This window comes from Lepidochelys olivacea (genome assembly GCF_965140295.1).
Source record: "Lepidochelys olivacea isolate rLepOli2 genome assembly, chromosome: 1".
Lineage (NCBI taxonomy): Eukaryota > Metazoa > Chordata > Testudines > Cheloniidae > Lepidochelys > Lepidochelys olivacea.
The window spans coordinates 160,778,311-160,922,489 of NC_140411.1; the positions used below are offsets into that span (position 1 = coordinate 160,778,311).

At 44.3% G+C, this 144,179-nt stretch overlaps 3 protein-coding genes and 1 long non-coding RNA gene across 10 annotated transcripts; 2 read left to right on the plus strand and 2 right to left on the minus strand.

Annotated features, from left to right (window-relative positions):
* The first annotated feature begins 11,229 nt into the window (after positions 1–11,229).
* Positions 11,230–73,823, plus strand: TMPRSS2 (transmembrane serine protease 2). Of its 6 annotated transcripts, none has more exons than XM_084621561.1 (15): positions 11,234–11,558; positions 24,568–24,724; positions 26,217–26,287; positions 27,195–27,390; positions 27,995–28,081; positions 35,382–35,501; positions 50,912–51,041; positions 51,929–52,039; positions 53,404–53,447; positions 55,475–55,649; positions 59,120–59,295; positions 61,081–61,176; positions 62,180–62,322; positions 71,678–71,830; positions 72,206–73,823. In XM_084621561.1, the coding sequence occupies exons 2-15, from the start codon at positions 24,667–24,669 to the stop codon at positions 72,215–72,217; spliced, it is 1,572 nt and encodes a 523-aa protein (XP_084477687.1). In that variant the 5' UTR covers positions 11,234–11,558; positions 24,568–24,666; the 3' UTR covers positions 72,218–73,823. The 6 variants fall into 6 exon arrangements, with proteins under 6 accessions (XP_084477692.1, XP_084477687.1, XP_084477688.1 ...); XM_084621562.1 differs by lacking the exon at positions 11,234–11,558 and adding an exon at positions 11,592–11,784; XM_084621563.1 differs by lacking the exon at positions 11,234–11,558 and adding an exon at positions 11,592–11,768.
* A 1,476-nt stretch (positions 73,824–75,299) lies between these two features.
* Positions 75,300–112,987, minus strand: LOC311523193 (interferon-induced GTP-binding protein Mx1-like). 2 transcript variants are annotated; one of them, XM_084632965.1, is made up of 14 exons: positions 112,802–112,987; positions 103,742–103,926; positions 102,174–102,366; positions 95,218–95,355; positions 92,101–92,255; positions 89,328–89,466; positions 88,684–88,882; positions 87,750–87,828; positions 86,664–86,786; positions 84,513–84,654; positions 81,438–81,596; positions 80,928–81,004; positions 79,657–79,914; positions 75,300–76,229 (listed from the first exon to the last, which is right to left on the minus strand). In XM_084632965.1, the coding sequence occupies exons 2-14, from the start codon at positions 103,868–103,870 to the stop codon at positions 75,996–75,998; spliced, it is 2,025 nt and encodes a 674-aa protein (XP_084489091.1). In that variant the 5' UTR covers positions 103,871–103,926; positions 112,802–112,987; the 3' UTR covers positions 75,300–75,995. The 2 variants fall into 2 exon arrangements, with proteins under 2 accessions (XP_084489091.1, XP_084489092.1); XM_084632966.1 differs by lacking the exon at positions 112,802–112,987 and adding an exon at positions 106,806–106,905.
* Positions 107,019–112,880, plus strand: LOC311523207. Its single transcript, XR_014712294.1, has 3 exons — positions 107,019–107,181; positions 112,441–112,601; positions 112,717–112,880. It is a non-coding gene; the product is annotated as an uncharacterized lncRNA (long non-coding RNA).
* An 8,403-nt stretch (positions 112,988–121,390) lies between the features above and the next one.
* Positions 121,391–139,516, minus strand: LOC311518787 (interferon-induced GTP-binding protein Mx1-like; the record flags this gene model as incomplete). The annotated part of the gene is made up of 4 exons (XM_084624851.1): positions 121,391–122,320; positions 126,317–126,568; positions 135,545–135,621; positions 139,432–139,516. 4 exons carry the CDS (start codon positions 139,514–139,516, stop codon positions 122,087–122,089), a joined length of 648 nt encoding a protein of 215 aa, XP_084480977.1. The 3' UTR covers positions 121,391–122,086.
* Between the last annotated feature and the right edge of the window lie 4,663 nt (positions 139,517–144,179).

The following is a 144,179-nucleotide window of genomic DNA, read 5'->3' on the forward strand; positions in this document are numbered from 1 at the left end:
ATATGCTTCTTACTGTGCACAACAGATAAAGACAGCAGCTACCCAGAAGAGCTTACAGTCTAGGCAGATGGGCCTAGAGAAGGCAGGACAAACTAGGAAAACTAGAGGAAGAACTGACAAGTTATTTCCATCCTACATTTCTCTTTAGAGCACTTGTGTGCAGCACACAAGAAGTGAATATTTGGAAGGGATTTGAATGAGGAGATATAGTGGTGACCTAGCAAACCCAAGACTGGGATGATTTTCCATGCATAGAAGCAACATGGGAAAAAGGCATGGAGATAGGAGTGAGGAAAAAAGAACAAACATGTCAGGATCCCAACAAGGGCAGTCAGATCCAAGGGTCAGAGCAAGGGCAAATCTGAGGCTGGGAGTAGGAGAGGAGTTCATAGTCAGGTCCAGGCCAGGGTCAATACCAAGGGTCAGAGTCCAAGTCAAGTTTCAGAGTCTGAGTCAGGAGGCAAAGTCCAAACCAAGCTGATGTCAAGCCAGGAATTCCAGACCAAAGACCATTCATGGTGGCTACAAAAGATCCACACGGTTGCCTGGACACTTCCTGGAATGCCCATTGGGTATATATAGGGCAGGGAGCCAATCAGGAGCCATGAGACTGCTGTCTGTCAAACCCTTAAGGCGGAACTTCCCATGGGCTGTGTCCACAGCCGGTCATGGAAAGTGGAGCACAAATTGGTTACAAGTGCTGCTGTATGGCAGCCTGGAGCTGTCTGCTGCCTGGTTGCTCTATAGGCCTGGGTTCTAGATCTCTAAGGCCTTACAAAACAGGCCATTAAGACCGCCAGAGCAGAATGGTTGTGGGGAATAGGGCATGGGTGGCGCGTGAACCATCTGTTGTGGGAGACTAGCCCCTGGCTCCACCCCTTTTGCCCAAGGCCCAGCCAATCCCCCAGCCCCAAGCTGCTAGAGCACCCCCAGTGCTGGAGGGCTGGGTGGGTGGCATGGTCCCAGTGCCTCCAGCCCCAGAGCACTGGGCTGGTGGTGCGACCCTGGTGTCCCCAGCCCCAGTGCCAGGCAGGCAGCGTGGCCCCAGTTTCCTCAGCCCTGGAGTGCCAGGTGTCATGAGCACCGGCCGGAGCCACCCCAAGTTCCAGCTGCAAGCCACTCTACTCCCAGGCAGGGGGAAGAGCGGGAAGCCAGAGGGGTCTGGCGGTGGAGCGTGGGTGGGGCCACACCAGGTTGTTTGGAGATTCTTAGCCTCCCCTGGCCTGTGATACCCACCGCCCATGGAATAGGGCTAGCCATAGATACAAGCAAAGCAGATTGTCATTTGGATCTCTGCATACAGTTCAAGTTCAGTCACTGATAGACTGGCATTATCTTACTCTCTGGCAATTGGCCAAAGTCATGACCATATTACTCATTCCAGAAGAAGAAGTCACCAAGGCTGATAACCTTCATCTTTTCTGCCTGCCTGAGCCCTCACAAATTGTTAGGTTGGCCTTGCTTATTGGTATAAAAACATATCCTATATACTATAATACCACAGGATGGGAACAATACAGTTATGGAAGAGTGAACCCAATTTTATTTCAAACTGGGGGATTATCAACAAAATAGCTAAGTATACACCACTCTTTTATACAAGGTACTTTAACATTTTATATTGCACGAGCCACACAGAACCTAATTTAGCTTTCAGATTGCAGACTGAGTTTGCAGTTAGAAATAGAATTTCAAACTTGAAAACAATGTGGATTTCATCTGTAAACCACTGAGATGCAATAAATACCAATTTTAAGAGAACCACAAAATGCCAACTTTAAGAGTAACTCTTTAAAGTAAAACTGCACTCTAAATGTGAGAAAAACTCTTATCTGTTTCAATGGGGTTAGGATTTCATCTTAGGTGTTTTGTAGAGCCAGTCCAAAATGTGGGAAAATCTGGCATGAAAATTTTGTGAAAAATTTGTCCCATTTTTGTTGGAAATTTTTGAAATGTGAAGTTTATTTTATCAGCGTTAGTGTTTTTATTTTAGAGGGACATACACCATTTCTGCAACTTTTTCAACCAAAGGCTCATCTCAATAATAGACTCTTATTCTTACTCAGAGCTAAAACCAGTGCTTTTGCCAATGACAAGCCCAATTATGTGATATGGTGACTGACAGGTTCAAAGTTGGGTGGTGTGCTCTTTTAATGGTGCATGAGTATTTTTCTCTAGACAGCTAAACACAGTGGTTTGAGAGAACTGTTGAACATGTTGCTTGGTTCTGCTAATTGACCCTCCATTGGCCATACCGGATTTAACTGCAGAACATGCCCTGCTCTGACTTGTGTATATAATGGATCAAGCATGGTGAGTGCCAGAAGGAGGAACAGAAGAATGGACTCCTCCCCTCGGCACAGAAACAAGAGTATAGCAACCGTTCTTCCACCAGTCAAATGAGAGAAATGAAGGCAAGTCCCATTCCTCCCCCAGCAGCCAGAGGAAAGCACTAAAGAATATAAGCTGGCCTCTTGATATTTTAATCAGGAGTAAATGATTACAAAATAATACACTGCTGGTATAGTTTTATACTACTTAAACAGCACAATGAGGTGGACATAGTTCCTGGGCAGCTCTGGGGATAAAGATTAATTTGTACTTTTTTTGTGTTTGTACCATTTCCATTGGGATGTGGACAAAGAGAAAATAGTTTGCGCTGGCTAAACACTGGTTTACTTATTGTACAGTGTGTAGTGCACAGTTAAATGTTCTGGTTCCTGCTGATGGCTGTGTGATAAACAGAAGTGTAATTAAAGAGAGAGAATGCTGGCACCAGGAAGTACACATTGTTCCAGTAGCCTGCATCGCAGAGGTTTGGAGAGAACACTAACAGTACATTTGATCAGTATTGGTTCATGTTTGGCAGAATAAAAGAAGTCACATGCAATCCTCTCCACCAGAAAAGAGCATACATTAGCCTGCTACTTACTAGCTCTTGTAACACTGACTATCATGAAATCCTATTTTCCTCCCTATTAAAAGTAGTAAATGCAAGCCCAAAAACATGGGAAACAAACACCAGAGAAGTCCAGGTGCATGCACCACCCAGCAGATAGTGAAAATAAAACAAAGTCTTGAAAGAGACCTAGAAGCAAAATCCACCCTTTCTTTATTCAGTACCCAGGGGCTATAACTCAGTTGAAAATCACAACTATGCCATTACTTGATGTTGGTGCGATTCTATGCTGCTACAATGAGGAACCCATTTTGCATGATCAGGACCAAAATTCTGTTGTTTTAAAGAGACAAGGTGGGTGATGTAATATCTTTCATTGGACCAACTTCTGTTGGTGAGAGAGACAAGCTTTTGATCTTGCACAGAGCTCTTCTTCAGGTCTGGGTAAGGTACTCAGAGTGTCACAGCTAAACACAAGGGAACAAGATGGTTAGAGTATAAGGAGTTAACATGTTGTAAGAGATCATTCAAGGTGAAGTGGGCAATTATCACCTTTCCTGTTATAGGACATAGGAGGGCTAGTTTGTTGATTGTTGTAATTTGCCATAAATCCTATGCCTTTAAGTCCATGATTTTTAGTGTCTAGCAAAGTTATGAATTTAAGCTCTCAAGCTCGGCTTCTGAAAGTGTTCAGGTTTCCTTCAAGGACGAGGACTGATAGGTCAGATATAGAGAGATGGTTTTGTGAAAGGTGTTTGCCCACTGATGGTATGTTGTTTTTGTCTTTTACCATTTTCCTGTGTGAGTTCATTTGAGAGCACAGCAATTGTCTGGTTTCACCCAAATAGTTGTTATTGGGGCATTTATTGCACTGGATGAGGTGCACCACATATTAGGACCCATGGATGTTGAAAGGTGTTTTGTTGGGGGTGTTGATCATTGCAACAGTAGAGATATGGTGCAAGTTTTGCATCTGTTGTTATGGCGGGGTGTGGAAGCGCTTTGAGTTGGTGTGTCCTGGTCTGTGAGGAGCTTGCTTTTGATTATGAGCTTGGTGAAGTTTGTTATCTGAAGGCCAGAAGAGGGGGTTCAGGAAAAATATACTTCAGGATGTGGTCCCCATCAAGTATGGATTATAATTGCTCAATACCTCATATGTGTTCCAGTGTTGAATGATACGTGACAGTCAGAGTGTGCAGTCAGAGGGATTTTTTTCCTGTATTGAAGCATGTTCTCTTCGGGTATTTGGGTGGCCTGTTCTATGATGTGATCTACTTCTCTGTCAGAGTGTCCTTGTTTGGTGAAGGAGGTCTTAAGTGTGTTAAGGTGCATACTCCAGACTTTCACCTCAGTGCATTGTCTGTAGTATCTGAGTGCCTGGCTGTAGATAGATGTCTTAGTGTGTTTGGGGTAGTTACTGGATCTGTGAAGGTAGGTGTGGTGATCCCTTGGTTTCTTGTATACAGTTGTCTGTAGGGTTCCATTGATGAAGCTGATCATGGTGTCCAGGAAACTGATGCTGGTGTGGTGGGAGTGTTCTAGGGGAAGTTTGATGGATGGGCAGTGGTTATTAAGAAGCTATGGTGGAAATCTATGAGGAAGTTTAGGCCATCTGTCTAGAGGATGAAAATGTCATCGATGTATCTCAGGTATATCATTGCATTTAAAGCAGTGTGCAATTTCACTAAAACATGTTAAGGAATTTCAAGAGGCCGCTCTTAAAATATTTTTTTGCAGTACCAGGAACTTGATCTTATGCTTTGAATATGTTAACTCCACTTATCTCAAAATTGAATTTAATTCAATACATTGTTGCTATGTTAACTTTTGGCTTGTTTCATTTTGTGCTCGTTTGTGCAAAGCTGTAACTGTTTGATATTCAGATATGACTTCATTATAATTTGTCTGGATTTACCTAATGGTCTATATCAGTATTTTGGCTGCAACAAGTCATTAATGATTTACAGTTTTCTGACTTAAGCTGTATGGTGTATCATGGAATTAAAACAATGTCTGATTCTTGATAAATGAACTGTTGTAACTGACGTAGACAGGGGACATAAAAGCTTGAATGATAACAGTATATAGTAAAATATTAAACTACTTTGCACTCTATTAGCATATTCCATTTAAGAATCTCTAAGCTCCTTATAAATATTAATATTAATACTTTGTCTCTGAGGGTGGTAATATTGTGGACTAATTTCGGTTGTTGGGTTTAGTGTGTTGGTGACCTGTGATATACACAAGGTCAGAGTATGGGATCTCGTGGTCCCTGCTGGCATTATAATCTATGATTCTATACATTAAGTATCACAACAACACTGTAGGCAGGGATTATTAACCCCCATTTATGGGTGGGAGACTGATGCATAGAGAAGAGTTGCTCCAAATCATGCAGCAAATCTTTAACAGAACTGGGGGGAAAAACACAATTTCTTGTCATGTTTTAGCAGAAGACCATGCTTTCCTGCCACAAATCATCTCTGGTTATCACATGCAGGTGCACAGTAAAATAATACATCAGTTAAAAAGTCCGGCACTAACCATACTTTGTCAACACTTGATGAAAGAGTGATCCAGAAGGACAATTGGTCCATACGTCTTCTTTCTTCAGTAGAGAAATTACCAATGGAATTCCAAGATTTCATTATTTCTGGATTGGCATTTGATCTCTTTACAAGTTCTAAATGTCTCCCTGCACAAGCTTCAAGCATCTAGAATGATATTTTGATTCCATTGAAATCAGTAAGAGTGTTGCCACTGACTATGCTGGGGCCAGAACTTCAATCCTAGTTTCCACTTGTCAGAAGTTATCCTTATTCAGGAGTTGGTAGTTTTTATTTTATTGGGTTTAATTTTATTTAACTTTTCAGAATATTTGTCTGAGTATGTATCACTGATGCCAGTGAATTTGCTCCCACAGTAATTAATTAGAACTGACAAAATTGCTGTTTTGATTTAGAATAATCAATTAAAATTCCAGTTGCTTTCTTTTATTTAAAACACATTTTAAAAATTCACTTTTCAAATAATATTCAAATATGCACTGACTCTGTATCAGAGGTCAGATTTACTGGTGCATTCCAGTTGCATCATGCCACTCTGACACAAAAGTAGCCATAATTGACCAATTATGCTGGATTTATGGCTGCTTTGCCTTACTGAAGTAGCACAGAGCAGCCAGAGCGTATCAGGGAAAATGGCCCCAAGTATTTGTAAATGTATACGATACATACAAGTTGTTCAATGTTTGTTTTCTTTATAATAAACACCAATATTTTGATTAAGCTTGCAGGCTTTGTTCTGTTCTCAGTTACAACAATGAACACTGAATGTACACTGAATTTCAATGGATGTAAACCAAGGACATTGTTTGAATTTTTATTCAGTCTCGTTTTTCTAGTTTTCGATAACAGATAAGCTGCTCACCGAGGCAGCCTTAGTGGTATGCACATAGAGAAAAGGAAAGGTTGCTTATGATGACTCCTGACAGTATTGTTCCTCCAGGGCAGAGTGAAAGAGAGGAGTTTCACCCCCACCACCCTGTGATATTCTTTGCCTTTGACAATTGAAAGCCTCTAAGTTCTCCAGACTAGTCTTTGGTATAGCTGTGGGCTTTACTTTTGAGAATACCCTTTGGTTTACTTCTATTCTAGTTCTTAAGGAAAAGCTATGGCAAAAAAGTGGTTCTTGTTGCATGATCTGAAAATGGCAAGGTTAGATTCTTCCTGATTTTCTTTGAAGCAGTACTTGGGAGCCTGGGACCTGCTTTTGAGAAGGCTTTACCTCAGGCTCTCTTGAGTCTTAACCTAGACTATGTTAAACATGTGTGCAAATTTCAGCAGTGATGTAAACCGTGGAGTAAGTTACAAGTTGGTTGCAGGTTGATTAGCAAATGAAGCGAGTGGATGTAGGTATTTAGATAATGTAACCTGTTTTGCTTTGATGATCAATGGACATGCAAAATGAACATAATGCGCATGCTAAGAGTATGTTACAAAAAAGACATGAAACAGAAGAGTGTAAGACATAGTAGGATGATGACCTATACTAGCATCTCTGAAAAATCAGGCCACTTGTTTATATCCCTAAATATGAATTTAAGTACCTAATATTTAGTATATATATTTGAAAATATTGGCCTGTATATTTGTAAATAATGGAGACTAAATGGGATGCTGATAATTTAGATTTCACCTATATAAATGAGAGGGAGAGTCTTGGATAGTTACTGTTGCTATGGGTCAGGTATGGTCACCACTTTCCACTCAGGATAAATGTAAAGAAACCATTGTAACCAGGTGGTTGAAACAGTAGCATTCCAAAACACAGGCACATGGAAAAGACGAGTAGATGCTCAGTCATGTGTCCCAAGGGGTTTGGTCTGTTTGTAAGGGACAGATACAGCACACAAGGAGAGACAAACAGAGCACAGAGCGAGAGAGAGAGAATGCCAAGTGGACACAGCCTGGAAGCACAGAAATAGAACCGTGAGATAAAGCAAAGAGAAAACGCTTTTTGGGTACATAGTATTGGCTGGAAAGGCTGCCTTGGTCAACAAACAAAGGAACTGACTCCTTTTTGGTTCCTCCTGCATTTGGGAAAACAGGATTTTGAACATTTCTTGTAAATAAACAAGATTTCATCAAAGGTACCAGCCTTCAGCCTTAATTTCTCCTCCCAACTGGAACAGCCCTAAGGGCCCTGAACTGTGACCAGCCGGTTGGGTCAAAAGGGATAGCAACATATTCTTTGATAGGATACATTCCCCCATTCTAGATATCTGACAAATTGACTGTTACTAGGAATGTTACATTTTTCTTGAAAAACTCTGAGAGAATATGTCCACATCTGACATGCACTCATTTGCCCAGATCCTCAAGTGATGTAAATCGATGGAGCGCCACTAATTTCAGTTGAACTGCATTGAGTCCCTCCAGCTGAGGACCCGGTCCATTACTTGTTCATTCACAAAGCAACATGGACACCAGTTAAAATGTTTAAAGCTGTTCGGTCAAAAATATGTCGTTCCTGGACAGGTCAGACAACACACAGCATTCTTGCTTTTATGCTGTCCCTTCACCTGTTTGTTCTGCCCCCTAAGGTGATTGTACAAGTGTTTCCAAAGTAGTACAGACGCACAATACATATTTATACAGATATAAAACAAAGGTATCTTACACCAACAACTACAACAAACGTGTAGTTGTCAAGTAAACTGTCTGGGCAAGCCCAGACTGAGAACTAACTCTTCTTTTTATGTTCAAAAGAAATACTCTTAGGTACAGTTATTAAATACACCTACCCATTTCCAAAATTTTATTTGGGACAATTATTAGAATACACCTGGTGATTTCCAAATTTCTCTTTTTTAAAAATAATGTGATTAAACTTATAACTGGAGACAATGACAAATGTAAGGGCACGTGGCCCCATAAAGTTTTGAAGAAAAGCAGGGTAAACACAAATTACATTTCTAAATGTAGACAAAACAAGATGTTTTGTTTAAATATAAACTATCAGGCCTTCTTTATGCATCATAAAGAACCCAAAAATGACAAAATCCCATTTTACAGGTCACCTTTAACATGCGTCAGTTTGCTTTGCAGTTTCTTTGGGAGAGGAAAAGGAACAAGAAAATATTGGCAATATGCAGAATGCCATCATGAGCAGCCATCCCACTCCAAATCCATAGGCTGCCTGTGCAGGGCCATCTGTAATGTTGGGGAAAGGGAACATGTCACAGAACTAGGATTCTAGAGGAATCAGAAAGGGGGAGGGAAAGACATTTTGGCTGTTGGTATAGACTGATCAAATATATTCTTTAAGGTGAAATTTAAGGCCCAAATCCTCTAACTGGATCCACACTGGCAAACATCTGTGCGGATCCATATGATCTCTATTTGGCATCTATATGGGTGCAAGGATCATTCTGAACCTAAGATTTCAAGACACACCTACACTCTTGTTTATTCCACCCCCCCCCCCCCGACGTTCTTGTCAACTGCTGAAAATGGCCCAACTTGATTATCACTACAAAAGGTCCCTCCGCCCAGCTCACCTGGTGGTAATAGCTCACCTTAAGTAATCACTCTGGTTACAGTGTGTATGGTAACACCCATTGTTTCATGTTCTCTATGTATATAAACCACCCCACTGTATTTTCCACTGAATGCAGCCGATGAAGTGAGCTGTAGCTCACGAAAGCTTATGCTCAAATAAATTGGTTAGTCTCTGAGGTGCCTCAAGTACTCCTTTTCTTTTTGCGAATACAGACTAACACGGCTGCTACTCTGAAACCTACACTCTTGTCACATTCAGACATGTTTTTATACTATTGAGGCAAAATAAATGTGCCCCTTTAAATAAACAGGTGGTACCAATCATAATTTTAGGGTCCATCTTCCATTCTTTATGTACCCAAAACAGCCAGCCATTTCAAGGAAAGTGGGAAATGTACCTTTGTCATTCTTTTGTTTGACAATTAACAGCGTGCTTGCTTCTATATGCTGTAAATAACAGGACAAGAAACCAGGCTTTTCAACTTGGAGGTCTGTAAAATTCTTCTCTCTCACTGGATAAGGGGTTGCTATGGGAGAACTCTTCAATCTTCCTGGACATTCTATAACAGGCTTGAAAGTAGCTATACCTTGAACAAAAAAACCTTCAGAAACAGACTTCAAAGAGAAACAGAACTAAAATTCATTTGCAAAATTAACACCATTAATTTGGGCTTGAATAGGGACTGGGAGTGGCTGGCTCATTAGGGAAGCAGCTTTGCCTCTCTTGGAATTGACACCTCCTCATCTGTTGTTGGGAGTGGATTACATCCACTATGATCAAATTGGCCCTGTCAACACTGGTTCTCCACTTGTGAGGTAAGTCCCTTCTCTTCATGTGTCAGTATATTTATGCCTGTATCTGTAACTTTCACTCCATGCATCTGAAGAAGTGAGGTTTTTTTACCCACAAAAGCTTATGCTCAATTTCAATCCATGCATCTGAAAGAAGTGAGGTTTTTACCCAGGAAAGCTTATGCTCAAATAAATCTGTTAGTCTTTAAGGTGCCACCGGACTCCTTGCTATTTTTAAAAATGACTTAACAGCAAGGAGAGATGTCCAGACTTAAAAAAAAATTATACACTTCAGATAATAAAAAACGAAGCACTTAAGTGTCTTATTAGTAATGTAACTTACTTCTGGAAGGTCATTTAAGGCATAGTTTTCAAGACCGACAGCACCCACATCTAATAGAGGCCATTTTGGACTCTGATTTAAAAGGGTTTAGCACATGATCTCGAAGTCACTCCCAATGATCTATTTGCGAAATTCCTGGGAAGTCAAACTAAGGCCCCGGAGCTGCGGGAGGTGGCAAATAGCATGTTGTAATGCACTTAACATATGCTAATGCAAATGACAGAATAATGTCTAGAGGAACTAGAAACAAATACATTTCCCGGGGCAGGTAAATTACTGAACTTTAGAAGGAAGACAGGTAAAAAAGGAGTGACCTGCCTCCATATCCTCCCTCAGGTGCGAGGCGAGCCCATGAACGATCATTGTCCTTTCCAAATGCAAAGGGCAGCCCATTAAAAGCAAAGGGCGGAGAAGGTGAGGTGTCAGGAAGAGGTCCGTTCTTTCCTGGGATGAGTGCGCTTTGCAAACCGCCCGGGGGAGGAAGAAGTAGCTACACGTGGTTTCTCGCTAGGCGCGGTCCCAGTCACAGGGCCCCCTGCTGCCCCCAGCAGGGTTCCTGGTGAAGAGGACCCCAGCCGCTCCCCCAACTCAGCCCCCTCCTGCCTTCTCGGGGAGGAACCCCTGAGCTCCCACTCGCCTGCAGAGGGCTACACCCTGCACCAGTCCGCAGGGATTTAAATCACCGGTGCAGTGGGGCTGTAACAGGAGCTGGGCTAAGCCGAAACGCAAACACCTGCACAGCCCAGAGAAGGGAGCCACAACGCCAGGTGTGTTTCTGCAATCGCACCAAAGTCCGCATTTCGCTTCCGCCGTCAAGACGCCTCGCCTCGCCTCGCCACCCCCCTTTGAACGATCTCGCCTCAAGACCCTCCCCTTCCACCCCACAGCAAGGGGGGCGCGTTATGAACCACCGGCCTTAACACCCGCCCGCCCCCTCCACGGCAGCAGCCCGGGCCCCCTTGGCGGGAGATCTGGCTGGGCCAGCCCCCAGGGAGCGACTGTCTGGTTTTCACGCCCCGGGGAAGAGCTGACTGGTGCCCGCCGCCTGGCAGGCTACAGCCCCTGGACGCCCTGTCTCCCGCCCCCTCCCCGAGCGCTTTGTGGCAGCCGAGCCTGGAATCCCGCCCGCCCGGGCGGCCCAGCGAGCTCCGGCGGCCACCAGGCTCCCGCCAGCGCCCGGGGAGGGGAGGGGAAAGGTGAAGGGGAGGGCAGTGACTTTGCACCACGCCGCCACCTGCCCCTTTGCCAGCCGCTCCCTCTCCCCCCCGCCAGGCTCCTCCCCGCCCGCGGCCGCCGCCGCTCCGTGACTTTCCCGGCGCGGGGCAGGGGGAGCAGCAGCGGCGTCAGCGGGGCAAACTCCACGGCTCGCCCGGCAGCGGCACCGCTCTGCCGGGACCAGGGGAATCCCGCCCCACCGCGGGTTAGAGCAACGCGGGAGGCTTCCCCGCTGCGGCAGGCGGTGAGGGGGTTGCGGTGGCGCGCGCGTGTGTGGGGGGGGGCTCGTTGACCCCGCCTGCAGCCAGCGGCGACTCGTGTGTGTCCTTGGCAGCTGTCTTTGGAAACTCGCTTTCAACTTCTTGGCTGGGCCGAAGGCAGCGCCTCGGGTGGCCCCGGCGGCTTGTGCCAACGCCGAGATCCCAGCCCTGGAATCGCACGCCGGCTGCGCTCGGTAGGGGCTGGAGCAGGTTCGTCCCTTGGCTGTGATCGTGGGGGCGGGCGATCGGCACGGAGTGTAGTTACTGGGTGGTTAGGTATTGCTGAAAAATAGCCCTTTCCATATGCAGGTAACCATTCAGGAGCCCTGGCTCCCCCTGGGAGTTTGTGGAACAGTAGATGTTGCCTTTCCAAAGGGATCTTTTGATGCCCCCTCTGGTCCCCCTTATATGACAGCTGGTGCTTCATAAATAACCCATCCTTCATGCCAGGCAGGTGTCTCAGAAAGAGGTGTCATTCGACGAGGATGGGATGGCTTTTGTTTCTAGGATCATGTAAGCAAGAAGGAAATGAGATTGTTGTTACCTGCCTTGTCTTAGCTGTTTGAAATTTGGCGGCTTTAGGCTCATCTTGATGTTCTCGGGGAATACAGATCTGATGTGAATGTAGAACTGGGTGCTAGGACCTCTTGAATTTTGCAACAAACTTGCTACCTGCTACTGGGGATTCATGTGTCTGCTCTGTGCCTCGGTTTCCCCATTGGTAAAATGTGGATAATGGACATTTTCCTTACGGGGGTGTTGTGAGCCTTTACTTGGCAAAACACATTGAGGTCCTTGGATGGAAAGCATTATGTAGTGCAAAATATTAAATGTGCATCCTGATTACTGTATATAATGTATACAATAGTAGTGTCATTGGTAGATATGGTGTCTTAAAGGCAAAAAAGACACTTCCTTATATTGTAATCATTTCAGAGGAACATCTAATTTATGAAATTGTGCAAATAGTCTTTATGCATGTGAGTAGCTCATTGGTTTCAGTGGGGCTACTAGCGAGTGTGACTCAAATGAGTAAGGATTGAAGCATTAGGGCCTAAATTGCTTAGACACCCACCACTGTATGCCCTTGCCCACCACACACATCTCTTGGGTACCACAGTGGTTGTTGAGCATAATACACAACCCTGGATAAATACATTTTTCCATCCTCTGCCCCACAGTAGATAAGAGGAATGGGAAAGCCTGAGTGAATACTGTAGATGGAATAATAGAGTACTTTGATATCCCTGGAAAAAAAGGCCACTAGTGCTCTGCAAACAGTAAATTAAACCTCCTAATACCTCCTGAGTAAATATCCACCTTTCACAGTTTGTGGGGGAGGGGAACTAAGGCACTGAGAGATTGAGCAATTTGTCCAAGGTCACACTGAATGGCTGTCAGAGGTGAGACTAGCTCAGAATTCTTTACTAGTCCTGTACTCTTATAATTCAATATCAACATATTTTTATATATTCTTACAAAAGACCCCATTTCTGGGTACATATTTCATGCATTTTCAACTAAATTCATATAAAGTAACTCTTCCCAACCCCAAACTATCTCTTCTTCCCCCCCAGCCCAATTTAAAAAAGGATTCTGGGGGTGAAATTTTTGACCCCTTTGAAGTCAATAGCAAAACTTTCATTGACCTTAATAGGGCCTGGATTCACCCCAGGGTTTTTCAGCAGTAGACCAAAGAGAGACAAGTATAGTCTGACTTAATTCCTTTAAATATCCAGTTTTTAATATCTCTTATTTACTAAGTGCTAACAATGTCACTGGCTCTGTAGAAAGCATTAAATTACAAAAAGAAAAGGAGTACTTGTGGCACCTTAGAGACTAACCAATTTATCTGAGCATGAGCTTTTGTGAGCTACAGCTCACTTCATCGGATGAAGTTCCGATGAAGTGAGCTGTAGCTCACAAAAGCTCATGCTCAGATAAATTGGTTAGTCTCTAAGGTGCCACAAGTACTCCTTTTCTTTTTGCGAATACAGACTAACACAGCTGTTACTCTGAAACCTGTCATTAAATTACAGTCCCTCCTTTGCAAGCTTCTATTCTAAAAGACCCAGAGGAAACACCAGCACAGATTGGGAAACTCAGAGGTGGGAGCAACTTTGAATTTTGATTTCAGTGGTTTGTTACTTCAGATGAGCATCACAAAAGAAATGATGCTGTAGAGGTAGATGGATGAAGACAGGGAATTTGCTATAATCATTGCCGTTATACAAATGTGTGTGGGACACGGAGGAAAAACATAATAAATTCAAATTAGGCTGGGCTAAAACAAATAAAAGCTGAGAAATACAAATTAAGGCTTGACTAAAGTAAACACAGGCTGAGAAATTTAACCTTTAATTTGACACCCAGGAAAGACAAAAGTGTCAGTATAATTTTAAAAACTATTAATATAGTTCAAATATAGTACAGTAGTGCTACCAGGAAATCCCCCACCAACTTTAAATAGCAGGTTGGGTGTTGGCCAAGGTAACTTTTTGGAGAAACCCACTATCTTTAAGGTCCCAATCCTTCAAGCTGATGCTCGTGGATGAGCCCCTACTCCCATGCACTGTTCCAGTAAAGTCAATGGATGACATATAGATGCAGGGGTCTGTACATGCAGTGCAAGTTGCAGGATCAAGGAAATAAATTAGACACTTGTGGCAGCATAACTAATCATAAATAGAGAGGAGCACATTTATTTTGATTTAGTCTATTTTCTGGTCCTATAATATGCACTAGTAAATGAAAATTACTGATCACTTATTTATTGAATGTATTCAAATATTCTTGATTTTTTTTTCCACTTCCCGTTTCTGGATTCCTTGTTTGCACTTGTAGTGGAAGGCCAGTTGAGTCAGGGCTTTGGAGCGGAGCCTGGAGCTGGAGCACGGAGCAGCTCCAGAGCAGCGGAGCTGCAGATTTTTGCCTGGAGCTGGAGCACAGCTCCAAAGCCCTGAATTGAGTTGCATGGTATTGTTTCTGTTCCCTACCAGAATTAGCACACAAGTACTTCTGGCATGAACACTGGCTGATGTGTGTGGTGGGTTGCTTTTTTGCTTAAATTGGATGTTTAACTAGACTTTGCTACTGCCCTATGGCTCTCCAGTTCCTCTCTGTGGCACTTAGTATGAAGGGGGCAGAGTTCTGGTAATGTACATGTGCAATATAAATAGAACCATTTCTGTTTTTCTTTAAACCATATTTTAAGTACCATATGCAGAATAATTCAGCAGTTTAATGCAGTCCCAGAAAATACTCTGGTCTGAAACAATCAAGGAACACAGGAGCATTTACATTTTATCAGTGGTGTGAGTCTTCTGTCCAGATACTAGAGCTGGGTGGGAAATAGTTTTCCTATCCTGAAAAAGTTGTTGAGACTCTGAAATTCTTTGTACTGAATTAGGACAAAGAATTTCAATCTTGAACATTTTTGTGAACAGAAAATCCCCTACCCCTCCCCAAATTTGGTTTGTGTTTATCAACATATTTCATAAGGTACCTGTTCCCTACCAAACACTAGGTGGGTGAGGTAATATCTTTTATCAGACCAACTTCTGATGGTGAGAGAGAAAAGCTTTCCAGCTTACACAGAGCTCTTCTTCAGGGCTGGGAAATGAATTCAGAGGGTCACAGCTAAATACGAGATGGAACAGATTGTTTAGCATAAATAGTTAACACATATTTCAAGGGACCATGTAAGATGAAGTGGCCCATTAACACCCTGCCAGTCACAGGGAGGAAAGGGGAGGGGAAAGCATTTGAGGGGAGGGTTGTTAGTGGGTTTCAAATTGTTGTAATAAGACATAAATCCGGTGTCCAGTCCATGATTTTTAGTGTCTAGCAAAGTTATGAATTTAACCTCCCAGGCTCGTCTTTTGAAAGTGTTGTGCAGATTTCCTTTTCGAATGAGGACTGATAGGTCAGATATAGATAGATCGCTTTGTGAAAAGTGTTCAGTTGCAGATGATGTGGTGATTTTGTCTTATATAGTTTTTATTTTTTCTGAGAGCATAGTGGTGGTTTTGTTTCACCCACATAGTTACTGTTGGGGCATTTAGTGCACTGGATGAGGTACACAACATGTTGAGATAGACAGGTATCTGACCCCTGGATCTTGAAAGGTGTGGTATAGGAGGGGGTATTGACCATTGTAGCAGTGGAGATATGTCTGCAGGTTTTGCATCTCTTTTTCTGGTAGGGTCTGGTACTGCTTTGAGTTGGTGTGCCCTGCTTGTGAAGAGTTTGCTTCTGATTATGAGCCTGGAGAGGTTGAGGGGTTGTTTGAAGGCCTGAAGAGGGGGTTTAGGAAAGATTTATTTCAGAATGCGTTCAGGCACTGTAACAGAAGCATTTCTTAATACTTCCCTGATAAAATGAAAGATGTCAATATTTTGATGAACATATAGTGCAGGAGCTCAAAAGAGCACAGATGATCCAATTAGACCCTTTCTTTTAAAAGTAATCAGAATTGGAATATTTCAACAATTTTATTACACTTGTGTGTAAATCATGACATTATTAATTTGACTAATGCAAAATGCTATTGCTTCTTAAGTAGGGATATTGGCCTTGCTCCATGTATCTTGCCTATGCAATAAGGACTGAAGGATTGGGGGATGTGTGAAAAGATCACACAAAGTGAACCTGTAAAACAATTCCTTTCCCTGTTGTTTTCTCCTTTTCCACTCAGCTAAAATTCTTCAGTAATCTTGTTTACATATACACTGTTGAAAACTTGTTGGGGGTCCCAATTGAATGATGGGTTTCAGAGTAGCAGCCGTGTTAGTCTGTATCCGCAAAAAGAACAGGAGTACTTGTGGGACCTTAGAGACTAACAAATTTATTTGAGCATAAGCTTTCGTGGGCTACAGCCCACTTCACTGGATGCATAGAATGGAACATATAGTAAGAAGTTTTTATATATACAGAGAACATGAAAAGGTGGAGTAAGAGGTTAATTAATTAAGATGAGCTATTATCAGCTGGAGAGAAAAACTTTTGTAGTGATAATCAAAATGGCCCATTTAGACAGTTGACAAGAAGGTGTGAGGATACTTAACATGGGGAAATAGATTCAATATTTGTAATGACCCAGCCACTCCCAGTCTCTATTCACACCCAAGTTAATGGTATCTAATTTGCATATTAATTCAAGCTCAGCAGTTTCTCATTGGAGTCTGTTTTTGAAGCTTTTCTGTTGCAAAATTGCCACCTTTAAATCTGTTACTGAGTGGCCAGAGAGGTTGAAGTGTTTTCCTACTGGTTTTTGAATGTTATGATTCCAGATGTCAGATTTGTGTCCATTTATACTTTTGTGTAGAGACTGTCTGGTTTGGCCAATGTACAATGATGGTAACTGATAAAAGGTGGGGGAGGATTTGCGGTACTCCTAACAAAAGGGCTATAAAGTATAGTGTATCATTTTTAAAGACAAAATTTTGCAATGGAATTGTACTATTGCTTACTGTGTGAATTTGGGCAAGCCTCTTTAATCTTTCTATGCTCCAGTTCTCCATCTGCAAAATGGGAATTATATTCTTTCTCCCATGCTTTGTCTGTCTTGTGTATTTAAATTTTAACTTTTTGGGGCAGGGACTCTCCTATGTATATGTAGTGTCTAGCACAACGGGGTCAGGATCTCACCTGGGTCTATTGGAGTTACTGAATTACAAATAATAGTGTGGAGGTTTTAATATACTGCAAGTGTACCTTTCTAAGGCCATGTCTACACTACCAGTTATGTTGGTAAAACTTATGTTGCCCAAGGGTGTGAATATTCCACCCCCCGGAGCAACATAAATTACACTGGCATAAGTGGCAGTGTGCACAGCAGGAGAGTTTCTCCAGCTGATGTAGCTACTGCCGCTCGCTCGTCAGCAGTCGTTTAATTGTGCTGACAGGAGAACTCTCTTCCATTTGCATAGAGTGGTTACACAAGAGATCTTACAGTGGCACTGCTGCATTGGTACAGCTTTGCCACTGTAAGATCTCTAATGTAGATATAGCCTAAGTAACCATTCTTTGGTAACTTGGGAGTTTTTCTACCTGTAACGTAATGTGTTTTTTATTGTGTATTTTGTTTAGCCATGACTATTGATCAGGACCATGATTTTGCATCATTTACAGTTTAGTGTGTTTGTGTTTTACTTTCTTCCTTGTCTTTTATCCTTCCTCATCAAAGTGTTTGCTCTGACGTAGCTTGACCTATAAATAACTGGTCTGATTTATTTACTGCTGATTCGTATCTCAGAAACTGGGCAAACAGCTAATAAGATTGCTAAAAACGTATAGTGAGTACAAAGGTGGAGGACATATGCTGTCATCATGAAGCTGGAGATGTCTAGACTAAGGTGAGTGAGTTTGCTTAAATTAGGCTTCTGAAAGTACTAGCATAGTACTGGTTTCCATACATGTTGTGTTGCTGTCAAAACTAGTGCTGTCTTTCCTTTTAGGTTATGTCTACACTACCACTTATGTCGGTATAGTTTGTCGCCCAGTGGTGTGAAAAAGCCACCTTCCTGAGCGACATAAGTCACACCGACCTAAGTGCTGGTGTGGACAGCGCTATGTACTGGTGGGAGAGCTTCCCACACCAACATACGCCAGCCTCCACGAGTGGTGATAGCTATGTCAGCTTAGAGCGGCTACATAAAGAGCTTACAGCTGCGCTGCTGTAAACTCTCTAGTCTAGTGTAGCCATAGCTGATTACAGAGTCTGAGGAAACTAATGTAATTAATAATAGGACTTTTTGTTTCCAAAGCTCTGTACAACTATAAAGTAATTCAGAACACTGTGTATGGCTTGTAAGCATTATTGCCGTTTTCCAGATGGGGAACCGGAGACAGAAAGAGATTTCTTACTGTCAAGATTTGAGGAAGTCATTAGCAGAGCTGAGATTAAAAATCAGGATTTCCTGATCCTCAATTCCTTCCTCTAGAAATTGTTTACTTGTTTTAGTAATAGAGTAAAGGCTCCTAACTAGTGGGACTTTTGGAGACATTATGGTGTGAGAGGTCTTTCTTACAGTGTGCAATAAGCTTTCAAATACCACACAGTGATTTCAAATATGAAAAAGCTACTAAATTTAGGAGCAAACTAACAGTGATCAATTACTTTAAATATTTGAACAATGACCTGTCTTTTGTTCTACTTTTAGTTTTAGCTACAGATATATGTTTCAGTCGTGACTGATTAGAACAAACAAACAGGGATTTGATGTCCTCGTTCCTTAAATATTTGTCTCAATTTCAAATGAGGAGACTGGGAGGAAATGGCTGATTTTGTTTACTGTATTTTTTGAGGTGCAAAATTTATTGTAAAACTAAATTAAGATATTGGTAGCTTTGACACTGAGTAGCTTCAGGCTTCCCATAGGGTGAAATCAGATGGCTAGAATCTTTTTGAGGAATTTTCCCCAATTCCTTAAGAACATTATTGAGGCACTGCATTTTATGTGTTAAACATTAGAACCATTAAAAATGCCATATTAGTAACTGTACTGTAAAAATGCAAATGCAACAGGACTTGAGCTTCCCTTTCTCCGGGTCTGTGATTGGTGGATATTGTCAGTGTCTATGCTGGGTGTTCAGGGCTAAAATTCCACCTTTGTTATTGCACAGTGTTTTGCCAGCTACCTAGGGTAGCAAGTTATAGCCGTGACTAAAGGGATGCTGGGAAGGCTAATGGCTCAGATTTAACATATAAGATATAATAGGGATATGTCTAATGCCCAATTAGTTGTGGAAAATTTATCTACTGCTCTAAAATAAGCTTTGCAGCATCCTCTGCCTGGCAATCCTATGATAACAAGCACAATTGCACGTATGTGACATTCTTCTACTCTGGAGGAAGTGCCTGGGGGAGAAACTGTGGGAGAAGGAGGTAAGAGAGGTGCCAGTGAAAATATTTAAAAAAACCCCATGCTTTCAAAATTCTTTCTGGTGACTTCTAGTATGTTGGTTATTCAAACATTTTTATTATTGTGATTCACAGTTTTGTTTCTGACGGTTGTGAGGTCATCTGAGTAAAAAGTTCTGAATTGTGTGTCATGATCAACTCTTTGCATAGGCAAGGAACTACCCAATAACAACCTACACTTTCATAGGTTGTTATTTTAATAGTCTCTATTAAAGGATCTAGCTGTTTCTAATAGCAAGGAACAGTTATGCGGCCTTCCCCCTCCCACCTTTTTAATAAGCTATATCTTGTATATGCACTGAAAATAAACCCTGTACTTTTGCATAAGGCTTTTGGAAAGTTTCTGGTTCAGTCATAGCAATTTTTATTTACACAAACATTTCTGATTCATGCTTTGAAATATTCTCTTACTGGTTTTATTTACACTATGAACTGGCAGGCCTGCAAGCTGACAAAACATCTTCCAAACTGAACAAAAACAGATTTTGGACTGACCATATAGTTACAATATCATAATTAATTTGATCTATCGCTTTAATGGAAATTTTGATAGGCAGAAAACTATAAATGTGCCCAATATGCAGGTAAAACCATCTTTGGACAGCCCAAGCTAAGGAATGTCCAGTATTTTACCTTGGATGGCCGGTCTTGAAGATAAACCTAGAGTGCTTCAGGAAGTGTTGCTGGTGGTCTCCCAAAGGGCTTCATTCTTCCCTGTAAACCAGTTATCAGCTAATGGTGCAGCATTTCGAGGTCATCAGATATTCCAGGGCACTGTTCCTGAGCCTGGGTGTAGGGCAGAGGAAAAGAGTTCTAAGAGGGCACCTGGTAAGGTGACCACTCCAACTTCCATAAAGTCAGTGGGAGTTTTTCTGTTAACTTCAATGATTATTGGAACAGGAGTACTTGTGGCACCTTAGAGACTAACAAATTTATTTGAGCATAAGCTTTCGTGGGCTACAGCCCACATCATTGGATGCATAGAATGGAACATATAATAAAAGATATATAAGATATAGTACATATAGTAAGAAGATATATGTGTGTGTGTGAACACAGAGAACATGAAAAGGTGGAGTAAGAGGGTAATTAATTAAGATGAGCTATCATCAGCAGGGGAAAAAAACTTTTGTAGTGATAATCAAGATGGCCCATTTAGACAGTTGATGAGGGTGTGAGGATACTTAACATTGGGAAATAGATTCAATATTTGTAATGATCCAGTCTCTATTCAAACCCAAGTTAATGGTATCTAATTTGCATATTAATTCAAGCTCAGCAGTTTCTCATTGGAGTCTGTTTTTGAAGCTTTTCTGTTGCAAAATTGCTACCTTTACATCTGGTACTGAGTGGCCAGAGAGGTTGAAGTGTTCTCCTACTGGTTTTTAAATGTTATGATTCCTGATGTCAGATTTGTGTCCATTTACTCTTTTGCGTAGAGATGGTCTAGTTTGGCCAATGTACATGGCAGAGGGGCATTGCTGGCACATGATGGTATATATCACATTGGTAGATGTGCAGGTGAACGAGCCCTTGATGGCACGGCTAATGTGATTAGGTCCTATGAGGGTGTCACTTGAACAGATATGGGGACAGAGTTGGCATCCGGCTTTGTTGCAAGGATAAGCTCCTGGTTTAGTGTTTTTGTTGTGTGGTATGTGGTTGCTGGAGAGTATTTGCTTCAGGTCTGTAAGTGAGGATTGGTCTGTCTCCCAAGATCTGTGAGAATGAGGGATCGTTTTTCAGGATAGGCTGTAGATCTTTGATGATGCACTGGAGAGGTTTTAGTTGGGGGCTGAAGGTGACAGCTAGTGGTGTTCTGTTATTTTCTTTGTTGGGCCTGTCCTATAATAGCTAACACAAACTGGTAATTGGTATTGGTAATTCTGGTGCAAAAGCCAGTGACTGACGAGGCACTATAACTTCATCCCTTTCTGCAAACACAGGAGGAAATAGTTCGTGAAATAACAAAGGATAAAGTGGGTATGAGAAACTTACTTTAAAAATTCCTAGCAGTATCTTACGCTATGGAGAGTGAAAATGCCTGGTGCTTTTTGTAGTGGCAGCATTTGGCCTGGTCAACCTTACAAATTTGGGTTGACATAGTTACAGCACTTGGGGTGTTAAAAATCCACACCCCGAGCACTATGCTGACCTAATTCTTGCTGTAGGGGCAGCTAAGCTGACAGAAGAATGCTTCTGTTGGCCTAGCTACTATTGCTTAGGGAGGTGAAGTTTACTACTGTGTTGGAAAAACATCTTCTATGGCTGGTTTCAGAGTAACAGCCGTGTTAGTCTGTATTCGCAAAAAGAAAAGGAGTACTTGTGGCACCTTAGAGACTAACCAATTTATTTGAGCATGAGCTTTCGTGAGCTACAGCTCACTTCATGTCTGTAATCGCGTGACCAGAGAGATTGAAGTTGTCACGGTTCCTCCCCCACTCTGAACTCTAGGGTACAGATGTGGGGACCTGCATGAAAAACCTCCTAAGCTTATCTTTACCAGCTTAGGTCAAAACTTCCCCAAGGTACAAAATATTACCCCCGTTATCCTTGGACTGGCCGCTACCACCACCAAACTAATACTGGTTACTGGGGAAGAGCTGTTTGGACGCGTCCTTCCCCCCAAAATACTTCCCAAAACCTTGCACCCCACTTCCTGGACAAGGTTTGGTAAAAAGCCTCACCAATTTGCATAGGTGACCACAGACCCAAACCCTTGGATCTGAAAACAATGAAAAAGCATTCAGTGTTTTACAAGAAGACTTTTAATAAAAAATAGAAGTAAATAGAAATAAAGAAATCCCCCCTGTAAAATCAGGATGGTAGATATCTTACAGGGTAATTAGATTCAAAAACATAGAGAACCCCTCTAGGCAAAACCTTAAGTTACAAAAAAGATACACAGACAGAAATAGTTATTCTATTCAGCACAATTCTTTTCTCAGCCATTTAAAGAAATCATAATCTAACACATACCTAGCTAGATTACTTACTAAAAGTTCTAAGACTCCATTCCTGTTCTGTCCCGGGCCAAGACGACTACAGACAGACACAGACCCTTTGTTTCTCTCCCTCCTCCCAGCTTTTGAAAGTATCTTGTCTCCTCATTGGTCATTTTGGTCAGGTGCCAGCGAGGTTACCTTTAGCTTCTTAACCCTTTACAGGTGAGAGGAGCTTTCCCCTGGCCAGGAGGGATTTCAAAGGGGTTTACCCTTCCCTTTATATTTATGACAGAAGTGTTCTCCGACTGGTTTATGAATGTTATAATTCTTGACATCTGATTTGTGTCCATTTATTCTTTTACGTAGAGACTGTCCAGTTTGACCAATGTAAATGGCAGAGGGGCATTGCTGGCACATGATGGCATATATCACATTGGTGGATGTGCAGGTGAATGAGCCTCTGATAGTGTGGCTGATGTTATTAGGCCCTGTGATGGTGTCCCCTGAATAGATATGTGGGCACAGTTGGCAACGGGCTTTGTTGCAAGGATAAGTTCCTGGGTTAGTGGTTCTGTTGTGTGGTATGTGGTTGTTGGTGAGTATTTGCTTCAGGTTGTGGTCGGAGAACACTTCAATCTCTCTGGTCACGCAATCACAGACATGAAGGTTGCTATCTTAAAACAAAAAAACTTCAAATCCAGACTCCAGCGAGAAACTGCTGAATTGGAATTCATTTGCAAATTGGATACTATTAATTTAGGCTTAAATAGAGACTGGGAGTGGCTATTTCCCCTTGTTTTTTCCTCCCCCACCTCCCCCCCGATGTTCTGGTTAAACTTGGATTTAAACTTGGAGAGTGGTCAGTTTGGATGAGCTATTGCCAGCAGGAGAGTGAGTTTGTGTGTGTGTGTGTGTGTGTGTGTGTCCCCGGGGAAAAAAGTGGGGGGGGGGTGAGAGAGCCTGGATTTGTGCTGGAAATGGCCCACCTTGATTATCATGCACATTGTAGGGAGATTTCAGAGTAACAGCCGTGTTAGTCTGTATTCGCAAAAAGAAAAGGAGTACTTGTGGCACCTTAGAGACTAACCAATTTATTAGAGCATAAGCTTTCGTGAGCTACAGCTCACTTCATCAGATGCATATCGTGGAAACTGCAGCAGACTTTATATATACACAGAGAATATGAAACAATACCTCCTCCCACCCCACTGTCCTGCTGGTAATAGCTTATCTAAAGTGATCATCAGGTGGGCCATTTCCAGCACAAATCCAGGTTTTCTCACCCTCCACCCCCCCACACACACAAATTCTCTCTCCTGCTGGTGATAGCCCATTGTAGGGAGAGTGGTCACTTTGGATGAGCTATTACCAGCAGGATAGTGAGTTTGTGTGTGTGGGGGGGTGGAGGGTGAGAAAACCTGGATTTGTGCTGGAAATGGCCCAACTTGATGATCACTTTAGATAAGCTATTACCAGCAGGACAGTGGGGTGGGAGGAGGTATTGTTTCATGATCTCTGTGTGTATATAATGTCTGCTGCAGTTTCCACGGTATGTATCCGATGAAGTGAGCTGTAGCTCACGAAAGCTCATGCTCAAATAAATTGGTTAGTCTCTAAGGTGCCACAAGTACTCCTTTTCTTTTTATCTTCTATTGCTGTAGTCTATGTTTATACTACCAGGTTACAATGGCATAGCTATACTGCTGTAGTGCAAACATGGCCTAAGGCCTGGTCTATACCGAAAACCTAAGTTGACCTCGCTATGTTGCTCAGGGCCGTGAAAAATTCACACCCTCGAGAGATGTAGTTAGGCCAAACTAAGCCCCAGTTTAAACGCCATTGGATTGATGGAAGAATTCTTCTATCGATCCAGCTTAGCTACCACCTCTCGGGGGTGGATTAACTACAGCAATGGAAACCTCCCCCCCCACCCCCCCCTTCTGTTGCTATAGCAATTGTTTACGCTATGGTGCTAGGGCAGCAGACCTGCAGCTTCATAGCTGTGCCGCTGTAGCATCTGTAGTGTAGATGTAGCCTAAGTCTTTTATTTAAGAAGCTGACAAAGCAACGGGTATTTCTGAGGTTGTGTTGATTACCATTCTGTTTTCATATCACCTTTTCCAGAGAATAGAAAAACCCCTTCTGCGAAGTGTTACTCAACCACTGAGGTGGGGCAGAACTGCATGCCACCATTATATGATGTGAACAACTGAGTAAGAATGGATGAGACATAAAACAGAGGTACTGACGACTTGTGTTCACTGGATTCGTTGCCTTTCCTGTAAGTAAGAGTAAACGGTGTTAACCCCAGTGTCCTGCCCAGATAAGACTAATAGCATTCTGCTGACCTAAATTTCTCCTGTAGCTTTGACCGGTTCTGTTCCTGCCCTTGACCCCCACCCCCCGTCTTTCCTATTCTAAATTGCTGTGGAGTGTTGGGATGTTCTAACTGTTTAAGCCACTGGTGCAATCCACCAAAGAGGTAGCAGCAGTTTAGCCCTATTCTCCCCATTACCAATCTTCCTATACCACGGTCCCCTGTGCCAGGGCTCTGTGCAATCCCATCCTTCCTTCTCCTCCCCATTCATGGCTCCAGCCTAAGCCTGAACATCTATATAGGGCAATTTTATAGCCCTGTGAGCCTAGCACAGGCTTGCTGCTGGTGTTTGACTGCAGTGTACACTGAAGCAAAAATTTGCGCCTGTCTAAGGGGGAGACAAAGCCTGAGAGTATCAGTACTCTTGTTCTGAGAGCGAGCATGGCGTTCAGTTAACCTTCTTGGGCTGTGGGGCACTTATGCAGCTGGCTGTCACTTGCTGCTGTACAATAGTAAAGGCTGCATCAGTGTGTTGAGTTTTATAAAAGCATGTTTGTTTGCATGTAGCTTGAATGTAAAGATGAACTTTGTGCTGAAACTTGCACAGGAACATTCCTTTCTGCCTCTCCTTCAGTGCACCCAACAGGAGTTCATGTTTAATGTGTGGCTGCTTAATGTGTGGCTGCTTAATAGAGAGCAAACTTCTTCCCTTTTCTGGGTGTGTGTGGTGGTCTAACTGAACTTGAAATTTTCCATGCCATTTTATTCTTAGTCCATAATGTAGCCTACATCCAGTGTTAATTTTGTAGTGTAGGGGAGGAGGATGGCTTTTTTAGTTTTGTCTCTTGTTAATTAGCCATCACTGCCTACCCTTCTCAACAATATTATTACATATTTGAGAGCTAGAGCCTAACAGGAAAACTCGGGTATTAAATCTGTAATGCTGCTAGGTTTATTTCATGCTGTTATATTTAGTTAATGTTAGAGGGTTGAGAAACTAATTACCTTTAATTTAGGCAATATATTTCTAGTTATAAGTGGATGAGTTAAGAGTGAAATGAAAGTCATAACTAAGAACATCACTGTGCTTGTTGGTTTGCATCTTAACTAGAGATGGTTGAAAAATGGTATTTCTGTCCTGCAGGAGATTGAGACTTTGAAATTCCCGAAGTGGGACAAAAAGTTAATCTCTGATTTCTTCCCCCCACCCCCAACAAATGAAATATTCTGAAAAATTTAGTTTTAACCTTTATTGTTTTGAGAAGACCAAAACATTCTTATAAATTATATACATATTTCAGTAATTTCCAGGTATGAATTTTGAAATCATATGTTCCTGCAGAACATTTTGATTCTGTTTGGAAATGGCATTTTCCAACTGAAAACTGCTGTCACAACTTTTTCAGCCCGCTCTAATTGTAACACTATGAATGCATGTGTTTTTGTATATTTACAGGTTATCCCAAGTTTTTCAAACACTTGAGCTGTCTCAGCACTGTTGACAAAGCTGAGATGGCTGTAAACTCAGTAAGTAGTTAAATATTCAATTTTGTTTTCTGTGGGTAGCAGCCTATTGAGTAATGAATTAATAGTCAGGTCCATTAAAAGTGGACATAGGTATGCATGATTTTATTTTTTTAAGAAGTTTCTTGACTTTAGTTTCCTATTCTATAAAATGGGGAAAATACTTGCCTGTATCACAGGGTATTGTGGGGATGAATGAACTAATTCTTCAAGTCTCTGATATCACAGTGATGGATGTAGTATATGAATCTAGCACTCTGCCATCAACTAATTTGTTCTATAGTGTATTTGGTAAAAGTAATGAAGTCTTATCAGATCTCACTACAGCACTCCGCTAATTAGCATTGAAGCTATGCTGTCAACTGGAAAATCAAATTTATTGCTGAAAAATTTGCACCGAACATAGTAACTACCCCCTAAATTATTACAGCTGAAATAAGTTATCAGAAAAAAATATGCAATTTTTCCAGTTTGTTTGTTTGTTCTTTTTTCTTTTATTTTTCACTGTTTTTTCAATAAAAGAGAAACTAAGTGTGCAGAAGAGATTCTTAAGGAAGCAACATTTTTTTTTCTTTCTAAAGAAATTTAAAATCTAAAACATATTTAGAAGGTGATGTGATCTATTGAAAACTAGTTTTGGTGGGGTTTTTTTTGCTGTTTTTTTTTTTTTTCTTTAAATTAATCCGTCAGTTGAATGTGTCTCTAAGTCTCTCACTCCACTTCTCAGGAGACTTTGTATATCTATTTTTGTGTGTGTGTGAGTGTAATGAATTTCTGAATGAGTGCAATGAGAATTGGTGGGCTTTTACTGTATTTACATAAGTGACGATGTTTTTTAGAAATGATTATATTGTTCTAACTTTGCAATATTAATGTTTTTTCCCACCTTCACCTCAATTTTGCTATTTAGGGGCTACCACCTTACTATGAAAATCATGGTTATCAGCCAGAAAACTTCTATATTTCCAGACAGCCTGTGGATGCTAACGTGTATCCACCATATTATCCTCCATCGGTGCCACATTATGTCCCAAGAGTTCCTGCTCATCAGTCAGCTCCCCCAGTAGTACAGCCAAAGCCGCCATCAGCAAAACTGTGCACGTCAAGTAAGATTTGTCTGGAGTTCTTTTTATGTAGACTGATCAAAACTTGTTTCCTTTCAAGCTCTTATGTTGAGGGACTATCCCAGGAGCACCTCTTTGTCCCTCAGGGTGCTAGGTAGCTGAACAAGTCAATTACTATTATACTTTTTTGTAAAAAAGTGTGAGGAGTTGAGTGGTTCTTTGAAGTGATGATGAGATGGAGAGACTCTAACATCTGAATTGCAGATTCACGCCTGCTTACTAGTGATTGAAAGCTGTCCATCTAAGGGCACGTCTTCACTAGCAACGTTAAAGCGCTGGTCATGGCAGCACTTTAACGTGGCTGTGTAGTCGTGGCATAGCACTGAGAGAGAGCTCTCCCAGCGCTATAAAAAACCCATCTCCACTGGGGAATAGCTCCCAGGGCTGGTGCACTGTCCACAGCGCTGCAACTTGCAGCGCTCAGGGGTGTGTGTTTTCATACCCCTGAGCGAGAAAGTTGCAGCACTGTAAAGTGCTAGTGAAGACAAGCCCTAATTTACTTGCAGGGAGATAGGGATGGAGGCTAGCCTAGTAAAATAATTTGTTTGCAAACCTAACTCTTCTTTTTCTCCCTTTTTAATTGCAGAAGTTAAGAAAACTCTATGCATCGTTTTATCCGTTGCAATAATACTATCGGTTTCCATAATTGCAGCTATGCTTATCTGGTATTTTGGTAAGGATGATAGAAATTTTTTATTCAAAGCTAAAATGTCTTGAGTTTTTCCATTTCCCAACGTAAGTGTGTCATCTTCCAGAGGGTGGTAAATTAGAGCAGTAAACTCTTGTTATCGATCTCTTTTCTGAATGCAACTTATTTTAATATCTAAAAGCTTAATTATTTGCCATAACCAGTATCGCTGTTGTCCTTTCCTTTAACTTCAAATATATTTACATTTGATAAGTGTCCTTGACTCAGCAGCAACCTCTTATTCATCTGAATTCTCTGAGATCCCACAAACTGTTTAGCAACAGTTGGTCTAGGACAAGCTTTTGTACAACTATTTTAGTAATGTGATATCTAGGTATAACTGTGCCTCAGTGGGTCACAACTGAGGATGCCAAATTCAGGACGAACTGCTGAGAAATAGGGCAAATCCTATAGGGGATTAGCCACCAGTCTTGGGGTGTATCAAACCAGCAACAAAAGTAAACTTCTGTTTCACCACACTGGCTAACAAGAAGTCATAAAAATAGTTTCCTTGGGCATTCCAGTTCTTTTGTCACCACCAAAAACACTGGATTCAGAGATGAGTGGTTCTTTACAGCCAGTCTCATCAAAGAAAGGGTTCTTCTGATCTCAAAGGACCAGCCACACACCCAGGTCAATATACAACTTAGATCTTACCCAAAAATCACACTGATGCCAATCCTTTAGTATCTAAAATCTAAAGTTTTATTCATAAAAAAGAAAGAAAGAAAGGTGAGAGTTAAAATTGGTTAGAGGAATCAAATACATACAACAATTGCAAAGTTCTTGGTTCAGGCTTGTAGCAGTGATGGAATAAACTGCTGGCTTGATAAGTCTTTGGTTGCTTCCAAATCATTGGAAGGTCCTCAGTGCCTTGGTTAGAATGCTCCCATTAGTATAAGTTCATAGTCCAGAGGATTGAACAGGATAGAGGCAAAATGGGCTTTTTATAGCTTCTGCCATGTGGAGGGAATTCCAGTGTTCTCACTGTGGAAAATTACAGCAACAAGATGGAGTTTGGAGTCACATGGGCAAGTAACGTGTCCATGCATTTCGACTAGTCACACCAGGAAATTCCATTAAGTGTAGATAAGTGTAAGTCTCCCATGGTCCATTGTCAGTTAAATGTTCTTTTGATTGGCCACTCAATTTTAATAGTCCCTCCAAGATGTGCTGGCTAGCTACCTTGTGGCGTTACCCCAGGAGCAAACATTTGAAATCCAGATATAGAGCCAATACTCAATAGCTTCAAATACAAAAATGATACATGCATACAAATAGCAGAATTATAGTCAGCGAGTCATAACCTTTCCACAAACACCTCACTTGACAACCTTGTACAAAATTTATTGCAAATTTATGACAGTGGTTACAACAATGATCTATATGGTCATATTTTAATCAGATAACGTCACACTAGGATTAAGAGTGCAGTTTACCCCAGAGCAAAGGGCATTTATAAGGTCTAAGTGACATTGGGCTTTGCGTGAGCCCTGTGTAGTGGGATGAATTTAACCTAAGAGACTACTGATATGCACAAGGGCAGCCCATCCATATAGGTGAACTAGGCGGTTGCCTAGGGTGCCAAGTTAAATGGGGCACCAAATTTGAGGGAAAAAATAAAATAACGAAGATGTCATTATTTCAATTCTTGTGTGCATATGGAGGGAATATGAATGATAATTTCTCTACACTTCTGAGAATTTATTAATGTCAAATCTTTTGTTTACTGCAAAAATAATATTTTAGCGAATATATATATATATATATATATATATATATATTTTTTTTTTCAATTTGCAACGTAGGGTCAAGATGACCCACTCCACAATTTTGATAAGCAATAACTCAGCCACAATGAAACGCATCCTCCAGCAGCAAGAGCTGCAATGCTAGTGACACCTAACTCGAATATAGATCAAGGTCACATAGCTGGAGATTCATGTAGAGTGGAGATATCACCAATTGATACGTGTCAAACGGTCATTTTAACACATGTCGCTGGTAGATGGTTAAGAATTGAGTGAATACTGTGGAAAATTGTGTTTCTTGGTGCCAAAGAATAAAGAATAATGTCTTTCAGCATTATAAATCCATTATTAAACCTTAGCGTTATTATCGGGCTCTATAATTATGAACTTTTTCTTTGTTATAACTGGTTCACATGTAATAAATAAGGTCCATAAAAGAAAAGTAACAGCGTTAACGCTTAATAGACTAAGAAAGTGATGACGTCACACTCCAAGTGGGTAACCGTGAGGAAGGGGATTAGTTTCCAAACAATCGATGTTGGGTTATAATGTCAAAAAAGATCATTTTGTTTCCATGTAAATGCTGTAACTAACTGTTTTAATAGGTGAGTGAGTGTATGTTACTAATCATTGGACCTTGCAGCAATCCCAACATGTCTTTTCCCTGCTTAAATGTGGTTTAAATCGCCAACCATGTGGTGGGTCAGCCATCCTTAATGCTATAATACTTGCAGTCAGGAACACAGTTAGTACGTAACATGCCCCATGGCAGAAAGAGGAAAAAGAAAACGCTCAAAAACTGAGTATCGTAAATGAAAGGCTGAGAAGGAAAAGGACCAAGCAAAACAGCAGGGATCCTTCCTGAAATATCTTCTCTTTTAATCCAAATAAAGATGGAAGCAGTTCACAGCATCCAGATGAAGGAATTTTACTTGGAGAGGAGGATAGCATGGAAGCAGTTTGGAAACCCAAGATGATGGAAACTTACTTCTAGATGAAGGCAGCTCACAGCATCAGACTGATATGGAAGTGGAGAAAATGTATTTATCTTCAGAGAGACATGCAGAATTTGAAGTAAATGAAGTAGAAAGAAGAAAGGATGAGGAAGTTACAAACAAGTTACAGTAAGGGGACCCAACTTCATAGCCCAGATGTGATGACAGTATGCGGCAACTTCTCGTGGAACATGGACCCAAAAAAGTTCGCGAATTTTCCTTTCCTAAGGATGGAAATAAAAGAAAATTCTCTGCTTAGCATTACAAGAGGAAACTAATTAATGGGGAAGAAATTCATCGAAACTGGTTACAATATTCAGTGTCGAAGGACTCTGTTTTGCTTTTGCTGCAAGTTGTTTAGAAATCAAGCAATTGGTACATCACTTACTGAAAATGGTTCAAAGGACTGGAAAAACATCTCTTCAATTCTCTCTTCACATGAAAGAAGTACAGAACATTTGGAATGTTTTCAAAATTGGAAAGAATTTGAATTATGATTGAAAAAAGGAAAAACTATCGAAGAAAATTTACGTGTGATCGAGGAAAGAAGAATACTGGCAACAAATATTAGAGCGTCTGTTTGCTTTAGTGAGAGTTCTTGGTGGGCAAAATTTAGCATTCTGCGGCCGCGGTAGAAGTGAAAAATTTATATACTCCAGGTAATGGAAACTTTTTAAAAAATTTGTTGAATACCTCGCTTTGTTTGATTCAGTCATGAAGGACCATCTATGTAAAATAACTGATCATGAAACACAGGTTCATTACTTAGGAAAAAATATGCAGAATGAACTGATTCAAATCCTAGCAAATGCCATTAAAAAGAACATTGTAGAAGCTGCCCATTCTGCAAAATACTTTTCAATAATACTGGACTGTACACCAGATGTGACTCATGTTGAACAAATGACGATCATTCGTTTTGTGGATATGGAAAAGTCTGCAGATGAAGATAATGTCGGCGTGCTCATAAAGGAACATTTTTTGCGTTTCTTACCACTGAAGGAGACGACTGGAGCATTTATGACTGAAACTATTCTACAAGAGCTTGAAACAGTGTAATTATCTGTTGAAAACTTACATGGCCAAGGCTATGATAATGGGAGTAATAGGAAGGGTAAAGACTTGGCGTGCAAAGGAGAATGATGGAAATCAATCCTAGGGCCTTTTTCGTTCCTTGCAATGCACATTCCCTGAATTTGGTTGTCAATGATGCTGTTAGGAGGCAAGCAGTTTCTTTCACCCAGTGCAACATGTTTGTGTTTTTTCTCAGGCTCAACACGCCATTGGGAGATTCTGACTCACCATGTGAATTCTCTAACTGTGAAACCATAGCCTCTTCGCTATGAACTTGGAAACATTTATGAAGCCCGAATTGAAATTTCTGATACTACCTTTACTGGGTCATCTGGCAATAAGGCACGTTCAGATGCAGAAGCTCTTGCAAATGGCCTTTCCAAGTTCAAATTTGTGACTTCACTCATTTTGTGGTATAAATTCCTTTTCAAGATTAACCTCACTAGTAAGCAGCTTCAGGAAAAGAACTTGAACATACGTTCTGCTATTCAAAAACTTCAGCAAACTAAAAATATTCTGGAGGAATTCAGAAGTGATGAAGGGTTCAAAAGAACACTGGTAGAGTCTCTTGAGCTTGGTGAAGAAATAGACTTTCCGACAGAATTTGAACCAGAGCCAGTTCGCATTCGGCAAAAGAAACAGCAGTTTTTGTATGACTGACAAAACACACCCATTCAGAACCCAAAACAAAGGTTCAAAGTGAATTTCTACTTTTCAGTCCTTGATACTGCTATTCACTTGGCTGATGAAAGATTTCAACAGATGCAGCAGCTAGAGTCCATACTTGGCTTTCTATATGATATCCACAGCTTTCAAAAGAAAACAGAAAAACAGATAAGAGAATTTTGTATAAAACTGGAGTCTGCATGGACTCATGAAAATTCAAAAGACATTGATGCTACAGATTTGTGTAGTGAGCTTCAGGCTTTTTCAAGACAACTTAAGAAACGTTCCACTCGTGAAGAAGTACGGAAGTTTGTCAGTAGAGCATGAAATAACTGGAAAACTGGATCTAAAAGAACTCGTGACTGAATTTTCAAAACTTAAAGAAAGGAAAAGTAATGTTTTAAGAGCACAGAGTTTTTTATTTGAAGTGTTTTGTAAATACAGGTTAAAGTTCATTGAAGAGTTTTCTTATTTCTTTCTACATTGGATGTGGTGGTAATGGCAGTTAAAGCAGGATAACGTAATGGACGATTTCAGATTTGTAGTAATAAAAATTATAATTAACATTTTTAATGCATTTTTATTTGAAATTGGACTGAAATATCATCTAACTGTCTTGTACAAATTTATTCTGAAAATTTTGTGTCTTTTTATCAGATCTCAGAAACGTTGGTTGGATGGACGGACAAACCGAATAATTAAGCCTCTGTTTATTAAAAAAAAAAAAAAAAGCTTAAAAATATTAGAAGGAAAAAAGGGGCAAAATGTTTCCCAGTTTACCAAAAACCTCAGCCTAGATCTGCCCTTGGGGCTTGGGGGCTGGGGGCACCGATTGCATGGTTCACCTAGGGCACCAGTTGCTGGCAGCTAGTCTAGGGCCGCTCCTGGATATGCAGCCTCTGGAGTGAGGTTTTAAGTTATACAGCTTCCCCCTAACTGCAACCGTGAAGGGAAGAAAGGAAGGATCAGGTATGGTAGACATATTAGGCCTGACTAATTTTTCACAAGTGCTGCATAGAACTGATTGGAGCACTTTATTTCCATGAAATATGCTGTTTTGTCAAAGCTGAAATGTTTTGTGGAGATGTATTGGTTTTCACTAAACTTTTGAAGAGAAGGATTTCGGGTCTGGGGCAGAGGTAGACAGTTGGAGGTGCAGACACACCGAACACAACTTCCTGTGTCAAATGTGAACGCATTTCCTTAAACTGTCTGCAAATGGAATAGACCTCCTCTGGACCACTCTGGTGCTGAACACCAGCAGCTCCCACTTACTTCAGGTGGAGTCAGGAGAACTCATTAGCTCTTTAAAAAATATAAAATAAAATCAGACCCTCTATTCCATCTCCTAATATTAGGGCTGGTTCAAATAGTTTAATTGAAGCAGTTTTTCAGTGAAGAAACTACTTTTCCACTAAAACACAAATGTTCATTTTAGTAAAAATTTTCTGGTGGGAAGAACTGAAAATCTTGTAGTTTTCTGGGGCTTTTTGCCCTCTCTTCTTTTTCTTCCCCACACCTTTTTCATGAGTGAGTGTGTGTGTGAGATGGTGATAGTGAAAGGAACAGGTGAAGAAGAGTGAGGGGGAGAATTCAAAAAAGAGAATATTTCAACTCTCAAACTGGAAGACCAAGGAATTCTGGGGTTGGGTGTAAGGGAGGGAAAAACACTGACCCCCTCCACCCGAAGTTTGAAGTTTTTCATAGAGGAAAATATAACACTTTTGGACCAGTTTTAATGAACATATACAAAAAATTGCAGAATGACCCATTCAGTACAGAGTGGATTTTGCTTGATATTGAATTCACTTCCTCCTCACAAGAAGAAACTTTTCCTCATTTTTATAGTGATGATTTGAAATGGAATAAGCTACTTAATTGGCATCCTAACAGAAATCTGGCTCCCAAGCAGGCTGTTAAGTATATGTGTATAATTTCCTTAAATTTAGTCAAACACCTGTTGCTGGGCTTAAAACAGGGGCACCTGGGTAAAACTTAATGGCTTGCGTTATTCAGGAGGTCAGTCTAGATGGTCTAATAGTCCCTTCTGGCCTTAAACTCTATGAAAATTTATAATTGAGAACACTTCCAAAATGGGGAATGCCTGCTTAGATATTAATACCTATTTTAATATCCACCGCATGCATTAATCACACCAGTTACAGAATGCTGAATCTCTGAAAAGCAAGTTATTTTAAAAAGAGGTTCATGTATTCCTCTCATCTAATGGTCTGCTGCCCTTATAAAGTGAACAGTGTATCCCGGCAGGTCTGTCTTTGAGGTTTAAATTTATTTTTCAATATATTTTACAACCTTTGATTGTATGGGAAAAAATAGTGTTTTAAAAAAAAAAATCCTGTCCTGTTTAAAAATGGTATATATCTAGTGGTGGCAGTTAGTCTATATTAATTTCTTGCCTTTTTCATTTATAAATTAATCTTCAGTGCCAGCTGTGAGCTTAATGGTGCTAGTTTAGTTCACGGTTATCACCATCAGGTTTAACTAGCTAATAAACAAAAGTTTCCTTGACAGTTACCTCTGGCAACAGGTGCAATAGAATAGAAGAATATACATTCTTCCATTTTACCAGCCCTCTTGTCCATAGTTGTTTTGTATGTGCTTTCCCCAAATTGTACAAACAATCAAAAGCTCTTTCAACATATGCCTTGATTAAATTGATATTCTCCTAGAAAACTCAGCAGAAATCATAACAATTTGTGGCTCACTCTTACGTTAAGGATCCTTTTTAATGACCCCACACCTATCACCTATCTCCTTTCCACTCTGATCCCCTTGCAGAGGCCAATAGCTGTTTTGGCTCATCAATAGTGTGTGGATCTTCAGGAACATGTGTGTCACCATCTCAGTGGTGCGATGGAGTGGTCCACTGTTCCAATGGTGAAGATGAAAACCGATGTGGTAAGTATTTCAAGTATGCAGAGGTAAAATTGTTCTTGGAAACCTCTTGGTGACTTCTCCTTCCTTAGCCCTCATTTACATTAGAAAGTGGCACTAGCTTAGTTTAAGGTGTGACTTTAACTGATTTAGTTAAACCAGTTCAAATCCCTGTATGGACAGTTGTCTTTTGGTTTTAGAGTGGCTTAATATCAGTTAGCTTAAGTCCATTGCTAATGGAGTTGCTGGACTAAAATAACTCATACTTAAACCAAATCAAAATGTCCTCCACAGGATTTTGTGCCAAATCAGTTTAAAATCGCACCTTAAATTAAACTGGTGCAACTTCCTAATATAGGGTATGTCTACACTACGAAATTAGGTCGAATTTATAGAAGTCGGTTTTGTAGAAAGCGTTTTTATACAGTTGATTGTGTGTGTCCCCGCACAAATGCTCTAAATGCATGTAGTCAGCGGAGTGTGTCCACAGTACTGAAGCAACTGTCGACTTCTGGAGCGTTGCACTGTGGGTAGCTATCCCACAGTTCCCGCAGTCTCTGCCGACCATTTGAATTCTGGGTAGAAATCCCAGTGCCTGATGGGGCTAAAACATTGTCGCGGGTGGTTCTGGGTACATATCGTCAGGCCCCCCTTCCCTCCCTCCTTCCGTGAAAGCAAGGGCAGGCAATCGTTTTGTGCCTTTTTTCTTGAGTTACCTGTGCAGACGCCATACCACGGCAAGCATGGAGCCCGCTTGTCTGTATGTCTCCTGGGTGCTGGCAGACGTGGTACTGCATTGCTACACAGCAGCAGTTTATTGCCTTTTGGCAGCAGACAGTGCAGTATGACTGGTAGCCGTCGTCGACGTAGTCCTGGGTCCTCTTTCAACCGACCTCGATGAGGTCAGAGGCGCCTGGGCAAACATGGGAGTGACTCAGCCAGGTAATTTCCCTTTTAAGTTTCGTCTCATGGCGATTCAGTCCTACCAGCAGTGCACTGTCTTTTAATCGGCAGCCAGCAGAAGATGATGGCCAGCAGTCATACTGCACCGTCTTCTGCCAAGCACCCTGGAGGTGACAATGGCTAGCGGTCGTACTGCCCAGTCTGCTGCCAGCAAGATGTATAAAGATAGGTGAAGTGGATCAAAACCAGAAATAGACCAGATTTGTTTTGTATTCATTTTCTCCTCCCTCCCTCCGTGAAATCAACGGCCTGCTAAACCCAGTTTTGAGTTCTATCCTTGAGGGGGCCATTCTGTTTCTCGCAAAGCCACCCCCTTTGTTGATTTTAATTCCCTGGAAGCCAACCCTGGAAGCCATGTCGTCAGTCGCCCCCCCTCCATCAGGGCAACGGCAGACAATCGTTCCGTGCCTTTTTTCTGTGCAGATGCCATACCACAGCAAGCATGGAGCCTGCTCAGATCACTTTGGCAATTAGGAGCACGTTAAACACCACACGCATTATCCAGCAGTATATGCAGCACCAGAACCTGGCAAAGCGAAACCGGGCAAGTAGGCAATGTCAGCGCGGTGACGAGAGTGATGAGGACATGGACACAGACTTCTCTCAAAGCACGGGCCCTGGCAATGTGGGCATCATGGTGCTAATGGATCAGGTTCATCCGGTGGAACGCCGATTCTGGGCTTGGGAAACAAGCACAGACAGGTGGGACCGCATAGTGTTGCAGGTCTGGGATGATTCCCAGCGGCTTCGAAACTTTCGCATGCGTAAGGGCACTTTCATGGAACTTTGTGACTTGCTTTCTCCTGCTCTGAGGCACAAGAATACCAAGATGAAAGCAGCCCTCACAGTTGAGAAGCGAGTGGCGATAGCCCTGTGGAAGCTTGCAATGCCAGACAGCTACTGGTCAGTCGGGAATCAATTTGGAGTGGGCAAATCTACTGTTGGAGCTGCTGTGATGCAAGTAGCTCACGCAATCAAAGATCTGCTGATATCAAGGACAGTGAGTCTGGAAAATGTGCAGGTCATAGTGGATGGCTTTGCTGCAGTGGGATTCTCTAACTGTGGTGGGGCCATACACTAAAGCCATATCCCTATCTCGGCACTGGAGCACCAAGCCAGCGAGTACATAAACCGCAAGGGGTACTTTTCAATAGTGTTGCAAGCACTGGTGGGTCACAAGGGACGTTTCACCAACATCAACGTGGGATGGCTGGGAAAGGTACATGACGCTTGCATCTTCAGGAACTCTGGTCTGTTTCAAAAGCTGCAGGAAGGGACTTTATTCCCAGACCAGAAAATAACCATTGGGGATGTTGAAATGCCTATATGTATCCTTGGGGACCCAGCCTACCCCTTAATGCCATGGCTCATGAAGCCATAGACAGGCAGCCTGGACAGTAGTCAGGAGCTGTTCAACTACAGGCTGAGCAAGGGCAAAATGGTGGTAGAATGTGCATTTGGACGTTTAGAAGTGCACTGGCGCAGTTTACTGACTCGGTTAGACCTCAGTGAAACCAATATTCCCAGTGTTATTACTGCTTGCTGTGCACTCCACAATATCTGTGAGAGTAAGGGGGAGACATTTATGGTGGGGTGGGAGGTTGAGGCAAATCGCCTGGCTGCTGGCTACGTACAGCCAGACACCAGGGCAGTTAGAGCACAGGAGGGCGCGGTGCACATCAGAGAAGCTTGGAAAACCAGTTTCATGACTGGCCAGGCTACGGTGTGAAAGTTCTGTTCGTTTCTCCTTGATATAATCCCCTGCCCCTTGGTTCATTCTACTTCCCTGTAAGCTAACCACCCTCCCCTCCTCCCTTCGATCACCGCTTGCAGAGGCAATAAAGTCATTGTTGCTTCACGTTCATGCATTCTTTATTAATTCATCACACAAATAGGGGGATAACTACCAAGGTAGCTCAGGAGGGGTGGAGGAGGAGAGAAGCACCAGGAGGGGTGGTGGAGGAGGGAAGGACGAGGCCACACAGCACTTTAAAAGTTTAAAACTTTAAAACTTATTGCATGTCAGCCTTCTGTTGCTTGGGCAATCCTCTGGGGTGGGGTGGCTGGAGGCCCCCCCACTGCGTTCTTGGGCGTCTGGATGAGGAGGCTATGGAACTTGGGGAGGAGGGCGGTTGGTTACACAGGGGCTGTAGCGGCGATCTATGCTCCTGCTGCCTTTCCTGCAGCTCAACCATATGCTGGAGCATATTAGTTTGATCCTCCAGCAGCCTCAGCATTAAATCCTGTCTCCTCTCATCACGCTGTCACCACCTTTCAGCTTCAGCCCTCTCTCCAGCCTACCACCTCTCCTCCCGGTCATTTTGTGCTTTCCTGCCTCTGACATTGTCTGCCTCCATGCATTCGTCTGTGCTCTGTCAGTGTGGGAGGACAGCATGAGCTCAGAGAACATTTCATCGTGAGTGTGTTGTTTTCGCCTTCTAATCTTCGCTAGCCTCTGGGAAGGAGAAGATCCTGTGATCCTTGAAACACATGCAGCTGGTGGAGAATAAAAATTAAGGGACAGTGGTATTTAAAGACACATTTTACAGAGCAATGGGTACACTCTTTCACGGTAAACCTTGCTGTTAACATTACATACATAGCACACGTGCTTTCGTTACAAGGTCGCATTTTGCATCCCCCCCAGCACGTGGCTAGCCCCTCTCCCTCCCCGTGACTAACAGGGGGGAACGTTTCTGTTCAGCTACAGGCAAATAGCCCAGCAGGAACGGGCACCTCTGAATGTCCCCTGAAGAAAAGCACCCTATTTCAACCAGGTGACCATGAATGATATCTCACTCTCCTGAGGATAACACAGAGAGATAAAGAATGGATGTTTGAACGCCAGCAAACATACACTGCAATGCTTTGTTCTACAATGATTCCCGAGTATGTGCTACTGGCCTGGAGTGGTAAAGTGTCCTACCATGGCGGATGGAATAAGGCTGCCCTCCCCAGAAACCTTTTGCAAAGGCTTTGGGAGTACATCCAGGAGAACCGCGAATGCCAGGGCAAATTAATCATTAAACATGCTTGCTTTTAAACCGTGTATAGTATTTTAAAAGGTACACTCACCAGAGGTACCTTCTCCACCTGGCGGGTCCGGGAGGTAGCCTGGGTGGGTTTGGGGGGTACTGGCTTCAGGTCTAGGGTGAGAAACAGTTCCTGGCTGTCGGGAAAACCAGTTTCTCCGCTTGCTTGCTGTGAGCTATCTACAACCTCATCATCATCATCTTCCTCATCCCCAAAACCTGCTTCTGTGTTGCCTCCATCTCCATTGAAGGAGTCAAACAGCATGGCTGGGGTAGTGGTGGCTGAACCGTCTAAAATGGCATGCAGCTCATCATAGAAGCAGCATGTTTTGGGCTCTGACCCAGAGCGGCCGTTCGCCTCTCTGGTTTTCTGGTAGGCTTGCCTCAGCTCCTTAAGTTTCATGCGGCACAGCTTTGGGTCCCTGTCATGGCCTCTGTCCTTCATTTCCTGGGAGATTTTGACAAATGTTTTGGCATTTTGAAAACTGGAACGTAGTTCTGATAAGCCCGGATTCCTCTCCCCATTCAGTGATCAGATCCCGTACCTCCCGTTCGGTCCATGCTGGAGCTCTTTTGCCATTCTGGGACTCCATCATGGTCACCTCTGCTGATGAGCTCTGCATGGTCACTTGCGGCTTGCGACGCTGGCCAAAGAGGAAATTGACATTCAAAAGTTCGCGGGCCTTTTCCTGTCTACCTGGCCAGTGCATCTGAGTTGAGAGTTCTGTCCAGAGCCGTCACAATGGAGCAGTCTGGGATAGTTCCCGGAGGCCAATACCGTCTAATTGTGTCCACAGTACCCCAAATTCGACCCAGCAAGGCCGATTTCAGCGCTAATCCCCTTGTCAGGGGTGGAGTAAGGAAATCGATTGTAAGAGCCCTTTAAGTCGAGAAAAAGGGCTTCGTCGTGTGGACGGGTGCAGAGTTAAATCGATTTAACGCTGCTAAATTTGACCTCAACTCCTAGTGTAGACCAAGGCATAGACAAGGCCCTAGAAATGTCTGCATTACCTATTGTGTAGCTGTTTTCTTACAACAATCTCGGGGGTGGTGGTGATACTATCTGCTTGAGTTCAATGACCTGGCTTGGCTCACTTCTTATTAAACTTCCTTTTCCACCAGCTCTGGATAAATTCATGGAGGTTAAGTCCATTAATGGCTATTAGCCAGGATGGGTAAGGAATGGTGTCCCTAGCCTCTGTTTGTCAGAGGGTGGAGATGGATGGCAGGAGAGAGCTCACTTGATCATTACCTGTTAGGTTCACTCTCTCTGGGGCACCTAGCATTGGCCACTGTTGGCAGACAGGATACTGGGCTGGATGGATCTTTGGTCTGACCCAGTATGGCCATTCTTATGTTCTTATGCCTTCCCCTGTTGTACCAATAAAATAAAAACCAGCAGGATCTTATTAAAGGGAAAAAGGCAAAATACCACATTTATTGTGAATACAGAAAGAATCATAGTAAGCAGTTAGTTATAGCTATAACATTCCATTCAATCTCGTATTTATTCTCACATTCATTCATACAAACACACACACACACACACACACACACACAGGTTCTGCAAGGTTGTTATCATAGTTACCAGCCTTAGAGTTGCTCATGCCAAGTCACTGGCCAGGTGGCCTGGACATGAGGAGGGAGCAGGGCCTTGTCAGATGCTCATCTGATGCTCCTGGAAGTTGGTTTGCAGAATCAGACCCCCCAAAGTTCTCACTTTAGAGTCTATTTTTATAGGAATTTCTTCCTATGCCAGTCTATGGGAATTGCTTCATCATGCTGTTGCTGAATCAATCAGCAGATAACACATTCCTGACGGCTCCAAGATGTTATCTTGTTCTTTGGTTCTCCCATCCTTGAGGCTGTTGGGTGGATTCCAGTCTGCCCTCCGGGGGGGGGGGGTCCTCTGGTTATTTCCACTTGACGCCTTCTTCAGCCGATGGACACTGGATTCTTAGGCTGGCACCTCCCTGATCATTCAGTTATTATCCACACCAAGCATCCATCCACGTACATCCTCTATCTCTATTTTAATCACAATTGTTAATACAACAAAAGGGTGGGGAGTCTCTGGGTGCTGTTTCTGTTGTTAGAGTATTGCTTTGAGTCTCTCTCTCTCTCTGTGAATTGCTTTGAGAACAGACTCTGTCTTAGAGTGTACTAACACAATTAGCAGCTTGCAAGTTTCACACATAGAGGGAGAGAAACAGTACCAAAAACCAAGAGAGCTCTTAATTAGTAATACCCTGGAATTGAAACTCTGGGGAATCAAACTCATTTGTGATTTTAATACAGAACTTCTTTAATATGATCCAACATAATCCCCCTTTTGACACTAAGATTTATAATCGTCAGTGTCACTTTCTATGTAGCCTATTCAAGAGAAAGTACTGTGAGGCAATTTGAGTTTGTGATTCCAATTCATGCCACATACATGATCCTAGTGATGTATCTTTACTACAAGGTTCTGGGGCAACAGGCAAGGTGAGGCACGCCCACTTTTGAGGAGTCCATTCGGTACAACCTCTAGTGTCCAATAGCTTCCCTCCCTCCCCAGCCCACTGGCTCAAGGTCCAGGGTAGCCAAAAGGATCCCATGTGTAATATGGGGAGTGGGTTAACCTTCAATACCTTTGCCTCCAGGGACTGTTGGTGTGCAATTTTGACAACAATTTCTTCCATTAACAAGTCTGGTTTACAATACTGGAAACATATTGCATCCATTCATATTGATAAGTGTCAAACAATGATCTCTTTCTTTTTTAACAAATGCATCAAACCCTTAATATTTCCCAGTATGACCCAGAACATTTTGTGTTCCAAAGTAGCTAGTGCAGGTATCTGCATTTCAGTGCATCCCATAGCTATGGCTGTGTAGTTTCCTATTTCTAATATTTTTTTTTTTCTTATGGATAAGCCATGTGCTGGTATTAAGCCATTACTAAAGATTCCATTGGCCTTTTAGGTTACCCAGACCAATTTGGACCAAGTCTACATTGGCATGTACTTGTTTTTGTATCAGGCTGTCCTGTAGCTGGGACAGAAAGCTTAATTTATTTTTAAGTTCCTGCAGGTCTTCAGTATTTTTGTTTTTTAAACACACAACAGTGCTAGAAACAACACAAAACACAAGACAAAACATAGAACACAGAACACAATTTCTATTGTGACAGTAGATTCATGGTATTGGGTTGCTTTTCAGCTGGCAGCTTTTCCTGATTTTCTGAAAGACAAAAAGAACATGTTTCTACCCCTTTTGGGGTGGCAGATTATTGCTTAAAATATTTCTTTTACAAATACCCTTGCTGATTGCAGGCAAAACAGAGAAATTGCCCCCATATTTTCCTGTTTTTGTCCTATAGGCAGGCCAGGTTTCAATGGCTTTTATCTTTTAAGGGTTATGGGGAAATTATCCCACTGTTTAGTCATTAAATCCCTGAGTTTTCCTTCTTATACAGCAGACCAAGTTTATAATGTTTTTCCTGCTGTGTTAAGCTTTAAGTTTTATTTACAGGTAATAACTGAGAAGCATCATTACCATACGACCTTAAAGGATTTTTCCAAAAATCATACACACTATATGTTGTTACAGGGATACTTATTATCATTAAATGTATTAAAATTATCTTGTTATCCCATGCCTTTTATTTAGACAATTTGTTTGCTGACCAGGTATGTCCTTTATCTGCAGCTCCTTTGTGCTGCTAGTTCTTTCCTTCCTTTATCATTTAGGTAATTTGCATTTTCACAGAAACTTCCTGCTTTTGGATTTAAAGCCATCAGCAGCTCAGAGACTCTATCTTAAAAGGGACACAATCAACTTTCACCAGAGTTTTGATTACTTTTAACTTCTGCTTCCAAAACACACAGCAATCTGAAAAAGAAAACCCAACCTATTGTGGCTCCCTTTGGAGCCCTAATAGCATTTTAATTAAGTAGCATGGTATGTTTGCATTTCTTTTGCCCCTTCTACAATATACCCTGCACATGTTCTGGGGCAAATGCACATTTCTTCCATAGTTTAACTTCTATAACATTATCCAGATCCATTTTTACATAAGGTGTCACTATTTCTTTTTTTTGCTTACAGAGTTTTCATGTACCTTTATCAAAGTGACAGTCTGATTACTCAGAGCCATTTTAAGACTCAGTGTTTCTAACATTGCTTCCTTTTGTTTTGTGCACCTCACCCCTGCTGTTGCTTCAGAGAGGCACTGTCTTTTTTTATTTATTTTTTTTTACTACAACTCTCATCTGCTATTTTGTTACAAAAACAAACAAACAAAAAACAAACAAAAAGAATCCAATTTTTTTTTTTTATATATTCTCCTGATTTTGACTGCCCTGCTGCAGCCACAACTTAAAAACATTTTAAATTTTGTAAAGCATTGAGTTACCTTTTAAGGGTTAAATGCCAAATCCCAAAGCCAAACAACACTAATTACCTGTGTCTAGCAAAAAGGTCTGTCAGTTTTGCAACTTTGAATTAAAGAGTCAAATGGATTTTTAGTGGCATTAACAAAAACAAAACTAACTGGTCCTTAGAACTTTACATATTTACACACACACAGACAGATACATACACATTTTCTTTTCCTTCAACATCCCTTCCACACTGCTCTGTTTTTTACATCTTACATTCCCTTTATACATTTGACGCAGTTAAGTTCCAATAGAACCCTCTTATGTTCTTTTAGCAAATTTGACTAAATTGTCCAGTCAAATGATTTTAATCAGATAGCCAGGCAAAAATAAACTAATTTACAGACATTCCTTTGGAAAAGGGCCCATTTTTCTTTCAGAATGGCTGCAAAGAAACCAAGAATGCTCTAACACTTTTCCTTTTTAACATTTTCGGTTAAAAGTTGTTTGGGTGAAATACAAAGTTTAACTGCTTAATTCCCTCCAGCCTCTGCAGAGTTAACTTTTTTTTTTTTTTTTTTTTACTCTCTTTTCTCTTTGTAATTATGCCTGGGGGTGCCGTACATAGGACCTTCTCCCCCTTTACCTGCCTCCCTCCAGCCTCTGCAGAGTTAACTTTTTCACTCTTTTTGTATTCCTGGAGTGCCTCTTTCACTATTTTCAGCTGGCTTTGGATATTTGTAGCCAGCACCTTCCAATTGTCTGCTCCCTTTTCCATTTGTGCCTTTTCCTCTTTACATGAAGACAAGCGGAGAGAAGAATCCTTACATGCCTCCCACAACAACCAGATTGCTGCTGCATCTCTTTTGGCAGCACTAGAAGGTTTGTATATGAGGATATACTGAGCCAATCTATCCTCTAGGTCCGAAATAGTGCAGACATCAGCTAGGGCTTGTTTAGTCCAAGGACTGTGCCCAAATTTTTGAAGGATTTGTTTAAAAGGTGTAATTTCTTTAACAAAAGGTGAGGTTGGAGTTCCTTCTGACTCCATTCCTCCCTCTAGTACTGGCTTACCCTGTTTTCTTTTAAACATCTTAACATGGATATTTCAATCTCTTTGTCACTGCTGGTATTACTTAGCAAGTGACACAGCCTAGATTCTGAAATCATAGCTTAATCTATGCGTTTTTCCCCTGCTACCTTCCCGGAGGCCAGCAGGTCCCCTGCTACCCTCCCAGAGGCCAGCAGGTCCAGTTAACCTATTTCTCCCTGCTACCTTCTCGGAGGCCAGCAGGTCTGGTTAACCTGTTTCTCCCTGCTACCTTCTCGGAGGCCAGCAGGTCCGGTTAACCTGTTCTTCCCTGCTACCTTCTCGGAGGCCAACAGGTCCGGTTAGCCTGTTCTTCCCTGCTACCTTCTCGGAGGCCAACAGGTCCCCTGCTACCTTCTCGGAGGCCAGCAGGTCTGGTTTAATCTGTTTTCCCTACTACCTTCTCGGAGGCCAGCAGGTCCCCTGCTACCTTCTCGGAGGCCAGCAGGTCTGGTTTAATCTGTTTTCCCTACTACCTTCTCGGAGGCCAGCAGGTCTGGTTTAATCTGTTTTTCCTGCTACCTTCTCGGAGGCCAGCAGGTCCCCTGCTACCTTCTCGGAGGCCAGCAGGTCTGGTTTAATCTGTTTTCCCTGCTACCTTCTCGGAGGCCAGCAGGTCCCCTGCTACCTTCTCGGAGGCCAGCAGGTCTGGTTAACCTAATAGAAATGCCTAGCTCACTAGAGCTGGCGGTGTGCACACCAATATTTACAATAACTGAGGTTTTTTACCAATATTCCCCCTTTCGCAATTCTCCACCAAAATGTTGTACCAATAAAATAAAAACCAGCAGGATCTTATTAAAGGGAAAAAGGCAAAATACCACATTTATTGTGAATACAGAAAGAATCATAGTAAGCAGTTAGTTATAGCTATAACATTCCATTCAATCTCGTATTTATTCTCACATTCATTCATACAAACACACACACACACACACACAGGTTCTGCAAGGTTGTTATCATAGTTACCAGCCTTAGAGTTGCTCATGCCAAGTCACTGGCCAGGTGGCCTGGACATGAGGAGGGAGCAGGGCCTTGTCAGATGCTCATCTGATGCTCCTGGAAGTTGGTTTGCAGAATCAGACCCCCCAAAGTTCTCACTTTTTAGAGTCTATTTTTATAGGAATTTCTTCCTATGCCAGTCTATGGGAATTGCTTCATCATGCTGTTGCTGAATCAATCAGCAGATAACACATTCCTGACGGCTCCAAGATGTTATCTTGTTCTTTGGTTCTCCCATCCTTGACGCTGTTGGGTGGATTCCAGTCTGCCCTCCGGGGGGGGGGGGGGTCCTCTGGTTATTTCCACTTGACGCCTTCTTCAGCCGATGGACACTGGATTCTTAGGCTGGCACCTCCCTGATCATTCAGTTATTATCCACACCAAGCATCCATCCACATACATCCTCTATCTCTATTTTAATCACAATGGTTAATACAACAAAAGGGTGGGGAGTCTCTGGGTGCTGTTTCTGTTGTTAGAGTATTGCTTTGAGTCTCTCTCTCTCTCTGTGAATTGCTTTGAGAACAGACTCTGTCTTAGAATGTACTAACGCAATTAGCAGCTTGCAAGTTTCACACAGAGGGAGAGAAACAGTACCAAAAACCAAGAGACCTCTTCATTAGTAATACCCTGGAATTGAAACTCTGGGGAATCAAACTCATTTGTGATTTTAATACAGAACTTCTTTAATATGATCCAACACCCCGTGGAAAAAATCCACCTGTCTCATATTAGTGTGTGCCAATCTAACAAAAGCAAAACAAATCTGGAAGCTTACTACTGCCACCAAAAAGCTTCACCTTCCAAAGAATGCTTTACATAACTTTCAGCGTAGGAGGCTGTTTAACTGATTTGGTGATTTCTGCTGAAGAAATGGAGAGAGGGAGACTTTTGTGATGAGCTGGTTGTAGTCACTAATGTGTACACTCAAAAGCCACATCCATCTTGTTTTTAATATCTGTTTTCTGCAATACATGACTTCCAGAAAATGGTCTTGAAGAGGACACACTGCTCCATTTTTTTCTCCTGCAGATAGTAGCTCATCTTAATTACTTAGCCTCTTACAGTTTGTATGGCAACTTCCACCTTCTCTGTATGTGTGTGTGTGTGTGTGTGTATATATATATATATATCTTCTTACTATATGTTCCATTATATGCATCCGATGAAGTGGTCTGTAGCCCACGAAAGCTTATGCTCTAATAAATTTGTTAGCCTCCAAGGTGCCACAAGTACTCCTGTTCTTCTTATTGCTCCATTTGATCCTGTCATTAAAGCTGGGCAAGAAACAGTTTTCCTGTCCCATGAAAGTTTTTGAGATTTCAGAGAGAGACCTTTGAAACAGACACCCCTCAACTCTTGAGAGAAACAACTAGCTATCCAGCCCAGAACAGTCCACTGGGAGGTAAGAGACCTGGGTTCAAGTCCCTGCTCCAATTTAGGCAGAGCAGGGATTTAAGCTAGAGTGCCTCGCATCCCGGTTAAGTACCCTAACTACTTAGGGTAGTGGTTATCGTCAGTCTCTTTCTGACCGGAGATTCCATCCTGGACTATTGAAACTGAACCTTTACTGGAAAAGTTTCAGTTTTAACTAATCAGAATTTTCTGACCAAAAATTTTTTTTTGTCAGTAATAATGATGATGACGATAATAATAAAAAATCCCCACACCAACGGCCCCCGCCTCCCTCCCAACTAGCGCTCTACCTATACCTGCTTTTGGAACTCTGCTGTTCTGACCTATTCTGCATAGTACTGACACTTAGCTGATGATTTTTCCTGATTTTTTTGGTTGTATAATTGGGTCTCTTTACAGTAGTATAGCTTATTCCAACCATTATCTTGCTCTTGAACTTTTCATATTGAACTCTTTTTTTCTGTCTTCCCTCGTTGACACACTCTCTCTTCAAATCAGAAACATAAGAGGGCTAGATGGTATAGGGCAAGCTCCTCCATGTTAAAATCTTTGCTTTGTGATCTTCTATACTAGTACAGAAAAGGAGTACTTGTGGGCACTTAGAGACTAACCAATTTATTTGAGCATAAGCTTTCATGAGCTACAGCTCACTTCATCGGATGCATACTGTGGAAAATACAGAAGATGTTCTTATACATACGAACCATGAAAAAATGGGTGTTTACCACTACAAAAGGTTTTCTCTCCTCTCACCCCACTCTTCTGCTGGTAATAGCTTATCTAAAGTGATCACTCTCCTTACAATGTGTATGATAATCAAGTTGGGCCATTTCCAGCACAAATCCAGGGTTTAATAAGAACGTCTGAGGAACGGGGGTGGGGGGGGATAGGGGGGTAGTAGGAAAAAACAAGGGGAAATAGGTTACCTTGCATAATGACTTAGCCACTCCTAGTCTCTATTCAAGCCTAAGTTAATTGTATCCAATTTGCAAATGAATTCCAATTCAACAGTCTCTCGCTGGAGTCTGGTTTTGAAGTTTTTCTGTATATATCACACTGGTAGATGTGCAGGTGAACAAGCCTCTGATAGTGTGGCTGATGTTATTAGGCCCTATGATGGTGTCCCCTGAATAGATATGTGGGCACAGTTGGCAACGGGCTTTGTTGCAAGGATAGGTTCCTGGGTTAGTGGTTCTATTGTGTGGTTGCTGGTGAGTATTCGCTTCAGGTTGGGGGGCTGTCTATAGGCAAGGACTGGCCTGTCTCCCAAGATTTGTGAGAGTGTTGGGTCATCCTTCAGGATAGGTTGTAGATCCTTAATAATGCGTTGGAGGAGTTTTAGTTGGGGGCTGAAGGTGACGGCTAGTGGCGTTCTGTTATTTTCTTTGTTAGGCCTGTCCTGTAGTAGGTGACTTCTGGAAACACTTCTGGCTCTATCAATCTGTTTCTTCACTTCCGCAAGTGGGTATTGTAGTTGTAAGAATGCTTGATAGAGATCTTGTAGGTGTTTGTCTCTGTCTGAGGGGTTGGAGCAAATGCGGTTGTATCGCAGAGCTTGGCTGTAGACAATGGATCATGTGGTGTGGTCAGGGTGACAGCTGGAGGCATGTAGGTAGGAATAGCTGTAAGTAGGTTTCTGGTATAGGGTGGTGTTTATGTGACCATCGTTTATTAGCACTGTAGTGTCCAGGAAGTGGATCTCTTGTGTGGACTGGACCATGGGTACCCTCATGGCCCCACAGTATGCCAACATTTTTATGGCTGACTTAGAACAAAGCTCCTCAGCTCTTGTCCCCTAACGCCCCTCCTCTACTTGCGCTATATTGATGACATCTTCATCAGCTGGACCCATGGAAAAGAAGCCCTTGAGGAATTCCACCATGATTTCAACAATTTCCATCCCATCATCAACCTCAGCCTGGTCCAGCCTGGCAGAGGGGCATTGCTGGCATATGATCGCATATATCACATTGGTAGATGTGCAGGTGAACGGCCTCTGATAGTGTGGCTGATGTTATTAGGCCCTGTGATCAGGTTGGGGGGCTGTCTGTAGGCAAGAACTGGCCTGTCTCCCAAGATTTGTCAAACTGGACAGTCTCTACGTAAAAGAGTAAATGGACACAAATCAGATATCAAGAATTATAACATTCATAAACCAGTCGGAGAACACTTCAATCTCTCTGGTCACGCGATTACAGACATGAAAGTTGCGATATTACAGCAGAAAACTTCAAAACCAGACTCCAGCGAGAGACTGTTGAATTGGAATTCATTTGCAAATTGGATACAATTAACTTAGGCTTGAATAGAGACTGGGAGTGGCTAAGTCATTATGCAAGGTAACCTATTTCCCCTTGTTTCCCCCTCCCCACCCCGTTCCTCAGACGTTCTTGTTAAACCCTGGATTTGTGCTGGAAATGGCTCACTTGTACAGATACAGACAGACATCATCTTCCTTTCCAATGCATGAAAAAACTTGTACAGATACAGACAGACATCATCTTCCTTTCCAAATTACAGTGTATATTTTTTCATGGTCTGTGTGTATATATAAAATCTCCTCACTGTACTTTCCACTTTATGCATCCGATGAAGTGAGCTGTAGCTCACGAAAGCTTATGCTCTAATAAATTGGTTAGTCTCTAAGGTGCCACAAGTCCTCCTTTTCTTTTTGCAAATACAGACTAACACGGCTGCTACTCTGAAACCTTGATTATCATACACATTGTAAGGAGAGTGATCACTTTAGATAAGCTATTACCAGCAAGCGAGTGGGGTGGGGGGAGAGAAAACCTTTTGTAGTGGTAAACACCCATTTTTTCATGGTTTGTATGTATAAGAACCTTCTGTATTTTCCACAGTATGCATCCAATGAAGTGAGCTGTAGCTCATGAAAGCTTATGCTCAAATAAATTGGTTAGTCTAAGGTGCCACAAGTACTCCTTTTCTTTTTGCGAATAAAGACTGACACGGCTGTTACTCTGAAACCTATACTAGTATAGGACATAATTTTCTTATCTTTTCATCAGCTTATCTGTTATTGCCATTCACTCAAGCTGAGGGTGGAGCATGGGAAAGAGTTGTGCTAATTGTAAAATATTCATACAATAAGAAATGAACATTTAAAATGTAAATACGACTTAAGGTAGTAACTCATGGCTTTAGAAAAAAGAATTAAAATGACGTGTCAAAATCCAGTACATGAAAACTTCATAAAAAGTGTGTCAAAATATCGCATCAACTGGAAGTTTTTCTTTAAAAGCAAAAAGTAATTTCAGGTGCTACACCTGTCTGTAGAGCCCCTGACAACTTTTGTGGTGTCACAATCCCATTTTTTATTTATAGGTTTTAAAAAATGAATATACAGGAAAAAACCTGAAACTATCTATCCACAAAGTGCTGTCAAATGAAGAAGTAAACTGAAACGTTATCCTTCTATCTTTTCTTTAATCTTGCAGCTCTAGTACTCTTGCTTGTAAGAGTAGTAGGTGCAAAATACTTTTTAGGAATATGAAAATCATAGGCTTTGAACAGGATGGTCAGCAATATTGTCTTCTTTGATTGCAGTTAGACTCTATGGACCAAATTTTATCCTGGAGGTCTATTCATCTGTCAGCAAATCCTGGTATCCAGTATGTCAAGATGACTGGAATAATAACTATGGAAAGATAGCTTGTAAAGACATGGGATATAATGTGTAAGTATAACGATCTAATCGTGAAAGATGTACAGCCAACACAACTGTTTCATTAAATTTTTCAAAGAATGGACACCTGCAGCAAAAAAATCAGTTACTGCTTTTTCTGTTGCTAGTCTAATTTTCATGAAAATAGTCCAGTTAAAACAAAAACAAGTAGGCGATGCTGAATCAAAGTGACATTTCTTGAAAACCATGTAATGCATATGCCATATACAATAGTTGTGGGATGTGTTTGTGCATCAATACATGCACGCGCGCACACACCGTGCTTGCTTAGGGTCCTCTTGGACTGATAGTGCTGTCTGAATTTAAAACCATATAGAAAAAACCTATTCATTGTGACCAGTATTACACAGACACTCTGACCTTTGGAGGATACTAAAGATTTCATTGTGCTCTTTCACAAGAATGTTGACATTTAACCAGTTTCTGTACAAATTCCAACTACAGTAACTTCTTTTTATCTACCTGAAATCCTTTGTAGCTATAATTATCTATGTTGTTGCTGTTGGGAGTGAGGGGTGGGGGACGGAAAGACTCCCAAATGCAGATGGGCTGCTGTTGCTGCATTTCTATTCATGAGGTGGTTGGAGTGATTGATTTAGTCTGGTCAGAATTTGGCGATCTTCACCATGAAAAAATGTTAGATGAAAGCAAGGTCTTATTTGACTGTAAAAGTGGACATAGTGAATAGTTACTTAGAAACTAAAATTTAATTCTGCCATAGTACAGTGCCTTTGTGGTTCTTATGATGTAGTATTCCGTAACATTGTGGTTCATGTTATAAGCTTTAGATTGGTGGAAAGTTTTACATTACTAAAAGGAACTTTCTGTTAGGATTTGAAATACCTTGAGTTTCTTACTAAATATTTTGTTTTATACAGAAAGTCTTATTACTATAGTCAAGGAATAACACATGAAAGAGGTTCTACAAACTTTATGAGGTTGAATACAAGTGCTGGGAACATAGATCTATACAAAAAACTGTATAACAGGTATTTATATTTCATATAAGCATTTTTTATATTTGTTTACTTTTAAGTATTGGAAGTAAGGTGGCTTCCACCATTACTGTGATGCAAACGCCTCTGATGGGAATTATTAGAGCTGGACAAAATTTTTTACATAAAGTTTTTATTGGCAAAATATGCAGATTTGGTGACGATTTAATATTTCATCAATTCATATTGATTTTTGCCAAATTGGTTTGGGTGGAGGGAAAAAACAAAGCAAAAAAATGCCAGTAAAATCAAAACATTTGTATGGGTGTTTTGTTTAGTTTTTTTGTTTTGAAATGACTTTCTTTCAAAATTTCCTTTAAAAAAAAAAAATTAAATGTTTAAAAAATGGTCAAAATTTAAATGCAACTGTTTGTTTGTTTCTGGTCAAACAAAATATTTAATTTGACCACAAACAAGTTTTTGACTTTTTTTCCAGACACGCTAGTGAACCAAGAAATCCATTATCCACCCTGCTCTACTTTATTTTTTTAAAATGGGTGGGGGAGAGAATTTCCTGTGGCTGATCACAATAACTGCTGTTCGTTATATTTAATCCACAACTTTTGAATAATTCCTGGCACTGTCTCGTTAAAGGTTATTTTTCAGGGCTCACTTAATAAAGCTTGATTTCTTGAGGACACTTGATTTTCCCCTCTTGCATTCAATTCTATTCTTTGCACGCCATCCAAAAGACTGTTCTGAGGAAAACTCATGATGTTAGTTACTATATGAACATTTGCGTTTAGAGTGGTAATAACCATAAAGTATTAAGACACACAGCATTATTTTGGTATCACTTTTTTAGAGTTATATGAATATGCATGTAACAGAGTTAAAAGGACACCTTCAAGAGTGGCAGACCCCAAGTTAAACTACTTTATGAAACATACGTATGTTCTCATTTCAGTTCCCCAGTATGTGGGCAGGTGCATTTAGAAAATTCACCAATTCCCTCTCCTTTTTATTTTTTAAAATATTGCTGTATGAAGGACCGAGGGCCACCCTCCACCCCATGAGTAATAGGGACTGGTGTGATCAGACCTCTCTTCCAGTGCCCTTCATCTTACTCTCTTCATTGTACTGATGTGCCTCAGAGTTCTATGTTTTTGCCGGTTACAATCAGAGCTGCTTACTTCCCACTAATGCTGTTGCTGTGAATGGAGGAAACAGAAGTGAAAGTCGTGTGAGCACTGGCAGGGCAGTCAGAGAGAGAGAGAGAGTGAGTGAATGGGGGAAGGGGACAAGTGTGGCTGGATGGAGGGAACAGTGTATTGCTGTGGCTGGAGACTTGTCTCTGACTGCCATTTGCTAAGCACTATATGCACTATAAAGACTAACCGTATGCTGATTTATTTTAGTGACTATTGTGCGTCTGGAAAAGTGGTATCTCTGCGGTGCATAGGTAAGTGTTCTCTGTTTCTTTAGAAGAATATAACTTTTTCATTTGTCTGTGCTTCCGGTCATTGTCTAGAAATCAGCTGCGCAAGGGTTCTGTGTGTTGAAGCACATCTTATTCTGATGGGATAGGCGTCTTGGTTGTAGTTGAAGTGCAGAATCTGGGGGGGGGGCTAGCAGATTGGGGGAGAGTTAGGGGAGACAAGCACGATGTTGGATCCCAAATTTTCTTTGTCTAACTATATTGTTGCAGGCTTTATGAGATCCTTTGAATAATCTACCCAAGATTAAATTAATATAGAAATTGCCATATAAAAATCAGACCTGTAGGCCATTTAATCCAGAATTGTGTTTCACAGTGGCCGGTATCAAATGTTTTAGAGGCAAGTCCAAAAAATCCTGTAATGGGCAATTGAGGAATAACCTGCCCATAGTGTAAATTTTTTTATGAATCCCTGACAGTTAGTGAAACATTCGTCCTTTCTAGCTTCTTTTACTCCTACCTGTGGATGTTCTCCTTACCCATAGTAATATTTATTCTCTGTGGCTCAGAGGGGAGAAAAGGTCCCTCCTCAGTTCTGCTTGTGCCTAAGTGTAGTTTTCCCCTTACCTTTATGGGAAGGTCCCTTGTTCTAAATAAATAAGGGACATTTTGTTATATAGTTTTGCAAGGACAGTCTGCCATCCCGGCAAACATCTAAGGACAGATTCTTGTATCTGTAGTAATGATACTTCACATAACTGTTATGTCTTTTATATATTAACTCATAATACATATTTTATGATGGGATTGTCTGCAATAGATGGTGGCTGAACATAACCCAGGAGATCCCTTCCAGTCCTGTGTTATATTTATCCCTACAATTATACGTAGAATCCAGAATGATCAGAATACGATGATGTCTGGCTTTTCAGCCTATATCTATGAGTATGGGAGCTCTTCTTTTTCCCTTGTGCAGGGTCTAGTACAGGAATACTCATATGTGTGACAGCATGGTACAAATTCATATAGTTATGCAGTTCTTCTAAGGCCGCCCCAATTGTCACCCTTCTGTGTCAGTCATTTACAAGTAATCATGCATCCACCTCCTCCACATACCTTCTCCAAGTTTGATGGGAAGAAAGGTGGAATGAAAAGTTAAGCTAGTCCCACGTCCTTCTGTTAGAGAAGTAACCTGGTGACTCCTCTCCATTTCTTCAGTAGTGAGATTTTTAAGGATGCAACTTGGAGACCAAGTACCTTGGGGGGAGGAGAAGGGGAAATCTCTGAAATGTTATGCATTCTAGTGGTAAGCAGAAAGCAACAGCTCATATAGACTTACATTCCAAAAAAAAAAAAAAAAACCCTCTGGGGGAAGAGGGTCAGTAATCCTATATACTGGGGGTATCCCTGATTTGGGTTTGTTTGTCTTCCACCTGAAATGCTCATAGTTAAAAGGACCCACACTTTCATTTCTCATCTAGAGGCCAGCATCTACCTGCAATAGTTCACACTGCAAGAGCAGTGTGAAGTGAGAATTGGGCATTTAGTATGGAATTTTGAACCCATGAGTTTGTGAGACTACTGATCCTGCCTAATTTAGACACTAATTTAGTTTAAATGGCAGACAATTAAAAAAGCTACCAAATAACACACCGAGAGTAAAGAAGCTATACGTATGTCATCTAGGTTGATACCAGTGTGAGTCTACATCCCCCTCTAGCAGATGGACCCCATAAGGAAGGTTACAGGTCTGCTCCTGCCTCTGACCCTCTAATTCAGGCAGCAGAGGCTTATACTTTTAGAGCCAAAGGTCCTGGATTCAATCTCTACAAAGACCTATCCAGAGGGTCATGACGCATTTTTGTTGATAAACTGCATTTAAAATCTTCAGCCTCCAGAGTTCCTGTTCTCCACCTTGTTAACTGGTGGTGGTTTTTTAAATGGGAAAATCCCAGCATAACTTTTGAGTTATCATTATCCTGAGACGTGCAGCCAATAATAGTTGAAAACAATCTCTCTCCCACACACCCCATCTTTGTGTATTTTTTCAGAGTGTGGCTTATCCCGTAAAAATGTGAATCCTTCAGGCAGAATTGTGGGTGGAAGTGCTGCAAAGCTGAAGGAATGGCCATGGCAGGTCAGCCTTCAAGTCCAAGGCTCCCATGTATGTGGAGGCTCCATTATCACCCCTGAATGGATAGTGACAGCTGCTCACTGTGTAGAAGGGTAAGTCCTAAACTACTGCATTCTGTCAATTGGTTCCCCAAAGTGAGGGAATTCTGGTATTGCACAACAGACACGGTTGAGTGTAGATTTTTGGGATGTGGACATACTGACTTCAGGTTGTAGGGGAAGTCCAATCTAAGAGAACTCCTTCTGGATTTCAAACTGAATGGATCAATTTTCCCCCCTCATTTGCATGCACATCTTCACTGATTGCATGTGCACGTGGCGGGTGGGGAGAGACAATCTGGTTGTATGTTCTATGGTATTCTAACTTCGTACCATTTTAACACTATTAAAGAAAAATCACTTTGTCAGAGGGTAGTTTGAAAATTTGCTGTTTGCAATATGTGCTGTTATGTGCAATATATGCTGTTTGGGAATATTTTGAACAACACAAGTCCCAGTAGAGATCCTTGAGGGACCCTGCTGTTTACCTCTCCCCACCGTGAAAACTCACCATTTATTCCTACCCTTTGTTTCCTATCTTTTTTTTTAAATCACTTACTGATCCATGAGAGGACCTTCCCTCTTATCCCATGACTGCTTACTTTCCTGAAGAGCCTTTGGTATGGGACCTTTCTGAAAGTCCAAGTACACTGTATCCGCTGGATCATCCTTGTCCATGTTTGACACACTCAGACAATTCTGATAAATTGGTGAGGCATGATTTCTCTTTACAGAAGATGTGTTGACTCTTCCCCAACAATCATGTTCATCTGTGTCTGATCATTCTGTTTTTTACTATAGGTCCAACCAATTTGCTTGAGGCTAAAGCTGTGCTTACCAGACTGTAATTGCCAGGATCACCTCTGGAACCTTTTTTAAAAATCAGCATCACATTAGCTATCCACAGATAGCTGTCTGGTACAGAGGCTGATTTAAGTGATAGGTTACATATCTCAGTTATTCTGGATTTCTTCTTTGCATTCCTTCAGAACTCTTGGGTGCATACCTTCTGGTCCTGGTAATTTTTACTGTTTCATTTATCAATTTGTTGTTCCAAAATCTCCTCTATGGATATCTCTGTCTGGGTTTGTCTTTTAGGTTTGTCACCTAAAAAGAATGGCTCAGGTGTGGGAGTCTCCCTCACATCCTCTGCAGTGAAGACAGGTGCAAATAATTCATTTATCTTCTCTGCAATGGCCTTGTCTTCCTTGAGTGCTCTTTTAGCACCTCAGTTGGCGAATGGCCCCACCGGTTGTTTGGCAGGCTTCCTGCTTCTGATGTAATTAAAAAAATTTACTGTTAATTTTTGTGTCTTTAGTTAGTTGCTCTTCCAATTCTTTTTTTGGCCTGCCTAATTATATGACTTGTCAGTTTGTTCCTTTCTGTTTTCCTCAGTAGGATTTGACTTTCAATTTTTAAAGGATGTCTTTTTGTCTCTGCCTCTTTTACTTTGTTGATTTGCCATGGTGGTGTTTTTTTGATCCTTTTACTGTTTTTTATTTTTATTTAGGGTATACATATAGTTTAAGCCTCTATTATGGTGTTTTTAAAAAGTTTCCACGCAGCTTGTAGGCATTTCCCTCTTGTGACTGTTCCTTTTAATTTGCATTTAACTAGCCTTCTCATTTTTGTGTACTTCCCCTTTTGGAAATTAAATACTACTGTGGTGGGTTTCTTTGGAATTTCCCCCCCCTACAAGGATGTTACATTAACAACCATAATGTAATTCATTACCGAGCAGTTCAGCTATATTCACCTCTTAGACCTGATCCTGTGCTCCACTTAGGACTAAATCAAAAATTGTGTCTACTTTTGTGGGTTCCAGGATTAGCTGCTCCAAGAAGCAGTCATTTAAGATGTCAAGAAACTTTATCTCTTTATCCTATCCTGAGGTGACATGTACCCAATCAACATAGGGATAATTGAAATCCCCCATTATTATTGGGTTTTCTGTTTTAATAGTTTATCTCATTTCCCTGAGCATTTCACAATAACCATTACCATCCTGGTAAGGGGGTCGGTAGTATATTCCTACTGCTATACTCTAGTTCAAGCATGGAATTTCTATCTATAGAGATTCTGTGGTACAGTTTGATTCATTTAAGACTGGTACGATCTTTCACTCTATGCTTTTGTTTACATATAGTGTCACTCCCCCACCAATGCGACCTATCCTGTCATTCCTATATATTTTGTATTACTGTGCCCCTTTGATTATCATTCTTCCACCAAGTTTCTGGGATGCCCATTCTGTCAAAATCCTTACTTTAATATCAGGCACTCAAGTTCACCCATCTTTGTATTTAGACTTCTTGCATTTTATATACAAGTACTTGTAAAATTTGTCAGTATTTGGTTATCTGCCTTCATGTGATGCAGTTAAATGGGACTCTCTTTCATTTTCTTTATCAGCTTCTATCCTCTCCTCTTTGCTAGGATATAGGGTATCTATCCCCTTTAATAAATCCTCCCCTATGGATGTGTCTGTCTGAACCTTGTGCTCCTTTGCACCTGTCGGCTTTCCCCCAGCCCTTAGTTTTAAAACTCCTCTATAGCCTTTTAAATTTCACATGCCAGCAGTCTGGTTCTATATTGGTTTAGGTGGAGCCCATCCCTTCTGTATAGGCTTTGCCTTTCCCAAAAGGTCCCTCACTTCCTACTAACCCTAAATTCCTCCTCTGAACACCATCATCTCATCCATGCACTGACACCCTGCAGATCTGCCTGTATAACTGGTCCTGCATGTGGAACTGGAAGCATTTCAGAGAATGCTACCATGGAGGTCCTGGACTTTAATCTCTTTCCTAGCAGCCTAAATTTGGCCTCCAGGACCTCTCGCCTATCCTTCCCTATGTCGTTGGTGCCTTCATGTATCACTGCCACCGGGTCCTCCTCAGCCTAGCACATAAGTTTATCTAGCTGTCTTGAGAGGTCCACAACCTTTGCTCCCAGCAGGCAATTTGCTCTGCAGTTCTCCTGGTCATCGTAAACCCAACCATCTGTATTTCTAATAATTGAATCCCACATTATTATTACCTGTCTCTCCCTAATAACTGGGGTTCCGTCCCCCAGAACTACATTTTGGTAGTTAGGCCCCCTTGTGAATCCCATCGTGATCTGCTGTCTTCATGGTCAGTCACTGAAATGGCACCAAGACTTCAAAAATGTGACTGTCTCTTTCTTATATTGTATGTCTACATCTTCACATTGTGGGTAAAATGTGGAATGTCTGTGCCTGGATTTCTGTACTGTTTGTTTCTTCTCTCACTACCATCTCCATTATGAACACTGGCTTTCCCAGCTTCATTGCCACATATAGATGAAATGTATTAACACTCTTCTTGCTATTAAATTTGGCAACCGAAGAAGGATTGGGAACAACAGGTGATAGTTCAATGTGCATGCTTATCCATTCACAGTAAAAAGTCAATGAGATCTGAAATCATTTGGCTGTTGCAGGAGAAAGAAGATGGGGCTTCTGCTTAATACAGAAGCATATAGTCTAACCTTATTTTACTCTCCAGACAGCTTTCTTCTCCATACTACTGGAGAGTGTATGCTGGGATTCTGACGCAAAAGGAAATGCGCGAGAGAAGTGGATCCAGGGTGCAGAACATAATTTCCCATCCAAATTATGATTCAGATTCTAAAGACAATGATGTTGCCCTGATGAAGTTACAGACACCGCTGAGTTTTACTGGTAGGTATTCTCTTGTTCTGTGCTAAAATCCAAAAGCTCGGCTGCAGAAATTGCCCACCCCCTTTTATTTATTTTTTAAATTGTGTCAGCCGTTAAAGAGGAAGGGCTTACTCTGCAGACACTTAAAAAACATGAGAAAAATACAAAGCATGGGAAGATATTTTAATAACATGTAGTCAGCGAACCAGGACTGAACACTAAGCTGCTACAAAATAGAAACTGTGATAAATTGACACCCAATTAAAAAATATGTTTTTCTCAGAGTCTGCAGGTATGGCAGGGATGTAATGTCAGCACTACCCTCTTCAAGTACACTTAAATGATCTGCCAACTCTACTGGAACCCGGGATTCTTAATGAATGAGAAATTAAATCCTTGCTGTATGTTGATGACCTGGTCATTCTATTAACTACCCATAGTGGCCTTCCAGAGAGTCTGTACGTGCAAGGAATATATGGCAACATATGGAACTTTGCACATCAAATGTGACGAGTGATCTTGTTATGAAAAGAGGAGGTACATAAGGAAACACTCTCTAAATCCAGAGTGTGTGTACCACATAATCAATTCATCAGGGATTTTCAGACTAGCTATAACTCCTAGTGTCCTCTCCCTCAAAACAGCATACAGTTCTTCCACTATAAAGCACTTGAAAATGAACTACTAAAATCAAACAAACATAGTCCATTCCGGTGTACATAACTCCCAGGCCCTGCTACTAACTTCTGTACCTTGCCCTTAACTAAATAGTGCACAATGGATCAAGACCTAAAACAGTTTCCAGGAAGAAGCAAAACTATTTCAGATCCTTGAAGAGCGTGCAAAACTGAGATGGGCATTTTTTTAAATGAAGCACAGTGGCCAAACTAGAAGTGAAAACTGGAAGACCAAGCATAGTGTGAACCCAGAGAGAGATGGCAGAGAGGATGCTCTCTGCTCCAGTGCCCCAAATTTTAAGGCATTCAAGAGACTTCTTCAAATTACCTGAAGTCCTAAGATTTTCTAACAAGATGCAATGAAGAAAAACATTGTATAGCACTTGGAGAAATGGCAAAACTAGCATGAAGAAAACTCCCCTTTGCTGCTGGTGATAGGCAAGTGTGTGTGTTCACTAGGAATAGCATGAGCCCTATATGCTAAGGTGCAAACAAAGGTTTGCTTAACAAATATTCTACTGCTCGTATGCCTACTGTGCACAACCTATTTGGAATCTGTGGAAGAAGCAACATGCTAATTTCAATAGGACTTTGCATGGAAAGTACACAATGCTCATGTGAATTAAGCATTCTTGACCAATGTTTGCCCTCAGTCTGTGTCCTAGTGGATCAGTGTCTCGTCTCCATGTCTTCTTCCCTCTGGCCTCCCCGCAAAAAGAAACCCTCTCAAAACAGTTGGCATTAACTTGTTGATTAAATGTTACTTGAGTGATGGAGAGGGAACTAACCTCCCTCTGAATCCCCAGAGGCTGAAACTTTAGGTCAAGGCTTAGAAACATTTGGAAGCCTACACTCCTTTTACCCATCCTGTGCTTCTTGTGGATAAAGAGGTCTCAGTGTTCTCAGGCTGGCAGCTTTTATGACCACAATAGTTGCTTAGATGCTAGGAAGCTAAATGGACAGGGGAGGAGCCTTTATATTTAAAAGCACTAGCGTGTACTTGGAGTCCCTAGTATTCAGTGTAGCATGGGTCTCCTCCTGGGTGGAAGACCCTCTAATAGAATTTGTTTTTTAAATTTATGTTCTCTCACTTAGGCTTGCTAATCACCAGTATATTCTTACTTCCCAGACACTGTAGCACCTGTTTGTTTGCCTAACCCTGGAATGATGTTCCAACCTAATCAACAGTGCTGGGTATCTGGATGGGGAGCAGAACACCAAGGGGGTGAGACTTCTGGTTCTAAAATACTGGGACATGTCTAGTTTTGTTCTACATTTGTACTAAACTAAAAAATGCTCTTCATCCGCGGTATGCTGATAACTTTCATGGGGTAGGAGACAATTTGAAAGATCCCTGCCAACTTGCTGTCACTCGCTCTGTCTTGTTGTCGTCTTTCTGAGGAAAAATGTCTGGTATTGTCAAGAAACTTGTCTCTCCACACCAGTCTGCAAAGCAGCTCAACTAAGTATGGGGTTAGAAATATTAGTGCAGGAAGGGGGCGGGGAAGGAAACTAGGATCATCCTGGCAGTCTAGCAATCGGACAGTCTTCTGTATCTCTGCTAGCAGGGGCTCGAAACACTGTAGTGACCGTGTGCCCCACCCATGTGACAGAGTAGTGGGGTGCATTCTACAGCAGTTCCTTGTGTGTGTGGGGGGGAGGGAGGGGAGTGTGGATTTTTGTCTGGGAGTGGATGAGGGTGGTGTGGTGTAGTGTTTATATTCGCTAGAGGGAATATCCTCTGGCTCTTGATGCTCTCCTTGGGACAAGACAGAGTTGCAGTAAAGCTGCAGTGAGCGGGAAAAGCAGAGATTTCTCAGGCCATGGAGGAGGGTGGAGCCTGATTAGGGAAAGTGTCAAGTGCCTCCTGTAAGGTGCAGGGCACCCCAACTCCTAGTGAACTTGCAAAAAGTTGTGGGAGGGAGGTTCAACACCTTGTAGGTTCATTCTCTCCTATAGTTCTGCGGGTAACTGATCAACTTACAGCTGTGCTGGCAGTTTTTATGTTCTGGCATTTTAACATACTTGTTCAGGATAAAGTATTGTCATCTTCAAAAAGTGGTTTTTAATATGTGTTCTTTTTATAATCAAATGTCCCTGTTTATGCCAAGGCATTGCTGACTTGTTTTTGATCTTGTGAACCACTGAAAGCAACTTTGTAACTTCTACACATGACAATCTGAGACCTGTTCTAACTTCATTTTTGTGTGTTTATGTTTCAACTTTAGGTAAAAGTTCAGGTGTCTTGAATGCCGTAATGGTGCCTTTAATACAACGTTCTAGATGCAATTCTGCCAGTTTCTATAATGGCTTAGTTTTGCCTACCATGATATGTGCTGGGTATCTGGAAGGAGGAAAGGATTCCTGCCAGGTAATAATCTGTGTTCATTTTAGCTCTTAAATATTAATTTTTGATTATGCTAATACTTGCTGGAGAGGGTATTTAAAATGCTAGTGACTATGACAGGTCTAGCTAAATAGACAAGTGACTGTCTTTGAAGCATTGCAGTCAGGCTTCTGGTTTTCATCATGCTGAGAGAACTGCTAGAAGTAGGGCTGCTATTTGGATTCTCCCATCCCAGTTCCTCAGGGTATGTCTACACTATGGAATAAGGTCGAATTTATAGAAGTCGGTTTTTTAGAAATCGGTTTTATATATTCGAGTGTGTGTGTCCCCACAGAAAATGCTCTAAGTGCATTAAGTGCATTAACTCGGCGGAGTGCTTCCACAGTACCGAGGCAAGCGTCGACTTCCGGAGCGTTGCACTGTGGGTAGCTATCCCACAGTTCCCGCAGTCTCCGCTGCCCATTGGAATTCTGGGTTGAGATCCCAATGCCTGATGGGGCTAAAACATTGTCGCGGGTGGTTCTGGGTACATATCGTCAGGCCCCTGTTCCCTCCCTCCCTCTCCCCGTGAAAGCAAGGGCAGACAATCATTTCGCGCCTTTTTTCCTGAGTTACCTGTGCAGACGCCATACCACAGCAAGCATGGAGCCCGCTCAGGTAACCGTCACCCTATGTCTCCTGGGTGCTGGTAGACGCGGTACGGCATTGCTACACAGTAGCAGCAACCCCTTGCCTTGTGGCAGCAGACGGTACAGTACGACTGGTAGCCGTCATCGTCATGTCTGAGGTGCTCCTGGTCGCCTCTGTGAGGTCGATCAGGAGCGCCTGGGCAGACATGGGCGCAGGGACTAAATTTGGAGTGACTTGAGCAGGTCATTCTCTTTAGTCCTGCAGTCAGTCCTATTGAACCGTCTTATGGTGAGCGGGCAGGCGATACGGACTGCTAGCAGTCGTACTGTACCATCTTCTGCCAAGCAGCCATGAGATGTGGATGGCATGCAGTCCTTCTGCACCGTCTGCTGCCAGCCAAAGATGTAAAAGATAGATGGAGTGGATCAAAACAAGAAATAGACCAGATTTGTTTTGTACTCATTTGCTTCCCCCCCTCCCCTGTCTAGGGGACTCATTCTTCTAGATCACACTGCAGTCACTTACAGAGAAGGTGCAGCGAGGTAAATCTAGCCATGTATCAATCAGAGGCCAGGCTAACCTTCTTGTTCCAATAACGACAATAACTTAGGTGCACCATTTCTTATTGGAACCCTCCGTGAAGTCCTGCCTGAAATACTCCTTGATGTAAAGCCACCCCCTTTGTTGATTTTAGCTCCCTGAAGCCAACCCTGTAAGCGCCCCTCCCAGCGTCAGAGCAATGGCAAACAATCGGGCATCTGAGAGTGCTGTCCAGAGCACTCACAATGGAGCACTCTGATGGGGCTAAAACATTGTCGCGGGTGGTTCTGGGTACGTGTCGTCAGGCCCCCGTTCCCTCCCTCCCTCCGTGAAAGCAAGGGCAGACAATCATTTCGCTCCTTTTTTCATGAGTTACCTGTGCAGACGCCATACCACGGCAAGCATGGAGCCAGCTCAGGTAACCGTCACCCTATGTCTCCTGGGTGCTGGCAGACACGGTACGGCTTTGCTGCACAGTAGCAGCAACCCATTGCCTTCTGGCAGCAGACGGTGCAATACGATTGGTAGTCGTCCTCATCGTGTCCGAGGTGCTCCTGGCCACGTCAGCTGGGAGCGCCTGGGCAGACATGGGCGCAGGGACTAAATTTGGAGTGACTTGACCAGGTCATTCTCTTTAGTCCTGCAGTCCTATTGAACCGTCTTATGGTGAGCGGGCAGGCAATACGGACTGCTAGCAGTCGTATTGTACCATATTATGCCAGGCAGGCAAGAGATGAAGATGGCTAGCAGTCGTACTGTACCATCTTCTGGCGAGCAGCCATGAGATGTGGATGGCATGCAGTCCTTCTGCACCGTCTGCTGCCACCCAAAGATGTAAAAGATAGATGGAGTGGGTCAGAACAAGACATAGACCAGATTTGTTTTGTACTCATTTGCCTCCTCCCCTGTCTAGATCACACTGCAGTCACTCACAGAGAAGGTGCAGCGAGGTAAATCTAGCCATGTATCAATCAGAGGCCAGGCTAACCTCCTTGTTCCAATAACAACGATAACTTAGTGCACCATTTCTTATTGGAACCCTCCGTGCAGTCCTGCCTGAAATACTCCTTGATGTACAGGCACACCCTTTGTTGATTTTAGCTCCCTGAAGCCAACCCTGTAAGCCGTGTCGTCAGTTGCCCCCCCTCCGTCAGAGCAACGGCAGACAATCATTCCGCGCCTTTTTTCTGTGCGGACGCCATACCAAGGCAAGCATGGAGGCCGCTGAGCTCATTTTGGCAATTAGGAGCACATCAACCACCACACGCATTATCCAGCAGTATATGCAGCACCAGAACATGGCAACGCGATACCGGGCGAGGAGGCGACGTCAGCGCGGTCCCGTGAGTGATCAGGACATGGACACAGATTTCTCTGAAAGCATGGGCCCTGCCAATGCATGCATCATGGTGCTAATGGGGCAGGTTCATGCTGTGGAACGCCGATTCTGGGCTCGGGAAACAAGCACAGACTGGTGGGACCGCATAGTGTTGCAGGTCTGGGACGATTCCCAGTGGCTGCGAAACTTTCGCATGCGTAGGGGCACTTTCATGGAACTTTGTGACTTGCTTTCCCCTGCCCTGAAGCGCATGAATACCAAGATGAGAGCAGCCCTCACAGTTGAGAAGCGAGTGGCGATAGCCCTGTGGAAGCTTGCAACGCCAGACAGCTACCGGTCAGTTGGGAATCAATTTGGAGTGGGCAAATCTACTGTGGGGGCTGCTGTGATGCAAGTAACCCACGCAATCAAAGATCTGCTGATATCAAGGGTAGTGACCCTGGGAAATGTGCAGGTCATAGTGGATGGCTTTGCTGCAATGGGATTCCCTAACTGTGGTGGGGCCATAGACGGAACCCATATCCCTATCTTGGCACGGGAGCACCAAGCCGCCGAGTACATAAACCGCAAGGGGTACTTTTCGATAGTGCTGCAAGCTCTGGTGGATCACAAGGGACGTTTCACCAACATCAACGTGGGATGGCCGGGAAAGGTGCATGATGCTCGCATCTTCAGGAACTCTGGTCTGTTTCAAAAGCTGCAGGAAGGGACTTTATTCCCAGACCAGAAAATAACCATTGGGGATGTTGAAATGCCTATAGTTATCCTTGGGGACCCAGCCTACCCCTTAATGCCATGGCTCATGAAGCCGTACACAGGCAGCCTGGACAGTAGTCAGGAGCTGTTCAACTACAGGCTGAGCAAGTGCAGAATGGTGGTAGAATGTGCATTTGGACGTTTAAAGGCGCACTGGCGCAGTTTACTGACTCGCTTAGACCTCAGCGAAAGCAATATTCCCACTGTTATTACTGCTTGCTGTGTGCTCCACAATATCTGTGAGAGTAAGGGGGAGACGTTTATGGCGGGGTGGGAGGCTGAGGCAAATAGCTTAGCTGCTGGTTACGCGCAGCCAGACACCAGGGCAGTTAGAAGAGCACAGGAGGGCGCGGTACGCATCAGAGAAGCTTTGAAAACCAGTTTCATGACTGGCCAGGCTATGGTGTGAAAGTTCTGTTTGTTTCTCCTTGATGAAACCCCCCGCCCCTTGGTTCACTCTACTTCCCTGTAAGCTAACCACCCTTCCCTCCTCCCTTTAATCATTGCTTGCAGAGGCAATAAAGTCATTGCTGCTTCACAGTCATGCATTTGTTATTCATTTATCACACAAATAGGGAGATGACTACCAAGGTATCCCAGGAGGGGTGGTGGAGGAGGGAAGGAAAATGCCACACAGCACTTTAAGCACAGCACTTTAAAAGTTTACAACTTTAAAATTTATTGAATGACAGCCTTCTTTTTTTTGCAAAAAGAAAAGGAGGACTTGTGGCACCTTAGAGACTAACCAATTTATTAGAGCATAAGCTTTCGTGAGCTACAGCTCACTTCCTCAGATGCATATCGTGGAAACTGCAGCAGGCTTTATATATACACAGAGAATATGAAACAATACCTATTCCCACCCCACTGTCCTGCTGGTAATAGCTTATCTAAAGTGATTTCCAGCACAAATCCAGGTTTTCTCACCCTCCACCCCCCCACACAAATTCACTCTCCTGCTGGTGATAGCCCATCCAAAGTGACAACTCTTTACACAATGTGCATGACAATCAAGCTGGGCTATTTCCTGCATAAATCCAGGTTCTCACATCCCCCCACCCCCATACACACAGAAACTCACTCTCCTGCTGGTAATAGCTCATCCAAACTGACCACTCTTCAAGTTAAAATCCAAGTTAAACCAGAACATCTGGGGGGGGGGGGGTAGGAAAAAACAAGAGGAAACAGGCTACCTTGCATAATGACTTAGCCACTCCAAGTCTCTATTTAAGCCTAAATTAATAGTATCCAATTTGCAAATGAATTCCAATTCAGCAGTTTCTCGCTGGAGTCTGGATTTGAAGTTTTTTTGTTTTAAGATAGCGACCTTCATGTCTGTGATCGCGTGACCAGAGAGATTGAAGTGTTCTCCGACTGGTTTATGAATGTTACAATTCTTGACATCTGATTTGTGTCCATTTATTCTTTTACGTAGAGACTGTCCAGTTTGACCAATGTACATGGCAGAGGGGCATTGCTGGCACATGATGGCATATATCACATTGGTGGATGTGCAGGTGAACGAGCCTCTGATAGTGTGGCTGATGTTATTAGGCCCTGTGATGGTGTCCCCTGAATAGATATGTGGGCACAGTTGGCAACGGGCTTTGTTGCAAGGATAAGTTCCTGGGTTAGTGGTTCTGTTGTGTGGTATGTGGTTGTTGGTGAGTATTTGCTTCAGGTTGCGGGGCTGTCTGTAGGCAAGGACTGGCCTGTCTCCCAAGATTTGTGAGAGTGTTGGGTCATCCTTTAGGATAGGTTGTAGATCCTTAATAATGCGTTGGAGGGGTTTTAGTTGGGGGCTGAAGGTGACGGCTAGTGGCGTTCTGTTATTTTCTTTGTTAGGCCTGTCCTGTAGTAGGTAACTTCTGGGAACTCTTCTGGCTCTATCAATCTGTTTCTTTACTTCTGCAGGTGGGTATTGTAGTTGTAAGAAAGCTTGACAGAGATCTTGTAGGTGTTTGTCTCTGTCTGAGGGGTTGGAGCAAATGCGGTTGTATCGCAGAGCCTACAGACAGCCCCGCAACCTGAAGCAAATACTCACCAACAACCACATACCACACAACAGAACCACTAACCCAGGAACTTATCCTTGCAACAAAGCCCGTTGCCAACTGTGCCCACATATCTATTCAGGGGACACCATCACAGGGCCTAATAACATCAGCCACACTATCAGAGGCTCGTTCACCTGCACATCCACCAATGTGATATATGCCATCATGTGCCAGCAATGCCCCTCTGCCATGTACATTGGTCAAACTGGACAGTCTCTACGTAAAAGAATAAATGGACACAAATCAGATGTCAAGAATTGTAACATTCATAAACCAGTCGGAGAACACTTCAATCTCTCTGGTCACGCGATCACAGACATGAAGGTCGCTATCTTAAAACAAAAAAACTTCAAATCCAGACTCCAGCGAGAAACTGCTGAATTGGAATTCATTTGCAAATTGGATACTATTAATTTAGGCTTAAATAGAGACTTGGAGTGGCTAAGTCATTATGCAAGGTAGCCTGTTTCCTCTTGTTTTTTCCTACCCCCCCCCCCCCAGATGTTCTGGTTTAACTTGGATTTTAACTTGAAGAGTGGTCAGTTTGGATGAGCTATTACCAGCAGGAGAGTGAGTTTCTGTGTGTATGGGGGTGGGGGGATGTGAGAACCTGGATTTATGCAGGAAATAGCCCAGCTTGATTGTCATGCACATTGTGTAAAGAGTTGTCACTTTGGATGGGCTATCACCAGCAGGAGAGTGAATTTGTGTGGGGGGGTGGAGGGTGAGAAAACCTGGATTTGTGCTGGAAATCACTTTAGATAAGCTATTACCAGCAGGACAGTGGGGTGGGAATAGGTATTGTTTCATATTCTCTGTGTATATATAAAGCCTGCTGCAGTTTCCACGATATGCATCTGAGGAAGTGAGCTGTAGCTCACGAAAGCTTATGCTCTAATAAATTGGTTAGTCTCTAAGGTGCCACAAGTCCTCCTTTTCTTTTTGCAAATACAGACTAACACGGCTGCTACTCTGAAACCTGTTCTTTTTTTTGGGCAATCCTCTGTGGTGGAGTGGCTGGTTGGCCGGAGGCCCCCCCACCGCGTTCTTGGGCGTCTGGGTGTGGAGGCTATGGAACTTGGGGAGGAGGGTGGTTGGTTACAGAGGGGCAGCAGTGGCAGTCTGTGCTCCAGCTACCTTTGCTACAGCTCAACCATACACTGGAGCATACTGGTTTGGTCCTGCAGCAGCCTCAGCATTGAATCCTGCCTCCTCTCATCACGCTGCCGCCACATTTGAGCTTCAGCCCTCTCTTCAGCCCGCCACTTACTCTCTTCAGCCCGCCACCTGTCCTCCCGGTCATTTTGTGCTTTCCTGCACTCTGACATTATTTGCCTCCACGCATTCGTCTGTGCTCTGTCAGTGTGGGAGGACAGCATGAGCTCGGAGAACATTTCATCGCGAGTGCGTTTTTTTTTCTTTCTAAGCTTCACTAGCCTCTGGGAAGGAGAAGATCCTGTGATCATTGAAACACATGCAGCTGGTGGAGAAAAAAAAAGGGACAGCGGTATTTAAAAAGACACATTTTATAAAACAGTCGCTACACTCTTTCAGGGTAAACCTTGCTGTTAACATTACATACATAGCACATGTGCTTTCGTTACAAGGTCGCATTTTGCCTCCTCCCACCGCGTGACTACCCCCTCAACCTTCCCCCCTCCCTGTGGCTAACAGCGGGGAACATTTCTGTTTAGCCACAGGCAAACAGCCCAGCAGGAATGGGCTCCTCTGAGTGTCCCCTGAAGAAAAGCACTCTATTTCAACCAGGTGACCATGAATTATATCTCACTCTCCTGAGGATAACACAGAGAGATAAAGAACGGATTTTGGTTGAATGCCAGCAAACATACACTGCAATGCTTTGTTCTACAGTGATTCCCGAGTACGTGTTACTGGCCTGGAGTGGTAAAGTGTCCTACCATGAAGGACGAAATAAGGCTGCCCTCCCCAGAAACCTTTTGCAAAGGCTTTAGGACTACATCTAGGAGAACCGCAAATGCCAGGGCAAAGTAATCCTTTCACATGCTTGCTTTTAAACCATGTATAGCATTTTAAAAGGTACACTCACCAGAGGTCCCTTCTCCGCCTGCTGGGTCCAGGAGGCAGCCTTGGGTGGGTTCGGGGGGTACTGGCTCCAGGTCTAGGGTGAGAAACAGTTCCTGGCTGTCGGGAAAACTGGTTTCTCCGCTTGCTTGCTGTGAGCTATCTACAACCTCCTCCTCATCATCATCTTCTTTGTCCCCAAAACCTACTTCCGTATTGCCTCCATCTCCATTGAAGGAGTCAAACAACACGGCTGGGGTAGTGGTGGCTGAACCCCCTAAAATGGCATGCAGCTCATCATAGAAGCGGCATGTTTTGGGCTCTGACCCGGAGCGGCCGTTCGCCTCTCTGGTTTTCTGGTAGGCTTGCCTCAGCTCCTTCAGTTTCACGCGGCACTGCTTCGGGTCCCTGTTATGGCCTCTGTCCTTCATGCCCTGGGAGATTTTGACAAAGGTTTTGGCATTTCGAAAACTGGAACGGAGTTCTGATAGCACGGATTCCTCTCCCCAAACAGCGATCAGATCCCGTACCTCCCGTTCGGTCCATGCTGGAGCTCTTTTGCGATTCTGGGACTCCATCATGGTCACCTGTGCTGATGAGCTCTGCATGATCACCTGCAGCTTGCCACGCTGGCCAAACAGGAAATGAGATTCAAAAGTTCGCGGTTCTTTTCCTGTCTACCTGGCCAGTGCATCTGAGTTGAGAATGCTGTCCAGAGCGGTCAGAATGGAGCACTCTGGGATAGCTCCCGGAGGCCAATACCATCGAATTGTGTCCACAGTACCCCAAATTCGAGCCGGCAACGTCGATTTAAGCGCTAATCCACTTGTCAGGGGTGGAGTAAGGAAATCGATTTTAAGAGCCCTTTAAGTCGAAATAAAGGGCTTCATTGTGTGGACGGGTGCAGGTTTAAATCGATTTAACGCTGCTAAATTCGACCTAAAGTCCTAGTGTAGACCAGGGCTCAGTCTTTGATGAAGGTATCCACTTGTTGCTAAATTTGTCCCCTCATTTTCAAATGCAAATCTGTAACAATTTCATGAGAGCGCTGAAAATGCGTGACTTTTCACAAATTTAGCAACACTTTTCTCTTGCTTTTGAGAAGAGGGAAAACCAGTCACACTCAATCTTAATACACATCCAACAATATATGAATTCTTGCATTTTTGCTGGGTAAGCTGACTGTGTAGTACTGTAACTGAGGTAGCACTTGTTTTAAGATCATTTGCTTTTTAAACTGGGGTATGCCCTCCCGGGGTTGGGGATGGGGCACAACAAGGTTATCGGGGAGGCAAGGACCTGGCTGGTTAAGAATTGTCTTGTTTCTTCAAAACATCATTGATAAAATACAAATTTCTTCCAATAGCTGAGCCTCTGGCTCAGCTCCTGCTGCCAGGCTGAAATAACGAGGAGGGAGGGGTGGAGTGAGAGGGCATGGCCTCTCCCTGTGCAGGAGGGGTGGGGTGGGTCGGGTCATTGCAGCTCACTGGCCTCTCCAAAAGCTGATGTGTACACACCCCCTTGGGAGGTGGGTCCTCTCTGCCTGCATAGGCTCTTGCACATGCGTGCTGGGAATCATGCCAAGGCCAGAGGATCCTGCGGCCTGTTAATGATTCCGGCAGGTTCCAGAGGCAGGGACACAAGGAGAGCGCACAGCATGGCTGGCTGTGTCCTGCTGAGGCTGTCCTCCTGAAATAAGTCCTGGACAGGGAAGGCTTGTGGGCTGGGGAGCAGTGGGATGGGGTACTGGACCCTAGGTGTTCATGGAATACATGGAATATGAATAGGTGTTCATAGAAAGAGGAGAGCATGCCTGGACATGAATCTCCACAGGGCATTGCAGCAAAAAAAGTTTGGGAACATCTGTTTTAGATGCACTGTGGAAGCAATACTCAGTGGGGTTTTTTATTGTTCCCTCTGGGACTTGGCCACAATGTTTGAATCTGTATTTATCAGCTCTTTCCAATGGGCAAGGTCACTAATAGCATGCTTTTGGGCTCGTATTTTTGTCCAGGGTGACAGTGGAGGTCCGTTAGTAACTGAGAAAAACTCAGTGTGGTGGCTAGTTGGTGACACAAGCTGGGGAACTGGCTGTGCCAGTCGCAGAAAACCTGGAGTTTATGGAAATATGACAATGTTCACTGACTGGATTTATAGAAATATGCAGGTAAAATATATATTCATGCTCTTTCTTCAACATTTTATACAGGCTTATAGAGTTTAGACCTTAAGGACAGAAGGGACCATTGTGATCATCTAGCCTGACCTCCTGCGCACTGCAGGCCATAGAACCTCACCCACCCAGCCCTGTAATAGACCCCTAACCTATGGCTGAGTTACTGAAGTCCTCAAATCATGATTTAAAGACTTTGAGTTAGAGAGAACTCACCATTTAATATTCCAAATTCCCATTATTCATATTATGAAAAATAACATCACATTTTTAATGACCTTGAGAGCCATTATCTGGCTCTCATCATGTCAAGTGATTGAGAAAACTGAGACATATGATACTCACCACTTTTTTTTTTTTTTTAAACAGGCAAATAGATGATCATGGTATCTGCCATTCGTGCTGAATCATTTTCAAGAACAATCCTAAATGGAACTAAGGCTTTCTTGGCTACCTTATTATGTACTTTTAAAAAGAATTTCTAGGTCCTTACAATTTTTTTACTACTTGCAAATAACCTGAAGTTTTGCACACTCAGTTCTGTGCTGGCTGCAGTGACTGATCTATTTAATGAAGTAGAAGACTCACAACAAGCACCTTTCTCATTATGATGTCTGGTGGCACAAAGTTGCTGTCAACTGGTAACTGACCTGTTCCTTTAGTTTTGTAGCTTCCGAGTTTATAGGGTTTTCCGTAATCACATTTGTAACTGAAATAATCACTGTTTCAATTACAAGCAAGGTGGTTTGACACTTGCTTTACTGGCATAATTTAATGTAAATGTAAGTAGTGGTGTAAATATGAATCTCTGGGGTCCTAGCTGGTGACTTAAAGAGGAAAACACATGGCAAATGTCAGTCTTGGCATTATAGGTGAAGGGAAGCTGTTTCGTGCATTGGAGAGTAGAGGCAAGGAGAGATGTCTTGGCATATATTCAGGTAGTTAAAAATCCTCAGGATCTTTACAGGTGCAGTAACAGCCAGGCTGATCTCTTTGGATTTACCCCAACATAAATAGGATCAGTGTTTAGCTTGGTAATTGAAAATGTGCCATTGTTCTTCACAGTTACCTTTCCTGGGTCCCACATCTAGCATGCAGGAGAAATACGGTAACTACTGTTCTAAAGCTAGCCAGCACAGAACAGCTCTTCCGGCTTGTGGCAGGACACTGTGTACCAGTAGCATGCTCAGTTTTATGAGCGGGGAGCCGCTAACTGACTGTGAGAACCCTCCTCTTTGAAATGCAAAGAACAAAGCTTTGCTGTGCAGCTGCCTGCCATGTAGTCGTTCTCTGTGATCGAAGTGTAGGTATGGAAGGCTTGGAAAGTGTTGAAATCAGAGATGCAAGAAAAAACACAACCAACCCCATTTCCACTTAAACACATGACTACCTCAGTTTTAAAGGAATCTGGCTTTTAATTCCATAGAAAGTTCTCTGTACATGTCCATGTAGCTATTTTAGCAGGAGACCAATCACTTAAGCTTTTTTTGAAAAACAAAACAAAAAACAAAGCCAATAACCTTTCACATAAGTCTGATGATTTTAATGTTCTAGGAGAGGAAAAATAAAATGCTCTAATTCTGGATGTGTATGAAAAGAGACTGGTATGGCTCTGACAAATTGACCAAAAGTAATGACTCAGTATGTCTCTCTTGCTTTATGTGCTCTCCAATTCTAAGGGAGTGAAATGATCACGTTTGCTGTTACTTAATGGTACCTTAATTCCCAAAGCTTGAGTTGGAGAAATTTCTACTTCAGTTTTGGAACCATAATCTGTTATATATCAGAGTGCCACTTAATTAATATTTTTAAAATGGTTGTAAAGGCTAGAATGTTCATGGGGGGGATAAAGGCCATAATGAGTCACTTTTTATAGGAATGACAAATCTCTTTTGGGGAATGATGTTTTTTGTTTTTAAAATAGCAAGAAATTTTGTCTTGTTTTGGTATACATTAAGAAAACAAATGCAGTTGTCTTGCACACAAGTGGTACAACTAATAAATCTTTTACAAATCATTTCTCCTTGCAGTAATTTATTATGGCATTTCTACCTCCTTCAATCTTTTTGTCTGACTGAAAGTCTATAAAGCAGAGGTGGGGAAACTACAGTCCGTGAGCCACATGAAGGTCCACGGGACTGTCCTGCCCGGCCCCTGCGCTCCTGGCCCAGGAGGCTAGCCCCCGGCCCATCCCCCGCTGTTTCCCCTCCACTGCAGCCATGCTGCTGCGTGGGCAGCACTCTGGGTGGCGGGGCTGCGCGCTTCTGCAGGGCAGTGCGGCAGCGTGTCTGGCTCTGGCCAGGCGGCGCAGCTGTCAGACATGCTGCTCTGAGTGGCATGGTAAGGGGGCTGGGGGGTTGGATATGGAGCAGGGGGTTCTGGGGGGCAGTTGGATGGGGTGGACGTTGTGGGGGGAACAAAGGGGGTTAGATAGGGGGTGGGGTCCCAGGGGGTGGTTAAGGGTGGGGGGGTCAGGGGACAAGGAGCGGGGGTGGGGGGGGTTGGATGGGTCAGGGGTTCTGAGGGGGGCGGTCAGGGGGCAGGGGCCAGGCTGTTTGGGGAGGCACAGCCTTCCCTACCCAGCCCTCCATACAGTTTCACACCCTGCTGTGGCCCTCAGGCCAAAAAGTCTGCCCACCCCTGCTATAAAGCACCTTGAGAGCCTCAGAGATGAAGGATATCTTCTGATTTAAGCACAAGAAGGGGCACCAAAGGGAACTGTTTTTTTTTTTTTTTCTTCCCTCCAATCTTTCAGCAAGCTTCCTGGTAGTCCTTTAAACAAGTTACTTGGCTTGATTTTCAGAAGTGCTGAGTACCCCCACTGCCAAATAACTTCAGTGGGAAGGACAATTTTAGTGATACTGGATCAGTGGACTTACAAGTGGCAAGGAAGCTCATTTTAAAGGCAGTAAGGGCTGAGGGGAACTATGTATTTTGCTACTTTGATGGATAGAAGGTTGGATTTGAGTCAGTACTGGACCTATCTTTAGTTGTAACAGGCACATGCTGTGTTCCGATGATACTTGAAAGAAAAGTATTCACCAAATTCACTACTGAATGAAAGATAACTTGAAGTTTAACCAGAGAAAACTTGTGTGTCCAAAAGTGTTACTTTCTTTTTTCTTTTTAAGATTACAAGCCCACATTACTGTTGACTGAATAGCAGCAGAGTAATGTACCTCTTTTTATAAATAGAAACTTCAGTTTCTGGAGCTGAGTAGGGCCAAGAAAGTTTCCACACCACACAGCTGTAGTGAACACTAAAGATAGGTCAGTCTATGCCCATTTGCCCCTCAGCTCTTCCATGGTGGCTAACAAACACAGGTCCACCTGAGCTATGTATACTTCTCTACCACCCCTTTGGGTAGACTATTGAACTGTCTGATAGTGTCAACCTCAGTCACCTTATTAAAACTCATTCTGTACTTGTAGAGTTTCACAGAAGCATAATTACAGTACACACTCACAGAAACAACTCATTATTTATTGAGCCACATTAGGATTAGTTTATTTGCCAGTGATTGGGCCAGGACATCAGGTGTCAAACACATACACCGGATCCAGCATCTAACAACTTTATATCTTCACACTACACTTGCAAAGTGACATTTACCTTTCTTTTTTTTAAATATGTACCATACTTCCAAAATGTTAAAATAGACTAACTAGTTTCCATGGCTGAAATAAAGCGTGTGGAAGAACACAACCAAAAAAGTGAGTAAGAAAGCACACATTTAAAATATACTTACACTTTTGGTTCAGTCTCTGACTGCAATATAGTTTAATTCATTTGCCTACTGAAGGTTGTATGGTCTGTACCAGAGAGCTCATGTCCTCACTTGTTAAAATGAACATATGCAGAATGTTTCGCAGTAGCAACGTAATTACGCGGAAGCATAAGAAATTCATAATGTTATACACTAAACTAACTAAAACAAGACTTTAAAAATAAAATGGTTCACAGATCAACATGTGACACACACATAACTGATGATGTTAAAGCAATTATGTGATTTAGCTAAATTTTGAATTAGTTCATTCGGTTTTTAAGGCCAATGTAGACAGATGCACAATTTCTAACGGGTTATACAAAGCTCTGCTATGGGTCTTTTCAGTACCAAGAACTGACATTTGAAACAGACCATTTCAAGCAGAGAGGCTACAGCACAGAAAATTTTATTAAGCAAAAGCGAGCTCGTGTCAGACGATCAATTCGTCCACTCAGAAACTGCCTCCGATCGGCAGTATCTTTCCGTTCCTGAAGAAAGAAGTTCAATTTTTCTTTTTCTTGTAAAAGTTGCAGTATTGAATTCTGTAATTTATCTCCAAAGTCCTGAAGGATGTAGAATTGGATGATCAGAGGAATCTGGCTGGAGAGACGTTTACCTGCACTCTGAAAATAGAAGATGATTGTAAAACATGCCTATCAAAGAGAGGACATGGGAAGGGCTCTCTAGCGAAATTCAGTAAGAAGCTACAACATTCTGTGTCAAGTGATTGTTCCAGTGGGTATCTTCATGAATTAGTCTGGAAATGGTTCAGACAGCTGAGATGCAACTTTTCCTTTTTAATCCCATTTGAAAACATGAATGAGATGCGCTGCTAATTTCAACCACAAGTTTTCTCAGGAGCATAAACACAAGACAGACCAGTCTACTTGTATAACCTAATTAATGCTGACATTTGCCAGCAGAGCGCCATCCTGTAAATAATCAGGACCACATTAAGTGAGGAGTTACTGTAAGTGTTAACATTGTTATGTTGCTGCTCAATTAGGGAACATGCTCGTTTAAAGCTGCGCAATGCTCCCTTATAATGTTTGGCAGCCGCCTGCTTTGTCCACTGCTTGCAGAAAGAGCAGCCCTGTGGAGCTAGCAGGTGGGGGCTTAGAACCAGGGTGGCCCGGCAGCCCCCCGATCAGCTCCCCTAAGTTCCCTGTGCGGCAGCCACCCAGCAGGCTGTCAATTGCTGGGCAGTTCAGCTGTCCCTCTCCCCACTGTCATGTGCTGCTCCTGCCCTCTGCCTGGGAGCCTCCTGCTTGCTCTGCGCGGATGCGGGGGAAGAGGGGTGCTGATGTCAGCGTGTCCCCCTCCCCCCACTCCTGCCCCCCATCTCCACAGAGCATGGTGGGACACGCAGGGCTAAGGATGGAGGGAGCTTGTTGGCAGCAGCTGCCTCAACTTGCTGATCTATTTAAAAAGGCAATGTACTTACAGTGGGGTCAGCATCCTTAAAGGGGCAATGTGCGTGTCTCTGTCTCTCTCTGCCATGCTGTCTCCCCTCCCTCCATTCGTGCTGCCTTGTAGAGTGTGTGGTTACATTAACAACAACGTATTGACCCTTGAGGGCTCAGCTGAGTGCTAGATCATCATTAAGCAGTAAGGCATTCTCTGGGAAATATCCCACCCTCTGACTCCACCACCTCAACCAAGCTTCACAAACATCACTGCTGTGTAAGTATTCAATTGTTTGCTCAAAACTTAGTGTGTGCGTGTGCGCACACAGACAGACACACACAAAATTTCCCTGGACCCTAAACTCCCCTTATTTACATTCGTTTTTATGAGGAAATTGGATTCACTTAACATCGTTTCACTTAAAGTAGCATTTTCCAGGAGCATAACTACAGCATTAAGCAAGGAGTTACTGTACTGTTGTAAAGAAAACTCCTTCCACAGAAGCCATAGCGTGTGGCTGACCTGCTTTCACAAACTGCTGAGGGTAGTAATGGAGTGGCCCATAAGTAATTATGCAGGACAAAACCTAAGGTACTATCACGAACTTCAAATCGTAGGATTCTAGCTTGAATCCCTTTAACATAATCAACCCGTCTGGCACAAGCAGTCTAATGGGCACAGCCCAAAGTCAACTCCCAGTATCTAGAACTTATTTGTACTAGTCCGGTGAAGTACAGGGCTGCCTTAGTACTATGCCCGAGCCTTAAAGGATGTCAACCTGGGGCTTTGATCACTTATTTAGAACCATGAAAGCTAACTGCTTTTTACTGAGCTAGTTCCCTCTTAATCTAACAAATCAGAGTACAACAGAGGCAGCAATTTATAATTCAGACAAGCTATTCAAGATGACTGACTGGCAGAGGAAACTTAAATGAAGGACACTTGTGAGAAATCTCAGTCTGTTGCCCAACATTTCTCCTTTCAAATCATCAAGCTAAGGGTAAAATTTTCCAAGAGTATTTAGGTGTTTAAATGCCATTATCAGAAGTGACAAACCGGAAAATTGATGGTATTTAACTGTATAGGGTCTCTTGAAAATGTTGCTGATTTAGGGTTGCCAACTTTTTACTCGCACAAAACTGAACATCTTTGCCCCGCCCCTCCTCTAAGGCCCCACCCCTGCTCACTCCATCCCCCTCCCTCTGTCTCTCTCTCATATCACACTCACTCACTTGTTCATTTTCACCGGGCTGACTCAGGGGGTTGGGATGCGGGAGGGGGGTGAGGGCTCCAACTAGGGGTGCGGGCTCTGGTGGGGCTGGGGATGAGGGGTTTGGGGTGCCGGAGGGTGCTCTGGGCTGGGATTGAGGGGTTCAGAGGGTGGGAGGGGGATCAGAGCTCTGGCATGGGAGGGGGTGTAGGCTCTGGGCAGCTCCCGAAAGCAGCAGCACATCCTCCCACTGGCTCCTATGCAGAAGTGCGGCCAGGCATTCTGAACTCTCCCCCTCCGCAGGCACTGCCCCTGCAGCTCCCACTGGCCGCAGTTCCTGGCCAATGGGAACTGCAGAGCTGGCATTTGGGGCTGAGGCAGCATGCGGAGCCCCCTGGCTGTCTCTAAGCCCAGGCGCCAGAGGAGGAACATGCTGCTGCCTTCCGAGAGGTATGAGGAGCCTGCCTTAGCCCAACTGAGCCACCGACTGGACTTTTAATGGCCCGGTCAGCAGTGCTGACCAGGGCTTCCAGGGTTCCTTTTTGACCAGGCATTCCAGTTGAAAACTGGACACCTGCCAACCCTATGCTGAGTGTCTAACGACTCTTTGCTGCAGATTCACTGTTCTAGTGTTATTTAACCTATTGCCAAGTGAAGCACTTTAGGATACTGTAAATATGTGAGAGATGATGTAAAAGCAAGTTCTCTTTTGCCTTTTCATCCTACCTCATAACATCTACTGCTAACATAACCACTTCTAATAACAGGAGCTACATGTAGTTTCCATTTTGTTCTCGGGGAGAGAACAGAGGCCTGGTTGTTCAATAACTGCCTCTAGTATTATGAATGCACTGATTTGTATCTACACATGCATCCATTTTTGTGCCATTGCACTTGAATTTTGCCAGTGGTGCATCGCTGCAAACCAGGCTATGGCTCACCTAAAAATCAGGACCTTAATTTCTGAGTTGATGTAGGGCTAAATTCAGAGGTGGCATGAATTTTGTCATTAAGTTGAAAGTTGGTGTAATTTGAAAACTGCTTTTCCTGCCATAAGTCTACCTCAATCAAAAGGCAGATGCAGGATGAAGCAGGCCTCTGCTACGCACTCAGCCTGTGACTACACCTACATAATGATTCTGTACATTGATACTTCTGATCTGATACTCACATCACTTCTGAATTTGCCCACAGACATTTTGCATCGGCTGTTCAAAATTCCAGTTAATGCAAAAAGATGTTATCCATGGACATAGGGGGTGGGGGTGTGTGTGGGGGGGGTGTTATTTGCCTTATAAATGGTACCAGTGTTTTCTTAAACTGAAAACAAAGAGATACATTTTTCCTATTGTCTGCAAAGGGAACAGTATTAGTACATGCTGAAGGATTTGGAATGGAATAAAAACTGCTGTGGTAGGAATCCATAAACTCACACTGAAGTATGCCTCCAGGTGATAAGCCATTTCCTTAATGGCAGAGTCGTTCTGGGTTGGAACAGTTCCCAAATTGAAAACTGAGGAGGCTGGTTTCAGACTGTTGGCTGCTTCCTTTGGTGTTTCTTCCCTGATAATTTTTAAGTCTTGGCTGTAAACATTGTCCTGGCAGTATACAAGCCGCTCCATTTTAAACTGGACTCGGATCATTGTTTCGGCTTCCTGTGCTTGTTTGTCTCTAATGTCTTCAATTTTGTCCTGTAAAGGGATTGGGAGGGGGAAAGAAAACTATCAAAAACCACTAAACAACAGGTGGTACAGGTGAGTACAGGACCAACCCTATGCGACATGTAACATGGTGTCACAGGGTTCTCAAGAGCACAGGGTAAGTGCTAGATTCTGGTTCTGTGTCAATGGGCAGGAGAGGCCACATTGTTCTGTGTCCCCATTACACTTGTGGACAGGGACAGCCAAAAGCCTGCTGCTTGAGTTCCCTAAGTATGAACAACAGAGGAGTGTTTGTGCTGCCAACTATGTGAGAAACCCCCCTAGGGATGGGTTTGTAGGGCAGGGGAAATATTGAAGGGATCATTCGATATGTTCTGATACAGCATGTAGTGATTGCTGATGCTGTATTCAGTCTCAACGTATTCATTAAGGTGATATGTCTGCAGTAATCTCCACAAGTTGCTTTAAGGTGCAACTATCAAACAAGTGACTGATCAAGAGTGAAGGAGTAACATGTAGTTCTATATACAATATATTATGCCATTCAGTACTGCTGGTCTTATATCAGGTTACATAAAGTCATAGCAGTGTCAGACTGGAAAGGACCTCAAGAAGTCATCTAGTCCAGTCCCCTGCACTCAAGGCAGGACTACATAATAAATAGACTATTTCTGACAGGTGTTTGTGTAATCTGTTCCAAAAACCTCAGATGACAGAGATTCCGTAGCTTCTCTCAATAATTTGTTCCAGAGCTTAATTACCCTGACGTTTAGGAAGTTTTTCCTAATGTCCAACCTAAACCTCCCTTGCTGCAATTTAAGCCCATTGCTTCTTGTCCTATCCTCGGAGAAAAGGAGAACAATTTTTCATCTTTGCCCTTGTAACAACCTTTTATGTACTTGAAAACTTATGATGTCCCCCTCAGTCTTCTCTTCTCCAAACTAAACAAACCCAATTTTAATCAATCTTTCCTCATAGGTCATGATTTCCAGATCTTTAATAATTTTTTTTTTTTGTTCTCTGAGCAGCATGTGGTGTCTCACCTTAGCAGCTCTGTTAAGATTGTGAAAATCCTTAAAATGATCTTTGGCAAGTTCTGTAAAAGATTCTCGGACAAGTTCTGAGGGGAGAAAAGAGACATAAAATAAAGGTAGCAGTATAAACGTGATTACTGAACTACTGGTAGTACAAGATTTGTGAAAACTGGTCATTCACCATATCTATCCAAATGACACTACCATGGAGCTATGCTTCATCAATGCAATTTTTAATCCCTCCTTGTCATACCTATGATGATCTTTCATTTTACTATCGTGGTCGATTTCTAACTTTTTCAGAAATACTGTCCATTTAGGAATTTATACTTTCAAAGTCTGAAGGCCAGGCATAGAGGATTGAGGTCTAGAGATCTGTCTCAGGGCTTGAAACTGGTTTGATTCAGATTCATTTTCCCCTGCCTGAAGCAGCCAAGATATGGCTCTTGCCATGTCAACCAAAATATAGACAAACCAATATTTCCGAAACTTAGGGTAAGCTTAGTAAATGAAACTCACCATTTACTTTCTTCAGTATCTCAATAGCTGGTTCTTCTAGTACCATGATTTGCTGTCTTACAATAGTCTCAAATGCCTTGTAACTGACAAACCCTGGGAGCTCTCTTCCACGATACTGTTTTTCAAATCTCCACACTTCATCTTGTATAGATTTCCTAACTATAACATTAAAACAACAGCAATATTTAAATACACTAAATCCAATGAATTTATTAAAAAAAATGGATTTAAAAGAAGTTTAGTTCTTTTTTCTAAAGACACTTGACTGGAAGAACTAATACACAGCTGGTCATTTAAGCAAGTTGATTTCCGTAGAACTGAGCCAAAATATGCTGTTACGACTTTTAAGAATGAACCATTTCAGTCACTGAGATGACCATATAAACTAATGGAAACAGGAGTTGCTGTACTGGATCAGACTACTGGCCCATGTTCCTATCAGTCTGATATCTTTTCAGCAGCTGAAAAACTGCCACAAATAAGGAAGTCTATTCTAGACCTTCTAGTAAACTCAGACCATCACTAAAACATTGTCAACACTGGAGAAATTTACTTTCCTAAATAATATTTGTTCCCCTTTTTGATACGTGTACCTCGCATCCACAAGTACAAGTGCTTTAAAAGGTGTCCAATATTGATTGATCATGAGTGGATTTAGAAATTGTAGCAGAATCATAGAATATCAGTATTCAGGAAGTCACCTAGTCCAACCCCCTGCTCAAAGCAGGACCAATCCCCAACTAAATCATCCCAGCCAGGGCTTTGTCAAGCCTGACCTTAAAAACTTCAAAGGAAGGAGATTCCACCACCTCCCTAGGTAACCCATTTCAGTGCTTCACCACCCTCCTAGTGAAAAAGTTTATCCTAATATCCAACCTAAACCTCCCCCACTGCAAATTGTAACCATTACTCCTTGTTCTGTCATCAGCTACCACTGAGAACAGTCTAGAGCCATCCTCTTTCAGGTAGTTGAAAGCAGCTATCAAATCCCCCCTCATTCTTCTCTTTTGCAGACTAAACAATACCAGTTCCCTCAGCCTCTCCTCATAAGTCATGTGTTCCAGTCCCCTAATCATTTTTGTTGCCCTCCGCTAGACGTTTTCCAATTTTTCAACATCCTTCTTGTAGTGTGGGGCCCAAAACTAGACACTGTACTCCAGATGAGGCCTCACCAATGTCAAATAGAGGGGAATGATCATGTCCCTCGATCTGCTGGCAATGCCCCTACTTATACATCCCAAAATGCCATTGGCCTTCTTGGCAACAAGGGCACACTGTTGACTCATATCCAGCTTCTCGTCCACTGTAACCCCTAGGTCCTTTTCTGCAGAATTGCTGCCAAGCCATTCAGTCTGTAGTCTGTAGCGGTGCATGGATTCTTCCGTCCTAAGTGCAGGACTCTGCACTTGTCCTTGCTGAACCTCATCAGATTTCTTTTGGCCCAATCCTCTAATTTGTCTAGGGCCCTCTGTATCCCATTCCTGCCCTCCAGCGTATCTACCTCTCCTCCCAGTTTAGTGTCACCTGCAAACTTGCTGAGGGTGCAATCCACACCATCCTCCAGAACATTTATGAAGATATTGAACAAAACCGACCCGAGGACCAACCCTTGGGGCACTCCACTTGATACCGGCTGCCAACTAGACATAGAGCCATTGGTCACTACCCGTTGAGCCCGACAATCTAGCCAGCTTCCTATCCACCATAATCATGCATGACTGGAGGCAGGAGGTGCACAGGTAGCGCCTCATTCAATTCTTAAGGACCATTCCTCCTACCAGTTCCAAGAGATTCCAGAAACGTATGGGCTTATCATTAAACACTGCAAAAAAATTGCGGGGTAGTTTGTATCAAATAGACTGGAGTTTAAGAGGCAAAACTTTAGAAGGAAGGTACGTAGGGGTTTGTAAAATTAATCAGTCAACGAGAAAAACATCTTCCAATGTACTTTACAATAGGAAGCCCAAAAACCTGAATAATTTAGTAAAAGTATTGTCTGTTCCATTTATCTGCTATTTTTAATATGTATTCCAGCTCTCTGATGATTTGCAACTAGAACTGTTAGATGAACTTTCCTTGCAATGACTTCAGCTATATAAACAATAATACCTGCCTCATACACGGTTCTTTTCATGGGTAGATCTCAAATTACTTTCTAAAGGAAGGCAGAAGTATCATTATTTCCATTTTACTTGCAATGCAAGTGCACCTCCTATTGACACACACAAGCGCATCAACTGATTCTCAAAGGGAATAAGTAACATCATAAAGAAACTGGTTTTTAGTTGTTTTCTCCTCTTCTATTTTTCCTGTGTTTTTGTTCACCTGCTATCTCCTCTTTCCACCTGTTTTCCTACTTTTTTCACTCACCTAATACCTTTAGATTAACTGGCTCTGGGTATGCGGTGGGACAGGACAGATTAGACAATAGAATACACCTGTGTCTACATGTAGTTGCCCCTCAGTGACATGTACCCCTGCACACATTTTGGAACTATTCCTTTAGAATTACATTTAGCGATGTTTATGTAGATATGCACGGACAGCTAAAAACGTGTAGCAATAGGGGCCGCTCGACAGAAATGTGTGCTACGTGTTGACCAAGACGAAGAATTAATAGGTATTCGGAGAGTTTTAGAAATGTTTTGAGCTGATCTTAAACTTCAATTTCTGTGAGACATTCTTCTCCTTTTAGATCTGGATTCAGTAAGCAATTAGCAGACTGGGTTATCTGGGAAACATGGGTGTTCTTTAGGTCGTTATTTTATTACTCATAAATTGCTGCGTCTAGACTTTAAAAAAAATCTTTTAAACACGTTATTCAGAGAATCAAGGGCATATTGTCAGCTGGTGAAATTGTCCTTGCACCATTGACTTCAGTGGAAATGGGGGGAATCCACTGATTTCAATGGAGCTATGTGAGTTCACATCAGCTGGGGATCTTGGTAGATAAGTTCTCATCACTTCAAGTTTTTAGTTTCATTAACATGATTGATTAGCTGTATTACAACTTCAGTCAAAATGAGTGAAGATGAGTATTTCATAGCAGCTTCGCAGGCAAGCCCCGGTACTTACCAGTCAATGCACTGCCATCAAGTATCTTCCCCCATTTTTGAAACTCTGTGCGGATTTTTGTGAACAGTCTAATTTCATTTTCAAACAACTTTTCTTCTCCTGCCACTGAACTCACGATGTCTTGATTAAACAGTTTGATTTTCTGTAATGAGATTGAAAAAAAACACCCTGAGTTCTGTAAAGGCAGCATAGCTAAGCAAGAGTGAATTTGATTCTATTTTCCTTGTGGATCTAGGCAATCTTTTATTAAATTCCAATCAGTTAGATTTATGCAAAGCCAATGAAGGTACAGGTACAATGTACACAGGTATCAATGCTGAGGGCCTACTTTTGTCTGCAGAACCTATATTACTGGGGGAACATTCAAAAAGAAAAGCATCTATCTTGACTTGCAGATCCCAGGTTGAGATTACAGGCCTGGCAGTTAGAAAAACGACAACCATATATTTGTAAACTGAGGACGTGTGTTATGGAAATCACTGAGACGTAACCATGGAACGCTATAATGTCATATTGACCAAGTTCTGTCCAGCGTTGAACTGCTCTACAAGTCCGTGGGATTTGTGCTGCTAACTCACTTTGGTGCTTTCGAAAATCCCAACCTAAATCTTAATTCACCTCCTTTGTCCCTTTCTCTTTACCCTAAAAGCTGATCTAATATCAGCCAAGATTTTCAGAAATGGGTGCCTATATCTAGGCTCCTAAATCCAGATTCAGGCACCTATATAAGTGGCCTGATTTTCTTGGCCATGGGTGGGTGCCCAGCATTTTGAAAATCAGACCATTTGTTTGGGTGCCTATATGTGGCTTGGGGTACCTAATTTTAAACACTTACTTTTGAAAAACTTGTTCGTGGTTTTTTGTTTTGTTTTTTTAAATGTACTGTTCCTGGCAGCCTTTGAGTCTGAAGTTGTCTAGTTATCAGCCAGAACATTAGATGTATGAGCTTCTTCATCATCATTCAGTCCATGTGCCTCAGCCTGTTCTGGAGGGGTAGTTCATTCTCAGGGTTCATTTAGTCCTTGGTTTCTTTGCTGAGAGCGTGACCAATTTCTTCCTTACTGTGGAGTTCACTGAGAACTGCTGAGACCACCAACTCATTTCCTACAGACCACTGAGCAGCCATCACAACAATTAGCAGTAACAATTTTCCACACAGACCAAGAGGGGCCAGATGACAATCGTGAGGCTGGGTAGAAGCAGCCCTACGTTATCCCACTTTTGTTAGTTTTATTTTTCATACTGAGAGATGTGGTTCTGTTGGGGGCCAGCTAGATATGTGGATATAAAAATTAATACCTTTGAGTAAATGTACTAATCTAAGCTTCCCCTATCCTGCGTTACCCTGAAACTAAAATTATGTGACCAAAGACCGTGGCTTTCTCAGGAGCTCACTGTCTGTGTTATTTCTACTGAATATTATGTTTGACCTGGGTTTCCTGTTCCATTTTGTTTTGCTGCCTGCTTGAACTCAAAGGTTTAAATCAGACTGGATTTGGGGATTGGCCTAGGCAGAAAACAAAACTAGGATTAACTGATCAGACAGTTTCAGGTACACACCTTCATAACAGCTAAGAGAGCAATGGGGCCATTACTGGGAGATGCTACTTCCAGATGCCAGTGAAATTAACAGGTTTTGTTTTGCCAAAGCTGAGACCTCACAGACTGTATCAAAGGGAGGGGACTTCAAGTGACAGGGGCGGGGTGGCCCTGAGAGTGTCTGTAAAACACCTGACAGTTTGAGAGGTCTCAGTCAGAGGCAGAGGAAGCTTGTTGCAAGCAGTGTAGACTGGTTCTCCCAACTCAAAGACGGGGCAAAAACCAGACCTGCCTAAGCCGTGGACAGAGAGGTTAAGCTTGGGTAAGAGAATGTGTGTGTAAGTCTGTTATTTTATATCCACTTCTCTAAGTCCTGTGAATCTTTTGGGCAAAATACATCATGAAACTGGACACATTGAGCCAAGAGCATCCATGGTTTAAATCCAGGGATGCACTTATGCGTGTTGTAAGCAATGAAAGCCCTACAAAATGTTGATGGCAGAAATGAATTTGTTCCCTTTGAAATTCTTGAGCTTATCAAAATCAGGAAAGTTTAGGACTTGTTCAGCTCTCTTTGCCGTGCCACACAACCAAATACATATTTATACTTACATCTATTAGGAAAAATAACTTCTCGCCTTCTGCTTTTGGTGTGCCTTTGCCATATTTGCGTAACTCTTCAGTTGCTTTTTGGAGTTGAATGTTTATTTGCTCTTCTAAAACAGGCAAAGATTTCTAGGGGAGAAAAAACATCAATACTTGTACAGTTTGGACAATTCCATTCTTTGAAAGAAATAGAACATTTCAGAGTGTGACATGGAGCTTTATGAATCTTGCACGGCCCTTAAACGTCCAGGTATGCTCTGAAGTCTAAACCAACACTGCCTGTACTGAGAAAAGAATGGGGAAGGTTTAAAGAGTGGTGTTCTTCGGTGCTTCTCTTACATTAAAAAAAAGCAGTGTTGCTCTGCTGGTCTAGTACAGCATCCTAGTTAGAGAACCAGTGCATCTTAGCAACCTTTTCATTCTTACTGAACAGTTGTTTACAAAAGCACACATAGTATCTGAAATATTTCATATTCACTCTGTATAAATTATTCAGGCTTCCAAAAGTTGTCAGTGATGATAACAGTTCGCTCTAGTTAGCACTATTCATCCATAGATCTCAAAGCGCTTTACAAAAGAAAGCAAGTATCAGAATCCCTACTTTAAAGACAGGAACACTGAGTCATGGAGAGATTACGTGATTTGCCCATGGTTAAACAGGAGGTCAGCTGCAAAGCTGAGAATCGAATACTGGCCAACTGACTATCGCTGGGTAAAATTTTTGAAAGAATAGTTTATTCACTGAATAAAGCAGTTTCTGTCGACCCAAAACTATCTGAATATGATCCGATAGTTTCAGGTGCGGAAGAGCTGGACTCTTCTACTTCACTGACAAATTCCAAACATTTTTGGAACCAAGATGAATATTTCCCCCGATTATACCCCCGGTTTGGCAGCTGAACTGAAAAATCAATTAATCTCCCAGCTCTATACCTGACTACCAAGCCAAGGCTCCGTATAGTGGACCATGTACTTCCAGATTGCCATCAGGCAGGGTAATTAAAGCTATTCATAGAAATAATGTTCACAGGCCCAGTCCTCCAAAACTGCAGGGCTGGGTCCTTTTTTTTTTTGGTTTCTTTGTTCGCTTACATTAATGTGTTCCACAAGCTCACTTGTAAGTTTCTCTGCCAAAATGGGGATAGTGGCCTTGTTTTCATCCAGAAGAACTCTGAAACAGAATTAAGGAACATGAATATTCCTCGCAGTTGCTGAACAAGAGAGCAGTGTCTTCCCAAGCTCTGCAACACAAAGCAGGTAAATACAGTTTCTTCTGATCAAGCAGGGGAATGCTCGTGAAGGTGCAGCCATGGCCGCACTTCATCCTGCCAAGTCTGCTCATGCGCAAGATTAGATTTGAAACGATGAGCTGTTTGCTGAACAGACTGAGAACAGAAAAAGGTTCGGAACCATAACGTCAGAAAAAGGTCATGAGGTAAGAATATCCACCTTTATTGCTGTATTATAAGAACGTATGTACTGCTATATATGGTAGGGATACTGATTCAGAATGACTTTTGGGTTCAAAAATTCTCTTTATGACTGAAATGCTGAAAAGCAATCATCTGTGGAGGAGAGCGTTCTCCTGACACAGACCATATCTTTCCTGGGAGTGAGTTTCCCCCCATACTTCCCAGTGGATAGAACAATATGCATGAATGCCTGAGCCAGCAAAGCACTTTAAAGCACGTGCTTAACTTGACTCCTTTGGGACTACTTCAGAGTTTAATGGTCAGCATGTTTTTAAATGGTTTTCTGGATCAGGGCTTAAATCAAACCTGAATCTGAAAAGAAGCTGAGTTTAAGAGAAGTTAGTTGACATGTAAACTCTTTCTTGCATTTTGGAAAACACTACCACACAGACAATGCAAAACAAAGAAAGAAAACCCCCACCCCAAGCACCCCAAGCTAAGTTTGAGGATAATTCTCATTGTGGGCCTAACCCAAATCCGACGGGAGTGAGCAGGAATCTTTCCATTGACCTCAATGGACTTTGGATCAGGCCCTTTAACTGTTTGAAAACTACCTAAAATGTTCATGCTGCTCAAAGAATTCTCTCTCCTTCTGGATTGCAGAGGCCAGGGTGAGCTTGTCATCAATGTCTTGCTGCCCACGACATTTAACAATCCTATAACCCTTCCTTAGGTGGATGACAAGGTTTCGTACAATATCAACAACTGATGACTCAGTTCCCCTGTCCACCAAATCTGGTTTTGTCAGGATCCCTGTGAAGTAATATGATGAGAAGATTAGACAAGCACAGGAATTAATGATGGGAAAGATCTATTGCGGGTATCTGGTCACCCAATGCAGCACTGTTCCCGACAGCGTATACTAAAGCGACTTCTCCAGCTGTGCTGTAAGTTTCCCCGCCCCCCGCATCTCCTCCCACTTTTTCCAGGAACACCAAATGAATAGCAGAGCTTTTACAATATTAACTTTTAATGTTTTCAGTTTTCAAGATATTTATAGGCATAGTATCAATGGCAGTAGGGCCCCAAGTTGAGCTATCCGTTCCCTTTTATCGGTGTGCAAAATTCATGTTATTCCACAGAGCTTGTTTTTTCCTCATAGCAGGTAACTCTTGGCAGGGTTGGGGCAGGGTGGGAAGAATATTAGAACTCTATGACCTACCTTCCCCCCATTTGTATTTTTAAAAGTATGTCTCACCTAGAGTTCTGTCTCCATCAGGGTCTACCTCTTGAGCCATTTTCAGTGCCTCTGTTGTTGCGATATCCACATTACTTGGCACCACTACCAAATTTATAGTCTCTTGCTTAGCAATAAATTTTTTAATTAGCTTTTTGATCTGTAATAAAATATGGTAAGAAAGAAATGCAGCAAAGTTTGATGTGACAAATGGCTTTGGATGCCAGGCTGCTCATCATCTGACTAGGTGGAATGTCATACACACGATGGATACAATCATACAATAGAAGCTCAGGTGCAAATGTCAGTGGCTGAATTCAGCCTGATTATCTAAAGGTAATCCAAATGTGGTACATGCCGCAGAACAGACTGCTTTTATGTCAGCCTTGGGAAATGGTCATAAAATTTTACTAGGCCCGGAACACAATCTATTCAATGATGAATATTCTTATGATATTTTACTTGCATTAGAGACAACCAAATGCTATCGTCTATTCACAGCTAAGAAAAAAAATCTAGTTGGATTATATTTATACGTCAAGTTCAGGTAAAATGTAGAGCTAAATACATCTATCTCAAAAGTGTACTTCTCAAAAGAAAGCAAAATGTCTGCCTTTCAATGAGAAATTCATGAAAAGAAAAAAAAGGACATAAATTGTTACGCAAAAGTCAACATGGTTTCTGTAAAGGGAGATCATGTCTTATTAATCTATTAGAGTTCTTTGAGGGAGTTAACAAACATGTGGACAAGGGGGATCCAGTGGACATAGTGTACTTAGATTACCAGAAAGCCTTTGACAAGGTCCCTCACCAAAGGCTCTTACATATATTAAGTTGTCATGGGATAAAAGGGAAGATCCTTTCATGGATTGAGAACTGGCTAAAAGACAGGGAACAAAGGGTAGGAATAAATGGTAAATTTTCAGAATGGAGAGGGGTAACTAGTGGTGTTCCCCAAGAGTCAGTCCTAGGACCAATCCTATTCAACATATTCATAAATGATCTGGAGAAAGGGGTAAACAGTGAGGTGGCAAAGTTTGCAGATGATACTAAACTGCTCAAGATAGTTAAGACCAAAGCAGACAGTGAAGAACTTCAAAAAAAGATATCACAAAACTAAGTGACTGGGCAACAAAATGGCAAATGAAATTTAATGTGGATAAATGTAAAGTAAAGCACACTGGAAAAAATAACCCCAACTATACATACAATATAATGGGGGCTAATTTAGCTACAACAAATCAGGAGAAAGATCTTGGAGTCATAGACCAAAGGTCCATCTAGCCCAGTATCATAGACTTTAAGGTCAGAAGGGACCATTATGATCATCTAGTCTGACCTCCTGCACAACGCAGGCCATGGAATCTCACCCACCAACTCCTGTAACAAACCCCTAACTTATGTCTGAGCTATTGAAGTCCTCAAATCGTGGTTTAAAGACTTCAAGGTGCAGAGAATCCTCCAACAAGTGATCCTTGCCCCACACTGCAGAGGAAGGTAAAAAAACCCCAGGGCCTCTGTGTGATGAAGTGGGACTCTTCTTAATGTTTCCTCTGAATAGTATGGGGGTGCCTCAGTTTCCCCTAGGCAGTTCTTAAGTATCTAGGTGGTGGGGTAAGGGTGTATGATCATTGCAGAGCCCTAGAGGGCCGGTGTGTGCAGGAGTCTGGACACAGAGAATGGCCGACACCCTGTTTCCTGGCAACTGATGGCCTGGGCCCTTTCCCCCTGCCATTGTGGATAGTTCCACGCAGTGTGCAGCGGCAGCCAAAAAAGCAAAAGGGATGTTAGGAATCATTAAAAAAGGGATAGAGAATAAGACGGAGACTATCTTATTGCCCTTATATAAATCCATGGTACGCCCACATCTTGAATACTGTGTACAGATGTGGTCCCCTCATCTCAAAAAAGATATATTGGCATTAGAAAAGGTTCAGAGAAGGGCAACTAAAATGACTAGGGGTTTGGAACGGGTCCCAAATGAGGAGAGATTAAAGAGGCTAGGACTTTTCAGCTTGGAAAAGATATGGGGGGATATGATAGAGGTGTATAAAATCATGAGTGGTGTGGAGAAAGTGAATAAGGAAAAGTTATTTACTTGTTCCCATAATATAAGAACTAGGAGCCACCAAATGAAATTAATGGGTAGCAGGTTTAAAACAAATAAAAGGAAGTTCTTCTTCACTCAGCACACAGTCAACCTGTGGAACTCCTTGCCTGAGGAGGTTGTGAAGGCTAGGACTATAACAGGGTTTAAAAGAGAACTGGATAAATTCATGGAGGTTAAGTCCATTCATGGCTATTAGCCAGGATAGGTAAGAAATGGTGTCCCTAGCCTCTGTTTATCAGAGGGTGGAGATGGATGGCAGGAGAGAGATCACTTGATCATTACCTGTTAGGTTCACACCCTCTGGGGCATCTAGAATTGGCCACTGTTGGTAGACAGGATAGTGGGCTGGATGGACCTTTGGTCTGACCCAGTATGGCCATTCTTATATTCTTAGAAATTTCTTTAGTTTTGACCTATCTTTTTGCTAAATTTTGTCTGTAGGGCTGACCAGCATGTGTTTCATTCTAAGCGACCACCACACTTCTTTTCAGCACTTCCTCCATCAATAACTGTCCTGTCTGTTATCTGCAACATCTTTAATTCTGGTTATGAGCTAAGTGAACTGTATAGAACATTATTGTCTAGATCCTCCAGCAAAACCTTCTGTTTAAGATAATTTGTTCATTAGATCTCCACTAATGTAACTTAACTGTTTCCTAGCTCAGAACATGTATGTTGCATTACCTGTTCTCCAATGTCTTGTGGCTGATTCCCTACAGCCACCCTAGCAATCCCTGGCAGATCAATCAGTGTCAGATCTGGAACATTCGGAGAGCTAATTTCGAGGGAAATTAATTCCTGGCTAATGCCCACTCCTTCACCAGCCATTGCATCCTGGGCTACAAAGGAGGAAAGGGAAAGAGAAGGAAAGCAAAGTTTAGATCAGCACATATCAGAACTGAAAAGCCCCTGTTGCCACCTGTTTCTTTTAAAAAAAAAAAAAAAAGGCATTTTGGGACACAATCCTGCCCAGGCAAAAATCCCATGGAAATCAATCGACTCCTTTTCAGGATTTGAACCTTAATAAAACTTGAAGAATACACTGTCTATGACAGGGATTGCCAATCTTTGGCACGCGGCCCATCAGGGAAATCTGCTGGCAGGCCGGGACGGTTTGTTTACCTGCAGAGTCCACAGGTTCGGCTGATCGCAGCTCCCACTGGCCGCGGTTCACCGTTCCAGGCCAATGGGGGCTGTGATCAGCCAAACTTGCAGACACTGCAGGTAAACAAACCGTCCCGGCCTGCCAACGGATTTCCCTGATGGGCCGCATGCCAAAGGTTGCTGATCCCTGGTCTATGAATTAAACTTTCAGAAATCTCAATGTACAAAAATCAAATATCTGGAGATGGCTTATAAAAATAATAATATAGTGTTACAATAAAATACTAAGTATTACACAATTGATTCATCATCTTCAAAATGCTGGACATGCATTAGTTAATCCTTGACAACCTTGCAAGGTACCAAAGGATTATTTTACACATTCTATAAATGGATGAAGTGAGGCATAGAGATTAAGTGACCTGTCCAAGTTTATATAGAAAATCTGTGGCAGAGCCACAAACAGAATGGAAGGATAGTGAGTGCCTGTACTTTGCTTTAACCATCAGGCCACACTGTCTAAATCAAACACCACCTCACAGAAGCCTGCTAGTACATGCGACTGATTTGTTAATTCAACATAACACCACCATTTTATAGCTCTGTATTGCTGCTATTTCTTGATATCAAGGTAAATAATTTCTCATGAGAAACCTTCAGACGCATAATTAGCTTATTTGACTTTTATGTCACTTACCTCGCTACCGTACCAGTTTTTTTAAATTATTTCTTGAAAACCTTTGAGAATAAATGGTCACCTTCCTTTTACACAGCATCATAGTGTACAAGTATATCACTGTTGTTACCACTGTTACAAAATTACCATAAATTTGTATGAAGTATTTCATGTAAGGTATCAATAGAAAAGTTATAGACTGCTAAGTATGATAATCCTGTTTATATGCACGAATCATATTTGTATGTGAAGTTATGAATATTTGCTATGTATTTGTATCTCAAACATGTGTGGTGTTCTTGGGTTCTCCGCCTCCCAAGTCAGATTTCCATCAGGTCTAACCATCCATGTATTGATGGGCTATTCAAGACACTCAACTCAGCCAGTGAGTTCCTCCTGTAAATATTTCAGAGGGCACCGAGTACGGTGACCATATTTCCAAAAAGGAAGACGGGATATGGCACGGGGCTGGCCCTCCCTCTCTTCCCCATGAGGCTGGCCCAAGCCGCTCGCCTGAGCTCCCCACCCCAAGGGTGGGGGGCATGCAGGGCTCGGGTGATCAGCAACACACATACTGGATAGGGTGACCATATTTGCCAAAGGCTGGGAGTGGAGTCTGTGCTCCCCCTCACATTCCTCCGCACCCACCTTTTTTGACAACAGTGGGAATCTGTCACGTTTGCTCTTGCCAACTGATCAAGTTGACAAGAACAAATGGGACAAATACTCGCTTTTGCCAAAGACAGCTGGGACAGGGCTTAAAAAAGGGACTGTCCCTGCCAAAATGGGATGTATGGTCACCCTAGCACTGAGGCAATCGCTGCACAGTGACTCAGCAAGACATGTGATAAGGATATGTGACTTAAGAATCCATCTTTTTGCCAGTAACTTTCCAGGCACATGGGCTAAAGTATAAAAAAGGATAATGTGACATCACTACTTTGTCTACATTCCTACTTCACTCCTCTGGAGGGTGATTTCTAACAAGGAAGCTTTGAACAAGGGACTGATGACCCCCAACTTACTTGGGTGATCCAGAGAGACTTTTTGCAAGCTAGAGGACTTACCATCACTGCTATGATCCTGACCTCCAGACCCTAAAATCAGTTGTAATGTATATGATCCTTTTAATCATTTAATAACTCTCTTCTTTTATTTTATATCAATAAACATTTAGTTTTAGATTACTAAAGGATTGGCATCTGCGTTGTATTTGGTAAAATGCTAAAGTTTATAATTTGACCTGGCGTGTGTGTCTGACCCTTTGGGATTAGAAGAACCTTATGTATGGTGAATCTAGCTTTCAGTAACCTTTCATCATAAAGTCCAGTGGTCTGGGTGATAAGCCAGGGACTGGAATGCCTAAGGAGACTGTGTTTTTGTCTTCTTGTTCACCAGTATGGTGATACTTTTGTTACTGGCTTGATCAACTTTAATGACAGAATAACCACCAGTTTAGAGTGTGCCTGTTTCTCAGCAGTCTGTCCTGAGCTGGCATTTGCAGCTATGTCCCACTTAGGCACAGTGACATATACTTAAAACCAAACAGTGTTACGACCAATAACGATGAATGTAAGTATGCAATCTATGACAACAAGGACAATGAAAAGTTAAGCTTCAGAGCGTAAGATGATAGCCCTTAGGGGTGGGAGAGATGTTTTCTCCCATCACGTGGAACACTGTACAACTAGCTAACTACATGTTTTTTTGTCTTCCCATAGAATACTAGGTATTGACCAATGCCAAGTGTAAGATGGTGATTCAGATACTCTATGGCCTGAGCTGGTCTGAAAACTCCTGGAGCAAATCACTTTTGATGTAAAATGCTGCAACGCCACTGAGATCAGCTGAGTTGTGCCGGTTTATTCCAGGTGTGAATGTGGCTCCCTGTGTTCCTGGCATTCTCAGCAGTTATGATTAGGGTGTTAATTTGGGAAATGTTATGCTGCCTAACAGAAGGGAATAGAGGATGAAAAGGAGGATCTGATGAATTAAATCAGAATGCAATAAATAGCACTTACCTTTTCTTATTTCTTTTTCCACCACTGAGGGATCATGGAGTTCATCATCTATATCCCGGTAACTAATTTTCCCTTTCCAGTCCCGCTGAGGAGCCAGTTTTTTCAGTTTGAGCACTAAGGGACATCTGGTAACAATACCTGCAGTTGCCCATAAAGAGAGTTAATTCTGTTAATGAGCATCCTTGTTACTTTGAATGGGTACAGAGCACACCACAGAATGTAGCTTTTCCCACAGTATGCAGAAGAGTGCCCAAAGCATAGGTGGCGACTACGCTGGAGCACCCACGGGGAAAAATTGGTAGGTGCTCAGTACCCACTGGCAGCCAAGCTCCCTGCCCCAGCTCACCTCCGCCTCCTCCCCTGAGCACACTGTCCCCGCTTCTCCTCCCAGAGCTTGCCACCGCAAAATTTTGCGGTGTAACAAGCTGTGGGAAGGAGGGGGGAGGAGTGGGAATGTGGTACGCTCAGGGGAGGAGGCGGGGAAGAGGCGGGCCCAGGGTGGGGATTTGGGGAAGGAGTCCAATGGGGCAGAAAGGGGGCGGAGTTGGGGCAGGGACTTTGGGGAAGGGGTTGGAATAGGGGCAGGGCAGGGGTGGAGCGAGCACCCACTGACACCAGGAGAAGTTGGCGCCTGTGGCCCAAAGCTTTCAGTGTGTTCACACAGCTCACACACTATGGAATATCTGAGAGTTGGGAAAGGATGCTGGGCATTGGTAGCGCAGTGAGGAAAACTATCATGCCATTTGTATGCAGCACTGCGCAGTGACCATATTTTAAAAGTTCTTTCTGTTTTGAAAGTTTTCACATTTGTTTGAAAGCTATTTCATATAGTTAAAATGGGTAATGGAAACCAGTAATATATATCTGAAGAGAGAGGAAACTTTAAAGGTGTGTGTATGCTAGATGCTTTATACCTCGCACAGCCATTTGAAGTATCAAATCCCTTCTATAGAATTGTACCCTGATCCTGTTCTATAGTAGGGAAATGATTTTGTATTGTATTGTATAGGATTATTTTAAAAAAAGCTATACATGCATTAATTTCTACAGGTTTTTAAGAGTAATTTCTATAGAACCTGTTTAATTTTAATAAATGTTAAGGCCAGAAAGGACCATTATGACCATGTAGTCTGACCTCCTACATAACACAGGTCTTAGAATTGCACCCAGTGATGCCTGCATCAGGCCAATATCTTCCTGTCATACTAGTGCATATCTTTTAGAAAAAACATCCAGTCTTGATTTTCATTTTCATAGAACCCTACTGGTTTCAACTCTATTAATCTCCATGGCACTTTCCCTTAGGAAATAGCAGCTGAACTTGATGGATACAAACAAGGAGGAGATTTCCACTCTGACCTACATCACACCCAGAAGGTGTGAAGTGAAGCAAGGCTGCGGAAGAGTGCTCTGGAAGTACTGTGGTTTACCTGCCTTGTCCCTGCCAGTTCTTCTGTGGTTAGAGAGAGTAAAGTGACTTAGAATAACAACACCTTTTGCCAAGCTTTAACAAGGTATCTTTTGTAAATACCTGGAACACAATGAATGTGACTCCTGTTTAGACACTAGCTTTAGCATATACTGTCAGAAGGTCTTTTGCATGCCCATACGGCTGCCTGGGTCATGTGAGCTGCAGGTGTGTGTCCTCCTGTGCCAGCACAGGGTTCATATTCTGCTTCTGTACCAAATGACTGGAGGATAGCTAATGTGATGCCAATTTTTAAAAAGGGCTCCAGAGGTGGTCCCAGCAATTACAGGCAAGTAAGTCTGACTTCAGTACCAAACAAACTGGTTGAAACTCTAGTAAAGAACAGAATTGTCAGACATATAGATGAACATAATTTGTTGTGGAAGAGTCAACATGGTTTTTGTAAAGTGATATCATCTCTCACCAATCTACTAGTATTCTTTGAGGGGGTCAACAAACATGTGGACAATCCAGTGGATATACTGTACTGAAATTTTCAGAAAGGCTTTGACAAAGTCCCTCACCAAAGGTTCTTAAGCAAAGTAAGCTGTCATGGGATAAGAGGGAAGGTCCTCTCATGGATTGATAACTGGTGAAAAAATAGGAAATAAAGGGCAGGAATAAACCGTCAGTTTTCAGAATGGAGAGAGGTAAATAGTGGTGTCCCCCAGGGGTCTGTACTGGGACCGGTACTATTTGACATATTCATAAATGATCTGGAAAAAGAGGTAAACAGTGAAGTGGCAAAATTTGCAGATGATACAAAACTCAAGATAGTTAAGTCCAAAGCAGACTGTGAAGAGCTGTAAAGGGATTGCACAAAACTGGGTGACTGGGTAACAAAATGGCAGATGAAATTCAATGTTGATAAATGCAAAGTAATGCACATTGGAAAACATAATCCCAACTATACACATAAAATGATGGGGTCTAAATTAGCTGTTACCACTCAAGAAAGAGATCTTGGAGTCATTGTGGATAGTTCTCTGAAAACATCCACTCAATGTGCAGTGGCAGTCAAAAAGCTAACAGAATATTGGGAATCATCAAGAAAGGGGTAGATAATAAGCCAGAAAATATCATATTGCCGCTATATAAATCCATGGTAGGCCCGCATCTTGAATACTGCGTGAAGGTGTGGTCACCCCATCTCAAAAAAGACATTTTGGAATTGGAAAAGGTTCAGAAAAGGGCAACAAAAATGATTAGGGGTTTGGAACGGCTTCCGTATTAGGAGAGATTAATAAGACTGGGACTTTTCAGCTTGGAAAAGAGACAACTAAGGGGAGATATGATAGAGGTCAATAAAATCATGACTGGTGTGGAGAAAGCAAAGAAGGAAGTGTTATTTACTTCTTCTCATAACACAAGAACTAGGGGTCATGAAATGAAATTAATAGGCAGCAGGTTTAAAACAAACAAAAGGAAGTATTTCTTCATACAACGCACAGTCAACCTGCCCCACCCCAGCTCCCACTGGCCGGTTTCTAGTACTGGGTCGCGACCTGAAGTTTGAAAACCACTGTTCTAAGATATTGATCAGTGTTTAAAATCTTTCTGTGGCTCTGATGAAGGAAAACTTTATTTTAAATATGAAAATAGAGCCTATGGAAAACGAAATTAAAAGCTGCACCTTGGCATAAGGAATGGTGTGGAATATGCTGAAATACTGGATGTTATCAGAAAATAGTTTCATGTGCTTGAAACATTACTGCCCATCAAATATGAGCCACCCTGATACTGTGGAGGTGTATTAGATTCCTTGCGGAATTTCAGTAACATACTCACTGAATGCGGCAACCCCACTGAAAACATGGCTAAGCTAAAGTATCAAGTCCCCTTTATATCTTTCTGTGATTGGAATTGGGTGCTGGTTATGAAGAGATCTAACAAATGATTTCTTGGACTAAAAAATGTTTCCTTAATATGTTTCCTGATCTGTGTAGATCAACCATAATGATTAAGCAAAAATTAGATATACTATATCAAAAGTGATAAAAATTCAATATTTATTGAGGAATTGAAAGATTTTTCAACTGGTAGGGAGTTTGCAGTTTGTTTTATTTAATGTAATGAATAAGGATGTACATCCTTCTGAACTGCAAAAAGTCCCTCTTACCTAGTAGAACACTTCTAGATGTTTCCCACCTGACTGGAAAAAGTGACTTACTGCCCAGGGATATGGTCATAACTTGAACTGCTCAAAAATTTTCTGACAATTTCCAGCAATGTTCTGAATCAGAAAATGCTGATTCAACAAAATCAAAATGTTCATGGAATCATAGAACTGGAAGGAACCTCAAGAGGTCATCTAGTCCAGTCCCCTGCACTCATGGCAGTACTAGGTATTATTTAGACCAGTCCTGACAGGTATTTGTCTAATCTGCTCTTAAAAATCTCCAATGATGGAGATTCCATAATCTCCCCAGGCAATTTATTCCAGAGCTTAACCACCCTGACAGTGAGGAAGTTTTTCCTAGTGTCCAACCTAAACCTCCCTTGCTGCAATTTAAGCCCATTGCTTCTTGTCTTATCCTCAGAGGTTAAGAAGAACAATTTTCCTCCCTCCTCCTTGTAACAACCTTTTATGTACTTGAACACTGTCTCAGTCTTCTCTTTTCCAGACTAAACAAACCCAATTTTTTCAATGTTCCCTCATAGGTCATGTTTTCTAGACCTTTAATCATTCTTGTTGCTCTTCTCTGGACTTTGTCCAATTTCTCCACATCTTTCCTGAAATGTGGCACCCAGAACTGGACACAATACTCCAGCTGAGGCCTAATCAAAGTGTAGTAGAGCAGAAGAACTACCTCTCATGTCTTACTTACAACACTCCTGGAAATACATCCCAGAATGATGTTCGCTTTTTTTACAACAGTGTTACACTGTTCACTCCTATTTAGCTTATGGTCCGCTATGACCCCGAGATCCGTTTCTGCAGTACTCATTCCTAGGCAGTCATTTCCCATTTTGTATGTGTGTAACTGATTGTTTCTTCCTAAATAGAGTATTTTGCATTTGTCCTTATTGAATTCCATCCTATTTACTTCAGACAATTTCTCCAGTTTGTCCAGATCATTTTGTATTTTAATCCCATCATCCAAAGCACTTGAAACCCCTCCCAACTTGGTATCATTCGCAAACTTTATAAGCGTACTCTCTATACTATTATCTAAATCATTGATGAAGATATTGAACAGAACTGGATCCCGAACTGATCCCGGCAGAAACCCACTCATTATGCCCTTCCAGCATGACTGTGAACCACTGATAACTACTCTCTGGGAACGGTTTTCCAACCAGTTTTGCACCCGCCTTATAGTAGCTCCATCTAGGTTGCATTTCCCTAGTTTGTTTATGAGAAGGTCATGTGAGACCGTATCAAAAGCTTTACTCAAATCAAGATATACCACATGCCCCCTATCTACAAGGCTTGTTACCCTGTCAAAGAAAGCTATCAGGTTGGTTTGGCATAATTTATTCTTGACAAATCCATGCTGACTGTTACTTATCACCTTATTATCTTCTAGATATTTGCAAATTGATTGCTTAATTATTTGCTCCATTATCTTTCTGGGTACAGAAGTTAAGCTGACTGGTCTGTAATTCCCTGGATTGTCCTTATTTTCCTTTTTATAGATTGTCACTATATTTGCCCTTTTCCAGTCTTCTGGAATGTCTCCCGTCTTCCATAACTTTTCAAAGATAATTGCTAATGGCTCAGATATCTCCTCAGTCAGCTCCTTGAGTATTCTAGGATGCATTTCACCAGGTCCTGGTGACTTGAAGACCTCTAACTTGTCTAAGTAATTTTTAACTTGTTCTTTTCCTATTTTAGCCTCTGATCCTACCACATTTTCACTGGCATTCACTATGTTAGATGTCTAATCACCACCAACCTTCTTGGTGAAAACCGAAACAAAGAAGTCATTAAGCATCTCTGCCATTTCCACATTTTCTGTTGTTATTCCCACCCCCCATCCATCATTGAATAATGGGTCTACCCTGTCCATGGTCTTCCTTTTGCTTCTAATGTATTTGTAGAATGTTTTCTTGTGACCCTTTATGTCTCTAGCTAGTTTGATCTCGTTTTGTGCCTTGGCCTTTCTAATTTTGTCCCTACATACTTGTGTTATTTGTTTATGTTCATCCTTTGTAATTTGACCTACTTTCCACTTTTTGTAGGACTCTTCTTTGATTTTTAGATCATTGAAGATCTCCTGGTTAAGCCAGGGTGGTCTCTTGCCCTACTTCCTATCGTTCCTATGCAGTGGGATAGTTTGCTCTTATGCCCTTAATAAAGTCTCTTTGAAAAACTGCCAACTGTCTTCAATTGTTTTTCCCCTTAGACATGCTTCCCATGGAATCTTACCTACCAACTCCCTGAGTTTGCTAAAGTCTGCCTTCTTGAAATCCATTGTCTTTATTGTGCTGTTCTCCCTCCTACCATTCCTTAGAATCATGAACTCTTATCATTTCATGGTCACTTTCACCCAAAACTGCCTTCCACTTTCAAATGCTCAACCAGTTCCTCCCTATTTGTCAAAATCAAATCTAGAACAGCCTCTCCCCTAGTAGCTTTCTCCACCTTCTGAAATAAAAAAATTGTCTCCAATACATTCCAAGAATTTGCTGGACAATCTGTGCCCTGCTGTGTTACTTTCCCAACAGATGTCTATCTAGTTGAAGTCCCCCATCACCACCAAGTCCTGTGCTTTGGATGATTTTATTAGTTGTTTAAAAAAAGCCTCATTTACCTCTTCTTCTTAGTTAGGTGCTCTGTAGTAGACCCCTACCATGATATTACCCTCATTTTTTACCCCTTTTATCCTTACCCAGAGACTTTCAAGTTCTTCCTGCTTATTCCCTATACTTTTCACATTAGTATACAGACATCTAAGATACTGATTTGATTCCTTCCCCCCCCACCCAGTTCTGTGTTGTCTCTCCTTTATCTCCTTTATGATGCATGGGGATGTGTTGATTTAACCAAAATTTAATTTAGAAAAACCTAAACTATTGACTTAGATTTATTTTCATTTCAGATGACTTTTTGTTTCAATTTTTATTTTATATTCTAAGTTATAATAGAACATAAAGTCAACACTGAAACAAAACAAAACATTCTGATGCTACCGAATCTAACTGTTTCAACTGACCCAAAATAATGTTTCCAAAAGTTGTTTCACAATTAAGTCTGAAATACTATGTTTTATTCCCACATGGAATGAAAGCAAATTTCAAAATAGTGGAATTTCCCACAAAAGGGATGTTCCAGGTGCCACACAGTTCTCATCATAACAGCGTTTTCTGTATGATGGGATGAGGAAAATACAAATTCTTTTGGGTTGCGTCAGGGATGAATCTAAACCCAACTTTCAGTATCCCCAAACTGACATGAATTACAGAATATCAGATAGAAACACACCACTGCGACTCGGGGAAGAGTCCGATTTCTGAGATGAAAAGCTGAAAGGTAAATTCTTACCACTGCCTCTAGGGAGAGCAACTCCGGACAGGGCTTCTAGAACCGAGCTTTTTCCAGAACTCTGGTCTCCAATCACTGCAATTGCTGGCAAAGCCAGGTCCTTTTCTACTCCGAGCGCTCTCAGGGAGTCAATGAGATCAATACAGGGACGGATTTTCTCCTCATATTGGTTGTACAAGGTGTGTTCTGCGTTCTGTAAGAAAAACGTTACATTTCATTTGAGCTCATTTCACAGAATCAGGCAAAGTTAAACATGTCTGTGCCATAAATGATGTACATCATCAGCAAACTGTCCTTCACCCCACCATACCACTAGCTTTGTACTGTGAGCTACAAGCCTTCTGTAGTATTCTTGACAAGGTAAACACGTTTCTGTAAATTCAGCAAAATTTAGCTAATTTACACCAATGGCTGAAATATCCATTGCAAATTACTGAATTTTATAAATTAGCAAGTGAATACACAATAAGAAAAGCAAGAACACCACCCCATCAAATATCCTTTCTTCAGTTATTTTTGGTAACTGCAGTTTTTTTCTTTTATCTATAATGCATCATATATTTACAGTGCAAATATCTGTAATAAAAAATAAATATAAAGTGAGTACTGTACACTTTGTATTCTGTATTGTAATTGAAATTAATATATTTGAAAATGTAGTAAACATCCAAAAATATTTAAAATAAATGGTATTCTATTGTTTAACAGCGTGATTAATCTCGTGATTAATTGTGATTAATTTTTTTTAATCGCTTGACAGCCCTAATGTTATGCTATAACAGGTCAGGCAACTTCCTATCTTAATCTAAAATTTGGTATCTGTGTATAGAGCTAAAAAGCTAAATTCTTATCTTCCATCTTGAATTAAAAACACTATTTCAGGAAACAAATATATCAAAACACAAATCCAGAATAGCTATCTTTAGTGATAAGTCAGACAATACTTATCACCAGGGGAAAATATTTTTGAACGCCCTGATCATAACTGCAATGATTATTATCTAATAACTTTATTATTTAACTGGTTTATTAACTTTAATATAAACTTTTCAAATGTCTATTCTGATTTTCTCAGTGTTAAACATAAGAAACATAAACATAAGAAATATTAAATAAGAGTCTTGGTATTTCTATCAATTTCTATCGAATACACTGGAGCCTCATGTAGAAGAACAAAAACCCAAATACCATGATACCCGTTTAAAGTTTCTAATTGTGAATATTCATTAAGATATACATTCTAGGGGAAAGTTGGAGTTAGGCTGTGGCCCTTCTATTTTCTATGCCTACATTTTTTTTTTACACCTGCAAATGAAATGCAGGTGCAAATCTTAGTAATTACATGACTGCGCATTAAAATCTTAGAAGAGTTGTCAGGTGTGAGCAGGATTGGTGCTCACACTTGCACACACAATCACACACAGAGACAGAAAGAACTGTTTTGATCTGTGTCTGCAGATTGTGTATGCAGAAGTGAGCCCAGACCACTGAAAATTCAGCCCTGACAGCAGCTGAACATTAATCTCAGAGGAGTCAGTTTTCACTCAAATGCCAAATATCTGACTTGCCTTATTCTGTTGCTCTTGGAAATTATATATTCCCCCTTGCTGTTTCATCTTTTCTTGGTGATATTCCTCAGACTCCGCCCATTGGACTGTTGCTGTGTGTCTCACACAGCAGCCCTGGGACTTGTCCATTAACTGTCTGTCACTGAAAAGCAAATGTCTGGTCCAGCAACTCTTCTATACGGCTCCTGAAATGATAGAAGGGCTTGAGTGGATTCAGCTCTGCAATAGTAATAACTGTGGACAAAGTCAAAACCATATTGTTATTGGTTGGGCCAGATCTCTGCTAGAATCAGCTGGTGTAGTTCTTTTCAAACCAATGGATGTGTGTTGGTTTGTACCAGCCGAGATTCTGACCCCTTATTTTGCTCCTGCGGGAATTCTATGCCAAAAAATTAAAAATTCTGTGCATATTCTAAAATTCCACATATTATATTTGTCAAAATAACACAGTATAATCACACCAGTTTCAATTATTTTGGTAATTTATTTCAAAATACCTGTCAGCAAGTAGGTCTGTAACAATACAGACAACAAAAAAGATTCCCCCAGATGCAGAGAGCTAAAGAAACCTCTGTACGCACATGATCCGCACTACAGGATCAAGGTATAAGTGACCCTAAAGTAGGGGAGATGGGGAGGAAGGCAGAGAGCACATTAGTCAGTTGAGAGACTGCATTAGCTTAGTGGGGGCTGTCCCCAGCCTCTTCCCAGGGAGAGGTGAGAGTGCTCCCTGCTTCTCTCAGGTCAAACAGACCCCAAGACCCACTTAGCTGCGCCTAGCACCCTCCCTTCTTTCACTCTCCTTCCCTCAGGATCCTTGTCCCAGGGTCTTTTCTCCCTCAGCTCCTTCTCCCACACTCAGTGTCCCCTCCCTCAGGGCACAGCCCTGGGCCCTCACCTCTCCCTAGAGATTGACTCCCCTTTCCCATCCCACTGGCCCGCCCCCCACCACTGGAGACTCTCTGCTTCTGCCCCTCAACCACCTCTGGGGCCCCTGTGCTTCCCCTCCCACTTTGACTGACTCTTTACTTGCCTGCCCCATCCTCAGAGGCCCTAGTGCAGTGGAGGAAACTGATCATGTGAGCTGCAACCGGACAACCCCGACTCCTGGAGGAGGGGATCTGCCTGGGTGCGGCAGCAGGTAAGAGCTCCAATGGGGGCTAGGCCTTTTGCTGCAAGCAGACCTCTGGTGTGAAACTTGGGAGAGGAGGGAGGAGCCCCTCCACCCTCCTTAAATGACGCCCCTGGCCAAGGCTCCCCAACAGCTGCTTGTGTCAGCCCCAGCCCAATTCATTTTTCAAAAGGACGAATCTGGACAACTTGTGGCTGACTCTTTACTCTGGAGGCTCTGCTTCTTGGGGCCACTCCCTTTGCTTAAAAGTGGTCTGTAAAAGAACAAAAAAGGGGTTGTGGCCTTTTTGCTGCATTATATTATGAAAAAGAGAACTGGAAGTTTTTTATTTTTTCTTTTCCTGTTTAGTTTTAATGTAGTAAAAATTCAGGTTTTGTCTCTCCTCCTTTTCCTGGAAGAATGTCTGAACGGCTGGAGAAACAGGAGGTTTATGATCTCAAAGTCACTTAGGCAATTAGACTGATTGAGAGAGGCAGTGATTTTTTTTTCTTTAATGTAGTTGGTTTAAAAATGGAGGGGGTGTTTGTTTTACTGAAAACCTACTTAATTGAGATGCTTGAAAAAAGGAGTAGGAAGAAAAATTCGTTAGTAGAAGTATAACTCTCGTCCCTTTAATTAATGGCTGACCCAGACTTCTGGGTCTTCTAAAACAAGCCTATAGCAAAATGCGGAAGACTAGACTTAACATTAGTTATAGTTCTAATGTAGAAAACCAGCAGGAAAAAAACCAGAACTTTTAAAAAACACCAGCCATTTAGGGTTTCTTTATACTTCATAAACAAGAAAAAATGGTACATGCCCTTTGTTGTTGTCAACAGGACTGCTGCTAGCAAAATCACACATATTATTCCCTTCCAGAGCAACTTGTAATGCCATTCATCAATATAATGCTGGGTTAATTTTTTCCTTCGCCTTTATGTATTTATCTCCCAATGTGTCATGAATCCATTCCTAAATACACCTGAAATAGCACCCACTAATTTCATTGTTAGTAATTAAAATTATGCATTAATTAACAAGCTTTTTAATATGTGACCCAGACTCGAATCCTGCTCACTTCCCCATGGCTGTTTCCGAGCTGTGGTGCTAAAAGAAATAGCCAAAATTTAGGGCATGTCTACACCACCACTTATGCTGGTAAAACTGGTCAGCTCAGGGGTGTGAATATTCCAGTCCCTTGAGTGACATAAATTACGCTGGCGTAAGTGGTAGTGTGCACAGTGCTATGTTGGCAGAGGAGTTTCTCCCGCTGCTCGTTAGGGGTGGTTTAATTATGTGGAGGAGAGATCTCTCTCCCCTCATCTTAGAGTAGCTACATCAGAGATCTTAGAGCTGTGCAGCTGCGCCGTTGTAAGCTCTATGGTTGACACATGGCCTTACTTCAGTCACTAAATCAAGCAGCTGTTGAAACTGAGTGCACAGGGGACCTGACTGTTTAGTAAGAAGGTGCCATTTTCCCACACCCTCTTTCCCAAACATAATTTTAATTCAACTTTTCTCCACCGGAAAAGCGGCACAGACTTCTGCCTGCGATATTGTTGTGACTGCCTCAGAACTATGGCCCTCAACCCAGAGGCCGAGATTGGGACAGGGCCGGGGCGGGGTATTGCCCCCCAAACCGTATACCGGTCCCAGCGCGGGCAGCAGCCGCTTCACCCATAGGCGCCCGCGCCCCTGCCGCGCCCGCAGCCCCGTGCGGGGCCAGCAGTGGGCGGAGCCTGCCGGAGGCCCGGGGGCGGGGCTCTGGGGTTAAATCAGCGCGAGCTGCGCGCCCGTGTCTTGGGCAGCGGGGGGCGGGATTTAACCCCGGGACACGCCGTGCCCTGGCCCGGGGCCCCCTCTCACCGGCGCCCCCCCTGCAGAGGGGGGGGCTGCTCCACAGGACGGGGGCTGCAAGGGTGGAAGCTGTGCGGAGCAGGGAGGGAGGCTCACCCGCAGCCACAGGGGAGCAGGCGGGGACGCGGGCCGGAGGACTCAGGAGGCGCACCGGGCAGCTGGCCGCAGAGGAGCGGCGCTTTGGCGGGGCTGCCCCCCCCCCCCCCACTCCTCCTAAGTCCTCCCGCCCGTGCTCGCAGGGCCGGCTTCAGAAAGGGGGCGGGGCTTTAAGGGCTGCAGGGCGGGGCGCCGGGGCCCACTTCGGCCCGGGCTGCCGCCCCTAAAGCTCTTGGGGTGCGGCCCTGCCGGGCAGGGGGGAGGCAGCCCTGAGAATCGCGGCCAAGGGGAGCTGCGGGGGGGCGGTGCCTGCGGGGCAAGCACAGGGCTGCGCAGCGCCTCCTACACCCCCCACACCGAATGGGAGCTGCCCCAGGTTAGTGCTCCAAACCCCTGCCACAGCCCTGAGCCCCCCTCCCTCACCCTAACTCCTGACCAGATCCCCCCCAGCCTGCTCCCACCCGGACCCCGCACCCCAACCCTGAGCCCCCCCCGCACCATTGCTCCCACCCGGACCCCGCACCCCAACCCTGAGCCCCCCCCGCACCATTGCTCCCACCCGGACCCCGCACCCCAACCCTGAGCCCCCCCCGCATCATTGCTCCCACCCGGACCCCGCACCCCAACCCTGAGCCCCCCCCGCACCATTGCTCCCACCCGGACCCCGCACCCCAACCCTGAGCGCTCCCCCCCGCACCATTGCTCCCCCCCGCACCCCAACCCTGAGCCCCCCCCCGCACCATTGCTCCCACCCGGACCCCGCACCCCAACCCTGAGCGCCCCCCCCGCACCATTGCTCCCACCCGGACCCCGCACCCCAACCCTGAGCGCCCCCCCCGCACCATTGCTCCCACCCGGACCCCGCACCCCAACCCTGAGCCCCCCCCCGCACCATTGCTCCCACCCGGACCCCGCACCCCAACCCTGAGCCCCCCCCCGCACCATTGCTCCCACCCGGACCCCGCACCCCAACCCTGAGCCCCCCCCCGCACCATTGCTCCCACCCGGACCCCGCACCCCAACCCTGAGCCCCCCCCCGCACCATTGCTCCCACCCGGACCCCGCACCCCAACCCTGAGCGCCCCCCCCGCACCATTGCTCCCACCCGGACCCCGCACCCCAACCCTGAGCGCCCCCCCCGCACCATTGCTCCCACCCGGACCCCGCACCCCAACCCTGAGCCCCCCCCCCGCACCATTGCTCCCACCCGGACCCCGCACCCCAACCCTGAGCGCTCCCCCCCGCACCATTGCTCCCCCCTGCACCCCAACCCTGAGCCCCCCCCGCACCATTGCTCCCACCCGGACCCCGCACCCCAACCCTGAGCGCCCCCCCCGCACCATTGCTCCCACCCAGACCCCGCACCCCAACCCTGAGCGCCCCCCCCGCACCATTGCTCCCACCCGGACCCTGCACCCCAACCCTGAGCGCCCCCCCCGCACCATTGCTCCCACCCGGACCCCGCACCCCAACCCTGAGCGCCCCCCCCGCACCATTGCTCCCACCCGGACCCCGCACCCCAACCCTGAGCGCCCCCCCCGCACCATTGCTCCCACCCGGACCCCGCACCCCAACCCTGAGCGCCCCCCCCGCACCATTGCTCCCACCCGGACCCCGCACCCCAACCCTGAGCGCCCCCCCCGCACCATTGCTCCCACCCGGACCCCGCACCCCAACCCTGAGCGCCCCCCCCGCACCATTGCTCCCACCCGGACCCCGCACCCCAACCCTGAGCGCCCCCCCCGCACCATTGCTCCCACCCGGACCCCGCACCCCAACCCTGAGCGCCCCCCCCGCACCATTGCTCCCACCCGGACCCCGCACCCCAACCCTGAGCGCCCCCCCCGCACCATTGCTCCCACCCGGACCCCGCACCCCAACCCTGAGCCCCCCCCCGCACCATTGCTCCCACCCGGACCCCGCACCCCAACCCTGAGCCCCCCCTGCACCATTGCTCCCACCCGGACCCCGCACCCCAACCCTGAGCCCCCCCCCGCACCATTGCTCCCACCCGGACCCCGCACCCCAACCCTGAGCCGCCCCCCCCCCCGCACCATTGCTCCCACCCGGACCCCGCACCCCAACCCTGAGCCGCCCCCCCCCCGCACCATTGCTCCCACCCGGACCCCGCACCCCAACCCTGAGCCGCCCCCCCCCCCGCACCATTGCTCCCACCCGGACCCCGCACCCCAACCCTGAGCCGCCCCCCCCCCCGCACCATTGCTCCCACCCGGACCCCGCACCCCAACCCTGAGCCGCCCCCCCCCCCGCACCATTGCTCCCACCCGGACCCCGCACCCCAACCCTGAGCCGCCCCCCCCCCCCGCACCATTGCTCCCACCCGGACCCCGCACCCCAACCCTGAGCCGCCCCCCCCCCCCGCACCATTGCTCCCACCCGGACCCCGCACCCCAACCCTGAGCCGCCCCCCCCCCCGCACCATTGCTCCCACCCGGACCCCGCACCCCAACCCTGAGCCGCCCCCCCCCCGCACCATTGCTCCCACCCGGACCCCGCACCCCAACCCTGAGCCCCCCCCGCACCATTGCTCCCACCCGGACCCCGCACCCCAACCCTGAGCCCCCCCCGCACCATTGCTCCCACCCGGACCCCGCACCCCAACCCTGAGCGCTCCCCCCCGCACCATTGCTCCCCCCCGCACCCCAACCCTGAGCCCCCCCCCGCACCATTGCTCCCACCCGGACCCCGCACCCCAACCCTGAGCGCCCCCCCCGCACCATTGCTCCCACCCGGACCCCGCACCCCAACCCTGAGCGCCCCCCCCGCACCATTGCTCCCACCCGGACCCCGCACCCCAACCCTGAGCCCCCCCCCGCACCATTGCTCCCACCCGGACCCCGCACCCCAACCCTGAGCCCCCCCCCGCACCATTGCTCCCACCCGGACCCCGCACCCCAACCCTGAGCCCCCCCCCGCACCATTGCTCCCACCCGGACCCCGCACCCCAACCCTGAGCCCCCCCCCGCACCATTGCTCCCACCCGGACCCCGCACCCCAACCCTGAGCGCCCCCCCCGCACCATTGCTCCCACCCGGACCCCGCACCCCAACCCTGAGCGCCCCCCCCGCACCATTGCTCCCACCCGGACCCCGCACCCCAACCCTGAGCCCCCCCCCCGCACCATTGCTCCCACCCGGACCCCGCACCCCAACCCTGAGCGCTCCCCCCCGCACCATTGCTCCCCCCTGCACCCCAACCCTGAGCCCCCCCCGCACCATTGCTCCCACCCGGACCCCGCACCCCAACCCTGAGCGCCCCCCCCGCACCATTGCTCCCACCCAGACCCCGCACCCCAACCCTGAGCGCCCCCCCCGCACCATTGCTCCCACCCGGACCCTGCACCCCAACCCTGAGCGCCCCCCCCGCACCATTGCTCCCACCCGGACCCCGCACCCCAACCCTGAGCGCCCCCCCCGCACCATTGCTCCCACCCGGACCCCGCACCCCAACCCTGAGCGCCCCCCCCGCACCATTGCTCCCACCCGGACCCCGCACCCCAACCCTGAGCGCCCCCCCCGCACCATTGCTCCCACCCGGACCCCGCACCCCAACCCTGAGCGCCCCCCCCGCACCATTGCTCCCACCCGGACCCCGCACCCCAACCCTGAGCGCCCCCCCCGCACCATTGCTCCCACCCGGACCCCGCACCCCAACCCTGAGCGCCCCCCCCGCACCATTGCTCCCACCCGGACCCCGCACCCCAACCCTGAGCGCCCCCCCCGCACCATTGCTCCCACCCGGACCCCGCACCCCAACCCTGAGCCCCCCCCCGCACCATTGCTCCCACCCGGACCCCGCACCCCAACCCTGAGCCCCCCCCCGCACCATTGCTCCCACCCGGACCCCGCACCCCAACCCTGAGCCCCCCCCCGCACCATTGCTCCCACCCGGACCCCGCACCCCAACCCTGAGCCGCCCCCCCCCCCGCACCATTGCTCCCACCCGGACCCCGCACCCCAACCCTGAGCCGCCCCCCCCCCCGCACCATTGCTCCCACCCGGACCCCGCACCCCAACCCTGAGCGCCCCCCCCCCGCACCATTGCTCCCACCCGGACCCCGCACCCCAACCCTGAGCCGCCCCCCCCCCCGCACCATTGCTCCCACCCGGACCCCGCACCCCAACCCTGAGCCGCCCCCCCCCCCGCACCATTGCTCCCACCCGGACCCCGCACCCCAACCCTGAGCCGCCCCCCCCCCCGCACCATTGCTCCCACCCGGACCCCGCACCCCAACCCTGAGCCGCCCCCCCCCCCGCACCATTGCTCCCACCCGGACCCCGCACCCCAACCCTGAGCCGCCCCCCCCCCCGCACCATTGCTCCCACCCGGACCCCGCACCCCAACCCTGAGCCGCCCCCCCCCCCGCACCATTGCTCCCACCCGGACCCCGCACCCCAACCCTGAGCCGCCCCCCCCCCCGCACCATTGCTCCCACCCGGACCCCGCACCCCAACCCTGAGCCGCCCCCCCCCCCCGCACCATTGCTCCCACCCGGACCCCGCACCCCAACCCTGAGCCGCCCCCCCCCCCGCACCATTGCTCCCACCCGGACCCCGCACCCCAACCCTGAGCCGCCCCCCCCCCGCACCATTGCTCCCACCCGGACCCCGCACCCCAACCCTGAGCCGCCCCCCCCCCGCACCATTGCTCCCACCCGGACCCCGCACCCCAACCCTGAGCCGCCCCCCCCCCGCACCATTGCTCCCACCCGGACCCCGCACCCCAACCCTGAGCCGCCCCCCCCCCGCACCATTGCTCCCACCCGGACCCCGCACCCCAACCCTGAGCCGCCCCCCCCCCGCACCATTGCTCCCACCTGGACCCCGCACCCCAACCCTGAGCCGCCCCCCCCCCGCACCATTGCTCCCACCCGGACCCCGCACCCCAACCCTGAGCCGCCCCCCCCCCGCACCATTGCTCCCACCCGGACCCCGCACCCCAACCCTGAGCCCCCCCCCCGCACCATTGCTCCCACCCGGACCCCGCACCCCAACCCTGAGCCCCCCCCACCATTGCTCCCACCCGCACCCCAACCCTGAGCCCCCCCCGCACCATTGCTCCCACCCGCACCCCAACCCTGAGCCCCCCCCCGCACCATAACTCCCACCCAGACCCTCCACCTCCAGCCCACTCCCCCACCCTAACTACCTCCCAGACCCTGCATCCTGAGCTCCCGGAGGAGAATGCAGAAAAACAAATGAAAACCAGGGTTGGGGTGGGGGGAGAGATAAGAGAGAATTCCTGCCTCTCTCCCTCAATCCCTCGTTGGGGTGGGGGGGCAGGATCTAGGGATGGGTTCTGTTGGTCCCCTCCCAGGGCAGGGATACAGGATCTAGGGAGGTCCCTATGGGGTGCAGGGGGTTCCTGGAGGCTGAAGGGGGGTCTGTTGGTCCCTCCTTGAGTCAGGGGGGATGGGATATGGGGGGGTTCCCCATGCAAGTGCAGGGGTGTCAATGGGGCTGTGGAGGTGGTCTGTCAACTGGTAAACCTGGAATTTAGACCTATACCCACTATTAATAGTATTAAGCCCTCCCTACAACCCCCCCAAATTTAGAAGTCAAACTATGCCTATGTCTAAATCCCATCCTCTTTGTTATACTTTAACTTCACACAGCATCCCAGAGGAGATCAAAGTCCGACCAGACGTAGTGTTCACAGCACTGAAAACTATTAGAGGGTTATCCAGGCTGTCTGTCTCTCTCTCACACACTCATCTAAAAATGCAGTGCACTTTAACAATTTAAAACGTTGGCTCCCAAGCACATCCTCAAAGAGGTAACAAACTTTGTATTTATTTTGCATCCTGTATCATTATGCTGGTAGGGATACTGATAATTTTATAGGGAAAATGCCTATGCCCAATAATTCATTTATTCCTCTCTTATTTCAGATTTCCTTGCAGTGTCTGCCAGCCACCCACACTTAGCTATGAAAAGAGATGAATTAAACATACCCACAAACTTTTAAATACTTACTGAGAAGAGGCGAAAGAAATTCCTTCCTGTATTGTGCTCGGTTCAAGAAAAAACTAATACAGAATTCTTTTGTTCTTAACCTTGTCACCAGCTCCACCTACAATACATGACAGAAAACAGGAGAAATGAAAGTTACTCAAAAGCTTACCATTTGGTGGCAGCACTGTGAATTGATTTTGTAATGCAATACATTTTCTTTCTTTTACACTTTTGTCATTAACTCCATCCACATTCTCAGGCAGTAATCAGGGGAAATGAAACTAACTTGAAAGAGTATCTTAGCATCACTGTAAATTAGTTTCACAGTGGAATTCATGTTTCCAGAATCAGTGTTGCATTTACTCTCACATGTTCATAGAATCATAGAACCTGGGTTCTATGACTGGAAGGGCCCTCAGGAGGTCATCTAGTCCAACCCCCGGCTCAAAGCAGGATCAATCCCCAACTAAATCAACCCAGCTAGGGCTTTGTCAGGCCTGACCTTAAAAACTCCTAAGGAAGGAGATTTCCCCACCTCCCTAGGTAACCCATTCCAGTACTTCACCACTCTCCTAGTGAAAAAGTTTTTCCTAATATCCAACCTAAACCTCCCCCAAACTGCAACTTGAGACCATTACTCCTTGTTCAGTCATCCTCAATAAGGATTCTTTAAAATACAGCCAGCTCTCCTGGACTCCTTCCCCCTCATGTTGTTCTCCCAGGGGATCTTGCCCATCAGTTCCCTGAGGGAGTCAAAGTCTGCTTTTCTGAAGTCCCCAGGGTCCATATTCTGCTGCTCTCCTTTCTTCCTTGTGTCAGGATCCTGAACTCTACCATCTCATGGTCACTGCCTTCCAGGTTCCCATCCATTTTTGCTTCCCCTACTAATTCTTCCCGGTTTGTGAGCAGCAGGTCAAGAAGAGCTCTGCCCCTAGTTGATTCCTCCACCACTTGCACCAGGAAATTGTCCCCTACACTTTCCAAAAACTTCCTGGATTGTCTGCACCGCTGTATTGCTCTCCCACCGGATATCGGGGTGATTGAAGTCCCCCATGAGAACCAGGGCCTGCGATCTAGTAACTTCCGTTAGTTGCCTGAAGAAAGCCTCGTCCACCTCATCCCCCTGGTTTGGTGGTCTATAGCAGACTCTCACCACGACATCACCCTTGTTGCTCACACTTCTAAACTTAATCCAGAGACACTCAGGTTTTTCTGCAGTTTCATACTGGAGCTCTGAGAAGTCATAGTGCTCTCTTACATACAGTGCAACTCCCGCACCTTTTTTGCCCTGCCTGTCCTTCCTGAACAGTTTATATCCATCCATGACAGTGCTCCAGTCATGTGAGTTTCCCACCAAGTCTCTGTTATTCCAATCACATCAGAATTCCTTGACTGTACCAGGACTTCCAGTTCTCCCTGCTTGTTTCCCAGGCTTCTTGCATTTCTGTATAGGCACATAAGATAACTCTCTGATTCTCCTGCTTTCTTAGTATGAGGCAGGAGTCCTCCCCTCTTGCGCTCTCCTGCTCGTGCTTCCTCCTGGCATCCCACTTACCTCAGGGCTTTGGTCTCCTTCCCCCGGTGAACCTCGTTTAAAGCCCTCCTCACTAGGTTAGCCAGTCTGCTTGCGAAGATGATCTTCACTCTCTTCGTTAGGTGGAGCCCCTCTTCCTAGCAATCCTCCTTCTTGGAACACCATCCCATGGTCAAAGAATCCAAAGCCTTCTCTCCGACACCACCTGCGTAGCCATTCGTTGACTTCCACGATTCAATGGTCTCTACCTGGGCCTTTTCCTTCCACAGGGAGGATGGACAAGAACACCACTTGCACCTCAAACTCCTTTATCCTTCTTCCCAAAGCCACGTAGTCTACAGTGATCTGCTCGGTATCATACTTGGCAGTATCATTGGTGCCCACGTGGAGGAGCAAGAAGGGGTAGTGATTCGAGGGCTTGATGAGTCTCGGCAGTCTCTCCGTCACATCATGAATCTTAACTCCTGGCAAGCAGCACACTTCTCGGTTTTCCCAGTCGGGACGGCAGATAAATGACTCAGTCCCGCTTAGGAGGCAGTCGCCGACCACCACCACCCACCTCCTTCTCTTGGGAGCGGTGGTCGTGGGAACCCCCATCCCTAGGACAGTGCATCTCATGCCTTCCAATCGGTGGAGTCTCCTTCTGTTCCTTTCCCTCAGATTTATCATCTAGTCCACTCTCCCCATTAGTACCTGTGGAGAGAACTTGAAAACGGTTGCTCACCTGTATCTGCGTTGCTGGTACATGGATGCTCCTCTTTCTTCTTCTGGAGGTCACATGCTGCCAAATTTCTTCACCGTCCTCCTGTCCCCACTGCGCAGCCTGCTGTGATTCTTCAGAACATTGTGCCCATAGGAGTGTATCCTGACGTCTGTCCAGGAAATCTTCAGGTTTCTCTTATGCAACGCAGGGTCGATACCTGTTGCTCCAGACTTTAAACCTTATCTTCCAGTATGGAGACTAGCTTGCACTTTGTACAGACAAAGTCACTTCTGTTCTGTGGAAGAAAGACAAACATGGCACATCCAGTGCAGGTCACAACAGCCGGTTGCTCACCATCCATATTACTTTCGTCTGCGAGCTTCCTCAGCTGTTGCAATAACTACTCAGAGAAGCCTGCAAGATGTAAGCCTCAGTGGGCTCTCCCCAGGTGAACTCCCAGTCAAATTCCCTCTGTTAGCCTCTCTGCTGTTTACCGCTCAGCTGGTTCGCAGCTGGCTGCCTCTTTCTAACAGTGAGGCCCCCTCAAGGCCCACCTGGAACAAAGCACCCCCAATTCACGCTTTGCAAGCCATGTTGTATATGGTTAATGCAACTTATATTTATAGACGGCTGCAGTTACTGCTCTTTTTTAATACAAGGTGGCAGGGTCTAGTGCAGGGGATCCAAAGCTGTATAGTAGTATGTGCTGCCTCTCGGTCTCGCCAACCCAAGAAATCAAAAATAACAAATCAGGCCTCCAAAAATCAAGAGATTGGCTTTAAAAACCTTGATTTTAAAAAATGCTGGGTCTTTTTATTTGCCTTTGGGCTTTTTGAGCCTTTAGATTTCATGCATACAAGCTTTTCTCTGCAACCAGGAGGACTAGAAACCAACTTTAAAATGAATCTGAGGTTCCTGACCCCAGGAGCTGGGGCTCTAAGAAAATCAACAAATCATCCTGAGCGTTGGCAGCACTGCTGTAGTAAAGAGAAGACCTGGACATGACAATGCAGCACAAATGAACCCACACCCAAATCAATTTGATCCACTCAAAAAATCAGTCTTAATGCCCCCCCCCCCCTTGCCGATTCAAAAACCAATTTCCTCAATAATAACAGTCAAACTCGCCAAATATACAAACTCAGGCCTACTCCCCCCCCCCCCCCCCAGTCCATTGTCACTTCAGCCTCCAGATTCTTTCCTCCTCCTCGTCTCCTCTCCATGCAGGGTCCCTCGCTCCAGGTTCCTGCTCTACTTCCCCTTACTCCCATCCAGGCTCCCTGGCCTCCTTTCTCTTCTTTCCACACTCCCCTGCCAGTTCTCCACCCAAACTCCTTTTTTTCTGCCCAGCCTAATCTCCCATGGAGGGGCCCCAACACCTGGGTCCCCAATTCATTCCCCCTCTCAGATGCAAAAGTATCATTATTATTAGGACTGGGCGGGAAATGGTTTTTCCCTTCCCATGAAAATTTGAAGAAATTGAAAAATTGTCCCATCCCGAATCAGGATGGGTAAGGTTCCTCAGGTCTCCTTTGAGGAGCCCCCTTCGGTGGTAGCGGGGAGTTGATGCTCGCGTCAAGTGGGGTGATCAGTCGTCCTGGTTCGCAGCTGAGCCATGGGGCAAGTGGCAGTTCCAGCATCCTGGATGGGGGCTAGGCTAGTAAGAAGTCTGTGGCTCGGGGCTCCTGTCCAAGGACTAAACTGACAAATAGTCAATAGCTCAGGCCTTCTGCAATGCGCTCTCTGTGGGATATTTAAGTAGTAGTTTAATTCCTCCGTCCAGATGTGAAGCGTAGTGGGTGGGGGTGGGCACATGGCGTCACATTCCCCCAGACTTCTGGCACCCTTGTCATGAGGTCTTAGATCATCACATGAAGAGGAATCCCATTCTGCTTCCTGTGTCAGGAAGCCCATCAGGTCGGGGGTGGGCTTTGTCCCCCAGGATGTTCTGAGGGAGAGCAGTTCAGCTGCTGAGCTATCTCCCTCCATGATTGAGAGCCCTGGCTTCATCCATGGTAGATCTTCACCAAAAGAAGCTGAGGAGCTCAGATGAGAGATGGACCCTCCCAAGAATGAGGGACATTAATATGGGACAGCACTTACAGGGACATTCCTGCCTGTCTCCCTCATGTGTACAATTATCCCCCCTGCCATATGTATCCCCAGTCTCTCCCACTGTCACCCCCCCCCCACACACACACACATACAGCGTGGGGGAAGACAGAAGCCATCTGTGCTCCCCTCATCCATAAAACACCTTGTAGTGTTCTCCATGTAGGCCTCTTGACTCCCCATCAGCAGAGGGGGAAACATAGAGCTGAAGCTGTCTGAGGCCCTGAGAGACCATCACCAGCTCTAATCCCCTGGCTCCATCCTTGTCTGTTGAGCCTTCTGCAGATCAGCAACAGGGATTCCCACTCTGCCAAACCTTAGGTGATTCATCCTCACAACAGGAAGGCAGCAGATAGGTCGATGATGTCCTTTGGAGCCAGACGAGCTTATGAGGGGAGCCAGAGATGTGTCCCCAAACTCCTCTATAATTGCAAGCTTCCTGACTGCCTGCATTTGATCTCATTCTCCCTGCCACACGCCCCTCCTCTCTCTCCTCCAAGTGGGAGGATTCGATCCCTTGTTCACATCCTTGGCTAGGGGGAAAAAATCTGTTTCTCCAGTGACTGGGTTTCTTGGGATCAATTTACACTTTGGGATCTATTTCTGTGGTGAAAAAGGCAAGCAGAACTTCCTTTTGTTTAAAGGAAGTGCATTGTTCCTACTGTGCCTGACAAGCTCTCCAAAGCATGCCAGATATGAAGAACCACGGCATCCTCCCAGGCTGCCTGGCCCAGTAGCTAAGAAACCAGAGGGGGACACAAAAGACCTAGATTCTAGTCCCAGCTCTGCCAATAAGCTTGTGTGTGACCCTAGGCAAGTCACTTCACTGCTTTGTGTCTTGCAACTTCCACACTCCCTCATCTTTGCTTTCTTTCCCAGTTCAATTGTAAGCTCTTTGGAGCAAGAACTATGCCTCATTATGTGTTTGCACAGTGCGTGGCACAATGGGAGCCCAATACCTTTTGGGACCTCTAGGTGCTACAAATAATTAATAGTAATGTTGATGATTAGCTTCATACAACTATATTTTGGTACTGTGCACCGGATATCATCTAGGGGAATCCATCCAGTGACATTAACTTTATTTCTCTATTTTTTTTTCCCCACTACAAAATGGACAAAAAAACCCAAAACTTTAGAAACTCTGAAAAAACCCTTTATTTTTATGGCATTATAAATCAGCAAGCCCATGTCCAAATCACTTTACATTTTCCAGAAGAATTCAGTGGCAGCTCAAGATTTAACCTATCATCAATTTGGAGGCTAAGCTGTCTTTTATTGTCTCTTTTTAATATTTTTATTATTTATTATTAAGGGGTGGGGTGGGGGCAAACTCAGACTTATCATGAAAACTCAGCAGCATCTTTATGTAGCAACTGATATAGCTGCATAATAGGAGCAAAGATGAGGAAAAAAGGATGTGACAGCTAGCAGTGAGTAAACAAAAATTACATTTAAGGAGAAGCTCCTCACACATTCTTTTTCTGTGGTTAGATTGCTCCACTTAACAGCAATTTCATAAGAATTCTCTTTTGGCAGTTTATAATTTTATCCATTTTTCCCTTTTAATCACCTCAAAATGACATGGATGCAAACTTCTGAGGCTCGTCGTGCACATTCGGTCAGTCATGGGAGTTCTCTTTGCCTACATCATCATGTCAGTTTCAGTTTCCATGCTTCAGACTCAAGAACTGAAACTTAAATTTAGCAGAGCAGAAGAAAACAGAAGTAAGAAGAGAGTGATGGGGGAGATGAGAAGAGGGGAAAAGAGTGGGTGAAAGAGGGTGATAGAAAAAGGTGGAGAGAAAAGATGGAGACTAGAAAGAGAGGGAAATGTGAAAAAGATAGAGGAAAGGGAAAAGGAAGAAGAAAAACAGGAGGGCAACACTAAGAATAGGGAGGGGAAGTTATAATCACTGAAGGAGAGAGGAAGGAAATGGAAGGGGAAGTGCTGGTATTCCCCAATGCTAGATGTTTAGGGCTTGGTGCTGTTGAAGATGAGCTCTGGGGCATTTATTCCAGGGCTCCTAGTATAGGGAGGCAGCTGGAGACATTGCTGGGGTGCAGTGTGCCGCACTCCCAGGTTCATTGCCAAGAATAAGGTACACATCTGCCCCCCTACAAGGCCTGTTCCAGCAGTGTCTTTCATTGACTCTTCCAGGAGAGCGTCCCAACTCAGTAATGAATCTGCTCTTAAGCTTTCATGCCTTTCCCAGACTTGAAGTATGAAGGGTAGTAGCTAGGCAAGGGATGGTGGGAGCCTGGTATTGGTGTTGAAAGGGGAAGCCGAGAAGGTTGGCACGTCTTGGAAATGACTCTATAAAGGACCATAGGAAAAGCTTCTGCTGGGAAATAATTTAATACAAATGAAGTAGTGCACCCTTCATTTTACATCCTAAGGAGGAGCAGCAGGCCAGGAAGGTAGCCTATTATTTCCTGCTGAGAACTAACATGTTCATAACTATCAGAGAGAGACTTAGGCACTGATCATAAAAGAGACAGCTGTAATTTGCATGAATGGGCCACTTCCTTTGGAATTGCTCTACAAAGACCTGAGACCCTTGATAAAGGGATTATATATGCTTGAAAAAAAATAGCATTAATGGAAATAAAGTTGGAATATCATGTTTTCAAAGGCCAGGACAAATTAGAAGCTAAAGGCTGTCACTACCTCTTTAACATGGCTATGATCTGCATCTTTTTATATAAATACATTTTTATAAACAACAACATATTGAAGTTAACATTTAAAAAGGAAAACAAGAATAGAAAACATACATCTGTACAAAGTAGCTGAGTTAACTTCGGTGGAGCATCCTTAACTTCAGGAATTTCGTAATGACACCAGCGTGCTTGAATATTTCAGCCTTAACATTAACTGTTTATTATTATTATTTCATTGATTCTGCTAACATTTTTCTAAAAGGGGAAATGTTGGACTTACCCCTCAGTTTTTCTTCTCTGATAAAGGCATGAGTCCCTTCCTTGCAGCCTCTGGAGATAGAGTTCTTACGTGTTACTCCTGGGGGAATTTGGCACCAAAAAATTAAAAATTCTGTGCACAATATTTTAAAATTCTGCAAAATTCTGTATATTTTATTTGTCAAAATAACACAATATAATCATGCCACTTTCAATTATTTTGGTAATTTATTTCAAAATGCCTGTCAGCAAATATGTCTGTAACAATACAGACAACAAAAAAGATTCAGGAAATGTGTTTTTACAAATAGATTCCTTACTAGGCAAATTAATACAGAACTTTGAGTAATAATTCATTTAAACTACCATACAGAACCGTATTTCCCACACCCCTCAGAAGCAGTGCAAAGGCTTGGAGGAGTTAGGGGTAATGGAGGAGCTGAGGGAGAGGGAAGTAATTGCTGGGAAGAAGCCTGGGAGTGAAACTGGAGGGTTCCTGGGTATGGGTGGGAGAAATATGGAAAAGGGTTTTCTTTGGAGGGGGAGGGATTGTTAGGGAGTTGGGGAACCTCCCCCATGCAGACCCTGGTTGACCTCTAGCCTCTTCCATTCAGTCAGGCACATCTGCCTTGTCCCCATGTGTCCCTGCACCCTCCTCCCCCCACCCCCATGTGTCTCTGTATCCCCACTCAGTCACCCCTCACCTCTGTATGGTCTTGTTCCACATTTCCATTTAGCCCCTGTCCCAGTCTGTCCCCCCCACTGGCCCTTTTGAACCTCAGTCGGTGACAGCCCCCGCACCCCAGCAGCCGCAAATGCATCATCCATCCACATGTCCCATGCTTCCTAACCTGGCTCCACTGGCAGGGTGCTATGAGGAATGCAGCCAGCTGTTGGCTGCTACTGCTGGTCAGCCAGCTGCTCTCTGCTCTGGTGCCACCTCATGGGCAAAAGGTGTAACAGCAGTGCCTCTCCAACCAAATGTATTTTCTGCAGAGAAAAAAATTCTGCAGAGGACATGAATTCTGTGCATGCGCAGTGATACAGAATTCCCCCAGTGGTAAAATAAGGCTTCAGTTTCTAGAGCTGAGTAGGGCCAAGAAAGTTTCCACACCACCCGGCTATTGCCAACACTAAAGATACGTCAGTCTATGCCCATTTGTCCCTCAGCTCTTCCATTGTAGCTAACAAACACAGGTCCACCTAAGCTATGTATACTTCTCTACCACCCCCTTGGGTAGGCCATTGAACCATCTGATAGTGTCAAACTCAGTCGCTTTATTAAAACTCATATTGTACTTGTAGAGTTTCACAGAAGCATAATTACAGTACACACTCACAGAAACAACTCATTATTTATTGAGCCACATTAAGATTAGTTTATTTGCCAGTGATTGGGCCAGGACATCAGGTGTCAAACACATACACCGGATCCAGCATCTAACAACTTTATATCTTCACACTACACTTGCAAAGTGACATTTACCTTTCTTTTTTTTAAATATGTACCATACTTCCAAAATGTTAAAATAGACTAACTAGTTTCTATGGCTAAAATAAAGCATGTGGAAGAACACAACCAAAAAAGTGAGTAAGAAAGCACACATTTAAAATATACTTACACTTTTGGTTCAGTCTCTGACTGCAATATAGTTTAATTCATTTGCCTACTGAAGGTTGTATGGTCTGTACCAGAGAGCTCATGTCCTCACTTGTTAAAATGAACATATGCACAATGTTTCGCAGTAGCAACGTAATTACGGGGAAGCATAAGAAATTCATAATGCTATACACTAAACTAACTAAAACAAGACTTTAAAAATAAAATGGTTCACAGATGAACATGTGACACAGACATAACTGATGATATTAAAGCAACTTTGTGATTTAGCTAAACTCTGACTTAGTTAATGCAGTTTTTAAGGCCAGTGTAGACGGATGCACAATTTCTAAAGGGTTATACAAAACTCTGCTATAGGTCTTTTCAGTACCAAGAACTGACATTTGAAACAGACCATTTAAAGCAGAGAGGCTACTACAGCACAGAAAATTTTATTAAGCGAAGGTGAGCTTGTGTCAGACGATCAATTCGTCCACTCAGAAAATGCCTCTGATCGGCAGCATCTTTCCGTTCCTGAAGAAAGAAGTTCAATTTTTCTTTTTCTTGTAAAAGTTGCAGTATTGAATTCTGTAATTTATCTCCAAAGTCCTGAAGGATGTAGAATTGGATGATCAGAGGAATTTGGTTGGAGAGACGTTTACCTGCACTCTGAAAACAGAAGATGGTTATAAAACATTACTGTCAAAGAGAGGACATGGGAAGGGCTCTCTAGCGAAATTCAGTAAGAAGCTACAACATTCTGTGTCAAGTGATTGTTCCAGTGAGTATCTTCATGAATTAGTCTGGAAATGGTTCAGACAGCTGAGATACAACTTTTCCTTTTAATCCCATTTGAAAACATGAATGAGATGCGCTGCTAATTTCAACCATAAGTATTCTCAGCAGCATAAACACAAGGCAGACCAGTCACTGCTGACTACCTGTATAACCTAATTAATGCATCCGATGAAGTGAGCTGTAGCTCACAAAAGCTTATGCTCAAATAAATTTGTTAGTCTCCAAGGTGCCACAAGTCCTCCTTTCCTTTTCTTTTTGCGAATACAGACTTACACGCTGCTACTCTGAAACCTAATTAATGCTGACATTTGCCAGCAGAGGGCCATCCACGAAATAACACTATTGTAAAGTACAAGCTCAGAAACTGCTTCCACAGAAGCCATAGTGTGTGGCTGACCTGCTTCCACAAACTGCTGTGGGGTAGTAATGGAGTGGCTCATAAGTAATTACGTAGAACTGACAAAAACCTAAGATACCACCCTAAATTTCAAATCGTAGGATTCTAGCTTGAATCCCTTTAACATAATCAACCCGTCTGGCACAAGCAGTCTAATGGGCACAGCCCAAAGTCAACTCCCAGTATCTAGAACTTATTTGTACTAGTCCGGTGAAGTACAGGGCTGCCTTAGTGCTATGCCCGAGCCTTAACGGATGTCAGCCTGGGGATTTGATCACTTATTTAGAACCAGGAAAGCTAACTGCTATTTACTGAGCTAGTTCCCTCTTAATCTAACAAATCAGAGTACAACAGAGGCAGCAATTTATAATTCAGACAAGCTACTCAAGATGACTGACTGGCAGAGGGAACTTAAATGCAGGACCCTTTTGTGAGAAATCTCAGTCTATTGCCCAACATTTCTCCTTTCAAATCATCAAGCTAAGGGTGAAATTTTCAAGAGTATTTATGTGCTTAAATCCCCTTTTCAAAAGTGACACACCTAGGATCCTAATTCTCATATAAAATCAATGGCACTTAACTGCATAGGGTCTCTTGAAAATTTTGGTGAGTGTCTAATGGCTCTCTCTGCTGCAGATTCACTGCTCTAGGGTTATTTAACCTATTGCCAAGTGAAGCACTTTAGGACACCACAAATCTGCGTGAGATGATATAAAAACAAGTTCTCTTTTGCCTTTTCACCCTACCTCATAACATCTACTGCTAACATAACCACTTCTAATAACTGTCATAATATGTTTGTTCTCTCCATGAGAACAAAATGGAAACAGAGGCCTGCTTGTTCAATGGCTGCCTCTAGTTTTATGGATGTACTGATTTGTATCTCCAGGTGCATCCATTTTGTGCCACTGCACCTGCATTTTGCTGGTGGTGCATTGTTGTAGACCAGGCTGAGGCTAAAAATCAGAACCTTAATTTCTCAGTTGGTGGACATAGGGCTAAATTCAGAGGTGGCCTAAGTTTTGTCATTAAGTTGGTGAAATCTGGTGTAACAGAGCAGGAAAAACAATCAAAAGGCAGATGCAGTATCATAGAATATCAGGGTTGGAAGGGACCCCAGAAGGTCATCTAGTCCAACCCCCTGCTCGAAGCAGGACCAATTCCCAGTTAAATCATCCCAGCCAGGGCTTTATCAAGCCTGACCTTAAAAACCTCTAAGGAAGGAGATTCTACCACCTCCCTAGGTAACGCATTCCAGTATTTCACCACCCTCCTAGTGAAAAAGTTTTTCCTAATATCCAATCTAAACCTCCCCCACTGCAACTTGAGACCATTACTCCTCGTTCTGTCATCTGCTACCATTGAGAACAGTCTAGAGCCATCCTCTTTGGAACCCCCTTTCAGGTAGTTGAAAGCAGCTATCAAATCCCCCCTCATTCTTCTCTTCTGCAGGCTAAACAATCCCAGCTCCCTCAGCCTCTCCTCATAAGTCATGTGTTCCAGACCCCTAATCATTTTTGTTGCCCTTCGCTGGACTCTCTCCAATTTATCCACATCCTTCTTGTAGTGTGGGGCCCAAAACTGGACACAGTACTCTAGATGAGGCCTCACCAATGTCGAATAGAGGGGAACGATCACGTCCCTCGATCTGCTCGCTATGCCCCTACTTATACATCCCAAAATGCCATTGGCCTTCTTGGCAACAAGGGCACACTGCTGACTCATATCCAGCTTCTCGTCCACTGTCACCCCTAGGTCCTTTTCCGCAGAACTGCTGCCTAGCCATTCGGTCCCTAGTCTGTAGCTGTGCATTGGGTTCTTCCATCCTAAGTGCAGGACCCTGCACTTATCCTTATTGAACCTCATCAGATTTCTTTTGGCCCAATCCTCCAATTTATCTAGGTCCTTCTGTATCCTATCCCTCCCCTCCAGCGTATCTACCACTCCTCCCAGTTTAGTATCATCCGCAAATTTGCTGAGAGTGCAATCCACACCATCCTCCAGATCATTTATGAAGATATTGAACAAAACCGGCCCCAGGACCGACCCTTGGGGCACTCCACTTGATACCAGCTGCCAACTAGACATGGAGCCATTGATCACTACCCATTGAGCCCGACAATCTAGCCAGCTTTCTACCCACCTTATAGTGCATTCATCCAGCCCATACTTCCTTAACTTGCTGACAAGAATACTGTGGGAGACCGTGTCAAAAGCTTTGCTAAAGTCAAGAAACAATACATCCACTGCTTTCCCTTCATCCACAGAACCAGTAATCTCATCATAAAAGGCGATTAGATTAGTCAGGCATGACCTTCCCTTGGTGAATCCATGCTGGCTGTTCCTGATCACTTTCCTCTCATGCAAGTGCATCAGGATTGATTCTTTGAGGACCTGCTCCATGATTTTTCCAGGGACTGAGGTGAGGCTGACTGGCCTGTAGTTCCCAGGATCCTCCTTCTTCCCTTTTTTAAAGATTGGCACTACATTAGCCTTTTTCCAGTCATCCGGGACTTCCCCGGTTCGCCATGAGTTTTCAAAGATAATGGCCAATGGCTCTGCAATCACAGCTGCCAATTCCTTCAGCACTCTCGGATGCAACTCGTCCGGCCCCATGGACTTGTGCACGTCCAGCTTTTCTAAATAGTCCCTAACCACCTCTATCTCCACAGAGGGCTGGCCATCTCTTCCCCATTTTGTGATGCCCAGCGCAGCAGTCTGGGAGCTGACCTTGTTAGTGAAAACAGAGGCAAAAAAAGCATTGAGTACATTAGCTTTTTCCACATCCTCTGTCACTAGTTTGCCTCCCTCATTCAGTAAGGGGCCCACACTTTCCTTGGCTTTCTTCTTGTTGCCAACATACCTGAAGAAACCCTTCTTGTTACTCTTAACATCTCTGGCTAGCTGCAGGCCCTCCTGATATCATTCCTACATGCCCGAGCAATATTTTTGTATGTGTGATGAAGTATGATGATGAAGTATGTGTTTTGAAGTATGATGAAGCAAGCCTCTGTTATACACTCAACTTGTAACTATACCTTGTACCTGTAACTGTACCTTGTAACTGTAGCTCACGAAAGCTTATGCTCAAATAAATTGGTTAGTCTCTAAGGTGCCACAAGTACTCCTTTTCTTTTTGCGAATACAGACTAACACGGCTGTTACTCTGAAACCTATACCTACATAATGATTCTGTACATTGATACTGTACTGTACATGCCTTTCACATCACATCTAAATTTGCCCATAGACATTTTGCATCAGCTATTCAAAATTCCAGTTAATACAAAAAGATGTTATCCATGGACATCAAGGTGGGGGATTATATGCCTTATAAATGTTACCAGTATTTTCTTAAATTAAAAACAAAGAGAGACTCTTTCTATTGATTGCAATGGGAACTGGATTGGTACATGCTGGAGGATTTGGAGTGGAATAAAAACTGCTGTGGTAGGAATCCATAAACTCACACTGAAGTATGCCTCCAAGTGGTAAGTCATATCCTGAATGGCAGGGTGGTTCTGGACAGTTCCAGAATTGAAACTCAAGGAGACCAGGTTCAGACTGTGGGCTGCTTCCTTTGATGTTTCTTTCTCAATAACTTTTAAGTCTTGTCTGTAAACATTGTCCTGGCAGTATACAAGCTGCTCCATTTTAAAATGGATTTTAATAATTGTTTCAGCTTCCTCTGATTGTTTCTTGCTAATGTCTTCAATTCTGCCCTGTGAAGGGAGAGAAGTGGGGGGAAGAAAACTATCAAAATCCACTAAACAACAGATGGTGCACGTAAGTACAGGACCAGCCCCATGTGACAGATAATGTGTGACATGGTGTCACAGGGTTCCCAAGAGCACACGGTAAGAGCCAGATTCTGGCTCCCTGTCTCCTGGTGCAAGGGGGCAGGAGAGGCCACGTTGCCTTATGCCCCCATTACACTTGTGGACAGGAGCAGCCAAAAGCCTGCCACTTGAGTTCCCTGAGTGCGAACAAAATCCACACCTTTGGCCATGCCCAACAAACCAACCTTCAGCCAGGCACTGAGCATCTAATGGTTCAGCTATAGCAACCCCTCCTCTCTGGCCTTCCAGATTCCTTACCCTTTCAATATACCCAAAACTTCAGTGGGAAAATCATCTACCTCTCCTCAGTGCTACAATTACATTCAAACCTTCTTAAAATCCTTTCACAGGATCCACATTGCCTCCCAATCCAAATTCAGCCTTGTTCTCAGCTTCAAGGACTTCCACAACATAGCACCTGCCTTCCTCCCCCTCTGCTTTTGTCTCCCTGTAAACTTCCTGCCCTCTTCTTTGCTCAGCCAAAGTCACTTACCTGATTGCTGCCTGATTTTTCAAAGCTGCTGAGCCTCTGCATCTCCCAGAGATTTCAAAATGATTTGTGGATGCTCATCACTTTTGAAAATTAGGCCATAAATGCCTCTATCTTGTGTATGCCCCTGGGCCTTTTTTCAGGCAGTTCCCTGTGAGTGGCAGCCCTTCCAACCTCTCTCTCTCAAAGTCTTTTCTCAAAACTTAGTTCTTCAGTGACCACAGTCACATCAAAAAAAAAAAAAAAGTCTCTCCCACATGATATATATAAATCTCTAAGCAGCCCCATCATCATATTGTCTTTGACCTTTCCACTTCCTGTGGTGTTGTCTTCTGTTCTTAACACAGGCACTGCAAAGACTTATAAGCATGCTTGACTTCAAGTAGTCCCATTTAACTCTCTGGGAGTACTTACATGCTTAAGTCCCTGCAGGAATGAAATCTGAGATTGTAAACTCCTTGGGGCAGGGACTCAAAATTTGTTGTGTGCAGTGCTGTGCACATATATGGTGTAAATTATAGTGCAATCCATTCAAGAAACTGGGAAATGTACAGTTTATAGCAATGACAACGTTACTGGATGAATGTAGCCAGCCAGCCAGCCCCCCCCTCTCAGACCAGCATTGCTGGAAACAAGGAGGAAGCCGGAACAGGGCACTTAACATATATTCCAGCACAGCCTTTGAAGCTGTGAAAGCACAGGTGTGCTGCTACAATGTGCCTCTGGGAACAGATACAATGATTAAGCTCACAGCAGGCAGAGGCCCTGTGACAGACATGGCTCTTAGCCCCTACTAAATAGCGTGATGCACACACACCAACATCCTAGGTGGGAAAATATTTACCCTGATAAAAGAAATGTCCAGTAGTCGAAACTTATTGTTTCTCTCCCTTGCAAGTGTAAACTACTCTTGCGAAAGCTGGCGTCACCCAGACAGACCAGCCTCAATTTGGCATAAGAAAGGAGAAAGAGAATAAAGGAGTACAGAGGTATAAGTAGGGGACCTACAGCACCATGATTTTTGAGTGCTTTTCACTATCTATCTGCTGGTCAGATAAGTGACAGCCTCCCAAGGCTTCTACAGCTAAGAGGGTCCCTACGCCTTGTCCCTTATTCGTCTTTCCGCGGAATTGAGTGACCGATCCTGGCTTGGCACCGCTGGAATCAAGAGATGCAAGGAGGGTAAGAAGCACCCACACCTGATCTCCTATCTTTAGTGTACACATATTTTGAAATAGAGCTCTATACTTTGTTTTCTTTCTTTGGGATTGTGGCTTCAGTTTTGTAACTTGTTTGTGTGTGTAACATCTCTACATTTAAATAAGTAGGCACTAGCAATTTTGTAACCACATGATTAGAATCTAGCTTAATAAATTTTGGTAACCATTTGTGCATAAGCCTGACTTGTTTTCTCTGGTTTACTGTAAAGCAGCCGACACAATTAAAGAACCTCAGCCGTTTTGGCTCTAAAGCCTGGCCATTAGGTGAGAGTACTAAGAGCCTAGCGTTGAGTTGTGCCGCCTCCACGGGGCAAACTCTTGGGGCACCTGTCAGTCAATCCTGGCTGCCCGCTGCGAAGGAGCTCTGAGCTCTGGCAGTTAAAGTCACGGGTGGTTAGGATCTTGGGGCATCCGTCAGCCTAGCCCGGGCTGCCCGCCGTGAAGGGACAGTGCGTCCTAGCGGTTAAAGTCACGGATGGTATAAACGGGCATAGCTGGCACCTCACCAAACATCCTTGGCCGTCGGCTAACAGAAATTGGCGTCATGAACAGGGTTGTGATATAGGCTGCACTACAGTAACACAATGAAACTAGTCATGATAAACACCACAGAATTCCCTGAGCTAGAGAAAAGTTTGACCCAAGAGGGATGGGGAAATCCTCTGTGGAGCAAAGAACTGCTAGAGAAATATTGGGGAAAACCAGCAGAGATCTCGCAGCATTTCTGTAACTGGAGAACTGCCTGCAAGATGAAGAAAGGGAAAGGAAAAGGTGCTTGTATATGGCTGCTTACTAACATTTGGCAAGCTGCCTGTAAGGATTATCATAGTCTGGCAATAGAATTTAATAGGCTACAACAGGAAAGGGACACACTGCGCAAGGAATGCCAGAATTTAGATACCAGAGTAAGAACACTGAATAGGGATATGGAACATCTTCAGAAAAGATTACTTCCCTTAATTGAGAAAGAAGGGATAGAACGAAGGGAAAAGCTGGAGACTAAAACACGCAGTATCAACCGGGCTAAAGTTGAGACTGCTCTCTGGCTAGACCCTGAGGAATGGGATGGAGACATTTGGGATTCAGCAGATGAGTCCCCCTCCTCTGAGGAGGAAGGTCCCTCTGTAAAATTAAGACTAGCTATCACACATCACAAATCAGAAGAACATGAGGAAAATTTGAGTGGGGCAGAGCTGGATGAAGAAGGGGATGACAATTATCCATCCACCACTTCAAAAACAAAGAAGGGAGGTAAAAAGGGGAAAGGGAGTAAAGCTCCAACACACTTTACCAAAATTACCACCCGCCAATATACTCCCATGGAGTTAAAAACAATCCAGGGAGATTTTGCTAAAAAGCCTGAGGAAGGTATAATAGAGTGGCTGGTCCGCCTCTGGGACACTGGGGGTGGATATATACGCCTGACAGCCCAAGAAACTGAGCGCCTTAACTTAGGTGCAGGAATATTCCTGGAACATTCAGAGGGGAACACCCCTAAAACACTTTGGTCTCTGGCTTGTCGATGGGCAAGAGGAATTTACCCAGCAGACCGAGATGAACCCACAGTAATGCACTGGACCAACATAGATGAGGTAAAAACAGCTCTATTAACTGTGGCTGTCATTAGCATGCTTGGCCAAAACCCTCAAGAGTTAGCCTATGAAAGCCCATGGGAGGGTCAGGTAGATGTAGATGATCTCAGACCCCTGCTTAAGGGAGTTCCGAGTAACCACAGGGCTATGGCACTGTCCCTTAGATCAGAAGCTGCAGCACATAACAGAACCTTTCGGGCACTGCTAAACCTTCTGGTGTCATGCTTTAGAGAATTCGGAGACATCAGAGCACTGACAGGCAAAGCTAAGATGCGTTCCCTTCAGGGAAACAAGGGGGCACCATCTAAAGGACATAAAAACAAGCGAGAGCCATGCCAGGAGGAAAAGGAGCTTAGAGCCAAGTTGTGGAGACAATGTCTGGCTTTAGGTTATCCCAGAGATGTGATAAATGGACTGCCCACAGAGCGGCTAAAATTATTCACCACCTTTAAAAGAGCTGACTGGGAGACAACTAATGCTACTCCCAGTGCACCTCTGCAGCTGTCTCCTCTTTCCCCACCTGCAGACACCCGGTATACTCCATTGCTGCAGCAACTGCAAGAGTTACCAGAGCAGGGAAACTAGCTTGCGGGGGTCAATCTCCTCTCCTAATAAACCAGCTTAAATCCAAAGAGGAGAAAACAACAGCAAAAGACCCCCGGATACATGTAACTGTAAATGACAAACACATTATTCCTTTCTTAATGGACACAGGGGCTCAAAGGTCCATGATTAAGCGAGAAAGTTTTCAGGTCTCGCCACCTACTGGCGGAAAGCAGGTACTTGTTACAGGGGTAAATGGCAGTACCATAACTTACCCATTAGTTAAGATAAAACTGGATATCCCCTTGCAACCCCACCACCAGCCCCGAAAATATGAGGTGATTTTGGGCAATGCCAACATACTGGGCATGGATGTTTTAAGAGGAAAGAAGGAAAGGATTAATGGGGAAAGATGGGCTTTTGGAGTCAGTTCTGTTCCTCATGCCACCCACCTGGAAGAGGAAAACCCTCCCCACTATTCTGTAAACTTACTTAGCAGCTCGCCTGCTCTCCCGCTCTCAACAGTAACAAACATAAAGCGGTATAATGTCCCAGCTGAGGCCATAAGCCCTGTTACTGACCTGATCAAAGATTTGGAACAGCGAGGAATTTTAATTCGTACCCACTCTCGCTTTAATTCTCCTGTGTGGCCCATCAAGAAACCAAATGGCAAATGGAGACTCACTATAGACTATAGGAAGCTAAACAGTAACACTGGACCATTAACTGCAGCAGTCCCTAGCATAACAGATATTGTAAACACCATACAAACCTGGGATAAACCCTGGCTAGCAGTATTAGATGTAAAGGACATGTTCTTCATGGTCCCTTTGCAACCAGCTGACCAGGAAAGATTTGCTTTTACTTGGAAAGGTGTACAATACACTTTTACCCGAATGCCACAAGAGTTTAAACACTCACCCACTATTTGCCAGGGGGCACTGGCAAAGGTCCTAGATGACCTTATACTGCCACCCAATGTACAAACTGTGCAATACATTGATGACATCTTAATAGGTGGGAAAACCTCAGAAGAGGTACAGGAGGCTATGAATCAAATCAAAGGAGCACTAGAAGCCCTTAATTTAGAGTTACCAGCTGAGAAATGCCAAGGTCCCTCCCAAGAGATAAAATTCTTAGGTACTGTATGGATGGGAGGTAGGAGGTCTGTGCCTAATGACACTGTGCAAGAGCTAAATCAGGCACCCTCCCCTGAAAGTAAAGATCAATTGAGACAGATTTTGGGAACCCTGGGATTTTGGAGAAAACATGTACCTGGCTTTGCCATTATAGCCAGACCATTGTACAATTTGTTAAAGAAAAGTGCTGCCTGGGAATGGGCTCCTGCCCATGAGGAAGCCCTCAGGCAACTGATAGGGGAGATACACACCTATCAGGCTTTGGGTCCCATACATCCTGAAGCCCCATTCCATTTGTACCTAACTGTGGGAGCCACTGGAATGTCTTATGCTCTCTGGCAAGACAGTGACACTGCTCCCAGACGACCAATTCAGTTTGGTTCCAAGTCATGGCAAGGGTCACAGGCTAACTACACACCTTATGAGAAGCTGCTTCTGGCAGCTTACACAGCCTTGAGAGAAACTGAGGAATTAACTCAGGATAAGGATATCACAATTCACACTCCTCTTCCAATCATTAAACCTATATTGGAAGGGAAAGAGTTACCACCTGGTGTAGCACAAAAGATGACTATCCAAAGATGGGCACTTTACATACACCACAGGGTAGGGAGTGCAGACACTGCACAAAACCCCACTATGATTCAGGAATCCCTATGGAAAGTAGGAATGCCTGATGAATACTGCCTACCTCCACAGCAGTCTCCCATTAAGGATGCTGCCCCATTTGATCCTTCTAAGCCTGAGGGAGTATGGTTCACTGATGGCAGTGCCAGGCTGGTCAAAGGAAAATGGAAGGGAAAAGCTGCAGCAGTGCCTGCAGACACCTCTGCAGCACCCCTAACTGCTGAAATTGATGGGTCAGCACAACTTGCAGAATTGGCTGCAATTAAACTGGCCTGTGAAGCAGGAGCCACCGCAGTATATACGGACTCCTATGCGGTATGGGCAGGTGCCACTCAGTGGATCGCTAACTGGAAAAATAACCACTGGGAAATAGGAGGTAAACCAGTCTGGGGACTGGAATACTGGAAGTGGTTATATCAGCATGCCCTGCAACAACCCCTGTCTATAGGACATGTCTCAGCTCATCAGAGGAATAATACCCCAGCTGCACAGTTAAACAATGTAGCCGATGCAGCTGCCCAGCTCTTTACCACACAAGTAGAATGGGAACGCTTATATTCATGGTTACATGATAATTTAGGACACACAGGAAGTGATGAGTTAGTGCGGCAAGCACATATCAGGGGGTGGCCTATCACCCACAGACAGGCTAGAGACCTGGTGCAAGCCTGCACTATTTGTGCTGAGACTAGAAAACATATAGCAGAAGGACAAAGGTTTGCCAGGCTAAGAGATGGAAAAACACTATGGGCAACAAGAAAAGGAGTACTTGTGGCACCTTAGAGACTAACCAATTTATTTGAGCATGAGCTTTCGTGAGCTACAGCTCACTTCATCGGATGCATGCCGTGGAAACTGCAGCAGACTTTATTTATACACAGAGAATATGAAAAAATACCTCCTCCCACCCCACTGTCCTGCTGGTAATAGCTTATCTAAAGTGATCATCAGGTGGGCCATTTCCAGCACAAATCCAGGTTTTCTCACCCTCCACCCCCCCACACAAATTCACTCTCCTGCTGGTGATAGCCCATCCAAAGTGACAACTCTTTACACAATGTGCATGATAATAAAGTTGGGCCATTTCCTGCACAAATCCAGGTTCTCTCACCCCCTCACCCCCCTCCCAAAAACCACACACACAAACTCACTATCCTGCTGGTAATAGCTCATCCAAAGTGACCATTCTCCCTACAATGTGCATAATTAAGGTGGGCCATTTATATCAATTATGCACATTGTAGGGAGAAACTGGGAAATGTACAGTTTATAGCGATGACAACGTTACTGGATGACTGTAGCCAGCCAGCCAGCCCCCCACCCTCAGACCAGCATTGCTGGAAACACAGGAGGAAGCCGGAACAGGGCACTTAACATATATTCCAGCACAGCCTTTGAAGCTGTGAAAGCACAGGTGTGCTGCTACAATGTGCCTCTGGGAACAGATACAATGATTAAGCTCACAGCAGGCAGAGGCCCTGTGACAGACATGGCTCTTAGCCCCTACTAAATAGCGTGATGCACACACACCAACATCCTAGGTGGGAAAATATTTACCCTGATAAAGGAAATGTCCAGTAGTCGAAACTTATTGTTTCTCTCCCTTGCAAGTGTAAACTACTCTTGCGAAAGCTGGCGTCACCCAGACAGACCAGCCTCAATTTGGCATAAGAAAGGAGAAAGAGAATAAAGGAGTACAGAGGTATAAGTAGGGGACCTACAGCACCATGATTTTTGAGTGCTTTTCACTATCTATCTGCTGGTCAGATAAGTGACAGCCTCCCAAGGCTTCTACAGCTAAGAGGGTCCCTACGCCTTGTCCCTTATTCGTCTTTCCGCGGAATTGAGTGACCGATCCTGGCTTGGCACCGCTGGAATCGAGAGATGCAAGGAGGGTAAGAAGCACCCACACCTGATCTCCTATCTTTAGTGTACACATATTTTGAAATAGAGCTCTATACTTTGTTTTCTTTCTTTGGGATTGTGGCTTCAGTTTTGTAACTTGTTTGTGTGTGTAACATCTCTACATTTAAATAAGTAGGCACTAGCAATTTTGTAACCACATGATTAGAATCTAGCTTAATAAATTTTGGTAACCATTTATGCATAAGCCTGACTTGTTTTCTCTGGTTTACTGTAAAGCAGCCGACACAATTAAAGAACCTCAGCCGTTTTGGCTCTAAAGCCTGGCCATTAGGTGAGAGTACTAAGAGCCTAGCGTTGAGTTGTGCCGCCTCCACGGGGCAAACTCTTGGGGCACCTGTCAGTCAATCCTGGCTGCCCGCTGCGAAGGAGCTCTAAGCTCTAGCAGTTAAAGTCACGGGTGTGGAGAGGCTCTTAGTGCTGCCATTGGGGCACCTGTCAGTCAGTATTGACTGCCTGCTGCGAAGGAGCTCTGAGCTCTAGCAGTTAAAGTCACGGGTGGTTAGGACCTTGGGGCATCTGTCAGCCTAGCCCGGGCTGCCCGCCGCAAACGGACAGTGCATCCTAGCGGTTAAAGTCACGGATGGTATAAACGGGCATAGCTGGCACCTCACCAAACATCCTTGGCCATCGGCTAATAATGATGTAACAAACCTTAATTTCTCCTGCATATACAAATTTCCATTTATTTACAGTTTCTCTGTTACCTTATTGCACAACATATTCATAAAGGTGCAGGAATCTCCCCAGTTGCTTAAAGGTACAACAATTAAATAAGTGACTGATCAAGAGTGAAGGAGTAACATGTAGTTCTATATATAATACATTATGCCATTCAGTATTGCTTGACTTATATCAGGTTACATAAAATCATAGAAGTGTTGGACTGGAAGGGACCTAAAGAGGTCATCTAGTCCAGTCCTCTGCACTCAAGGCAGGACTACACAATAATTAGACCATTCCTAACAGGTGTTTGTGTAGCCTGTTCTCAGATGATGGAGATTCCACAGCTTCCCTTGACAATTTGTTCCAGTGCTTAACTACCTTGACAGTTAGGAAGTTTTTTCTCATGTTCAGCCTAAACCTCCCTTGCTGCAATTAAAGCCCATTGCTTTTTGTCCTGTCCTGGGAGATTAAGGGGAACAATTTTTCATCTTTGCCCTTGTAACAATCTTTCATGTACTTGAAAACTTATGATGTCCCCCTCAGTCTTCTCCTCTCCAAACTAAACAAACCCAATTTTATCAATCTTCCCTCACAGGCCATGTTTTCCAGACCTTTAATCATTCTTGTCGCTCTTCTCTGGGCAGCATGTGGTGTCTCACCTTAGCAGCTCTGTTAAGATTTTGAAAATCCTCAAAATGATCTTTGGCAACCTCTGTAAAAGCTTTTCGGACAATTTCTGAGGGGAGAAAAGAGACATAAAATAAAGGACTGAGCTACTAGTAGCACAAGATTTGTGAAAACTGGTCATTCTCCATATCTATTCAAAGCACAGGTGCCAACTTTTGTTGGTGCCGGTGGGTGCTCGCACCCCCCCCAGTCCCACCCCCGCCCCGCCCTGACTCCGCCCCCTCCCTGCCTCTATTGGATCCCTCCCCAAATCCCTGCCCTGGCCCCGCCTCTTCCCGAAGCGCTCCACGTTCCCCCTCCTCCCCCCTCCCTCCCAGGCTTGCCCCGCGAAACAGCTGTTTCTGTTATTATTATTCAGGCTTCCAAAAGTTGTCAGTGATGATAAGAGTTCGCTCTAGTTAGCACTATTCATCCATAGATCTCAAAGAGCTTTACCAAGGAAAGCAAGTATCAGAATCCCTACTTTAAAGACAGGAACACTGAATCACAGAGATTACGTGATTTGCCCATGGTTAAACAGTAGGTCAGCTGCAAAGCTGAGAATCGAATACTGGTCAACTGACTATCGCTGGGTAAAATTTTTTGAATGGTTTATTCACTGAAAAAAGCAGTTTTGGTTGACCCAAAACTATCTGAATATGATCCAATAGTTTCAGGTGGGGAAGAGCTGGACTCTTCTACTTTACTGACAAATTCCAAACATTTTTGGAACCAAGATGAATATTTCCCCCGATTATACCCCCGGTTTGGCAGCTGAACAAAGTATGCCTTGTGAAGGATCATTTGAAAACTCATAATTTTCTGATCATTATTGTCCTGGTAAAATGTGGGGGGCAACACTGTATGTAAAGTTATGAGAGTATACTGTATGATATTACTGAGACATATTCCAAGTCTGCAAAAATAGTCACAAACCAGGTGTCAACAAAATCAAATGGACTATTGCCTGTACAAGTGGCCAATCTTTGGCAGGTAAAAGGGTGTGAATAAGAAATCTACATCTTGGCAAAGAAACAGCTGAAGATTCCTGTCCCCACAGAATTCCTGTCTCCTGAACTTCAGCTGGAAATGATTTTTAAAGAAAAAGGGAAGTATAAGAAAGGAGAACCGATGCCCCCAAATACTCCTCCCTTTCTCTCTGCCCAGGGCATCACCACAACCTGAAGGACAAGGAAAGTAACATGGAACTGCCAGATGCAGGACCAGATGCTCCCCTAAGGCACAACATCTTCAGCCTAAAGCTGACCTTCATGTTTTCTGTAAAAAATGAAACTTTTAACCCACTTTTAACTTTTAGGCACCTTTAGAATGCTGATGTCCTAAGTACGTGCCTCCTGTGCTAATTGGAAATTCAGCCCTGTCCACAGAGGTCCTGGCTAAAAAAAATCCAGCCAGCAAGACTGCTGAAGCACATGGTGAGAGAGAGAGAGACCCTTGTTTTGAATTCATTTAGCTTGTTAAATTAGATATTAGTTGCATTTTGCCTTTATTTTCTCGTAACCAAATCTGACTTTTATGCCTCATTACTTGTAATCACTTAAAAATCTCATTTTATGTAGTTAACAAACTTGTTTTATTGTTTTATCTAAACCAATATGTTTGGATTGACGTGTCTAGGAAAACCCATTTGAAATAATAGTTAATTTTCTATTAATGAAATGACAGACTTTATATGAGCTTGTATTGTCCAGGAGGGTGCTAGACAGTACAAGATGCACATTTCTGGGGGCAAGTCTGGGAATGGGAATTTGCTGGTGTTACTCTGCAGTGTAATTCATGAGTGGCTGGCCATAGCACTCAGACAGTATAGCTGGGAGTGTCTTACATGCTGGAAGTTGTGTGTGGGCAGACCAGGAGTGGTGGCTTTCACAGCAAAGCAGTGTAAAAAGTGCCCCAGGTTGGAGAACTGAAGGGGCACAGCTATTCATCAGTCCAGATTGTACCTTGGGTAATTTCACAACTCTCTCCATCTGTCGTCTCCTCTCCATGCAGGGTCCCTCGCTCCAGGTTCCTGCTCTACTTCCCTTTACTCCCATCCAGGCTCCCTAGCCTCCTTTCTCTTCTTTCCACACTCCCCCTAGGCCCCTACCCAAACTCCTTTTTTTCTCCCCAGGCTAATCTCCAGTTGAGGGTCCCCAGCACTAGGATCCCCAGTTGAATTCCCTCTCAGACAGAGGTACCATTTCAGATTTTTTGGGGGTGTGTGGGGGGGGACACAACTTAACTGTGATTCCAGGGCTCCTTAGACAACTGAAAACTCTAGGGGTTTTTGTTTGTCTGTTTGTTTGTTTGTCTGTTTGTTTGTTTTTTAGACAACAATTTAGAAATTAGCTGACAGGAGCACCGTATCTAATTCCTATATAAAAAGAGAGAATTAAATACATATTAGACCCACCCAGCTCTAATACTAACATTCTCATATCTTGTGCCAAATCACTTAAGGGACACTGGTTAGGTTTAAAATTTTAGTGTATATTCCTACTTTGTTACTAACTCTTGAATACAGCAATTGAAACAATTGTAGAAAAATCTAGATTACTTTCTATCACTTTTTTGCAGCTCACCAAGCTTGGAATATGATGTTTGCAAAAGTTAAATGATCTACTAGGCCAACGCCCTGTGAGTTTACACTGCACCTGCCTGGACCCATATGCCTGACTCACAACAAATAATAGAATAGAAACTGTCCTTAAACAGGAGTGAAACTGACACTTTCAAGTCACTTTCACGGTATTGCCAATCCCAAATGTTCAAAAATCATGAATCAGGCTCATCAAAAATCATGAGATTGGCCTTAAAACCATAAGATTATGTAATAATAATAGATCTGGTGTTCTTTATTTTTGCCTTCTGCTTTTTGAGCCTTTAGGGTGTATGGGGGTCACATTTGAAGCTTTCTCCATAGCCAAAAGGGCTAGATACTTCATTTTTCTTTAAGAATGAAGGCTGAAATCATCGCATACCTACTTGACTCCAGGAGCTGGGGCTTTAAGGAAAACAATAATTATGAGACTCATGACAAAATCATGAGAGTTGGCAACACAGCTTTCACTTCTATATAAAGACTAGTTACTTTCCAGAAGGCTCTTAAACACGACACTAAAAGTGACTGAGTTGCAGTTCTCACAGGAGAATATTTACAACCCAACACCAAGAAAATTCCACATTTTAAAGCTGTCAAGTTTCCTCCCCCACTCTGAACTCTAGGGTACAGATGTGGGGACCTGCATGAAAAACCTCCTAAGCTTATCTTTACCAGCTTAGGTCAAAACTTCCCCAAGGTACAAAATATTCCACCCGTTGTCCTTGGACTGGCCGCTACCACCACCAAACTAATACTGGTTACTGGGGAAGAGCTGTTTGGACGCGTCCTTCCCCCCAAAATACTTCCCAAAACCTTGCACCCCACTTCCTGGACAAGGTTTGGTAAAAAGCCTTACCAATTTGCCTAGGTGACTACAGACCCAGACCCTTGGATCTTAAGAACAATGAACAATCCTCCCAACACTTGCACCCCCCCTTTCCTGGGAAATGTTGGATAAAAAGCCTCACCAATTTGCATAGGTGACCACAGACCCAAACCCTTGGATCTGAGAACAATGAAAAGCATTCAGTTTCTTACAAGAAGACTTTTAATAAAAATAGAAGTAAATAGAAATGAAGAAATCCCCCCTGTAAAATCAGGATGGTAGATATCTTACAGGGTAATTAAATTCAAAAACATAGAGAATCCCTCTAGGCAAAACCTTAAGTTACAAAAAAGATACACAGACAGAAATAGTTATTCTATTCAGCACAATTCTTTTCTCAGCCATTTAAAGAAATCATAATCTAACACATACCTAGCTAGATTACTTACTAAAAGTTCTAAGACTCCATTCCTGGTCTATCCCCGGTAAAGACCAGCATATAGACAGACACACAGACCCTTTGTTTTTCTCCATCCTCCCAGCTTTTGAAAGTAGCTTGTCTCCTCATTGGTCATTTTGGTCAGGTGCCAGTGAGGTTACCTTTAGCTTCTTAACCCTTTACAGGTGAGAGGAGCTTTCCCCTGGCCAGGAGGGATTTCAAAGGGGTTTACCCTTCCCTTTATATTTATGACAAAAGCTGAGAAAAAAAATGAGTCTTCTGAGGTATATTAGAGCCACTGCAGGCAGGAAAGGAAAATAAACAGGCACAGAAGTTCTGGGCAGCTCTTCCTCTTGAAAGAAAGTTGCAGGTGTGACAATGCAATCCGTATGATGTTATGAAACTATGCTAATGAGTGTGAATATAATGTAACTGGACTATGCTTCATGCAAAAGGTCTCTTGTAAGGTATCATTACAAAGCTTATAATCTGCTGAGTGTGGTCATCCTATTTGTATAAATGTAACATTTTTGTATCTGAAACTAGAAATTTGAATTAGAACTCTGAGGGCCTATTGTAGTTATGCAAAGTGTGGGTCATTAACGGTGGCTTGGAATCTTGATTAACCAGGACAATTGGTTGTAAATGGCACTGTTTACTTGTAAGTCTTCCTGTATACCGGTGTGCTGGCAAGTGGGTAATGAAGTCTTACAGTGACATGTGATCATGTCACCTGAACTGGAATCCATCTTTAACCTGGGGCTTGTCCATTTAGAACATCTGTACAATGGGGATAACAGCACTGCTCTACCTCACTGAGGGGCTAGGAGGAGAAATAGGTTAGACCTTGTGAGGGGCCACATAAGTACCACAAGTAAAATGGGAACCTCTCTATACCACGCTATCCCTTCCCTTGGTTTTAGCCCCTTTTCACCAATGCCCCTCAAATCTCTCTGTTTTCCGAATAACCTTGGCTCAGAGGGGTTGGCTGTATTTCTTCTGAGTGCCCTGTATTCTCTCTAAAACAACTACTCCTCCCCCCCACCCCGCCCCAAGGGCTTCCTGTTTTATAGGCTTGGTTTCAGATCCTTAATTTAATCTCCAGCCCATACAAGGCCTTGGGTGGGGGCCTAGATTGCCCTGCCCTAAGGCCGGCCCTGGACATAGCTGTAGTTTAAAGGACACATCTTCAGAAGACTCTAATGGAGAACAGGGTACTGGGAATTCTTGGAATGAATATTATAAGAGAGCTCAAGGAATTACTACCAGTAGGAGAAGGACCCAAGAGATGAACTGTCATGGGCAACCTAAGAAGGATGCTACACTGAAGTGGGTACTAGCCCAAGTGGAGAGACAGGGCTGTTTCCCAGGTCCCATGGGACAAATTGGTTATGTTAAGGTGGCAGGAAGACAGAATATGGTTATACCCCCCTGGAGTGAGAAATTCACTGATGGACACTACTGGGTACCAGGTGACTTTGGCGGGTTCCGAGTGCTTGTGGAGCCAATACTGGTTGGCACTAATGGACTCCTGGTTACATATGTACTTGCTAATGCCAGCAAAGGAAAAGTGCCAGTCAGGCTGTTAAGCTCAAGTGAGAAGGCCATAAAGTTGTGCTCCCAAACCAGAGTAGCAGAGGTACACTGACCCAAAGGAGTGGTTCCCTCACTGAGGATGGCCCTGGAAGAAAAAAAAGTTACTAACTTTTCATAACTGTTGTTCTCTGAGATGTGTTGCTCATGTCCATTCCATGTAAGGTGTGTGCATGCCCCTTCCAACACCAATTGGGGGTCTGTCCACCAAGCCAGGGATGACAGGATGTGCAATGGGACTGTGACCACTAGGTCCAAATCTTGCCTTCCGGGAGCATAGACCAGCTATGTCTGCAGGGGTCTGAGGCATAGATGCGCATGCTGGACCACATATGTACATGTTGCCACATGTCCCAGCGGCTTAAGGCATACCCGGGCTGTTACAAGCGGGTTGGCTCTGACGTAGGTGATGAGGTCTAACATGGCTTGGAACCGAGACTCTGGCAGAAAGGCCCTGGCCTGGGTAGAATCGAGTATGGCTCCTATAAACTCTATTCACTGAACAGGGGCCTCATTTATAAGCAGATCCCGACAGGTGGCCCGCACCAGACTGATGTTGGGCTGAACCTGGGCTTGTGACCTACCTCTGACAAGACAGTTGTCAAGGTATGGGTAGATCTGCACCCCTTGACATCTCAGGTAAGCAGCCACTACCGCCATACACTTTGTGAAGACCCTCAGAGCAGACAAAAGGCTGAAGGGCAGTGCCTTGAATTGGTAATGGCATTGACCAACTAAAAATTGGAGGAATCTCTTGTGTCCGTGGAAAATAGAAATATGGAAATAGGCATCTGTTAAGTTGAGGGCGGCATACCAGTATTGTGAATCCAGAGAGGGGATACGATGGAGGCCAAGGAGACCACGTGGATCTTCAACTTCCTGAGGTATCTGTTGAAGCAACACAGGTCTAGAATGGGTCTGAGGCCCCCTTTGACCTTTGGGATTAGGAAATATCAGGAATAAAACCCCTTTCCACATATATGTTGGGGCATTTAATTTACAGCCCCTCCCTGTAGGAGAGTTTCCATTTCCTGGATGAGGAGTTGCTCGTGAGAAGGGTCCCTGAAGAGGGATGGGGAAGGGAGGTGGGAGGGAGGAAAACTACAGCATGTATCTGTAACCAGTCCATGTAGTGAGAAAAAGAGACAAACAGTTCAGGAACAAAAGGGGGAGAATGGATCCTGAGGCCAGACTGGAACACCATCCTCAGGAGCACCCTCAAAATGCCTGCCACTGGCCACCTGGGTGTCACGCAGGGCCCAATTGGGCAGCCAAGGAGGATGGGGTGGAATGACGATGTTTAAAGCCTCTATTTCTGTCCCTTCTCTTGCAGAAGCTCTGATGTGGTGGACCCGAGAATCTAGTTGGTGGAGGTGGCCAGAAATGTTTTCTGGAGGCCTGTGGGGTGTATAAGCCCAGGGAGTGAAATTTGGCATGGGAATCTTTCAGGGCATGCAGCCTGATATCTGTCTGCTCTGAAAAAAGAGCATAGCCCTTGAATGAAAGGTCCCAAATAGACTGCTGCACTTCTTGGGACAGCCCCAAGGATTGCAGCCACGAGCCATCTGGAGAGAGGCCCTGGCTACCGTTTTGCCCTCCTCCAGGATGGACGTGAACTCCTGTCAGAGTTTCTTGTGGCAGGGAGTCCTTCCATTTACCAAAGAGCCCTAGATGTTATAATTATATTTCCCCAGCAATGCCTGATGGTTTGATATTCTAAATTGGAGACTGGCAGTGGAATAAATTTTTCTCCCAAAGAGGTCCAGCTTCTTAGTGTCCTTGTTTTTAGGCATGGCACTCGCCTGTCCTGCTCATTTGCGGCAGGCACTACAAGAGATCTGAGGGGTGGGTGAGAACATAAGTACTCATAGCCCCTAGCTGGAACATAATATTTCTTCTCCGCCCTTTGAAACGTTGGTGGCAGAGAGGAGGGGGTCTGCCAAAGGGCCTTGACCACCTTCAGCACCCTTTCGTGCACTGGCAGTGCAACTTCAGAGAGTGCTGCGGCCGCCAGTATATTGAAGAGGCTACCTGTGAACTCAGTGAGCATCTCTGCCTCTAAACCCTAGTTTGAGGCCACCCGTTTAAGGAGTTCCTGGTGGGCCTGAAAGTCATCTGGTGGGAATGGGTGGGTGGGACCCACAACCACCTCATCTAGGGATAAGGAGGAGGATGGAAATACTAGGGAAGGGGCTGCCGCCCCAATCTCCATCAGGGAAGTCTCCAACAGGGACAACACTTGCCCTTCAGTAGTGGTGTCAGAGCCCAAGTCTGGTTCCTGCCTCGATGCAGGCGACACCATAGACTGCTTCTCGGATGTGGCTGATCGCTGGGAGTACAGCCCTAGCTTCACGGGGAGCCCCCATGGATTCCAGTACGGTCAGCGTACTGGCCACTGTTCTTGAGGCCAGGCACCCGCTGCGGGCCCTGCTCCAAAGTCCGGTTCCCAAGCTGACTAGTGCTTCTGAGGCTGGGAACCAAACTCCCGCTATGACTCCGAGGAGGACTCTACCCTCAGGGACCATGGCAGGGCTGTCAGTGCCTTCCTCCGTTGGCTATGATGGGAGGCCAGAGAACGGTGCAGAGGAGAAGGTGACTGGCAGTGTTCTGGAGAATGGTACTGTGTAGGCGGGGACCAGTGCTGAGATGGTGGAGAGTGGCGCTGAGCCAGTGATCAAGGTGTTGGGGACCTTCAGGGGGTTGATGATGGGTGCTGCAGTATCAGTGACCATTGTCAAGAGGAGGGTGGTTGATACTGGGAAGAAGGAGACCGATGTGAAGCTGGAGAATGCAAACAAACACAGAGCCGGCCACCTGGGTCGCAGGGTCAGAGACCGTGGTTGAGGTGTGGGAGATTGGGACCGTGATGTGATAGATCAGTGCCATGACTCTGGAGACAGGTGATGGCTGAGTGACCATTGTGGCAGCCCCATGGAGGGCTTCCCTTTGGAGGGAGATGCCTTCGCTTACTCTGCAGCTGACGGGAGGTCCTGCTACCCGGTCATTTGAAATGCCTCCAGTGTTGAAGGGACTACCAAACATAGAGGTCCCCTACCGTTCTCAGGAATTGGGAGTGGTTCCCTAGGTGAGCTTGGGGCCTTGGTGGAGAGGCTGCCCCTTGCTGCTCCAGAGAGGGCAGGTGGCCTGGCACGGGTCCTTTGCCTG

Excerpts from the sequence above, each read along its gene's own strand:
- TMPRSS2 (XM_084621561.1), top strand. The coding sequence starts at position 24,667 with ATGAGACATAAAACAGAGGTACTGACGACTTGTGTTCACTGGATTCGT. Across the intron at positions 27,391-27,994 it reads AGCAAAACTGTGCACGTCAA|AAGTTAAGAAAACTCTATGC; the intron begins GTAAGATTTGTC and ends TTTTAATTGCAG. Across the intron at positions 35,502-50,911 it reads TGAAGATGAAAACCGATGTG|TTAGACTCTATGGACCAAAT; the intron begins GTAAGTATTTCA and ends CTTTGATTGCAG.
- LOC311523193 (XM_084632965.1), bottom strand. The coding sequence starts at position 103,870 with ATGGACAAGTCCCAGGGCTGCTGTGTGAGACACACAGCAACAGTCCAA. Across the intron at positions 86,787-87,749 it reads AGCTTGTGGAACACATTAAT|AAATCTTTGCCTGTTTTAGA; the intron begins GTAAGCGAACAA and ends TTTCTCCCCTAG. Across the intron at positions 81,597-84,512 it reads TGATGGCAGTGCATTGACTG|TTAGGAAATCTATACAAGAT; the intron begins GTAAGTACCGGG and ends TTAATGTTATAG.